Source organism: Coregonus clupeaformis, unplaced genomic scaffold, assembly GCF_020615455.1.
Source record: "Coregonus clupeaformis isolate EN_2021a unplaced genomic scaffold, ASM2061545v1 scaf0552, whole genome shotgun sequence".
Lineage (NCBI taxonomy): Eukaryota > Metazoa > Chordata > Actinopteri > Salmoniformes > Salmonidae > Coregonus > Coregonus clupeaformis.
Genome location: NW_025534007.1, coordinates 169,621 through 312,694, shown reverse-complemented (window position 1 = coordinate 312,694; position 143,074 = coordinate 169,621). Strand labels below are relative to the sequence as shown.

Genomic DNA, 143,074 nt, shown 5'->3' with positions numbered 1-143,074 from the left:
TACTGTAGGTATAGGGTTGTGATTGTAGAATGGTCTGTACTGTAGGTATAGGGGTTGGGATTGATGAATGGTCTGTACTGTAGGTATAGGGGTTGTGATTGTAGAATGGTCTGTACTGTAGGTATAGGGGTTGTGATTGTAGAATGGTCACAAAGAAAAGTCACAAAGAAAACAGGAGCTGCCTCTACTACTCCAACACCATTTCAACTTAACATTTCAACATTATCAAATTACCTATGGTTAGTCTAATACAGTAACAACTTAAAAGATACCAAAACGATTTAGTCCAATCAACATAAGCCAAATATGAGTGTGTGTGTGTGTGTTTTTTCAGTGTGTGTGTGTGTGTGTGTGTGTGCTTAAAAGCAGAAAAAGATACACTCACCCTACTTGTAGAGAAACGCCACCAACACAGTCCTCCTCTTTCATGTTGCCTAAACGGTCTTTGGACTCTGTCATACAGTACACGCTTAGTTTTGTTGTCCAAGGCTACCTGCCTAAAATGCTTGCTCTCTAGCCTAACTTCCTTCACAAGCAAATAATACGCCAGTCCAGCTTGTTAACATTAGCATACTACATCTAGCTACATGTTGAACTTCCATCCTCACTCAGGCCAGCTAGTTAACATTAGCATACCACATCTATCTACATGTTGAACTTCTCCATCCTCAGCCAGGGGCACAACGAATTGAATTTATGGTTGGATCAGAATAGTTGTTATAATCATTGGCCAAAGTAGGAATTAAGTGAAAACCACAAGTCCAAATCCCCATCTCCATCCATGGCCAATTTGGAAAAGTCAGATTTAGCTAGCTAGCCACCGGGAGGACAACGACACAACGAGATGCAGTTTAGCTCAACGCTGATGGGTTGAGTGCTCGGTCTCAGCTCAACACTGATGGGTTGAGTTAGCTCGGTTTGGGCTCAACGCTGATGGGTTGAGTTAGCTTCAGTTTAGCTCAACACTGATGGGTTGAGTTAGCTCGTTGGGGCTAGCTCAACACTGATGGGTTGAGTTAGCAGTTAGGGCTCAACGCTGATGGGTTGACTTAGCTCAGTTTAGCTCAACGCTGATGGGTTGAGTTATTTGGGGGCTCTTAGCTCAACGCTGGTGGGTTGAGTTAGCTCTATTTAGCTCAACGCTGATGGGTTGAGTTATCTCAGTTTAGCTCAACACTGATGGGTTGAGTTAGCTCAGTTTAGCTCAACACTGATGGGGTTGACTTGGGCTCAGTTTAGCTCAACACTGATGGGTTGAGTTAGCTCAGTTAGCTCAACGCTGATGGGTTGAGTTAGCTCAGTTTGGCTCAACGCTGATGGGTTGAGTTAGCTCAGTTTGGCTCAGCGTTGATGGGTTGGAGTTAGCTCAGTTTGACTCAACACTGATGGGTTGAGTTAGCTCCAGCCCCAGCTCAACACTGATGGGTTGAGTTAGCTCAGTTTAGCTCAACGCTGATGGGTTGAGTTAGCTCAGTTTAGCTCAACACTGATGGGTTGAGTTAGCTCAGTTAGCTCACGCTGATGCTATTATTGTATTATTTATCGGGAGGCCAAACGCGCTGTTTCAAGCCCCTGCATTCCAATGCTATGAGGGTGAGGAGGGGGGATGGGTGGGAGGGTAGAGGGTGGGGTGAGGGAGGGGGGTGGGTGAGGGTAGAGGGGGGTGTGGGTGAGGGTAGAGGGTAGGGGTGAGGGTTAGTGAGGGTAGAGGAGGGAGGGGGATGGGTGGGGTGAGGGTAGAGGGGGTGGGAGGGATGGGGTGAGGTCATGGCCAGGTATGCAGCTGGTTCTAGCTGAGGGGAGTGGGTAGACTAATGCACTCCAACTTGAACAGTATTATGCTATCTGTATTTGTCCTTTTTTTTGTTGAGCACAACATATCTGACAATTGCCTGGCTGTCACTCTGTTTGTCTATTGGTGTAGTGGAACGGGACAGAACTTTACATTCCTGTTTTGCTGTCAAGATACTGTATATCTGTGTCTTCAGATCTCCTTTGGCAATCAGTTCTTCTATCCTCCATTTACTCTTCTCACAATATGTGTAGGAGGATTTGCTTTAAACGAAACCGCTTCTTGAACGATGTTTGTCTTGTTGTTTGACAAGTGTGTATCATGGAGTCGATGAAGGGTAAACATTGAGACAAGTGCATCCTGGTATCAACACATACAGGCGTCAATATTGAGCCGTTCCTGGCAAAAAGTACAACTTCCTTCTGTGTGTGGGGGATTAGACCTAGATCCATCTTACCTCTTGATTGATTCTATTCTATTCCCAACACTGTTAAGTGACATAACACGGCATCACTGCATCCTGTATCTAATGGTTGGCTGGTTCTCATTAAAGTCCCAGTAGATCAATTCCATTACTCCCTTTTTGTTCACAAAGCCCTACTACGCTAGCTTCCAACTGTTGACCAGGTAGCTTCCAACTGTTGACCAGGGGAAAGCTTCCAACTGTTGACCAGGCTAGCTTCCAACTGTTGACCAGGCAAGCTTGCCAACTGTTGACCAGGTTAGCTTCCAACTGTTGACCAGGCTAGCTTCAACTGTTGACCAGTGGCTAGCTTCCAACTGTTGACCAGGCTAGCTTCAACTGTTGACCAGGCAGAACTGTTGACCAGGCTAAAGCTTCAACTGTTGACCAGGGTACTTCAAACCTGTTGACCAGGCTAGCTTCCAACCAAACTTTATTGTTAGCGTGCTAAGAGAGAATGAGCTACCAAACCCCCAGAGGGATTGCTTAGCACCTTTATCATCTTTTGTGACCAACTTTTAAATTTCATTTTTTACGTGTTTTTTTCGAAAAGGGTTCAGATCACAGACAGGCAATTTTTTTTCAAAAAGTACATATATAAAGGAGAAAACAACTCAAGAGACAAAAATATTTAAAAACATATTTATCCGGTCTGTCCCTCAACACCCCCTCCCCCTTCCCAGTCACCCCTCCCCCCTTCCCCAGTCACCCCTCCCCCTTCCCAGTCACCTCCCCTTCCCAGTCACCCCCCCCCTTCCCTCCCCCTCCCCCTTCCCAGTCACCCCTCCCCTTCCCAGTCACCCCTCCCCCCTTCCCAGTCCCCCTCCCCCTTCCCAGTCACCCTCCCCCTTCCCATCACCCTCCCCCCAACTCCACCAGACAACCATACTAGTTTTTCTGGTGTACTGTGAGTGTCAGTGAAGAGTCATCCCTTCAAACAATAATATATTGGGAGATACAGGGCCTGTAGGCAAAATAATTCATCCCCCCTGGCGTTTCCTATTTTGTTGCATATTTAAATTGATTTTTATTCCAAATTGTAAGTGAAATGAAAAAAAGAACTTGTTTAAAATTATAAAAAGTGGTGCGTGCATATGTATTCACCCCCTTTGCTATGAAGCCCCTAAATAAGATCTACAGTGCAACCAATTACACTTCAGAAGTCACATAATTAGTTTTAATAAAGTCCACCTGTGTGCAATCTAAGTATCACATGATCTGTCACATGATCTCAGTATATATACACGTGCTCTGAAAGGCCCCAGAGTCTGCAACACCACTAAGCAAGGGCACCACCAAGCAAGCGGCACCATGTAGACCAAAGAGCTCTCCAAACCAGGTCAGGGACAAAGTTGTGGAGAAGTACAGATCAGGGTTGGGTTATAAAAAAATATCAGAAACTTTGAACATCCCATGGAGCACCATTAAAATCCATTATTAAAAAAATGAAAAGAATATGGCACCACAACAAACCTGGCAAGAGAGGCCGCCCACCAAAACTCGCCGGACCAGGCAAGGAGGGCATTAATCAGAGAGGCAACAAAGATAACAAAGATAACCCTGAAGGAGCTGCAAAAGCTCCACAGCGAAGATTGGAGTATCTGTCCATAGGACCACTTTTAGCCGATACCTCCACAGAGCTGGGCTTTACGGAAGATTGTCCAGAAAAAAGCCATTGCTTCAAGAAGAAAAAAAAGGGAAAAGCCATGTGGGAGACTCCCCAAACATAAGGAAGAAGGTACTCTGGTCAGATGAGACTAAAATTGAGCTTTTTTGGCCATCAAGGAAAACACTATGTCTGGTGCAAACCCAACACCTCTCATCCCCCGAACACCATCCCCACAGTGAAGCATGGTGGTGGCAGCATCATGCTGTGGGGATGTTTTTCATCCGGCGGGACTGGGAAACTGGTCAGAATTGAAGGAATGATGGATGGCGCTAAATACAGGGAAATTCTTGAGGGAACCTGTTTCAGTCTTCCAGAGATTTGAGACTGGGATGAGGTTCACCTTCCAGCAGGACAACGACCCTAAACATACTGCTAAAGCAACACTTTCCCCAGTGGTTTAAGGGGAACCATATAAAATATCTTGGAATGGCCTAGTCAAAGCCCAGACCTCAATCCAATTGAGAATCTGTGGCATGACTTAAAGATTGCTGTACACCAGCGGAACCCATCCCACTTGAAGGAGCTGGAGCAGTTTTGCATTGAAGAATGGGCAGAAATCCTAGTGGCTAGATGTGCAAGCTTCTAGAGACATACCCCAAGAGACTTCAGCTGTAGCATTGCTGCAAAGGGTGCCTCTACAAAGCATTGACTTTGGGGGTCAATAGTGTAAAACAAGCTCAAGTTTTCAGTTTTTTTGTCTTATTTCTTGTTTGTTTCCACAATAAAATAATTTGTTGACATTGTGGTGTTGAGTTTGTGGTGTTGAGGTTGTGGTGTGAGGTTGTGGTGTGGGGTTGTGGTGTGGAGGTTGTGGTGTGGAGGTTGTGGGTGTGGAGGTTGTGGTGTGACGGTTGTGGTGTGGCAGGTTGTGGTGTGGCGGTTGTGGTGTTGTTAGGTTGTGGTCAGGTGGAGGTTGTGGTGTATTGAGGTTGTGGTGTTGAGGTTGTGGTGTTGAGGTTGAGGTTGTGGTGTGGAGGTTGTGGTGTGAGGTTGTGGTGTTGAGGTTGTGGTATGGAGGTTGGAGGTTGTGGTGTTGAGGTTGTGGTGTTGAGGTTGTGGTGTGAGAGGGTTTGTGGTGTTGAGGTTGTGGTGTGGAGGTTGTGGTGTGGAGGTTGTTTGAGGTTGAGGTTGTGGTGTTGAGGTTGTAGTGTTGAGTTTGGTGGTGTTGAGGTTGAGGTTGTGGTGTTAGAGGGTTGGTGGTGTAGGTTGTGGTGTAGGTTGTGGTGTTGGGGTTGTGGTGTTGAGGGTTGTGGTGTGGAGGTTGTGGTGTTGAGGTTGTGGTGTGGAGGTTGTGGTGTTGAGGTTGTGGTGTTGAGGTTGAGGTGTTGAGGTTGTGGTGTGGAGGTTGTGGTGTGAGTTGTGGTGTTGAGGTTGTGGTGTTGAGGTTGAGGTTGTGGTGTTGAGGTTGTGGTGTGGAGGTTGTGATGTGGAGGGTTGTGGTGTGGAGTTTGTGGTGTTGGGGTTGGGGAGGTTGTGGTGTTGAGGTTGTGGTGCTGGGGTTGAGGTTGTGGTGTGGAGGTTGTGGTGTGTGGAGGTTGTGGTGTTGAGGTTGGGGTTGTGTGTGGAGGTTGTGTGTGGAGGTTGTGGTGTTGAGGTTGTGGTGTGGAGGTTGTGGTGTGAGGTTGTGGTGTGGGGTTGTGGTGTGGAGGTTGTGGTGTTGAGGTTGTGGTGTTGAGGTTGTGGTGTTGAGGTTGTGGTGTTGAGGTTTAGTGTGTTGAGGTTGTGGTGTGGAGGTTGTGGTGTGGAGGTTGTGGTCTGTTAGGGTTGTGGTGTGGAGGTTGTGGTGTGGAAGTTGTGGCATTGTGGAGGTTGTGGTGTGGAGGTTGAGGTTGTGGTGTTGAGGTTGTGGTGTTGAGGTTGAGGTTGTGGTGTTGAGGTTGTGGTGTGGAGGTTGTGGTGTGGAGGTTGTGGTGTTGGCAGGTTGGTGTTGAGGTTGTGGTGTGGAATTGTGGTGTTGAGTTGTGGTGTGGAGGTTGTGGTGTTGAGGTTGTGGTGTTGAGGTTGAGGTGTTGAGGGTTGTGGTGTTTAGGTTGTGGTGTGGAGGTTGTGGTGTTGAGGTTGTAGTGTTGAGGTTGAGGTTGTGGTGTTGAGGTTGTGGTGTGGAGGTTGTGTGTGGAGGTTTGGAGGTTGTAGGTGTGAGGCGTTGGGTGGTGTTGAGGTTGTGGTGTGGAGGTTGAGGTTGTGGTGTGGAGGTTGTGGTGTGGAGGTTGTGTTTGAGGTTGAGGTTGTGGTGTGGAGGGGTTGTGGTGTGTGGAGGTTGTGGGTGTTGAGGTTGAGCTGGTGGGTGGAGGTTGTGGTGTGGAGGTTGTGGTAGGTGGAGGTTGTGGTGTCGAGGTTGTGGTGTTGAGGTTGTGAGGTGTTGAGGTTTTTGTGGTGTTGAGGTTGTGGTGTTGAGGTTGCTGGTGTTGAGGTTGTGGTGTTGAGGTTGTGGGTGTGGAGGTTGTGGTGTAGGTTGTGGTGCTGGAGGTTGTGGATGTGTTGAGGTTGTGGTGTGGAGGTTGTGGTGTGTTGAGGTTGTGTGTGTTGGAGGTTGTGGTGTGGAGGTTGTGGTGTTGAGGTTGTGGTGTTGAGGAATTTGTGGTGTTTGAGGTTGTGGTGTTGGTTGTGGTGTTGGGTTGTGGTGTGGGTTTTGGTGTTGAGGTTGTGGTGTGGAGGTTGTGTGTGTGAGGTTGGTGGTGTTGGAGGTTGTGGTGTGGAGGTTGTGGTGTGAGGTTGTGGTGTTGAGGTTGTGGTGTGCTGAGGGTTTGGTGTGGTTGAGGTTGTGGTGTTGAGGTTGTGGTGTTGAGGTTGTGGTGTTGAGGTTGTGGTGTTGAGGTTGAGGTTGCTGTTTTGGGATTGGTGTTGAGGGTTGTTTTGTTGTGGTGTGGGTTGTGGTGTGAGTTTGTGATTGAGGTTGTGGTGTGTTGAGGGTTGTGGTGTTGAGGTTGAGGTTGTGTATTGAGGTTGTGTGTTGAGGTTGTGGTGTTGAGGTTGAGGTTGTGGTGTTGAGGTTGTGGTGTTGAGGTTGTGGTGTGGAGGTTGTGGTGTTGAGGTTGTGGTGTGGAGGTTGTGGTGGAGGTTGTGGTGTTGAGGTTGTGGTGTTGAGGTTGTGGTGTGGAGGTTGTGGTGTTGAGGTTGTGGTGTGGAGGTTGTGGTGTGGAGGTTGTGGTTGTGTGGTGTTGTGGTTGTGGTGTTGAGGTTGTGGTGTGGAGGTTGTGGTGTTGAGGTTGTGGTTGTGGTGTTGAGGTTTGTGGTGTTGAGTTGTGGTTGTGGTGTGAGGTTGTGAATTGTGGAGGTTGTGGTGTTGAGGTTGTGGTTTTCAGGTTGAGGTGTTGAGGTTTTATTGTTGAGGTTGTGGTGTTGAGGTTGTGGTGTTGAGGTTGTGGTGTTGAGGTTGAGGTTGTGGTGTGGAGGTTGTGGTGTTGAGGTTGTGGTGTGGAGGAGGTTGTGGTGTTCGAGGTTGTGGTGTTGTGTTGTGGTGTTGAGGTTTGTATTGTTGTTGAGGTTGTGGTGTTGAGGTTGTGTTGAGGTTGTGGGTGTAGAGGTTGTGATTTGTGGTGTTGAGGTTTGGGATGTGGTGTTGAGGTTGAGGTTGTGATTATTGAGGTTGTGGTTGTAGGTGTTGAGAGTTGGGGTTGTGGTGTTGAGGTTGTGGTGTTGAGGTTTGGTTATTGTTTATTCTTCTTGTTTTTAATTGTTCTTCCTGTTTGTGAGAAAGTTTGTACTCAGGGCACCATTGGGAATGAGACCCTGAATAATAAGCATTAAAATTGATTGTCTAAACATACATTTTACATTTTAGTCATTTAGCAGACGCCTCTTACTCCAGAGCGACTTACAGTTTAAGTGAGTGCATACATTTTCATGCTGGCCCCCGTGGGAAACGAACCCGACAACCCTGGCGTTGCAAAGCACCATGCTCTACCAACTGAGCTACAGGACAGGCCCCTTGACTAGGGTATGTTATGGCGACCATATTACGCGCAAAACATCACGAGTCGTGAAGGCAGTCAAATCCCACATGACCGTTTAGTCACTGTAACTAGGCTTCTCAGCTCCGATGCTGCTTGATGGTCATTAGTAGCCTACCAAACTTGCTAACATTTGCCTGGCACTCAGCACTCTATTGTCCTCTAATCACTCTGACATCAATGCAAATGTGATTGGAAATCTAATCAAACACACTTCATGAGAGCCCATGAGCTCATGTTACTGCGCAACATTAGGCTATGCAATTTCACTTGAGAAAACAGAGTGATGGGCCTCTATTAAAAAGAGGAGGATCCCATCAGCTTTCTATAGGCTTACTATATTTATTTCTCAATTATCCTAATATTAAGCACATTGCTTCGCTTTACAACAGGAGATAGCCTACCTTGCTGGCATGAAAATGAACCACAGGAAAAGCGTCCTCCATTCGCTATTTAAGTGCATAGATGACATGTATTTCTTCCCCTCCCCTGTTTCGATACAGGTGCATGATAATGGTCCATTCTGAATCAAAACAAAATTTCACATATATCATTTAGTATATGTAAAGACAAGATTAAATCAAGAATAATGTGATGGGGTGACAATATTAGCCTATCACTTGTGAATTATATGTTATCACTTGTGAATGATGCCCAGCTTAAGGCAAGAAACAGCAAATGCTTTTTTGGGGGGACTCAAATCATAGTTCGCACACCTCATGTAGCCTAGCCCATAGGCCTACATGTTTTGATAAGGTTTGTGTCGCAACTAAAGTGGCCAAATAACTTCCCTAAAATGAAGCACATTAATCCGCTTTACAATGGGTGTAGAGCCTAACTGGCATCATACGCCAGCAAGCATGAGTTTCACATTTCGGGAAGATAATTTTCACCATAAAAATGCAACTTTATAATAAAATCATTACATGCATAATCGCATTTGTGGTCACTTTTGAGAATTGTGCTAATGGAACATTTGTGCTTATAGCCTACTGCCGTGTGCACATTGCTGCGCTCATAATGTGAAGAAATAGCCTAATAGTTTATCAACATTTTAAGCAAAAACGTTCTCATCTGTTGCGTCAGGCTCATTGCTTAAAATAGGTTTTTTGATGCTAGTAGTTGTATTAATTTGGGATCTATCGCATCCCACAACTGTCCCGAGACTATGTTTAGAATATTTATTTCTCGCACAGAATAGAATAGGCCAACTTTTGTACTATGGGGGATAGTTGATTGACATGGGCTAGCTGCTTTTGATGTTCGTTAGACTACTCATTGTGTTGGCTGACGAAAAGTAAATGTGGACAGTTCTTCCAAAATCACTAATATGCGCCTTGGAATTGGATAGGCCAGCGTGCAAGTTGCGGCCTGGATGTCTGTCTTCACTTGTAGCCTGTGAGAAAGACCCGATCATGTGACGGAGAGCCATGTGTAGTGAGAGGTGCTTCGGCATCCAGCCGGGAGAAGGGAATTATAATTAATATATTCAGTCCAAGAACTCCACTGGCTTCAAAAGGCATGGACTTTTTTAGCGGGCATCTAGCGGCCACACAAAGGGGATGCAGCCGGGAAATTTGAGGCATTATCAAGTGCTTGTCAAATTGAAATGAGAGACTGATGAAGTGTGTACAGCCTGCTAAAAACAAAGCAGATGCAATTTTTTTTCAAATCAGATCAGGGCCTAACATAAGGACAACTCAGAGTATGCTATTCTGTTCTTCTGAAGTAGACTACATTTTCTTCATATCTTGTTTCTTTAGACCTGTCTAAAATAAATAATGGATTTATTGTGATGGTGTAGGCTATATTACATGGATTTATTATTTTTTTTTTGTAGATGTTCCAAAGGTCTGCACCAGTGGCTTGTAGGCTGTGTGTGGAAGCCAGGAGATGCTAAATGTGTTTATGTTAATTAACGGTCAATTACCGTGAGACCTGCAGTTAATTGTTTTTGACCAATCACCGGCGACAAAATGTCCTTGACCACCACAGACCTTCTCTTGACTTATTCCATATTTTGTTTTAGTGTTACAGCCTGAATTCAAAATGGATTCAATAATTTTTTTACCCATCTACAGAAAATACCCCATAATGACAAAGAAATTTTAGCAAATGTATTGGAAAATGAAATGAAATATCTAATTTACACAAGTATTCACCCCCGAGTCAACATTTTGTAGAAGCACTGTTGGCGCAATTACAGCTATGAGTCTTAGATAAGTCTTAAGAAATGTTCAGCCGCTGTCAAGTTGATTGTTGATCATTGCCTCAGGCCACAGGAACAGTCAATGTTGTCTTGGTAAGCAACTCCAGTGTAGATTTGGCCTTGTGTTTTAGGTTATTGTCCTTCTGAAAGTGTAATTCATCTCCCAGTGTCTGTTGGAAAGCAGACTGAACCAAGTTTTCCTCTAAGATTTTGCCTGTGCTTAGCTATATTCCGTTTATTTTTATCCTTAATAAAACTCCCTAGACCTTGCGATGACAAGCATACCCATAACATGATGCAGCCACCACCATGCTTGAAAATATGAAGAGTGAAGTATTCAGTGATGTGTTGTTGGTTGGATTTGCCCCGAAACATAACGCTTTGTATTCAGGATATAAAGTTAATTTCTTTGCCACATTTTTTGCAGTATTACTTTAGTGCCTTGTTGCAAACACAATGCGATGTTTGAATATTTTTATTCTGTACAGGGTTCCTTCTTTTCACTCTGTCAATTAAGTTAGTATTGTGGAGTAACTACAATGTTGTTGATCCATCCCAGTTTTCCTCCTATCACAGCCAATAAACTCTGAACCTTGTTTTTAAAGTTACCATTGGCCTCATGGTGAAATCCCTGAGCGGTTTCCCTTCCTCTCAGGCAACTGAGTTAGGAAGGAAACCTGTATCTTTGTAGTGACTGGGTGTATTGATACACCTCCAAAGTGTAATTAATAACTTCACCATACCAGGAAGGAATATTCAATGTCTGCTTATTTTTTTTTTGACCCGTCTACCAATAGGTGCCCTTCTTTGCGAACCATTTGGAAAACTCCTCCTTGGTAACATAATTCCACTTTTTGACATTGTGGGGTATTGTGTGTAGATCAGTAACTACAAAATCTCAATTTATTCCATTTAAAATTCATGTGGAAAAAGGTTAAGTGTTGTGAATACTTTCCTGAAAGGCACTGAACCTATATGTGTCATGAAGTCAGTCCCAAATGGTACCCTATTCCCTTTATAAAGGGAAGTAGCGTTGTCTGAGTCAATATAATTAATTACTTTTCTATTATTTCTCTATGTTCTTTCTCTCCTGCATTGTTGGGAAGGTCCCGTAGTAAACATTACACTGTTGGTCTACACCTGTTGTTTACGGAGCGTTGTGATGAATAAGATTTGATTTGTATTGAAGTGCTGTTAGGATCTACATGTTCTACTTCCAGACTTGAATTCCTGCTGGGATCAAGTACACACACTGTACTAAAATGGATCCACTGACTGTACTGTCTTCAGAACATGGGAAGGACCAGGATGTAGCACTGTCGATAACCTACTTCGATTCCACCTTCAGGAAAAAACAGATAGCAAGGGGCAAGATTTCTGGCTCTCACAGACCTGTAACTTCTTCTTTAAGAGGAACCTCTGTCCTCCACTCGTTACCTGTATTAATGGCACCTGTTTGAACTTGTTATCAGTATAAAAAGACACCTGTCCACAACCTCAAACAGTCACACTCCAAACTCCACTATAGCCAAGACCAAAGAGCTGACAAGGTGATATGAGCCATATATAGACTCTTACTCTCAACCCTGATACAACCCCTTCCACTGAGCTGCCGCTGCGGTGGCAACGGACACTACTGGTTCCCCTCTCTATATCAGGACTCTCCAACTCTGTTCCTTGAGAGCTACAGTCCATTGTGTTTTTAATAATAATAATATAAAGGGTAGATAGACAAGGAGGACTTCTGAAAGTGGTGGAGTTTCCATAGACAGGGCAGGACTAAACCCAAATCTGGGGCCCTGGACAAGAAAAAAATGTTTGAGGCCTCCTGCTTGGCAGCGGAGAGAGAATTGTGCTGTTTTTGAAGCTAATTTCCTCAGTTCTGCCATATTTTGCCATAGGCTTATGCCACCCGTGTTCTTCGGTAATCCAGCCACGTCCATATAAAGAGGTCTGACATCCTCCTTCTGAGGGGTGAACTGACAGACAGCAGATTGAGCAATGCCAATATAAAGGAGGCTGTCAAGCAGCACTCTACACTTATCCCTGAAGCCCACTTCACCTGGCCACTAACTATGGGGTGACAACTCTGTGGTTGTGCGTTCTGGATCTGCACTAACGAGCGCCATCCAGGTGAAAGCCAAGAAGGGTAAGACCAAGCAGGATTATTTTAAAGGAATCTCCAAAATGCTGTAGCAGTGATTTATTCCTGATCTATGTACAGAAAAAAGGTGCTATCTGGAACCTAAAAGGGTTCTTTGGTTGTCACCATATGAGAACCCTTTGGTTCTAGTTAACGTTAGCTAGTGAACGTTAGCTTGGCTCGCTCTGTGTGTTCGTACCGTGACCGGAGGAGGGGTTTCTTGTCTGAAAGCAATGGCTAGCTAGTATGCTAACTATTCTAGCTAACTAAGTAGCTGAATAAGTTGACGACGGACTCGCTCAAGCTGTCGGGACTAACCCACAACGTGAAGACACGGACACGAACGATCTGGTTTGGCGTGTTGACACACTGATGGTTTGTTGTGGCCCAGTGATTGGTGCTAAACCGTGTTGTTGGAGTCCGGCATGGTAGTTGGCTGTAGCGTCATATGGCACTAGGTGCCGTCTGGACGATTTTCCACTGAAGAATATTTGTACCTAAGTTAGCTAGCTGAATAAACTAAGTTAGTCTATTCCTAGAAAACATTGAACCGCTGTTGTTTACAACAATTATAGTTTCTGAGGTGGAAGTTGGGAGAGTTTTATTTGGGTGTTTCAGTAAAACGTAAGTAGAGGAGGCCCCGCTCTCTTGCTTTCCCAGATGTTTAGTTCATTTCATTCCGATCTCCTTTGCATTATTGTAGCCATTTTCTGTAGCCTGTCAACTATGCCTCTGTCTATCCCTGTTCTTTCCTCTCCGCACAGGCTAACAAACGCCTCACACCGCGTGGCTGCTGCCTCTCCAAACCTGGTGGTCCCTGCACGACCACACACCTGGAGTTCCAGGTCTCAGGCAGCCTCTGGAACTGCCGTTCTGCCAACAAGGCAGAAGTTCATCTCAACCTATGCTACCCTCCAGTCCCTCGACTTCTTGGCGCTGACGGAAACATGGATTACCACTGAAAACACTGCTACTCCTACTGCTCTCTCTCCTCGTCTGACCATGTGTTTCGCGTATACCCGAGAGCATCTGGTCAGCGGGTTGGGCACAGGAATCTTCATCTCTCCCAAGTGGACATTCTCTCTTTTTCCCCTGACCCATCTGTCTATCTCCTCATTTGAATTCCATGCTGTCACAGTCACTAGCTCATTCAAGCTTAACATCCTTGTCATTTATCACCCCAGGTTCCCTTGAAGAGTTCATCAATGAGCTTGACGCCTTGTCTGATAAGTTCCTTTCCTGAGGATGGCTCACCCCCTCACAGTTCTGGGTGACTTCAACCTCCCTACGTCTACCTTTGACTCATTTCTCTCTGGCCTCCTTCTTTCCACTCCTCTCCCTCTTTTGACCTCACCCTCTCACCGTCCCCTACTCACAAGGCAGGCAATACGCTTGAACCTCATCTTTACTAGATGCTGTTCTTCTACTATTCTCACTGCAACTCCCCTCCATGTCTCCGAGCCACTACTTTGTATCCTTTTCTCTCTCGCTCTCCTCCAACACCTACTCACTCTGCCCCTACTCAGATGGTAATGCGCCGACGCAACCTTCGCTCTCTCTCTCCCAGCTACTCTCTTCTTCCATCCTATCATCTCTTCCCTCTGCTCAATCCTTCTCCCTCCAATCCCTGATTCTGCCTCCTCAACCTTCCTCTCCTCCCTTTCTGCATCCTTTGACTCTCTATGTCCCCTATCCTCCCGGCCGGTTCGAGCCTCCCATCCCCTGCTCCGTGGCTTGATGACTCATTGCAAGCTCACAGAACAGGGCTCCGGACAGCCGAGCGGAAATGGAGGAAAACTAGACTCCCTGCGGACTCTGGCATCTTTTCACTCCCTCCTCTCTACATTTTCTTCATCTGTTTCTGCTGCTAAGGCCAGTTTCTAGCCCTCTAAATTCCAAGCATCTGCCTCTAACCCTAGGAAGCTCTTTGCCATCTTCTCCTCCCCTGCTGAATCCTCCTCCCCCTCCCCCCTCCTCCCCCTCTCTGTGGATGACTTCGTCAACCATTTTTGAAAAGAAGGTTGACGACATCCGATCCTCGTTGTTAAGTCTAATGACACTGCTGGTCCTGCTCACACTACCCTACCCTATGCTTTGACTTCTTTCTCCTCTCTCTCCTAGATAAAATCTGCAACTTGATGACGGCCGGCCGCCCAACAACCTGCCCGCTTGACCCTATCCCCTCCTCTCTTCCAGACCATCTCTGGTGACCTTCTCCCTTACCTCACCCTCGCTCATCAACTCATCCTTGACCGCTGGCTATGTCCCTTCCATCTTCAAGAGAAGCGGTTGCACCTTCTCAAAAAAACCACACACTGGTCCCTCTGATGTCAACAACTACAGACCAGTATCCCTTCTTTCTTTTCTCTCCAAAACTCTCTTTAGCGTGCCGTCTTTAGCCAATTCTCTTGCTATCTCTCTCAGAAGACCTTCTTGATCCAAACCAGTCAGGTTTCATGACTGGTGATTCAACTGAGACTGTCTTCTCTGTGTCACGGAGGCTCTCCGTACTGCTAAAGCTAACTCTCTCTCCTCTGCTCTTGTCCTTCTAGACCTGTCTGCTGCCTTTCGATACTGTGAACCATCAGATCCTCCTCTCCGACCTTCTCCGAAGCTGGGCATCTCCGGCGAAGGCTTTCACTCTTGGATTGACCCTACCTTTTTTTTAATATAAAAATAAATCAAATAGTAATAATAATATTGTAAAAGTGGTTATCCCACTGGCTATAGGTGAATGCACCAATTTGTAAGTCGCTCTGGATAAGAGCGTCTGCTAAATGATGTAAAAGTAAATGTAAATGAAGAACAAGTTTTAGTTCAGGTAGAACCCTTTTGGGTTCCATTAGAACCCTTTCGGATTCTATATGGAACCCAAAGGAGTTCACAGTACCCAAAAACCAAAAACTTCCTATGGGGACAGCAGAATAACTATTTTGGAACCCTTTTTTTCTAAGAGTTAAAGACATGGACACAAGATTAAACTTAGAGATGGATACAATATCTATTTCTATAGCGACTCGTATCTATATGGCGAACGTTAGGTAATTTGTTTGCGTATGGATTCAACTATCAGTCAAGGAATTCAATAGCATTTTCCTATTAGTTTAGGAAATCCGGTGCAATAAAGTATTGATCTATCTATCTATATAGCAATTCCACTCTGCAAACATAATGGATTTATATTATGGTGTTGCCTATTCGCGATCTGAGGCACTACACATGTCCAAGGGATTTGAATTAAATGTTCAAATTCAAGTGATTTGACTGTATGTTGAGCAACTTCAGTTGTTGATTGACACATTGGTACATTTGTATTTAATATGCCCCATTTGGGAAAGCACCAGTGTTCACAGAGGTTTCATTGGTCTGTTTAAAAACAATTCAAATATACAATTGTTCTACATGTCTGTTATCATCCAATGCAGTTGAATCATATGATGGATTTCTCTCACGTTAGTTGAAGCTGGATTCAGAGTATACCAACCGTACCTGTGGTCTCTGTGAACTGTTTAGTCTGTCCATCCACATTGAGTTCGTTTCAAAATGGTGAGCATTAATGTGATTATAACCATGATTGCATGAACATTTACAACGGGTACAGTACAGTCATTTATAAGTCATTTCTAAGCATTTACAATACTTTTGTTATTATTAACATATTATTTTATGTTACATATTCTAAGTGGCTGTTACTGTTTATATTCTAAATGGCTGTTATATTAAATATTCTAAGTAGTATTACTGTAAATATTCTAAGTGGCTGTTACTGTAAATATTCTAAGTGGCTGTTACTGTAAATATTCCTGATGGCTGTTACTGTAAATATTCTAAGTGGCTGTTACTGTAAATATTCTAAGTGGCTGTTACAGCAGAAATATTCTAAGTGGCAGTTACTGTAAATATTCTAAGTCATTGTAATTTCATACAGGTTGTAAGTTCACTAATATACTTGTATCTCCGTGCAGTCGTTAGGTGAGCCCCCAACAACAAATCACACCACCCAACAACTACCCCCCAACAACCAATCACACCACCAACAACCCCCGAACAACAAATCACACCAACAACAACTACCCCAACAACAATCACACCACCAACAACTACCCCAACAACAAACCCACTAACCACAACAACTACCCCAACAACACCCTCCACCAACACTCCACCCCAACATCAGAATCCACTAACTACAACAACTACCCCCAACAACAAACCACACCACCAACAACTACCCCCCTTAAAACCACACCACCAACAACTACCCCCTACCCCAGACAACAGAACCACACACACCCAGCAACTACCCCAACCACACCACACCACCCTTACTTACTCCCCAGACAACAAAACCACCACACCAACAACCTACCCCCCAACCCCACCACCACCCATAACTACCCCACACAACCCAAACCACACCACCCCTGAACCCGGCCGTTTGTAGCTGCCCCACCCTCTTAGAACCACACACCACCAGCAACTACCCCCAGACAACAAGACCACACCACCAACAACTACCCCACTAACCTTCCACCACCACCCACAACTTTTTCCCCCAGACAGCAGAACCACACCACCCCACCACACATGCATGTACTCCTTGCATTCCTACTTGTGAGTGGTCAGAATGGTATGATGAAGATGATGAGTGACTCGGAAAGTAATGAACTAAGTGTGTAAAGATCCACAGGATATTGAATGTTACCACTATCCTGATATACTTAACTATGCTAGCTAGGCAGGCCATATTGTAGAGTATACTAAACACTCCAACCATTAATAGATTTTATTTTCCTCTGTTTTATTATCTCAACCACACAATAACCCCACCCACCACCCCACAACACCCAAATACTAAAAACCACACTCAAATCCACAACCCTTAACAACTGAAAGAGCTCCACACCCCCCGGACCAAAAACACACTAAACCAACACCCAAAACCCACAAACCAACAACCCAAAAAACCCACAACCAACAACCCAAAAACCCCACAAACCAACACAACCAAAAAAAAACCACTAACCAACTTAACCCATCTATTTATCACATCCAAACACTGTTATGAATGTGAACTTTCCCAACGATGCAGATTTAATATAAAATAGTAACTATCCCGAGGAATAATCAAATACACAGAATGGGGCTATATAAGGGGTACCATACCAGATCAATTGAGCTATATACGAAAGTACCAGTACCAGATCAAATTGGAGCTATATATACAGGGATTACCAGTACCAGATCAATGTGGAGCTATATACAGGGAGTACCATACCAGATCAATGTGGAGCTATATACGTACCGTTACCAGATCAATGTAGAGCTATATATACAGAGATTACCAATACCAGATCAATGATAACTGGAGCTATATACAGGAATTGCACCAGTACCAGATCCATGTGGAGCTATATACCGAAATATCGCACCAGATCATGTATGTACCATACCAGATCAATGTGGAGCTATATACAGGATTACCAATTCCAGATCAATGTGGAGCTATATACAGGAATTACCGGTACCAGATCAATGTGGAGCTATATACAGGGAGTACCAGTACCAGATCAATGTAGAGCTATATACAGAAGTACCAGTACCAAATCAATGTGCAGCTATATACCAGGAGTATCAGTACCAGATCAATGTGAGTATATACGAAACTGTACCAGATCAATGTGCAGCTATATACGAATATCATACCACTCAATGTGAACTATTTAAGGGAAATACACCTGCCATACCAGATCATGTAACCACGGCTATATACAGGAGTATCAGTACCAGATCAATGTGGAGCTATATGCAGGAGTACCAGTACAGTGCTTGGCCACTATAATGAATTACCAGTACCAGATCAATGTGCAGCTATATACAGGGGTATCAGTACCAGATCATGTGCTATATGCAGGAGTACCATTACCAGATCAATGTGGGCTATATATGGGGAGTACCAGTACCAGATCAATGTGGAGGCTATATACAGAAGTACTGTTACCAGATCAATGTGAACTATGCCCAGAGGATACCAGTACCGAATAAGTATGGAGCTATATGCAGTGCCCAATGCCAGATCAATGTGGAGCTATATGCAGGAGTACCAGTATTAGATCAATGTGGAGCTATATGGATACGCAGTGCCAGGTCAATGTGGAGCCTTATATGGAGTACCAGTACCAGATCAATGTTGGAGCTATATGCAGGAATTGCCAGTACCAGATTAATGTGAGCTATACAGATACCATTACCAGATCAATGTGGAGCTATATCAAAATTACCGTACCAGATCAATGTGCAGAGGTACAAAGAGTATTTGAGGTAAATATGGACATGAAGCCAGGTTAAAGTGACTAGGCATCAGGATAGATAATAGTATTTGAGGTAGATATGTACATGAAGGCAAATTTAAGTGACTAGGCATCGGATAATAATAATGGTTTTTGTATTCTAAGGCAGAAATAAATTGGCATCATATATTAGTATTTTGGTAGATATGTACATGAAGGCAGGATAAAGTGACTAGGCATCCAGGATAATAATAATAAAGGTATTTTAGTAGATATGTACATGAAAGGCAGAGGTAAAGAAACTGACTACATATATAATAATAGGTATTTAAGAGGTATATATTACATACATTTTACATTCCCTATCATCTCACTTATCCCGAAACTTACCAGAACAATTAGGGTTAAGTGCCTTGCTCAAAAAAAAAACACATTTACGTCATTTAACAAACAGCTCTAGTAACTCTCAAAGTGATCATTCGTATAGCCAGTGGGATAACCACTTTACATTTGTTGAAGGATTACTTTATCTTAGGTGTCCTTTTTGAGGTGGAGTTCAAATATCTCAGGTGGTGGCTGACTCCTGCAGCTGTGTGTAGAGAGGTAGAAGAAGTTCTTTATCCCTCCCAGGTATTCATAAGGGTGGGGTTTCAAATGTCTCCGGAAGGTGGTGTTGTCCTTTGTGTGAGGGGGGTAGAATCTATCCTATCCCAGTATTTCTTAAAGTGGGAGTTTCAAATGTCTCCGGTTGCGACGCTCGCTGTGTGTGTGGGGGGTTGGGTTGCTTTGTCCTATCCCAGAGTATTCCCACTTAAAAGAAGGTGGGGTTTACCAAATGTCTCCGGAGGGTGGTGTGTGACTCCGCTGTCTGGGCGTCGTGAGAGCTTGTTCCACCATTAGGGTGCCAGAGCAGCGAGCAGTTTTGACTGGGCAGGCGGGAACTGTCCTTCCGCAGAGGAAGAGGCCCAGCAGGCCAGAAGGGTGGATACTATGTGCCCTCGTTTGGGGTGTAGGGACTGATCAGAGCCCGAAGAGTACAGAGGTGCAGTTCCCTCGCTGCTCCAAGGCAGCACCATGGTCTTGCCGGATGGGAGCTTCGGCTGAAAGCCAGTGGGTGTGGGGGGGGGGGGGTACGTGAGGAAAAGGAGGGTTATGAACACCGCAATTTTTTTGCGGCATTCTGGATATTATTGAGGTTTAATAGCACATGCGAGGCCAGCCAGCAGCGGTTACAGTAATCCAGGCGGGAGTGGTGGGGGCGCCTGGTTTAGACCTGTGCAGCTTCCTGCATGTAAGGGCAGGAGTCGTACTCTCCGAATGTTGTAGCGCAGGAACCTGCAGGCGGTCTGCATGTGATGTTAGCCGGAGGAAACGACCAGGTGTTGTCAGGAGTCATGAGAATTTTTAGCACTCTGGGAGAAGGACACAGCAGATTGTCAACCGTGATGGCGAGATCATGCGACGGGCAGTCCTTCCCCGGGAGGAAGAGCAGCTCCGTCTTGCCAGGGTTCAGCTTGTGTGGTATCTCATCCATGCTGATATGTCTTGCAGTTGTGCAGAATCGTTAGCCACCTGGTTATCAGAAGAGGGAAAGAGAAGATTAAAAGTTGTTATCGTCAAAATAGCAATGATAGGGGAGGCAGTGAAAGGATATGACAAAGCCAAGTACTTGGTGTATAAGGAGAAAAGGAGAGGGCCTAAACTACTGGGAACACCAGTGGTGAGAGCACGTGGTGCGAACTATATCCCACTTGTTAGGCGACCTCAGTGAACCTTAATCCAGGAGTGGCTTGCGCCAGATGCCCAGCTCAGGAAGGTGGAGAGGGGGATCTGATGGTTCCCACAATGTCAAAGGCAGCAGACAGGTCTAGAAGGACGAGCAGAGAGGAGGGATTGCTTTAGCAGTGAGGAGAGTCTCCGTGACACAGAAGAGCAGTCTCAGTTGGACAGTCCTGAAACCTGATTGGTTTGATCAAATATTCTGTAATAACGCAGGCTAAAAGTCAGCCACATTTTAAAAATATTTTGTTTTGCATGAGGTAAGAGTCAGTGTTGGTTTTTAGCCCCCAGGAATCAACTCTACGCTCTCTTCTCCGAGAAGGCGGAGAGGACATGGCCAGCGTCAGGATGAGTTGATCAGCGAGGTGGGTTGGGGAGAAGGTCACCGGAGATGGTCTGAAGGAGGGGGGATGGGGTCAGCGGGCCAGGTTGTTGGTTGACCTGCAGTCACAAGTCGCCAGATTTTATCTGGAGAGAGAGGAGAAAGAGTCAAAGCATAGGGTAGGGCAGTGTGAGCCGGACCAGCAGGTGTGTTTAGACTTGGCTCAGCGAGGATGGGATGTCGTCAACCTTCTTTCAAAGTGGTTGGCAGAAGTCACTGAGAGAGATTCAGGAGGGAGGAAAAATGTGGCAAAGAGCTTCCTAGGGTTAGACAGATGCTTGGAATTTAGAGTGGTAGAAAGTATTGCAGAAACGATGAAGAAAATTTGAGAGGAGGGAGTAAAAGATGAATTAAATGGGAGTTTAGTTTTCTTCCATTCGCTCGCTGCCCACGAACTCAGATTCTGTGACCGCAATGAGTCAGCATCAAACCACGGAGCTGGGCCGGAGGACCCCGGGAGGCAAGCCGGGAGGATTGAGACACAGAAGTCAAGAGATGCAGAAAGAGGGGAAGGGTTGAGGAGGCAGAATCAGGGGGTGGAGGGAGAGGATTTAGCAGAGGGAAGAGATGATGGATGGAGGAGGTAGTGGGAGAGAGAAGGCGAAGGTTGCGTGGTGCATTACCATCTGTGTAGGGCAGAGTGAGTAGTGTGGGAGGAGCGGAGAGAGCAACAGTAGTGGTAGGAACATGGGAGTTGCAGTAGAGATTAGTAGGGGGCAGCATCTGTAGTGAAGATGAGGTCAGCTATTCTTGAGTGGACGGTGAGAGGGTGGGGTCAAAGTGGAAGAAGGAGGCAGAGAGAATGAGTCAGAAATGTGGACATAGGGAGTTTAAATCCCCCCAAAACTGTGAGGGGTGAGCCATCCTCAGAAAACTTATCAAGCGTCAAGCTCATTGTTAAAGACTCTCCAAAGGAACCTGGAGGGCGATAGATGACAAGGATATTAAGCTTAAATGAAAACAGTGACTGTGACAGCCCATGGAATTCAAATGAGGAGATAGACAGATGGAGTTTGGGAAAAGAAGTGAGAATGTCCACTTGGAATTCTTACCACTGCCCTCTGACCAGATGCTCTCGGGTTATGCGACATGGTCAGACGAGGAGAGAAGAGCAGTAGGAGTAGCAGTGTTTTCAGTGGTGATCCATGTTTCCGTCAGCATCAGGAAGTGGGGGACTGGAGGTTGCATAGGCTGAGATGAGTCTGTTGTTAGACGGCGGTTCAAGAGGCTGCCTGCGACATAAGAACTCCAGGTGTGGGGTGTGCGTGGGGCCACCAGTTGAGAGGCAGCAGCCACGCGGTGTTGTTAGTTATGTACTCCTGAAGCAGAGTAGAGAACAGCTAGGCATCATAGTTACCAGGCAGCAACAAGTGGCTACAAAAAATGGAGGAATCGAATGAAATGAGCTAAGCATCTGGGAGAGAAAACTAGCCTCCTCACCCTACCCTCAAACTAAAATTGTTTACCCTGAACCACCCAACAAAAAAACTCTCCCCTACCTTTAGAAATCAGAATTGTTGTAACTACGAATGATTCAAATATTTTAAGAATAACTCAACCCACTTTGTTCACCTACTAACTCTGTTCTTCTTCGCATGCTGTATCCGCCGCCCTTACACAGTTTTAGCACCAACACTTGGGTCACAACAAACCTGTTTGGTGTGTTAACTTTCTTGCTAGCATGCTGCATCATACCCTTACTTTCCAACACTTGGTCTGGCAAACCCGCAACCAAGAGTGTGATAACCTAAACAAATCATTACGTGTCATGTCAATTCCCTTTGCTTGGCCTTAATATTGATTAAACGTTAGCTAGCTAGACAGTTTTTTATTTACTACAATGCAGTCTTCTTGTGTTGGTTATATTCTTTTTGTGTGACTTTGTTTGAAAGCAGCTGCTAACGTTACACATGCCTGTGTTGGCTACGACTCTCAATTACGAAAAGCGGCTGAATTGGCACAAACCGTGCCACAGCCGGCCCGGCAGGCTTTGCCCACCGAGGCACCTAAATTATTTGTTAACACACCTAAACGATCGTCCATGTCTTCAGTTCTCGCAGCGCCTTTAATGATTAAGCGTTAGCCATCGACAATATAATGTTTTGCTTCTACAGGTACAGTTAGCTGGTCGTGTTGGGTAGCCTTATTAGCCACTGTGTTGACTTTGTTGAAAAACGGCTAGCTAGTTTCTTAGTCACCCAGCACACAATAGCTACTGTGTTGTCTACTCTGTAAATCGGCTGAATTAGTCGCTTCGTGCTACAGCCGGCTTGCGGCGAACACCGCAGCCTGCGGGCTTCACGGTGTCTGGTTCCTTTCATAACGCGCCGCGGCAAAATTTATGCGTTGGCTAGCAGGTGCGCATTGAAACAGCTCTCCTGGGTGCTGCGCGTTACCATTACAGCTGCCCTAAGCTCTTCAACTCGTGCTTTAATACTAACCTACCATACTCAAACCTACAATAACAACAATACTAACCTACATATTACATACCACCTACAACTCCCACCACCATCGCCATTAGCTTTACTCCCAACACCCATACCCAAGAAGGCTTGCCTCCATAACCACCTCTGCTGAAGAAAAATGGCCTCTCACGTGGGAAATAAGTGACTAGGCATCAGGATAGATAATAATAAGTATTTGTATATATATGTACATGAAGAGCAGGATAAAGTACTAGGCATCAAAAGATAATAATAATAAGGTATTTGAGGTAGATATGTGTACATGAAGGCAGGGTAAAGTATACTAGGCATCAGATAATAATAATAAGGTATTTGAGGTAGATAACCTGTACACATGAAGGCAGGTAAAAGTGACTAGGGCATCAGGATAGATACTAATAAGTACTTTGAAGTAGATATGTTACATAAAGAGCAGGTAAAGTGATTGCAAAGTTTTGATAAATTTGCCCACCCGACACACCCCGCCACCTTCCTTTTTGAAGTGAGGCACAAGCGCATAGAATATCAAATGTATTGTATGCTGCTGCACATAAATGATGTAATATGCCAAGAATTATGCTGTAGCTAAAAATAATACTAAAGTGTTATTTTGTATATTAAGCTGTTAGTAGCTGTCACCTCACCTAATAATTTAGTCCAGTTCCCCTGTTAATTTGGCAACTCAATTCTGACTTAAAAGTGGTGCACATGTACCTAATGAAAATGTAGTCATGCAGAATATTGTAAGAGCTTTCATTGTCTGTATATACTTCCTTTATGTATCCTACGGTTCTACAATGCTGTAAGTTACCTGTAATTCTCCAATAACATGTATTTTTCCTGGTCTTCCGATCCCGGATCATGTATAATGGTGTCTCTCCCTCAATGATATTTTCTGGTCTTTAGATCCGGATCATATACATAATGTTAGTCTCCACTGGCCACTATGATCTTTGAATCCGATCATGTATAATGTTCTCCTCCATTTGCGTATGGGTTCGATGGTTAATTTTTGTATTTGCGGTATCAAAAACTCTTGATCTATTTTTTACTTATACTTATCTTATTAAAATCACTTTAAATCCCTCTGCCTCTTGTTTGTTTTAATTGTAGAGTGCATGTACCTAGTCTTGAAAAGTACAGTTTTTAATCCATCCATGCCCTCCATTTTTGTGGTGCCATCAGTCAGTGATGCTTACATTGTGATACAGAATATACACTCAGTTACAAATATATTATACCCTCCTTTCTACTCTCTTCTATATTTACTGTTCTGTATCTGAAGTATCTCTACCCTGTTCTGTTCTGAAGTATCCCTTTCTCTGTTCTATCTGAAGTCTCACTACTCTGTTCTGTTCTGTATTATCACTACTCTGTTCTATCTGAATATCTACTTTTTCTGATATTCTTCCCCTTTCTATTCTAAGTATCACTACTCTGGTCTATCTGAATTATCCCTTTCTCTTTCTTTCTAATTCCTTCTGTTCTATTCTGTTCACTATCTCTGTTCTATCTGATCTTCTTCTATCTTATTTCCCTTCTCTGTTCTATTGTCATTTCTTTAATATCACTACTCTTTTGTTCTCAATATCACTACTTGTTCTATTATCTATCGTTTATTGAATATCACTGCTCTGTTCTATCTAGTATCACTATTCTTTCTGAAGTATCCTACTTGTTCTGTTTATCCTACTCTATTCTATCTATATCTCTTACTCTTTTATCTATATCAACTCTTTTCTATTATGTATCACTACTCTGTTCTGTTCTGACCAGTATCCCTGCTCTGTTACTATTCTGAAGTATCCTACTTCTATCTCCATTCCTATTTTATCTCCTTTTTTTTTAATTCTATCTGTTCTATTTATCCTACTTTTATCTGATATCCTTTTCTTTCTATCTATTCTATATTTTTGTTCTGAAGTATCACTATCTCTCTATCTAATTATCACTCTTCTGTTCTATTCTAATATCACTTCTCTGTTCTATTATATCACTACTCTGTTCTTTTATCACTACTCTGTCTTTCTGAATCTATTGTTTTTCTGTTCTATATCACTACTCTGTTCTATCTATACTCCTACTCTGTTCTATCTAGAATATCACTACTCTGTTCTATCTAATATCACTTCCTTTTTATTAGTATACTCTATTTCTGTTCTTATCACTACTCTGTTCTCATCTGAGTATCACTACTCTGTTCTACCACAACAGACACATCCTGCTTAGTACAAGTATAGTTCTGAGAATATTTCAGAGTGAATTATAATTGGACTGACTAGACCTCTTCTCTACTTTATGTCACAAAACAGATGAGGAATTGTAAAATAAGTTTCCAAGTCAATATTTGGAGTCATATCCTGTTTTTAATTTCATTTTTTAATATGGTTAGTTTTTTCTCACCAAATAATCTCGAAGACACAACCCAGTGTTTATGTATATCTATCTTTGTCCCCAAATCACCCTTTCCCTAACTAGTTCACTACTCATACACCCTATGGATCTCTACGTAGGTATAGCCATTTGGGATTGAGCCTACAACTTTGTGGTCTGTGGTGAGCCTGGCTGTGATACTAGACTAACCTAACATCATCCCTCTTTTTCCAAAACAGGCTCCATGACACAGACAAGTACTAAACCACCCATTGAATTTATAACACTGAGTTCAAAGAAGTTCATCCATCAGGTTTTTAAAGGTTTATTTGAACATCTTTGTACATATACAACTACTAAAATGTATTCTACAATATATTAAAAAAGCAGGTAAAACCCTAAAATCAGCGTAACAGATGACATGTCCATCATCAATTATCATACAAACCCACTCCTTCATTTAAAACTCCCACTCACTTGTTTTTCTGAACTTCTTTCCTTATCTTTTACTTTTACTATCACCCATCATCTTAACTACCCCTATTTCCCACCCTCCTCATCCTTATCTATCCCTTTTTTTATCTTTACCTATACTTCGTACCTATATACCCTTCACCCTCTAACAACTAAATACTATACCTATTTCCCATCTTGCACAACCTATACCCTCCCTATACCCTATTATCTATCCAGACTCTATTTCCAAAGTAGTGCACTATACACTGAGTAACAAACATTCCTGTTAAATCCCCCTTCCCCTTCCCCCTTCCCCCTTCCCCTTCCCCCCACTTCCACACACCCTTCCCCCCTTCCCCCCACCCTTCCCCCCCCTCCCCCTTCCCCCCTTCCCCTTTCTCCCCTCTTCATTCTCAATGTCTTCCACAATCTCCCATGTTACTCAATCGTTCTCACAGTTGCTCTCAAGTTGGCTGGATCTCCTTTGGTGTACCATTCTTGACAGAGAGGGTTAAAAACAGCGTGATTCTTCCTCCCTTTACTCTTCATTAAATCTTTTGTCTTCCCATTCACCCTCTAATCACACATACCCAATCCATGTCTCAATAGTCTCAAGCCTTAAATATTTATTCTTTAAACTAATCTCCTCCCCTATCATCTACACTGACTGATGTATTTAACAATCACATCAATAATCTCTTTCACTATTTTTTTTACATCATTATATAGGGAATGGTACACTTTTGGGACGCACAATTTCGAAATCTCTAGTATCGCTCTTATGCTTAATACATTACCCAATGTCACTTACAGTGAAGTTAATCTGATCTCTGACGCACAATTTAAAGTTTATCAGTCCCCTCCTTAAATAACAGAGATCAACTTTCCCCATCTCAAGGTGCTTCCCTGAGTGTGTACTTCCTTGAGTTCGTTTTAAAAGTCCTGTTGCCATATTATCATACAGGTAATTACCTGTTCAGGTGACGCATGTTAAAAAACCATCATGCACTCTCAATGATACGTGATTCTCTCCTCTTCGGACTGTCAACTGCTATTCTAGACTTAAAAAATATCAACAAATATATAAATTGCCATTTAATCTCACCTTAGGATAATTCATGTAATATTTAGACTTTAAAGAGGAGCTGGTCTAAAACTAAATAAACTTTGTTCCCTATCTTTTTCAGTTATATTCAATATGACTTCCATTGGGAGTCTATATGATTCTCCAAATTTATTTTCTTTTTTATTTACCTAATACTCAAATATCTATAATTGTTATATTATACATCCATATTCAACAATTTCAACTTCTACAGTACATTTCCCCCCATGCAGCGGTTGAAATCCCACTCAGTGACGGGCAAGGTCTGCACACATGGGTACCTACCACTACCAAACCTCATACTCTTCCGCTGCCCCTACTACCACCGTGCCGCGTCGCTGTTCAACGTTCTTCTTCCTCAGACGGGCTGCCCACCATAACCGAGTATTCCTTTGGGATCAGTCCTTTGATTGGTTTTTAAATTGCACTATGATTTTAATGTAGGGTGACCTTGAGATGTCCTGAAAGGCATCTGTCAAATAAAATGTATTGTTATTATATTATTATTATTAAGGTGTCTTGCTTGAAGCTGGATGGAACCTTAGCGTGGAACTGGCCAATGGTAACGTCAGTGTCAACGGGAAAACAGTGAGTTCACGTTCAATCAACAAAGACTCTTAGATGTGTAAAAACCATTGGCTCTTAGATTTAGTATAAAATAAATTGTAATAGAGGAAGCAAATTATAGGCGGTTTGTTACCACTTAACTACATCCAATGGAATTAATGTTATTCAGAGATCAATCTTATCAACTGTAGGGAAACAAAACGAATGGAGAGTTTTTTTAATTTTTGCTTCAATTGCATTCTAGTTGCTACTTTTGTACAAAGAATTCATACATTAAAAATTTTTATTAATATCATGGATGTAGTGTTGGATCATACAGATTCTTTTTGCTGTTTTAACATAATCTACATAATGTCAGTTTCAACGGGCAATCAGTGATCAGTGATCTAAAAGCATGAATTGTATAGCATTCAGAGGTAAAACTCTTATTCTGAAGTTTAGTTGAACAATGTTGACCCTTGTTGGAATACCAACCCTTCCCTCTGATGAACACTGCATTGTTTCGTTCCCCTAGATCACCATACCATTTGGTCAGTTCAACGTCTTCATTGAGAGGACCGTTTCCTATGTGAAGATCACAGCCAAGCTGGGGTTAGTCGTCATGTGGAATGAAGATGATTCCCTCTGGGTATGTGTTCAGTCTGCTTTACTCATTTCCATATGTTTTCTGTCACACTACAGTGATCATGCGGTTGTTTTACCTGCTTTGGTTCAATGCACTGATTGTAAGTCGCTCTGGATTAGAGTCTCTGCTAAACTGTCAAATGTATGTGATGCTTTGCTGCAATATACTGTTCCTAATGAACACGGTCTATAGTTAGCTAGTGAATGTAGAGCAACATCAGTGTTAGTGGAACTGTTGGGGATAAGAGTGGAACATATCAGTGTTAGTGGAACTGTTGGGATAAGAGTGGAACATATCAGTGTTAGTGGAACTGTTGGGATAAGAGTGGGAACATATCAGTGTTAGTGGAACTGTTGGGATAAGAGTGGGAACATATCAGTGTTAGTGGAACTGTTGGGATAAGAGTGGGAACATATCAGTGTTAGTGGAACTGTTGGGATAAGAGTGGGAACATATCAGTGTTAGTGGAACTGTTGGGATAAGAGTGGGAACATATCAGTGTTAGTGGAACTGTTGGGATAAGAGTGGGAACATATCAGTGTTAGTGGAACTGTTGGGATAAGAGTGGGAACATATCAGTGTTAGTGGAACTGTTGGGATAAGAGTGGGAACATATCAGTGTTAGTGAACTGTTGGGATAAGAGTGGGAACATATCAGTGTTAGTGGAACTGTTGGGATAAGGTGGGAACATATCAGTGTTAGTGGAACTGTTGGGATAAGAGTGGGAACATATCAGTGTTAGTGGAACTGTTGGGATAAGAGTGGGAACATATCAGTGTTAGTGGAACTGTTGGGATAAGAGTGGAACATATCAGTGTTAGTGGAACTGTTGGGATAAGAGTGGCAACATATCTGTTAGTGGAACTGTTGGGATAAGAGTGGGAACATATCAGTGTTAGTGGAACTGTTGGGATAAGAGTGGGAACAGAGAATGGTGTGAGACGGCGTTAACTGCTTAACATGATAAGAGTTTAAAAGGTTTTAACAACATGATGAGAGTTTAAAAGGTTTTAACAACATGATAGAGTTTAAAAGGTTTTAACAACATGATAAGAGTTTAAAAGGTTTTAACAACATGATAGTTTGGTTTTACTAAGGGGGGAGTGCGAATGCTTGTAGCACAGGTACAAGGAGTGGAATGTTAGCATAAACAGCCTGGTACCCAGGCTAGAACAGCCTCAACTCATGATGAAGTGTGTGAAATGTCAATTCATATGAACTGCTGTAGGTGTATGTACAGCTGGCTGTATGTGAAATGGACATATTTGCGATGCAATAAAACCTCAGTCATCTTCCATTGGTTTTATAGGTGGAGCTGAACTCAAAGTTCCAAGAATCAGACGTGTGGGCTGTGTGGAGACTTCAACGGAGTCCAGATTTATGACGAGTTCATTAAGAATGGTAAACACAATCACCAAATGTCTTAGGGGGGGGCGGATTATGCTCCTGTTCTGCTTATGAATGTGTGGGTTCAATCTATGGCTTAGGAACAGGTCCTAAAGTATTTTACCATGTTAAGAAAGGCGTTCCAAAAAACACAAAACACATGATGACAGAGACTGTTTGTAAGATAAAACTCTGTTTCTTTTCCCACAGATGCTCATCTCAACATAATCGACTATGGTGATCTTTGGAAGATGAATGGCCCAACAGAGACCTGTACAGAAATCCCTGGTCCCAAGGAGCAGTGTGAAGACCAGGTATTTACACGTCTAGAGCTGAGCTGAACATTTAAGATTTTGTATTCATTACATTTAAACATGATTGTAAGATCTTGGAATGTCAAGTTGAAATATCAATATCAACATCCTCATGGCTGACATTTGATCAGTACAAAATCCCTCTATGTTGCCTCTAGTAATTCTTCTTCTTCTTCTTCTTCTTCTTCTTCTTCTTCTTCTTCTTCTTCTTCTTTCTTCTTCTTCTTCTTCTTCTTCTTCTTCTTCTTCTTCTTCTTCTCCTTCTTTTCTCCTCCTTCTTCTTCTTCTTCTTCTTCTTCTTCTTCTTCTTCTTCTTCTTCTTCTTCTTCTTCTTCTTCTTCTTCTTCTTCTTCTTCTTCTTCTTCTTCTTCGTCCTTTTCAGACCGGAACTTTGTGAGCAGCTTCTCACCAGCCTTGCCTTCAGTAGCTGTAAGGAGCTGATTGCCACAGACTCTTTCATCAAGGCCTGTGCAGCAGACATGTGTCACTGTGGCAACAGTAGCAGCAGTGCCACCTGCGCTTGCCCCACCATGTCCGAGTACTCCCGCCAGTGTGCTCACGCAGGGGGAAACCCCAACAGTGGAAGACCGAGGGGTTCTGCTGTAAGGGAAATCTTTTTGTCTTTGTATTGGAACAGTTCTGTTGGAACTCAAAGTAAACACTTTGGTCATGCAATAATGCTTTGCCTTAGGTCATCTGTAGTGTCTTCCTTCTTCGAGATGCTGGTATTTACATTTACGTGACGGAAAACTGAGGAGCAAATCCCAATTTCCACTTAGTTGATGTCAATAAAAGACTAAAGTGAAAATCTGAAGTAATGAAGACTTGGAAACAGATTTCTGATTAGGGTTATTTGTCTGTGTTGAGCAGTGGAGACATGTCCTTTCAACATGGAGTACCAGGAGTGTGCTAGTCCCTGCACTGATACCTGCTCCAACCCAGAGAGGAACCAGCATTGTGAGGAACACTGCACCGACGGATGCTTCTGCCCTGCCGGTACATGCCCTAATATACAGAATACAACATCATACTCAGCAATGTAACTTTTTTAAAGTAGCAATAAAAATTATACAAATGTGATCTCACCGTCGATGCTTCTGCCCTGCCGGTACTGCACACTCACTGATTTTAACAGAGATGGGATCAAGTCACAATTTTTGCAAGTCTCATGTCTTAACTTTCGAGTCTCGAGTCAAGTCCCAGGTAATAATGGGTAAGTCCCAAGTAAAGTCCACAGCTCAGCTCCCTAATTTGGGGTTTCGAGTCCTCAAGTCAAAGGTTAAGTGTTTAATGCCAATTTCAATGCATCAGTGATTTTGGACCCACATGTTTTTACAAACTGCCCCCCGAGCAACTTACAGGAGCAGTTTGGGTTAATTAGTGCCTTGCTCAAGGGGTACACTGACAGATTTTCACCCTAGTCAGGTCAGGGATTCAAACCATTGACCTTTCAGTTACTGGCCCAATGCTCTTCACCAATAGGCTACCTGCCGCTTTGGTATGCAGATATTTTTCTAAACAGGGCACATGGTTTTAAAGAAATTCTGGAAAAACTCCTGGCCCTAGGGAGGATGAAAATCCTGTCAAACTGCAGCAACCTTGTACTTAATTGAAATATGTTTGAAACGACTTTCCGTTACCCATCAACCACTGCAATTGGACAATAGAAGTCACAGGGCTGAGCTTGCTTTATGCAGGCTTGCAATAAAAAAACTATGCAACTAATTAAAAAAGTAACTCACACAGTCTATTTATGTCTTCAGTATTGTGTTTGTTTGATTAATTTCAGTTAATCATTTTGGATTGAAAAGATCAAGGGGAGCCTAGCCAGCAAGCCCAAGTTTCGAATATAGCCTAAACCGAATTTGATCACATTCACATTTTCTCTAGAAACAAATAAATGGGCTATAAATTGGCTACATAACATTACCACATATTTCCCCTGGCCAGAGGGCAGGAGGGGACATTGGCTGTGGCCTATGCAGCTGGAGGCTGCAGTTGTTATCAGTCGTCTAGTTGATCAGACTGAGAAATAGTCCCATTTTCTTCCCCCTATAGTTTAGGTGGAGGCTGCTGCAGCATTTCTGTCAAGGGTTCTTGCTTGTGTATGTCGGGAGTGATGTGTTATCATGTTGGCTAAACAAATATCGGAGGACAGTGGAGCGGCACGCGCTTTGCTAGATTATGTGCTTTGTGCCCGCTTGAATCTGATTGGTCAAGATTATTATAGGGAGTCTTACAGTAGTTATCAGGTACTAAATGTATTGAATGTAATTTATGGAACCAGGTGACTAAATGTATTGAATGTCATTTATGGAACCAGGTGACTAAATGTATTTTAATTTAGACATTTATGGAACAAGGTGACTAAATGTATTGAATGTAATTTATGGAACCAGGTGACTAAATGTATTGAATGTAATTTATGGGACCAGTGACTAAATGTATTGAATGTAATTTATGGAACCAGATGACTAAATGTATTGAATGTAATTTATGGAACCAGGTGACTAAATGTATTGAATGCCTTTCTCATAGGAACCGTGTTTGATGACCTCACTCAGACAGGCTGTGTAGCTGTGAACCAGTGCTCTTGTCTCCACAACGGACAGTCTTACCAGCCTGGACAATCATTCTCAAGAACATGCCAGACATGGTAAGAGCTGCACTGTATTTATATACACTGAATTATTGTGTGTGTTGAGCCGGATGTGTTGAGCTCGGATGTGTTGAGCTGGATGTGTTGAGCCGGATGTGTTGAGCTGGATGTGTTGAGCCGGATGTGTCGAGCCGGATGTGTCGAGCCGGATGTGTTGAGCTGGATGTGTTGAGCCGGATGTGTCGAGCCGGATGTGTTGAGCCGGATGTGTTGAGCTGGATGTGTTGAGCTGGATGTGTTGAGCTGGATGTGTCGAGCTGGATGTGTGCGTGGATGTGTTGAGCTGGATGTGTTGAGCTGGATGTGTTGAGCTGGATGTGTTGAGCTGGATGTGTTGAGCTGGATGTGTGCTGTGTGTCGATGTGTGTTGAGCTGGATGTGTGCGTGTGTGTGTATGTGTGTGTGCTGTAGGCTAAACTGACTGTCTCTCTCCGTTAGTACCTTAACCAACCAGTGGAGTTGTACAGATCTAGATTGTCCCTACCTGCTCCATATGGGAGGTTCCCACATCACCAATGTAGGATCAAACTACCTTCATGGAGACTGCTCCTATGTCCTGTCCAAGGTAGGGATCTAAACTAACGTATGGAGACTGCTCATGTCCGTCCAAGGTAGGGATCTAAACTAACGTATGGAGACTGCTCCACTATGTACTGTCCAAGGTAGGGATCTAAACTAACGTATGGAGACTGCTCCCGCTGTACTGTCCAAGGTAGGGATCTAAACTAACGTATGGAGACTGCTCCCGCTGTATGTCCAAGGTAGGGATCTAAACTAACGTATGGAGACTGCTCTGTCTGTCCAAGGTAGGGATCTAAACTAACGTATGGAGACTGCTCCTCTGTTGTCCAAGGTAGGGATCTAAACTAACGTGTGGAGACTGCTCCCGCTGTATGTCCAAGGTAGGGATCTAAACTAACGTAATGGAGACTGCTCCCGCTGTATGTCCAAGGTAGGGATCTAAACTAACGTATGGAGACTGCTCCCGCTGTATGTCCAAGGTAGGGATCTAAACTAACGTATGGAGTGATATTAGTGCCAACAGAAATATTGAATACAAATTTGATTTCTTAATAGACATTATTCAATTCAGACTCCATTTCAGTTGGCACTAATATGACTCCATACTAATGCATACTGTATGTTTAGTAGATTTAACTCCTGACTCGCTAGCGAACATGTACTGGCCCACAAGCGGGCCACATCCGGCATAGATTGCCACAGGTGGCATCCACTTCATTGGCGGTGCTTGTACATACCATTGCTATCACTATCCATATCCATCTCATAAATAAAATCTAACTTTTCAATCAAGTTGCACCATAATATACACTGCCTTCATTCACACCCCTTGAACTTTTCAACATTTTGTTGTGTAACAGCCTGAATTAAAAATTTATTAAATAGTGTGTTTTTTTTGTCACTGGCCTACACACAATATCCCATAATGTCAAAGTGGAATTATGTTTTCAAACATTTATTTAAAAGAAAAAGCTGAAATGTCGAGTCAATAAGTATTCAACCCCCTTTATTATGGCAAACCTTAAGTTCAGGAGTAAAAATGTGCTTAACAAGTCACATAATATATTGCATGGACTCACTCTGTGTGCAATAATAGTGTTTAACATGATTTTGAATGACTACCTCATCTCTGTACCCCACACATACAATTATCTGTAAGGTCCCTCAGTCGTGCAGTCAATTTCAAACACAGGTTCAACCACAAAGACCAGGAGGTTATCCAATGCCTCGCAAAGAAGGGCACCTATTGGTAGATGGGTAAAAATTTAAAAAAGCAGACATTGAATATCCCTTTTTTATATTATTTTTATATTTATTATTATTATTTATATTCAGGTTGTAAGACAACAAAATGCAGAATAAGTCAAGGGGTGTGAATACATTCTGAAGGAACTGTAATTCCCTAGAACTGAAAGTATGCAAGTAGTAAGTAGTGTGTTCAAAATAATGAGTTTCCTTAACTTTACTGTCATACCTTGTGCCAATTGTCCCCAGCAAACCAACAACACTGCTTTCACAGTCCTGGGTGACATAGTGAAATGTGGAAATACGGACACTGAGACCCGCCTAAAGGCTGTGACCCTGGTGATTCCAGAGTCCAAGGTAAGTTAGCCTCTCTGCAGTGACACACCCACCTGATAGTGTCATATTAAAATACATTCAACATCAAACCATGTTGTATATGTTTAGAGAAAAAAAGCTCAACGTTGAGACTTCTCCTGCTGCCAGTAACTCTTATCACCACTTCAGGGTCAATTCTATTTCAATTCCAGTCAATTCAGGCAGTAAACTGAAATCCCAATTCCAATTCTCTTCATTGTTTTTTCAGTGAAAACATTTGGAATTGGTATTGGAAATAGAGCTCTGGATAAGAGTGTCTGCTAAATGACTAAAATGTAAATGTAAATGTTTACTTTCTGTATTGAATGGAATTGACTCACACTCCTTATCACCAGGGGAGTCTCTCGGTCGTCATCAAGGCCAGTGGAAGGGTCTTTGTCAACAAGATGTTTTCTCAGTTGCCGCTTTTCATGGGTGAGTTACTGCTTGATGGCAACTCTTGAGAAAAGGGATACAGAAATGTGATATCTGTCTATTTTATTTTTTGTCATGAATCAGTATAAACTTCTGTTTGAAACCCACCAGACATGTCACCCATTGAGTTATCTCTTTTTCTTAGCATCATGTAACACCAATAGCATCCCACAACACAACGGGGAGCTAAAAGTTAATGGTCCACCAGATTGTGACTAGAACTTGTGTATATTTTCCACAGCGAATGTAACAATCTTTCAGCCCTCTCGTTCTACATCGTTGTGCATTCCTCTTATGGGCTGCGTCTAGAGGTCCAGCTAACTCCTATAATGCAGGTCTACATCATAGCTAGCAGCTCCCACAAGGAACAAACCCAGGGTATGTTTCTCTCAGTTCATTCAACGTCTTCGTGGAAGATAAGCGTCTTTGGGTCTTTGAAAAGCGCTATATAAATCCCATGCATTGTTATTATAAAAGCTGATTGGTTGTCAAACTATTGTTAATGTAAAATACCACTTGGGGGGGTTCAGTCAAACCTCATCTGAAACAATTATTAATAAACTAACAATACTTGATGCATTGCATCTTTAGTCAATGTTAGTTTTAACCACTTTAATGAATCTGTTATATTGTTTTGTACCTCTTATCCAGGTCTTTGCGGAGACTTTAACAGCGTCCAAGCTGGCGACTTCAGAACCATCAATGGACTGGTGGAAGGAACCGCTGTGACGTTCGCCAACACGTGGAAGACCAAAGCAAGCTGCCCTGATGTGACACAGAACTTTGAGATCCCATGCAGTCTGAGTGTAGAGAACGGTACTCCTTCGACCTCTTTAAAAAACACTAACGTATGTCTAATGCAGCGGTTCTCAAACTAGGGGTCGTGAACCAATGGGGTCGCCTGATATGAAAAAGGGGTCGCGGGAGAATTTCCAAAAATACCCCAAAGTATATACACTGAACAAAATATAAACGCAACATGACAAGTGTTGGTCCCATGTTTCATGAGCTGAAATAAAAGATCCCAGAAATTTTCCATAAACACAAAAACGTATTTCTCTTAAAATTTTGTGCACAAATTTGTTAAATCCCTCGTCAGTGAGCATTTCTCCTTTGCCAAGATAATCCATCCACCTGGGGGTCCATAAAAGCCACTCTCCCCAGAGGATCACTCTGTGCATAGATCAGAGTTTATTTTCTAACTAAACATTTTTATTGTTTGCTTATGTTTCGGCTAGAGAGCCTTTATCAAGGCCTTGGGACACTTTTTGGGGATGACACTAATGTATGTCTACTGAGATGCACAGTAAAGCCTAGATAAAAACTCTTTGTACTTTGTGCTTAAATGTTAAATGTTGCTCATATCTCATATGTTTTACAGAGAGATATGCCAAGCACTGGTGCTCGATGCTGTCAGATCCTGCAGGAATATTTTCCCAATGCCACACTGAGATCAACCCAAAGTACTACAAGGAAGTAAGTATGATGATTTTAATTTGTCAAATGCTCTTTCATTACAGAGTTATCCCAAAGCTCTATCATTCAAGAAGTTTTATATTTAAATGTATCATTTTAATTTATTACTAAATGTAACCTAATGTAGATCTCAAAACATGGAATCAGATTTTTCAAGATGTTTTCAAATAGTATTGTCCTGTGCTTGTGTGTGATTTCAGAAAACAGTAGTTTTCTTCATTAACACATCACATAACTGAACTATCTTCTTCTTCTTCTTCTTCTTCTTCTTCTTCTTCTTCTTCTTCTTCTTCTTCTTCTTCTTCTTCTTCTTCTTCTTCTTCTTCTTCTTCTTCTTCTTCTTCTTCTTCTTCTTCTTCTTCTTCTTCTTCTTCTTCTTCTTCTTCTTCTTCTTCTTCTTCTTCTTCTCTCCCTATAGATCTGCCTATATGACAGCTGTAACTGTGAGAGGAGTGAGGAGTGCATGTGTGCTGCGGTCTCCTCCTATGTCCGTGCATGTGCTGCTGCAGGTGTCCTGCTCAGTGGATGGAGAAACACCACCTGTGGTAAGATAAACATCAGAGAACCCCCAAATGAATTAATGAAGGGTTTCCCCTTTATATTAACCCACTGTGTTCAGGGTTTCCCTTTATATTAACCCACTGTGTTCAGGGTTTCCCCCTTTATATTAACCCACTGTGTTCAGGGTTTCCACTTATATTTACCCACTGTGTTCAGGGTTTCCCCTTATATTAACCCACTGTGTTCAGGGTTTCCCCTTTATATTAACCCACTGTGTTCAGGGTTTCCCTTTATAGTAACCCACTGTGTTCAGGGTTTCCCCTTTATATTAACCCACTGTGTTCAGGGTTTCCCCTTATATTAACCCACTGTGTTCAGGGTTTCCCCTTATAGTAACCCACTGTGTTCAGGGTTTCCCTTTATAGTAACCCACTGTGTTCAGGGTTTCCCTTTATATTAACCCACTGTGTTCAGGGTTTCCCCTCCTATTTTACCCACTGTGTTCAGGGTTTCCCCTCCTATATTAACCCACTGTGTTCAGGGTTTCCCCTCTTATATTAAAACAAATAAAATACCCCAAACATATAATGGAAATGTTAATCCTGTTTCCACAGGGAATCACACCTCTCTCTGCCCCGACACAATGGTCTATGACTACACCATGACCAGCTGTGACCCACCTGTGCGTTCTTTATTAACACACTGTATTTCACATGACATTATTTCTATCACTGCTAATATTATTATTATTCATTTTATTAATGTCTTGGTGTCTAAGATTGTTGTTGTTTTCGTTCTTGTTGTTGTTGTTGTTGTTGTTGTTCTGTATGTTGTTGTTGTTTTTTTTTTTTTTTTTTCTTGTAGTTGTGTATGTTGTTGTTGTCTTTTTTTTGTTGTGTTTTGTTGTTTTGTTGTTATCTTGCTGTTGTTGTTCTTTTTTTTTTTTCTTTGTTGTTTCTTGTTGTTGTTGTGTATGTTGTTGTTGTTTTTTTTTTCTTTTTTTTAGTTGTCAGTAACATGCCCAAAGTAATTTCCCCTCAGGGATAAAATAACATTTTTAATTGAATTGAACAGTTAGACCATGTGCCTGTGGATGGCTGTGGCTGTGCAGAGGAACCTACCTGAATGACCAGGAGACTGTGTCCCTGCCTCACTCTGCTCCTGCTACTATGGAGCCACGGTAGTACCCCCTGGAGAGGTCACCAGGATCTATGGGGCTACTTGAGTGAGGACTTGCTTGGCATGTGAAAGAAAATCTCAGAAAATCAGATGGTCTTCTTTGTCGTGGCTCTATTCAAATATTTAGAAATCGACTGTCTTCTTCTCAAGTCTTGGTTTACTGCAAGAGGCATGCTAAATCATGCTTAACCCCCTCCTCTTGTACCCCCTCTAACCACCCAGCTCATGCAGACAAGGAAATTAAGCTGTGTTGGAGAACAAAACATTCATGTGAGTACGACGAAATTCGGGAACACATCTTTGTTTGCCAAATACAGCAAATCACTTCACAACCAATACTCTATAGTTGAGTCATGAACGAGGAAGTTGAGTCCCTACTAACCTATAAAGCCTACTTTTGGCCCTACAGCCTGTGAAGAACCAATGGGTTTCTTCAACTGCTCCAGTGCAGGGCCCGGAGCCAAGGGCTCAGAGTGCCAGAAGAGCTGTCAAACACTAGACAGTCAATGTGTAAGTCTACAATGGGACATGCCTTACAACACGTTTAATAAAAACATGCCTTACAACACGTTTAATAAAAACATGCCTTACAACACGTTTTAATAAAAACACGCCTTACAACATGTTTAATAAAAACATGCCTTACAACACGTTTAATAAAAACATGCCTTACAACACGTTTTAATAAAAACACGCCTTACAACATGTTTAATAAAAACACGCCTTACAACTACTGCCTTACAACATGTTTAATAAAAACATGCCTTACAACACATTTAATAAAAACATGCCTTACAACACGTTTTTTAATAAAAACACGCCTTACAACACTGCCTTACAACATGTTTAATAAAAACATGCCTTACAACACGTTTAATAAAAACACGCCTTACAACACTGCCTTACAACACGTTTAATAAAAACATGACTTACAATACGTTTTAATAAAAACATGCCTTACAACACGTTTAATAAAAACATGACTTACAATACGTTTTAATAAAAACATGCCTTACAACACGTTTAATAAAAACATGACTTACAACACGTTGAATAAAAACATGCCTTACAACACGTTTAATAAAAACACTGACTTACAACACGTTTTAATAAAAACATGCCTTACAACACGTTTAATAAAAACACTGACTTACAATCGTTTTAATAAAAACATGCCTTACAACACGTTTAATAAAAACATGACTTACAATACGTTTTAATAAAAACATGCCTTACAACACGTTGAATAAAAACATGCCTTACAACCACGTTTAATAAAAAACATGACTTACAACACGTTTTAATAAAAACATGCCTTACAACACGTTTAATAAAAACATGACTTACAATACGTTTTAATAAAAACATGCCTTACAACACGTTTAATAAAAACATGACTTACAATACGTTTTAATAAAAACATGCCTTACAACATGTTTAATAAAAACATGCCTTACAATACGTTTTAATAAAAAAATGCCTTACAACACGTTTCATAAAAACATGCCTTACATCACGTTTAATAAAAACATGCCTTACAACACGTTTGATACAACACATTTGAATAAATACATGCCTTACAACACGTTTAATAAAAACATGCCTTACAACACATTTTAATAAAAACATGGTTTACAACACATTTTAATAAAAACATGCTTTACAACACGTTTTATTAAAAACATGCCTTACAACATGTTTGAATAAAAACATGCCTTACAACACGTTTGAATAAAAACATGCCTTACAAAATGTTTAATAAAAACATGACTTACAACACGTTTAATAAAAACATGCCTTACAACACGTTTAATAAAAACACGCCTTACAACACTGCCTTACAACACGTTTAATAAAAACATGACTTACAATACGTTTTAATAAAAACATGCCTTACAACACGTTTAATAAAAACATGACTTACAATACGTTTTAATAAAAACATGCCTTACAACACGTTTAATAAAAACATGACTTACAACACGTTGAATAAAAACATGCCTTACAACACGTTTAATAAAAACATGACTTACAACACGTTTTAATAAAAACATGCCTTACAACACGTTTAATAAAAACATGACTTACAATACGTTTTAATAAAAACATGCCTTACAACACGTTTAATAAAACATGACTTACAATACGTTTTAATAAAAACATGCCTTACAACACGTTGAATAAAAACATGCCTTACAACACGTTTAATAAAAACATGACTTACAACACGTTTTAATAAAAACATGCCTTACAACACGTTTAATAAAAACATGACTTACAATACGTTTTAATAAAAACATGCCTTACAACACGTTTAATAAAAACATGACTTACAATACGTTTTAATAAAAACATGCCTTACAACATGTTTAATAAAAAACATGCCTTACAATACGTTTTAATAAAAAAATGCCTTACAACACGTTTCATAAAAACATGCCTTACATCACGTTTAATAAAAACATGCCTTACAACACGTTTGATACAACACATTTGAATAAATACATGCCTTACAACACGTTTAATAAAAACATGCCTTACAACACATTTTAATAAAAACATGGTTTACAACACATTTTAATAAAAACATGCTTTACAACACGTTTTATTAAAAACATGCCTTACAACATGTTTGAATAAAAACATGCCTTACAACACGTTTGAATAAAAACATGCCTTACAAAATGTTTAATAAAAACATGACTTACAACACGTTTAATAAAAACATGCCTTACAACACATTTAATAAAAACATGCCTTACAACACGTTTAATAAAAACATGCCTTACAACACGTTTAATAAAAACATGACTTACAACACGTTTAATAAAAACATGACTTACAACACGTTTTAATAAAAACATGCCTTACAACACGTTTAATAAAACATGACTTACAATACGTTTTAATAAAAACATGCCTTACAACACGTTTAATAAAAACATGCCTTACAACACGTTTTAATAAAAACATGCCTTACAACACGTTTCATAAAAACATGCCTTACATCACGTTTAATAAAAACATGCCTTACAACACGTTTGATACAACACATTTGAATAAATACATGCCTTACAACACGTTTAATAAAAACATGCCTTACAACACATTTTAATACATACAAGGACAATGTTATGTTACCACAGTCTCAGATTGATCAAATTATTTATAACCTTAGACATAGCTAGGCCCAGGATCCAAACGACATCCTCCGATGGTGCACTGAGATTGACTTTTTAGAAGGTTTCTGTTTGAGCAGACATCTGTAACGTTTACAGAGAACCTGATCTCCATGAACATCAAGGAGATCATCTTTAAAAGTCCTTTCAAACACTTGATCAATTGATCCATTTGACAAATAATGCCCACATGTCATTCCCAGGGACATACAGGCACACTGTCAACTTAAATATCAGTCCTTCCCTATTTCATGTCATTTCATTGTGTGTTCCAGATCAGTGCAGACTGTGTATCAGGCTGTGTTTGTCCTGCTGGTCTGCTGTCTGATGGAAATGGAGGATGCATCGAGGAGGACCTATGTCCCTGTTCTCACAATGGAGTCTACTACCAACCTGGACAGACACTCAAAGTAGACTGCAATACCTGGTAACATCGACTTCTGCCCCTCCTCTTCCTCTTTTGGATATTTTCAAATACAAGTGTCAAATGTTTCCCTCTAAAATCTTGACATGTGATCATGTTTGCATCACTGCAGCACTTGCAAAGGGGAGGAAATGGCATTGTACCAATAACCAGTGTGATGGGATGTGTGCCATATATGGGGATGGGCATTTCATCACTTTTGATGAGGAAAGGTTCACTTTCAATGGAGATTGTGAATACACTCTTACTCAGGTAGGGCAATACTCATTAGCATTTATGATTAAGGAACAATACTTTGATTTGATTTTGTATTTTAATAAAAACCCTACTTTATGTACGGTCCACATATTTTCTAATTATTGATCAATATAAAGTAATGATAATAACTTGGCGGTAAAGGTTTTCTGATTCTGTGTTTTAATACATCCTGCAGGATTACTGCAGCAACAATCCAAACGGTACCTTTAGAGTGATCACGGAGAACATTCCCTGTGGAACCACTGGCACCACCTGTTCCAAGGCCATCAAGATCTTCTTGGGGGTAGGAACCACACTGTTCATAAACGGCTTCATGAATGCATTAAAGGTGCAATAGACAAGTCCGGACATTTGGCACAATGTCAACGGTGGTGGCAGCGAATGTAATTGCATTGCTGAAGTCTATGCGTTTTGCTAGCAGGCTAGATTGACTGACAGAGTGCCTGCTTAGAATTGTCTTCGAGCAGAATTGATAGCAGCACAAAACCCCCCATATGTATTTGTACATTAGAATTTAAAATCGACATGTTGTATCTGTGTACAAACTGGGTAGTGTAAAACCCAGCACCACCACATTGTAACCCTGGTTAGTATAAAACCTGGATAGTGTAACCCTGGACAGTGTAACCCTGTCTACTAGTCTTTGTTGTGGAAAATAACCACTATACTTTATTACAAATAAGGTCTTACAGAGTTTTTGTTGCATCAAGAAATGACTTTATTAAAATTTCAACAAAGCCGATACCAGTCTGCAGAGTGGCACCCCCCCTTACGGTCTCCCTCCATCTTATATAGTCCTCTTCAGTTTTCCCGCTCTTTTATTGCTCCGCCCACTTCCTTTGTCTCTGAGAGCGGCTAAACTCAACTTTCATTAAGTTCAGAGTACTACAATCAATCAATCCCTATCTTGCAAAAAAAAACACTCATGTTTAGTTTAAACTCTGTTCAACCCTGGCTCTTTTCACTGTGTTTGAAGACAAAAACAAATGGCCCAAGCCAGTTTCAGTCTTTGATATGATAAGACAACCATGGATCTAAGTAAGAGCAAGCAATCTGACCCTAGGGCAGGTTCCCTCTCTACTCACCCACACAGTGAAATTAAATGACCCAATACAATTCCTGGCCCAGTAACAAATAATTCTAACTTTACGGCTCTTGATTAACCCAGTTCTACCTCATAGTCCATTAAACTCTACAGTTCATTAATAATAATTCACCACATCTTACATTAGCAATGAACACATTGTGTTTCTTTCTTTCAGAACAATGAGATCATACTGGCAGATAAATCTGTAAAAGTGATCAAACAAGAGAATGGGGTAGACGTGCCATACCAGGTCCACTCTATTGGTCTGTATGTTGTTGTTGAGGCTGAAAATGGCCTGATCCTCATGTGGGATAAGAAGAATAGCCTGTTTATCAAACTCAGCTCTACTTTCCAGGTGAGTGACTAGAATAGGACATATTCAACCAGTGACTGCACTGTATATTTGTTTAGCAATTGATCAAAGGGAATAGGGAGTGTACTCATAATTAAACATGTGATGTTTTATTAACCATGTTCTCTCCTTCCAGGGCCAAGTGTGTGGTCTGTGTGGAAACTACGACGGTAATGGAAAGAACGACTTCACGTCCAGAAACCAGGAAGTGGTTGTTGACGCTCTGGGTTTGGGGAACAGCTGGAAAGTGTCAACTAGTTGCCCCAACGCTGATGTCATAAAGAACCCATGCGCTTTAAGATCATACAGGGAGTCCTGGTCTCTGAAACGTTGCAGCATCATCACCAGTAAAAGTGTTCGCAGCCTGCCACTCAGAGGTACAGTAAACAGCAGATACTAGTCAAGATAGATTCAACACTTTATTGCCATACTAACCAAAGTTGTTAGGAAGTTGACGTAGCGCAGCTCAAAAAACAAAGACAAAAAGACACAGATATAGAGACGTTCATTTGCATAACCTATACATACAATAGAGAGTACAGCAGATACATTCTGGGGGGGTTACATATGGAATTGTTTTACATTTACATTTACATTTTAGTCATTTAGCAGACGCTCTTATCCAGAGCGACTTACAGGAGCAATTAGGGTTAAGTGCCTTGCTCAAGGGCACATTAACGTCATTTAGCAGACGCTCTTAGCCAGAGCGACTCACAAATTGGTGCGTTCACCCTATAGCCAGTGGGATAACCACTTTACAATTTGGGGGGTAGAAGGATTACTTTATCCTATCCCAGGTATTCCTTAAAGAGGTGGGGTTTCAAATGTCTCCGGAAGGTGGTGAGTGACTCCGCTGTCCTGGCGTCGTGAAGGAGCTTGTTCCACCATTGGGGTGCCAGAGCAGCGAACAGTTTTGACTGGGCTGAGCGGGAACTATGCTTCCGCAGAGGAAGGGGAGCCAGCAGGCCAGAGGTGGATGAACGCAATGCCCTCGTTTGGGTGTAGGGACTGATCAGAGCCTGAAGGTACAGAGGTGCCGTTCCCCTCACTGCTTTTAAGATGGTTTTAAGATGGTCATACCATTGATCATTTAGCTATTTGATTTAGAAATGTAGGACCCCTTTAGGTTTCAAAAATATATAAAAATATTTGATAAAACATTGAATTTGGTCTTTACTACTTTAGCCCATAGAAACATTGAATAACACTTTCATAAATGGCAAAAAAAAATACAGTCAAAAAAATTAATCATAAGGAATTAAGTTTTGAAGTGTCTGGCCTATATCTAGGAGATACAAGAAAGCTCAGGAAGTATTTTTGGGTTTTTGGACACATATTTAACCCCTTATTTTTGATGGCACATAACAGATATCTTTAGCACAAAGATGCAATGCTCATTTCCTGTCCTTTACATTTTGGGGTGGTTGTCATGGTAATGGCAAGTCATGTGCAAAACCCCCACTTTGGAGAAAAAACATCAGATCTGAGCAGGTCGCATGGAGAATCGGGTTTGAATCAGGATTGAGATCCACATATGGAAGTGGTATAAATCAGAGCTCAAAATATCAGATTCCATGTTTTTGTTGTTGTTGCTGTTTACACATTAACGACAAGATCAGATAGGTATCAGATATACAAATGATTGGTAAAATATCTGATTTACATTTACGTCATTTAGCAGACGCTCTTATCCAGAGCGACTTACAAATAGGTGCATTCACCCTATAGCCAGTGGGATAACCACTTTACAATATCTATTTATTTTTTTATTTTTTTAGGGGGGTAGAAGGATTACTTTATCCTATCCCAGGTATTCCTTAAAGAGGTGGGGTTTCAAATGTCTCCGGAAGGTGGTGAGTGACTCCGCTGTCCTGGGGTCGTGAGGGAGCTTGTTCCACCATTGGGGTGCCAGAGCAGCGAACAGTTTTGACTGGGCTGAGCGGGAACTATGCTTCCGCAGAGGAAGGGAGCCAGCAGGCCAGAGGTGGATGAACGCAATGCCCTCGTTTGGATGTAGGGACTGATCAGAGCCTGAAGGTACAGAGGTGCCGATCCCCTCACAGCTCCATAGGCAAGCACCATGGTCTTGTAACAGATGTGAGCTTCAACTGGAAGCCAGTGGAGTGTGCGGAGGAGCGGGGGTGACGTGAGAGAACTTGGGAAGGTTGAACACCAGACGGGCTGCGGCATTCTGGATGAGTTGTAGGGGTTTAATGGCACAGGCAGGGAGCCCAGCCAACAGCGAGTTGCAGTAATCAGGCCGGGGAGATGACAAGTGCCTGGATTAGGACCTGTGCCGCTTCCTGTGTAAGGCAGGGTCGTACTCTCCGAATGTTGTAGAGCATGAACCTGCAGGATCGGGTCACCGCCTTGATGTTAGCGGAGAACGACAGGGTGTTGTCCAGGGTCACGCCAAGGCTCTTCGCATTCTGGGAGGAGGACACAATGGAGTTGTCAACCGTGATGGCGAGATCATGAACGGGCAGTCCTTCCCCGGGAGGAAGAGCAGCTCCATCTTGCCAAGGTTCAGCTTGAGGTGGTGATCCATCATCCATACTGATATGTCTGCCAGACATGCAGAGATGCGATTCGCCACCTGGTTATCAGAAGGGGGAAAGGAGAAGATTAGTTGTGTATCGTCAGCGTAGCAATGATAGGAGAGGCCATGTGAGGATATGACAGAGCCAAGTGACTTGGTGTATAGGGAGAATAGGAGAGGGCCTATAACTGAGCCCTGGGGGACACCAGTGGTGAGAGCACGTGGTGCGGGGACAGCTTCTCGCCACGCCACTTGGTAGGAGCGACCGGTCAGGTAGGACTCGATCCAGGAGTGAGCCGCGCCGGAGATGCCCAGCTCGGGAGAGGGTGGGAGAGGAGGATCTGATGGTTCACAGTATCAAAGGCAGCAGACAGGTCTAGAAGGACAAGAGCAGAGGAGAGAGAGTTAGCTTTAGCAGTGCGGAGAGCCTCCGTGACACAGAGAAGAGCAGTCTCAGTTGAATGACCAGTCCTGAAACCTGACTGGTTTGGATCAAGAAGGTCATTCTGAGAGAGATAGCAAGAGAGTTGGCTAAAGACGGCACGCTCAATAGTTTTGGAAAGAAAAGAAAGATGGGATGCTGGTCTGTAGTTGTTGACATCAGTGGGATCGAGTGTTGGTTTTTTGAGAAGGGGTGCAACTCTCGCTCTCTTGAAGACGGAAGGGACATAGCCAGCGGTCAAGGATGAGTTGATCAGCGAGGTGAGGTAGGGGAGAAGGTCACCGGAGATGGTCTGGAGAAGAGAGGAGGGGATGGGGTCAAGCGGGCAGGTTGTTGGGCGGCCTGCAGTCACAAGTCGCAAGATTTTATCTGGAGAGAGAGGGGGAGAAAGAAGTCAAAGCATAGGGTAGGGCAGTGTGAGCAGGACCAGCAGTGTCATTAGACTTAACAAACGAGGATCGGGATGTCGTCAACCTTCTTTTCAAAGTGGTTGACAAAGTCATCCACAGAGAGAGAGGAGGGGGGAGGATTCAGCAGGGAGGAGAATGTGGCAAAGAGCTTCCTAGGGTTAGAGGCAGATGCTTGGAATTTAGAGTGGTAGAAAGTGGCCTTAGCAGCAGAAACAGATGAAGAAAATGTAGAGAGGAGGGAGTGAAAAGATGCCAGGTCGGTAGGAGTTTAGTTTTCTTCCATTTCCCTCCGCTGCCCGGAGCTCTGTTCTGTGAGCTCGCAATGAGTCATCAAGCCACGGAGCTGGAGGGGGAGGACCGAGCCGGCCGGGAGGATAGGGGACACAGAGAGTCAAAGGATGCAGAAAGGGAGGAGAGAGGAGGGTTGAGGAGGCAGAATCAGGAGATTGGAGGGGAGAAGGATTGAGCAGAGGGAAGAGATGATAGGATGGAAGAGGAGAGAGTAGTGGGAGAGAGAGAGCGAAGGTTGCGGCGACGCTTACCATCTGTGTAGGGGCAGAGTGAGTAGTGTTGGAGGAGGCAGAGAGAAAAGGATACAAAGTAGTGGTCGGAGACATGGAGGGAGTTGCAGTGAAATTAGTAGAAGAGCAGCATCTAGTAAAGATGAGGTCAAGCGTATTGCCTGCCTTGTGAGTAGGGGACGGTGAGAGGGTGAGGTCAAAAGAGGAGAGGAGTGGAAAGAAGGAGGCAGAGAGAAATGAGTCAAATGTAGACGTAGGGAGGTTGAAATCCCCCAAAACTGTGAGGGTGAGCCATCCTCAGGAAAGGAACTTATCAAGGCGTCAAGCTCATTGATGAACTCACCAAGGGAACCTGGAGGGCGATAGATGACAAGGATATTAAGCTTAAATGGGCTAGTGACAGCATGGAATTCAAATGAGGAGATAGACAGATGGGTTGGGGGAAAAATTGAGAATGTCCACTTGGGAGAGATGAGGATTCCTGTGCCACCACCCCTCCTGACCAGATGCTCTCGGGGTATCGCGAGAACACATGGTCAGACGAGGAGAGAGCAGTAGGAGTAGCAGTGTTTTCAGTGGTAATCCATGTTTCCGTCAGCGCCAGGAAGTCGAGGGACTGGAGGGTAGCATAGGCTGGGATGAAGTCAGCCTTGTTGGCAGCAGAACGGCAGTTCCAGAGGCTGCCTGAGACCTGGAACTCCAGGTGTGGGGTGCGTGCAGGGACCACCAGGTTAGAGAGGCAGCAGCCACGCGGTGTGAGGTGTTTGTGTAGCCTGTGCGGAGAGGAGAGAACAGGGATAGGCAGAGGCATAGTTGACAGGCTGGCAAATGGCTACAATAATGCAGAGGAGATCGGAATGAAATGAACTAAACATCTGGAAAAGGAGAGAGTAAAAACCAAAACTCCCAAATATAACTCTCCCAACTTCACCTCAGAAACTATAATTGTTTCACTGAACCACCCGAATAAAACTCTCCCAACTTCCACTTTAGAAATTAGAATTGTTGTGAACTACAGCGGTTCAATGTTTCAAGGAATAGACTCAACTTACTTTATTCAGCTAGCTAACTATGACGCTATAGCTAACTAGCATGCTAGCATCCAATAACACACAGTTTAGCACCAATACTTTGTTACAACAAACTACCAATAGTGTGTTAACACACTAAACAGATAATTCGTGTCCGTGTCTAGTTCCTTTCATAACGCAGCAATAATTAAGCGTTGGCTAGCTAGCACAAATATATTGTATTTAGCTGCTACAGTACAGCTAGCTGGTCGTGTTGGCTAGCTAGCAATGGCTGCTGTGTTGACTTTGTTTGAATAACGGCGCCTGCTCGAACAAATGTAGCTGGCTAAAAGGATATTGTATTTAGTTGCTACCGTTGCTAATAGCTACTCGCCAGCTAGTCCAGGAGGTGAGTTAGCTAGCTAGCTAGCTTCGTGCTACACCCGGCACCGCCGAATACAATGCTAACCTACAATAACTACCCACAACAGCCCACGATGCCTACCTATAATACCTAATAATATACAGCCCCACGATGCCTACCTATAATACCTAACTCACAATCTAAATACATAGTTTAAGCCTTACTCGAACAAAGCCCAAGCTATGTATAAAGCCAAACTTACCCGACGCCAGCTGTCTGGGTGGCAGACTGCAATCAGTAGCTGTAATTAAGTACAGCGGCTACCAACCACCTAACGTTAATGCCTCGGATAATGAGGTTAGAAAAACAGCTGAATGGTAGGTAGCTAGCTGGCTCAATTACAGGTACTCTTAGCGTGAAATAACATTGGAAACAACTAACCACAGTTGCTAAAAGTTACCAGTAGCTACCGCTAGCTAGCTAGCTTTGTTGGTCCAAGTAGTGGGTTAGCTAGCACTGCGTGCTTCGCGGGTCCGCCGAATACAATACTTACCTACAATAATTACCTACAATAACCAATCAGTAGCTCTGAATTGGACTGCCTGTGTAAACGCAGCCATAGTGACAGTGCATAAGTACAAGAATATACAGTGAGGGAAAAAAGTATTTGATCCCCTGCTGATTATGTACGTTTGCCCACTGACAAAGACATGATCAGTCTATAATTTTAATGGTAGGTTTATTTGAACAGTGAGAGACAGAATAACAACAACAAAATCCAGAAAAACGCATGTTAAAAAATGTTATACATTGATTCGCATTTTAATGAGGGAAATAAGTATTTGACCCCTCTGCAAAACATGACTTAGTACTTGGTGGCAAAACCCTTGTTGGCAATCACAGAGGTCAGACGTTTCTTGTAGTTGGCCACCAGGTTTGCACACACTCTCAGGAGGGATTTTGTCCCACTCCTCTTTGCAGATCTTCTCCAAGTCATTAAGGTTTCGAGGCTGACGTTTGGCAACTCGAACCTTCAGCTCCCTCCACAGATTTTCTATGGGATTAAGGTCTGGAGACAGGCTAGGCCACTCCAGGACCTTAATGTGCTTCTTCTTGAGCCAATCCTTTGTTGCCTTGGCCATGTGTTTTGGGTCATTGTCATGCTGGAATACCCATCACGACCCATTTTCAAAGCCCTGGCTGAGGGAAGGAGGTTCTCACCCAAGATATGACGGTACATGGCCCCGTCCATCGTCCCTTTGATGCGGTGAAGTTGTCCTGTCCCCTTATCAGAAAAACACCCCCAAAGCATAATGTTTCCACCTAGGCAGCATTCCTCCTCCTCCAAACACGGCGAGTTGAGTTGATGCCAAAGAGCTCGATTTTGGTCTCATCTGACCACAACACATTCACCCAGTTCTCCTCTGAATCATTGAGATGTTCATTGGCAAACTTCAGACTGGCCTGTATATGTGCTTTCTTGAGCAGGGGGACCTTGCGGGCGCCTGCAGGATTTCAGTCCTTCACATTGTAGTGCGTTACCAATGGTTTTCTTGGTGACTATGGCCCCAGCTGCCTTGAGATCATTGACAAAGATCCTCCCCGTGTAGTTCTGGGCTGATTCCTCACCGTTCTCATGATCATTGCAACTCCACAAGGTGAGATCTTGCATGGAGCCCCAGGCCGAGGGAGATTGACAGTACTTTTGTGTTGTCAACTTCTCACCAAGCTGCTTGGCAATGGTCTTGTTGCCCATTCCAGCCTTGTGTAGGTCTACAATCTTGTCCCTGACATCCTTGGAGAGCTCTTTGGTCTTGGCCATGGTGGAGAGTTTGGAATCTGATTGATTGATTGCTTCTGTGGACAGGTGTCTTTTATACAGGTAACAAACTGAGATTAGGAGCACTCCCTTTCAGAGTGTGCTCTAATCTCAGCTCGTTACCTGTATAAAAGACACCTGGGAGCCAGAAATCTTTCTGATTGAGAGGGGGTCAAATACTTATTTCCCTCATTAAAATGCCAATCAATGTATAACCATTTTGACATGCGTCTTTCTGGATTTTTTGTTGTTGTTATTCTGTCTCTCACTGTTCAAATAAACCTACCAATAAAATTATAGACTGATCATTTCTTTGTTAGTGGGCAAACGTACAAAATCAGCAGGGGGATCAAATACTTTTCACAGCCTCGGGGTCAATATGGTTAATGCTTCAACAAGAGTTCATAGACTTCACAGCCTCGGGGTCAATATGGTTAATGCTTCAACAAGAGTTAATAGACTTCACAGCCTCAGGATCAATATGGTTAATGCTTCAACAAGAGTTCATAGACCTCACAGTCTCAAGGTCATAATAAAAACCATATGGTGGAAATTATAACAACCGATAATTCTGTAGCACAAGTCTTGGGCTTACTGGTTTTCTAGAGGGTGATTTGATTTGATTTGATTTTACAGGTTTTCTATAAGGTACACAATGACAAGCAAAGTTGCATGATGGTACATGGCAATCTTTCTAATAAAATTGGTTTGTCAATAATCATGTGAATGTGAATGTACACACAGTCACCAAAAAAAGACAACAGCCAACAATAAAAGTAGCAATAAACAGAGAACAAAAACATAAAGTCAACCATCCAAACCCAATCATCATCATCATCATCATCAGGAGTTCATCTGTAGTCTGTTTAACAAGCAAGGCAATGCATTGAATAAATAAATGATGGCTAAATGCATCTTCCTAAAGGTGGACCCCACCCCATTCCACGATGCCTGTGTGAGGGACTCGTGTGCCTGTGACACTGGGGGAGACTGTGAATGTTTCTGTACTGCTGTAGCAGCCCTACGCCCAGGCCTGCAACGAGGCAGGGGCTTGTATCAGGTGGAGAACACCAGATATCTGCCGTGAGTCATTTGCTTTGAGTGGGACAATTGATTGATGGATAGGTGGGATTGTTTTTGCTATTGGGGCAAAATACTGATTTGTATGTGTAACTGTTTAATCATTCCTCGTTTGGGACCCTGGTTAAAATGTAACATGTTTTAATTTCCCCAGCTGTGTTCTGTGATTTCTACAACCCTATTGGTGACATGTTTTAATTTCCCCAGCTGTGTTCTGTGATTTCTACAACCCTATTGGTGACATGTTTTAATTTCCCCAGCTGTGTTCTGTGATTTCTACAACCCTATTGGTGACATGTTTTAATTTCCCCAGCTCTGTTCTGTGATTTCTACAACCCTATTGGTGAGTGTGAGTGGCATTATCAGCCGTGTGGAGACCCCTGTATGAAGACCTGCAGGAATCCCTCAGAACGTGCTCCAGTCAGATCCCTGCACTGGAAGGTAACTAACAGCCCTTCATAGCAGCTTGGGCCTTTGATTTACACCATCTACATGCCAAGTTGTAAAACAAATGTACAGTATAAAATATGTAATGACTCTCCCTCCCTTGTCTATCTATACTGAAAAACTAAATACAAAATATTTAAATATCATATCCAGCTTTGGTGTTAGAACTAGATACCATGAGCATGATCTAATCTGTGCAGGTGTCCTGGATTAAATTGACTGTTTATCTTAAAGGTTGCTATCCAAAATGTCCTCCGGACCAGCCTTATTTAGAAGAAAGAACCATGAAGTGTGTCCCTATCACGCAGTGTGGTTGCTACGATGGAAATGGAACACGTTACAACGAGGATGACGATTATGCCTTCCAAGGACAACTGTCAGACATGGTATGTTTTTATATCAGCATTTTGACATATACATAGATACTGTATTTACATTACATAGTATTTAACATGGTTGGTATAAGCCTTAAGGTAGCCTATATTTCTGGTGAGATAAGGCGATGTCAATGGTCCCCCTACAAAGACGTTTTCCTACCATTCAACTGATTTAGCTTTTCAAAGATTGGGATTTGACCTGTTAATATCTTATTTGGATTTGACCTGTTAATACCTTATTGGGATTTGACCTGTTAATATCTTATTGGGATTTGACCTGTTAATACCTTATTGGGAATTGACCTGTTAATACCTTATTGGGATTTGACCTGTTAATACCTTATTGGGATTTGACCTGTTAATACCTTATTGGGGATTTGACCTGTTAATACCTTATTGGGGATTTGACCTGTTAATACCTTATTGGGATTTGACCTGTTAATACCTTATTGGGATTTGACCTGTTAATACCTTATTGGGATTTGACCTGTTAATACCATATTGGGATTAGACCCGTTAGTACCTTATTGGGATTTGACCTGTTAATACCTTATTGGGATTTGACCTGTTAATACCTTATTGGGATTTGACCTGTTAATACCTTATTGGGATTTGACCTGTTAATACCTTATTGGGATTTGACCTGTTAATACCTTATTGGGATTAGACCTGTTAATACCTTATTGGGATTTGACCTGTTAATACCTTATTGGGATTTGACCTGTTAATACCTTATTGGGATTTGACCTGTTAATACCTTATTGGGATTTGACCTGTTAATACCTTATTGGGATCTGACCTGTTAATACCTTATTGGGATCTGACCTGTTAATACCTTATTGTGAATATAACATATAACAGTGCTTTCAAATCATAACAAATAACATCTTATTCGACTTTCAAAGGTACTAAAACCCCCTGCTTTCTTTTTCAAGTCTTTGCTCATCAACTAAGGCCAATTGCAGCTATGATATCGAAGGTAAGGAAAACTGTTACAAACTGAAACATTAGCCTACATTACCAAGAAGGTAACATGACAAGATGATTACATGATAATAACTTGTTCACTGTGAAAATCATATTGCAGCTTGCCATTGTATATACAACGGCAGCACATACCCGTATGGAGCTATCGTATATAACACAACTGACGGTGATGGGACCTGTATTACTGCCATCTGCAAAACCAACGGAACCATTGTCCGGATTATGGAACCCTGCCCACCAAATGATATCATCACCACAACTCCAACAAGTGTTACAACAACACATATATCCACCCAAGCACCGACCACAACAGTATTTGTTTTCGCAACTCCTACCACTACCCAAACAACAACTCCTACCACTAACCCAACAACAACTCCTACCACTAACCCAACAACAACTCCTACCACTACCCCAACAACAACTCCTACCACTACCTCAACAACAAAACCTACCACTACCCCCACAACAACCCCTACTTCAACACCAACCACTCCACCCACTTCTACTCCACACTGCCTGATCTGTGAATGGTCAGACTGGATTAACAATCATTATCCTTCAATTGGACCAGAAGGAGGAGATTTCGAAACCATAGATATTTGCAGTAAACCCAAGGAAGTACAATGCAGAGCCAAAGAAAACATTGATGTTCCTTTGGCCGACCTAGGTCAAAAGGTTGAATGCAATCCCTCGGTTGGACTGATATGCCGCAACAAGGATCAAGGCATCCCACCAATATGCTACAACTATGAAATCAGAGTCAAATGTTGTGTTGATGTTTGTGGGAATGAGACAACTACTACCTCAGAAAGGACACCTACTACCACTGAAATAACAACCACTAGGCCAACAACTACCCCAACAACAAGCACCACAGAAAGTCCAACAACCACAACTAAGACAACAACCCCATCCACAACAACAACAGTAACAGAGGAATTTACAACTGGTCCAGAATCAACAACACCCACAACAACCACTACACCAACAACAACAACTACTACTACTGCAACCACAACAACAACAACCACCACAGAAAGTCCAACAACAACTAAGTCAACAACATATTCCACAACAAGAGAAACAACAGAAGAAATTACTACCACTACCCCAACTACTACCACAACAACAACCCCATCTACGAATACCTCTGAGGAAACGACAACAGCCACCACCAAAGCCCCTACCACAACAACAACCACAACCCCTACCACTACCCCAACAACAACCACAACAACAACAACAACAACCCCTACCACAACCCCTACCACTACCCCAACAACAACCACAACAACAACCCCTACCACTACCCCAACAACAACCCCATCTACGACTACCTCTGAGGAAACGACAACAGCCACCACCAAAGCCCCTACCACAACAACAACAACAACAACTCCTACCACTACCCCAACAACAACCACAACAACAACCCCATCTACGACTACCTCTGAGGAAACGACAACAGCCACCACCAAAGTCCCTACCACAACAACAACCACAACCCCTACCACTACCCCAACAACAACCACAACAACAACAACAACCACAACCCCTACCACTACCCCAACAACAACCACAACAACAACCCCTACCACTACCCCAACAACAACCCCATCTACGACTACCTCTGAGGAAACGACAACAGCCACCACCAAAGCCCCTACCACAACAACAACAACAACAACTCCTACCACTACCCCAACAACAACCACAACAACAACCCCATCTACGACTACCTCTGAGGAAACGACAACAGCCACCACCAAAGCCCCTACCACAACAACAGGATTCACTGTCATCACAGATTCACCACCCACATCCGCACATCAAACTCAAAAGCTAATCTCAACTTTGACAATACAGACAGAAGGAACTACTACATCAACCCCAACCACAACTCCTACCACTACCCCAACCACAACTCCTACCACTACCCCAACAACAACCCCTACCACTACCCCAACAACAACTCCTACCACTACCCCAACAACAACAACTACCACTACCACAACAACAACTCCTACCACTACCCCAACAACAACAACTACCACTACCACTACCCCAACAACAACTCCTACCACTACCCCAACAACAACTCCTACCACTACCCCAACCACAACCCCTACCACTACCCCAACCACAACCCCTACCACTACCTCAACAACAACCCCTACCACTACCCCAACAACAACCCCTACCACTACCCCAACCACAACTCCTACCACTACCCCAACCACAACCACTACCACTACCCAAACAACAACTCCTACCACTACCCCAAACACAACTCCTACCACTACCCCAATAACAACCCCTACCCCAACCACAACCCCTACCACTACCCCAACCACAACTCCTACCACTACCCCAACCACAACCCCTACCACTACCCCAACAAATACTCCTACCATTACCCCAACAACAACTCCTACCACTACCCCAACCACAACTCCTACCACTACCCCAACCACAACCCCTACCACTACCCCAACAACAACTCATACCACTATCCAAACCACAACCCCTACCACTACCCCAACAACAACCCCTACCACTACCCCAACAACAACTCCTACCACTACCCCAACCACAACCCCTACCACTACCCCAACAACAACTCCTACCACTACCCCAACAACAACCCCTACCACTACCCCAACCACAACTCCTACCACTACCCCAACAACTACTACAACTACCCCCACAACAACCCCAACTTCAACAACAACCACTCCACCCGCTCCTACCAGAACAACAACAAAAACAACCCCTACCACTACCCCAACTACTACCACAACAACAACCCCATCTACGACGACCTCTGAGGAAACAACCACTAGGCCAACAACTACCCCAACAACAAGCACCACAGAAAGTCCAACAACCACAACTAAGACAACAACCCCATCCACAACAACAAAGGAAATTACAACTGGTCCAGAATCAACAACACCCACAACAACCCCTACCACTACCCCAACAACAACCACAACAACAACCCCTTCCCCCACAACAACCCCTACTTCAACACCAACCACTCCACCCACTTCTACTCCACACTGCCTGATCTGTGAATGGTCAGACTGGATTAACAATCATTATCCTTCAACTGGACCAGAAGGAGGAGATTTTGAAACCACAGATATTTGCATTGAACCCAAAGAAGTACAATGCAGAGCCAAAGAAAACATTGATGTTCCTTTGGCCGACCTAGGTCAAAAGGTTGAATGCAATCCCTCGGTTGGACTGATATGCCGCAACAAGGATCAAGGCATCCCACCAATATGCTACAACTATGAAATCAGAGTCAAATGTTGTGTTGATGTTTGTGGGAATGAGACAACTACCACCTCAGAAAGGACCACAACACCTACTACCACTGAAATAACAACCACTAGGCCAACAACTACCCCAACAACAAGCACCACAGAAAGTCCAACAACCACAACTAAGACAACAACCCCATCCACAACAACAAAGGTAACAGAGGAAGAATCAACAACACCCACTACCACTACACCAACAACAACTACTACTACTACAACAACAACAACAACAACCACCACAGAAAGTCCAACAACAACTAAGTCAACAACATATTCCACAACAAGAGAAACAACAGAGGAAATTACTACCACTACCCCAACAACAACCACAACAACAACCCCATCTACGACTACCTCTGAGGAAACGACAACAGCCACCACCAAAGCCCCTACCACAACAACAACAACAACTCCTACCACTACCCCAACTACTACCACAACAACAACCCCATCTACGACTACCTCTGAGGAAACGACAACAGCCACCACCAAAGCCCCTACCACAACAACACCCACAACAACCCCTACCACTACCCCAACAACAACCACAACAACAACCCCATCTACGACTACCTCTGAGGAAACGACAACAGCCACCACCAAAGCCCCTACCACAACAACAACCACAACAAACCCTACCACTACCCCCAACTACTACCACAACAACAACGCCATCTACGACTACCTCTGAGGAAACGACAACAGCCACCACCAAAGCCCCTACCACAACAACAACAACAACTCCTACCACTACCCCAACTACTACCACAACAACAACCCCATCTACGTACTACCTCTGAGGAAACGACAACAGCCACCACCAAAGCCCCTACCACAACAACACCCACAACAACCCCTACCACTACCCCAACAACAACCACAACAACAACCCCATCTACGACACCTCTGAGGAAACGACAACAGCCACCACCAAAGCCCCTACCACAACAACAACAACAACAACTCCTACCACTACCCCAACAACAACCACAACAACAACCCCATCTACGACTACCTCTGAGAAACGACAACAGCCACCACCAAAGCCCTACCACAACAACAACAACAACTCCTACCACTACCCCAACTACTACCACAACAACAACCCCATCTACGACTACCTCTGAGGAAACGACAACAGCCACCACCAAAGCCCCTACCACAACAACACCCACAACAACCCCTACCACTACCCCAACAACAACCACAACAACAACCCCATCTACGACTACCTCTGAGGAAACGACAACAGCCACCACCAAAGCCCCTACCACAACAACACCCACAACAACCCCTACCACAACCCCAACAACAACAACTACCACTACCACTACCCCAACAACAACTCCTACCACTACCCCAACCACAACCCCTACCACTATCCAAACCACAACCCCTACCACTACCCCAACAACAACTCCTACCACTACCCCAACAACAACTTCTACCACTACCCCAACAACAACCCTACCACTACCCCAACAACAACTCCTACCACTACCCCAACAACAACTTCTACCACTACCCCCAACTACTACCACAACAACAACCCCATCTACGACTACCTCTGAGGAAACGACAAACAGCCACCACCAAAGCCCTACCACAACAACAACAACAACTCCTACCACTACCCCAACTACTACCACAACAACAACCCCATCTACGACTACCTCTGAGGAAACGACAAACAGCCACCACCAAAGCCCCTACCACAACAACACCCAACAACCCCTACCACTACCCCAACAACAACCACAACAACAACCCCATCTACGACTACCTCTGAGGAAACGACAACAGCCACCACCAAAGCCCCTACCACAACAACAACAACAACAACTCCTACCACTACCCCAACAACAACCACAACAACAACCCCATCTACGACTACCTCTGAGGAAACGACAACAGCCACCACCAAAGCCCCTACCACAACAACAACAACCTCCTACCACTACCCCAACTACTACCACAACAACAACCCCATCTACGACTACCTCTGAGGAAACGACAACAGCCACCACCAAAGCCCCTACCACAACAACACCCACAACAACCCCTACCACTACCCCAACAACAACCACAACAACAACCCCATCTACGACTACCTCTGAGGAAACGACAACAGCCACCACCAAAGCCCCTACCACAACAACACCCACAACAACCCCTACCACAACCCCAACAACAACAACTACCACTACCACTACCCCAACAACAACTCCTACCACTACCCCAACCACAACCCCTACCACTATCCAAACCACAACCCCTACCACTACCCCAACAACAACTCCTACCACTACCCCAACAACAACTTCTACCACTACCCCAACAACAACCCCTACCACTACCCCAACAACAACTCCTACCACTACCCCAACAACAACTTCTACCACTACCCCAACAACAACCCCTACCACTACCCCAACAACAACAACTACCACTACCCCAACAACAACCCCTACCACTACCCCAACCCCAACTCCTACCACTACCCCAACCCCAACTCCTACCACTACCCCAACTCCTACCACTACCCCAACCCCAACTCCTACCACTACCCCAACCCCAACCCCCTACCACTACCCCAACCCCCAACTCCTACCACTACCCCAACCCCAACTCCTACCACTACCCCAACCCCTACCACTACCCCAACCCCAACTCCTACCACTACCCCAACCCCAACTCCTACCACTACCCCAACCCCTACCACTACCCCAACCCCAACTCCTACCACTACCCCCAGCCCCAACTCCTACCCCAACCCCAACTCCTACCACTACCCCCAACCCCCAACTCCTACCCCAACCCCAACTCCTACCACTACCCCAACCCCAACTCCTACCACTACCCCAACCCCAACTCCTACCACTACCCCAACCCCAACTCCTACCACTACCCCAACTCCTACCACATTATGTTTTTGCACATATAAAAAACAATATTTCCCTGCTGGTAAGTGATAGCTTCCTTCATTAAAATGATCAAATCTGACTACATAATGCATTCATACACTTCATTTAATATCTATTTGTTACTAATAATATGTTTTTGTTTAGGTTCCTTGATATACAACGAGACTGACGGGGCAGGCTGGTGTTTCACCTCTTACTGTAACTCAAGTTGTATTGTTGAGAAACAAGCCAGACCATGTCCATCTCCGACCCCAACTACAGTCAGCACTGTCTCAACTACAGTCAGCACTGTCTCAACTACAGTCAGCACTGTCTCAACAACAACAGAAGCTACACGTTCTACAACATCTAGATTGTCCCCGACTACACCTTCCATAGGCTGTGAATATGTCAATCCACCAAGAAAGGTAATGAAATAAAGTTTCAACAGAATAATTGTGTTTCTCAGTTCATAGTGTTGTGTAGTACGTAGTGTGTTTCTCAGTTCATAGTGTTGTGTAGTACGTAGTGTGTTTCTCAGTTCATAGTGTTGTGTAGTACGTAGTGTGTTTCTCAGTTCATAGTGTTGTGTAGTACGTAGTGTGTTTCTCAGTTCATAGTGTTGTGTAGTACGTAGTGTGTTTCTCAGTTCATAGTGTTGTGTGAGTACGTAGTGTGTTTCTCAGTTCATAGTGTTGTGTAGTACGTAGTGTGTTTCTCAGTTCATAGTGTTGTGTAGTACGTAGTGTGTTTCTCAGTTCATAGTGTTGTGTAGTACGTAGTGTGTTTCTCAGTTCATAGTGTTGTGTAGTACGTAGTGTGTTTCTCAGTTCATAGTGTTGTGTAGTACGTAGTGTGTTTCTCAGTTCATAGTGTTGTGTAGTACGTAGTGTGTTTCTCAGTTCATAGTGTTGTGTAGTACGTAGTTTGTTTCCTTTCAGAACTAAAACATACCTTTTCGACTTTAGGATGGTGAAACTTGGAAAACAGGCAACTGCACAACTCAAACGTGCAACAGGGGTGTAATTACCACAACGTTTGTGGTCTGTGAGTCTGTACAACAGCCTGTGTGTGAAAATGGATTTCCACCAGTGAAAGTCTATGACGAATCAGGTTGCTGCTATCACTACGAATGTCAATGTAAGTTCAAAACACAATGATTTTTAATTATCTTATCTCCTTCTACAAATACTTCATACTCCAAGTTTACTTGTTTTAAAGACATCCGGCAGTGATTTTTGAACTTTCCTGTTGAAAAGCGATATCCCAAGTATTAATACAGTGAAGTACACACACTAAAGGGTAAACAAATACAATGTGTTTTGAACAAAATAGTGTTTTTTAGACACAACTGCAACTTCAAGGAGTTGGTCTGATCAAGGGACGCAACTTTGGTTTTTTAAGTGGGGGGGGACATAATAATAATAATAATAATAATAATAATAATAATAATAATAATAATAATAATAATAATAATAATCATCATCATCATCATCATAATCATCATAATCATAATCATAATCATCATAATCATAATCATCATAATCATAATCATAATCAAGATATCAGTAACAATAATAGTAATAATAGTGACAATAATAATAATAATAGTAATAATAATGTTAATAGTAATGATAATAATAGTTATAATAATAGTGACAATAATAATAATAGTAATAATAATGATAATAATAATAGTAACAATAAAAATAATAATAATAATAATAATAATAGTAATAATAATAATAATAATCATCATCATCATAATAATAATAATCATAATAATCATAATCATAATCAAAATATCAGTAATAATAATAGTAATAATAGTAATAATCATGATAATAGTAATGATAATAATAATACTAGTGACAATAATAATAACAATAATAATAATAATAGTAATAATAATGGTAATAGTAATGATAATAATAGTAATAATAATAGTGACAATAATAATAATAATAGTAATAATAATGATAATAATAATAGTAACAATAATAATAACAATAATAATAATATTGATAGTAATAATAATAATAATAGTAATAATAATCATAATCATAATAATCATAATCATAATCATAATCAAAATATCAGTAATAATAATAGTAATAATAGTGACAATAATAATAATAGTAATAATCATGATAATAGTAATGATAATAATAGTAATAATAATAGTGACAATAATAATAATATTAATAGTAATAATAATAATATTAATGATAATAATAGTAACAATGATAATAATAACAGTAATAATAATTGTGACAATAATAACAATAACAATAATAATAATAATAGTAATAGTAATAATAATGCTAATAATAATGCTAATAATAGTATTAATAATGCTAATAATAATAACAATAATAATAATAGTAATAATAGTGATAATAATAAAAATAACAATAATAATAATAATAGTACTAACAGTAATAATAATAGTAATAATAGTGACAATAATAATAATAGTAATAATCATGACAATAGTAATGATAATAATAATACTAGTGACAATAATAATAACAATTATAATAATAATAGTAATAATAATAGTGACAATAATAATAATAGTATAATTATTAATAATAGTAACATAATAATAATAATAATAATAATATTAATAGTAATAATAATGATAATAATAGTGATACTAATAGTAATAATAATGATAATAATAATATTAATGATAATAATAGTAATAATAATAATAATAACAGTAATAATAATAATAATATTAATAATAATAATAATATTAATAATAATAGTTAATACTTTTATTATCCAGTCGGATAAATTCTCCAATATCCTACCCGACCGCTCGGAGGCGTCCGCATGGTCCTAAAACATACTGTTGCCTCGTTTTGTATCACATTCCAATATATATATTTTTTTTAAACTGGAGGGTACAAAAATGCAATATCAGAACGTCCCCAGTGAAAGTTGCACCTCTGGTCTGATCTGATGGTGACATTGTGATGTTTTCAGCCTCCCCTCTTGCTTGTGCCATGTCATGAGGATACCTAGACCACCTGTTGTGTTCAGTAAATCAGGTGTTAAATGAGGTGAAAAGGAGACTGGAGTAGGATTTTTAACTCTTGTATTGATGAGTGATCTATCTATTTGGTACCGTTTCTCTGTTTCATCTCTCAGGTATATGCTATGGATGGGGAGACCCTCATTACGTCACATTTGATGGGCAATATTACAGTTTCCAGGAAAACTGCACCTACGTTTTGATTAAAGAAATAGTTCCTCGACATAACTTCAGTGTCATCATCGACAACTACAACTGCGATCCGTCTGGACACGTGACCTGCCCTCAGTCTCTGATTGTCCATTACAAGTCCTATATAATCGTTCTTACTCCGAAGAGATTAACCACGACAAAAAATGTGGTAATTATAACTGTGCTATGTACACACTTATACACTTTTTAAAAGTGCACTTTGATATAGACATTCATTGATATAGATATTCTATGATATAGATATTCTTTGAGATAGATATTCTCATACCACTTTAAGACTGAAAATAATCTAGCTTCATATTTTGGTATTATTTACTTTTTTGTAACGTGGGGTATTGATAAATAGGCATATCTGATCCTGCCGACTACCACAAATATCATTTGTTAGTTAATAGTTATTTAGTAACATTACATAATGGTTAGCACTTTGATGATGCCATCACGTTAACTCAAAAACCATCATCAAGGTAACCGAAACATTCCCAGGACATTTCAAAGAATTTCATTTTATTGACAAAAGATTAAATGAATTGACAGAATACCACCTCTTATTGTGAGTTCATTTAGTTCTGGAAACCGTTCATATCTTATCTACTGTGTTGTAATGTTATTCTGTTCTCTATTGTCATTAATTATGTTATGTTTTTCCTTCTCATTCACAAGGTGTACATCAACGGAAATCAGATCTTCCCGACCTTTTCTAATGAAGACCTCATGATCACCAGCACTGGGATGGAGTTACTGTTGACTATCCCTGCCATTAAAGCACAAGTGATGTTTAAATCCTTTATGTTCAGTGTAACCCTGCCAAACTCCCTATTCCACAACAACACAGAGGGACAGTGTGGTAAGTATGTAGGCTTTGTCTGTATCCCAAATGGCACACTGTTCCCCAATGCACTCCTTTCAACCAGGGGATAGGGTCCCATTTGGGATGCTGACATGATGTAGACAAAATACACTTGTAGTATAAATCAGAAGAACAGCTTGTAGTACTCTGTGAGTAAACTGAACCTTATTGGCGATGATTTGATGTTATTTTGTTGCATGTTATTGTGTTTCCATGGCATTAAAAAGTTCACTGTACAGTTGCAATGATAGCGTAACCAATTAAAATATACTGTGTAGGTATGCTTAAAGTTATGAGCGGCTGTTTCTAACATCAAAGAACCTTTGTTTCTTTCTCATTCCCATTTTTATTTCACCTTTTTAAAGGCACCTGTGACAATATCAGGAAGAACGATTGCAGATTACCGAATGGACAGATTGATCCATCATGTCCTGGGATGGCTCATCAATGGCAGATTCCTGATGATAAAAAACCCTATTGTAAACCGAAATCCCCTACCCCATCTACCCCAACTACCCAATCAACCAAACATACCTTACCTACCAAACCGATGCCACCTAGCACACCTACCCCTACGCCTCCAACCTGCCCGTCAGGAAAGACAGCAATCTGTGACATCATACTTAGCCCGTAAGACATGTGACCTTCTAATAACACACTGAGCCAGCGATATTACAAAGACACGTGAATCTGATTGAGGTTGCTAGTTTTGACACTGTATACATAAAAGTCTGTAAACTTTCCAGTAATGGGTTGTTGTTCCATAAAGTATAACCAAACTCATAATGAAACTTACCTTACAGACTTTTTATGCCATATCAAAGTTTTATAGAGCATTCATGAAGTCTTCATAAACACTACATAGATGCTTCACTAATCATTTAGCCTGTAAGGCATACAGTAATCAAATATTTCAAAGTGATCTGTCGTGACATGTTATGTGCCCCATTTGGGTTAGGCCTATATAATAACTTAAATGGGTTCTTTATTCTGGAAGGGTCTTTGAACAATGCCATGACGTTATCCCACCACGACCCTTCTTCGAGGCCTGTAAGTTCGATGTCTGCCACATGCCAAATATTTCAATCGGCTGCTCCAGCCTGGAAACCTACGCCGTGATGTGTGCAGGAGCTGGAGTCTGTGCCAACTGGAGGAACTCAACTAATGGAAAATGTGGTAGGGAGGGAATTTCATATAAAATAAGGACTGTGTCCCAAATGGCATCGTATTCCCTACATAGTGCACTACTTTTGACCAGGCTCTTGCCAAAAGTAGCGATCTATGTAGGGAATACGATCCCATTTGGGATGCAGACAAGATGTTAATAAGATTTTAAATAATTATAATAATTGTATGATTTATCATAACGAATTGTATTTTGACAACCTGCATTTACAAACTGTTTACGTACTGTTTTGTCTTTCATTCCATCTTGAACCATATTACAGAACTGACCTGCCCTAAAACCAAAGTGTATAAGGCATGTGGCCCTACTATCCAGCCAACATGCAATTCAAGGTATCCATCTCATTCCCATCTCATTATTTTACACCACTACCTAGTGTACATGCATTCTTAAAGGTTTCCATTCCGTTTTTCTCCCTAGTCTGTAACGCATTGTTTTCCCTTATTATAGATACAATGACAAATATGTGCATTCATGTGAGGGAGAACAAAACAGCCTTGACATTGTATGTGACACATTCATGGAGGGCTGCTTCTGCCCCGAGGGTACCATCTTGTTCAACACGTTATCTGACACCTGTGTTCGTGACTGTGGTAAGGATGTGTCACCGTTTGAGGAATACATTGTTTAATTGTGTCTCAAAGTACCACCATGTATGACTTGAAATCTTATTTTCCCTTCAAGGATGCACTGGACCTGATGGAAATCCCAAACAGGTAAGAATGTAGATCGATTCATTGTGGTGTACATCAGAAGAAATGGTGCGACAGTATATACAACCGAAAATGGTTCAACGGCTCGCTTCACATTACGGCCCTCAAAAAGGTTCTGTATAGAACCCCATTTCTTATTTTCTTCAGTTTACTAGTTTCATTGGGGCTTGTTAGTGGTCCAAGCCCTGAAGGGGAAGCTGGAAGCCCTATTGTTATTATCAATCAATCAAATGTATTTGATAAAGCCCTTTTATCATCAGCAGTAGTCACAAAGGGCTTTACAGATACCCAAGCAGTAAGCAATGCAGAGACAGGAGCACAGTGGCTTTACAGATACCCAAGCAGTAAGCGATGCAGAGACAGGAGCACAGTGGCTTTACAGATACCCAAGCAGTAAGCGATGCAGAGGCAGGAGCACAGTGGCTTTACAGATACCCAAGCAGTAAGCGATGCAGAGACAGGAGCACAGTGGCTTTACAGATACCCAAGCAGTAAGCGATGCAGAGACAGGAGCACAGTGGCTTTACAGATACCCAAGCAGTAAGCAATGCAGAGACAGGAGCACAGTGGCTTTACAGATACCCAAGCAGTAAGCGATGCAGAGACAGGAGCACAGTGGCTTTACAGATACCCAAGCAGTAAGCAATGCAGAGACAGGAGCACAGTGGCTTTACAGATACCCAAGCAGTAAGCAATGCAGAGACAGGAGCACAGTGGCTTTACAGATACCCAAGCAGTAAGCAATGCAGAGACAGGAGCACAGTGGCTTTACAGATACCCAAGCAGTAAGCAATGCAGAGACAGGAGCACAGTGGCTTTACAGATACCCAAGCAGTAAGCAATGCAGAGACAGGAGTATAGTGGCTTTACAGATACCCAAGCAGTAAGCAATGCAGAGACAGGAGCACAGTGGCTTTACAGATACCCAAGCAGTAAGCAATGCAGAGACAGGAGCACAGTGGCTTTACAGATACCCAAGCAGTAAGCGATGCAGAGACAGGAGCACAGTGGCTTTACAGATACCCAAGCAGTAAGCAATGCAGAGACAGGAGCACAGTGGCTTTACAGATACCCAAGCAGTAAGCAATGCAGAGACAGGAGCACAGTGGCTTTACAGATACCCAAGCAGTAAGCAATGCAGAGACAGGAGCACAGTGGCTTTACAGATACCCAAGCAGTAAGCAATGCAGAGACAGGAGCACAGTGGCTTTACAGATACCCAAGCAGTAAGCAATGCAGAGACAGGAGCACAGTGGCTTTACAGATACCCAAGCAGTAAGCAATGCAGAGACAGGAGCACAGTGGCTTTACAGATACCCAAGCAGTAAGCAATGCAGAGACAGGAGCACAGTGGCTTTACAGATACCCAAGCAGTAAGCAATGCAGAGACAGGAGCACAGTGGCTTTACAGATACCCAAGCAGTAAGCAATGCAGAGACAGGAGCACAGTGGCTTTACAGATACCCAAGCAGTAAGCAATGCAGAGACAGGAGCACAGTGGCTTTACAGATACCCAAGCAGTAAGCAATGCAGAGACAGGAGCACAGTGGCTTTACAGATACCCAAGCAGTAAGCAATGCAGAGACAGGAGCACAGTGGCTTTACAGATACCCAAGCAGTAAGCAATGCAGAGACAGGAGCACGGTGGCTTTACAGATACCCAAGCAGTAAGCAATGCAGAGACAGGAGCACAGTGGCTTTACAGATACCCAAGCAGTAAGCAATGCAGAGACAGGAGCACAGTGGCTTTACAGATACCCAAGCAGTAAGCAATGCAGAGACAGGAGCACAGTGGCTTTACAGATACCCAAGCAGTAAGCAATGCAGAGACAGGAGCACAGTGGCTTTACAGATACCCAAGCAGTAAGCAATGCAGAGACAGGAGCACAGTGGCTTTACAGATACCCAAGCAGTAAGCAATGCAGAGACAGGAGCACAGTGGCTTTACAGATACCCAAGCAGTAAGCAATGCAGAGCAGGAGCACAGTGGCTTTACAGATACCCAAGCAGTAAGCAATGCAGAGACAGGAGCACAGTGGCTTTACAGATACCCAAGCAGTAAGCAATGCAGAGACAGGAGCACAGTGGCTTTACAGTTACCCAAGCAGTAAGCAATGCAGAGACAGGAGCACAGTGGCTTTACAGATACCCAAGCAGTAAGCAATGCAGAGACAGGAGCACAGTGGCTTTACAGATACCCAAGCAGTAAGCAATGCAGAGACAGGAGCACAGTGGCTTTACAGATACCCAAGCAGTAAGCAATGCAGAGACAGGAGCACAGTGGCTTTACAGATACCCAAGCAGTAAGCAATGCAGAGACAGGAGCACAGTGGCTTTACAGATACCCAAGCAGTAAGCAATGCAGAGACAGGAGCACGGTGGCTTTACAGATACCCAAGCAGTAAGCAATGCAGAGACAGGAGCACGGTGGCTTTACAGATACCCAAGCAGTCAATGCGAACAGGAGCACAGTGGCTTTACAGATACCCATGCAGGCGAGCACAGTGGCTTTACAGATACCCAACAGTAAGCAATGCAGAGACAGGAGCACAGTGGCTTTACAGATACCCAAGCAGTAAGCAATGCAGAGACAGGAGCACAGTGACGAGGCAAAACTCCCTAGAAGGCAGGAACCTGGGGAAAAAACAAGAGAGGAGCCAGGCTCTGAGGGGTGGCCAGTCCTCGTCTTAATAACTTTGAAGTCTCTGCTAACAATGTTTTGTTTTGTCCCAACACAGTTTGGTGAGACTTGGAACAGTAACTGCCAGAAGTGCGAGTGTAATGCTGACACACTGAGTGTCCGGTGTGAACCAGTGAAATGTCCGCCCCAAGAAGTTGCTACCTGTAAGAAGTACGGTGAGGTGTTTGTCAACAAGACAGTGGACTGCTGTCAAATAAATACATGTGGTGAGTAGAGACAGTATTTCAGTTTAGACTAGGTAGAGCCACCTTAACGTACTACCAGGTAACCTGGGTACAGGTCTGTTGGTGCTAAATGTTTGGCATATGACATATGCTGCCCTTTTACTCCACCCCATTCCACTGGCGGCTGAATCACATCACATGTGGCTTACTACACCACAGAAACCCCTCTAACCAGACAGTGCAGGGCATGGTCACTGAATTAAAGGCCAACTACACCACAGAAACCCCTCTAACCAGACAGTGCAGGGCAGGGTCACTGAATTAAAGGCCAACTACACCACAGAAACCCCTCTAACCAGACAGTGCAGGGCATGGTCACTGAATTAAAGGCCAACTACACCACAGAAACCCCTCTAACCAGACAGTGCAGGGCAGGGTCACTGAATTAAAGGCCAACTACACCACACCTCAAAAGTCATGCCCTGTTGTGGTTTAAGCATTAAAAGTGTGAAAAAAACTGGGGGAAACCAGAGAAAACTGGGGGAAATCAGAGAAAACTGGGGGAAATCCCAAAAAATTGGAAAAACAAAACCAAGAAAACTGAAATTTTGAGAAAACCCCCCAGAAATAAGCAAAACATTTAAACATTACAATATTAGAATTACAATACAGTAGATTTTGAAAGGCCTCACCAATGTGTTCTGCTGTCATGACCACACTTTAGAGTGTCTCATCCTGCAGCACAGCATTCTGGGAGAAGTTGAGGTCAGGTCCAACATTGACTGTGCACCCCAAGAGGGAAATAGGTTGGGCTATCCTAGAAATGTTTTAGTGAAATATAATATATATAATTTTGCATATGCTTTTATCCAAAGCATGAGTACATTTTTACGTATGGGTGGTCCCGGGAATCGAACCCATTATCCTGGTGTTGCAATACTCTACCAAGATGGATGACTGTGTAATAAATACTTAGTGAAGCCTCCATTTAATTATTTATAAAGCCTTTATTAAGCAGTGCTTATGCCACCCTATATAAAGCACATCTTTGTCACATTTGACATTGGTGGTTATGTCATACAGTTATGCCACGTTTATGAACCCTTTATAGAGCATGACATACGGTCATAGAAGATTTGTAACACATTTATGTAGTGTTTATGAAGCCTTTATACTGTAAGCTGCACGTCATTTGAAGAGGGACCGAAAGGTTAATAGCTGACGTGCATAAAAACGGTGCCTCCATGTACACACCACAAATGCCTTGTTTGCTAAGTTCGTCGTATTGTACAGTGCTCTCCGTTACTCTGTTTTTGTATCAGCATTAGCACAGTACACATGATCACAATTCTAGCTCCAAGATGGCGGCAATTTAAAAAACCCAAAAAGTAGATTGTGCTGATTTACTGGCACATTGGACCATCTCATTGGACCATCTCATTGGACCATCTCATTGGACCATGTCATTGGACCATGTCATTGGACCATGTCATTGGACCATCTCATTGAACCATGTCATTGGACCATCTCATTGAACCATGTCATTGGACCATCTCATTGAACCATGTCATTGGACCATATCATTGGACCATCTCATTGGACCATGTCATTGGACCACGTCATTGAACCATATCATTGGACCATCTCATTGAACCATCTCATTGAACCATGTCATTGGACCATCTCATTGGACCATCTCATTGGACCATCTCATTGGACCATATCATTGGACCATCTCATTGGACCATCTCATTGAACCATCTCATTGGACCATCTCATTGGACCATGTCATTGAACCATATCATTGGACCACGTCATTGGACCATGTCATTGAACCATATCATTGGACCACGTCATTGGACCATGTCACGCGCTGTAATGTAACATCTGTGTATAGTGGTAACATGGTGCAGGTATCAACAACTGTCTGACCCTTTTATTGTGTGTTCTTTCAGTGCCCAAACCTGTCTGTGTCCACAATAATACTGAATTCACGGTGAGCAGTAACACTTCTTTTGATATCAGAGCAGTATTACAATAAATCATTTGTAAAAAAAATTATAAAATAAACCTAAATATTGATGTACCAATCACAGATTGCCCCTTTAAGTCGTCTTGAGAGCCACTGAGGACCCAAGCTTTATGTTTTGCTACAGCACATGATACTAACTCTTGCTTGCACTCTCCAGCTTGGTGAAAATGTTCCCAGCGGCATCTGTGAGGAGTGCAAGTGTGGCCCTAAAAAGGATCCAGTCTCCGAGCTATATGTTGTTGAGTGTGTCCAAATCAACTGTTCCACCACCTGCCAAACGGTACTGTACTCGGGATAATGGCCAACTCGGTTTAACATTTTACATGGTAGGCTATACAGTTTGATATGAAGGACATCCGCTAATGATGCCACCTTGTTGATTCCCGTCCAGGGTTATGAGTATAAAGTCGTACCTGGGGAATGCTGTGGAACATGTGTCCAGAAGGACTGTGTTGTAGCTCTACCAAACGGCACATCTCACATCATTCAGGTGACACCGATGAGATAATTCACCCAAATTAGATTATTATTAATATCAGGTATCTTTGTGATATCACAAATGGACGAATGACGTCACTAATGAGAACTTATTATAAGTGCTTACAAATGTTTATAAATGCATCATAAATGTTATAGGTCTAAATGCTTAAGAATTGTGATGCTTGTTTACATTTTCAAACCATGAAGTACTTATTTCTGAAAAGCTTATAAATTATTTAGCAACGCTTATTTATTTAAGTTTTTATAACGTGCAGCATTAACTTACCGACATCTCTTTCCTGCTACCTGACAGCTTGGGGAGTTTTGGTCGCTCCCTAGTGACCGCTGTGTGACGTATTACTGCACAAAGAGAAACGACCAGTTCATCGTTGTGAAAACCAAATTGGAATGCCCAGTGTTCAGTCCAGAAGACTGTGTCCCTGTAAGTAGATGAGAAAACTGGTTGAATGTGTTTCTTTAAAGTAAAGTAACTATATCTAAATATGCTGTTTGCTTCATAGGATAGTAACTTGTAGGTTATATTGAATTTACACCCTAGTAACATTTCATATATGATCATAGTTTTCCATTATAACATCTATACTGTGTTCTCCAACTCAATAGACTGTAACTAGTCATATCCAAATTTAACTGTACACTATTCTTTTTGACATCAAAGGGAACTGAGAAAACTGATGCAAATGGCTGTTGCACATCCTGTAAGTAACAAAACAACTGATTTATTTAAATATTCATGATTTGTGTCTTTTTTGTTCATACATCAGATCTAGTAGTCAAACATAATCTCTTGTGAACATAATCTCTTGTGAACATAACCTCTTGTGAACATAACCTCTTGTGAACATAACATATTGTGAACATAACATCTTGTGAACATAACATCTTGTGAACATAACCTCTTGTGAACATAATCTCTTGTGAACATAACCTCTTGTGAACATAACCTCTTGTGAACATAACCTCTTGTGAACATAACCTCTTATGAACATAGCATCTTCTGAACATAACCTCTTGTGAACATAACCTCTTGTGAACATTACATCTTGTGAACATAACCTCTTGTGAACATAACCTCTTGTGAACATAACCTCTTGTGAACATAACCTCTTATGACACAATAAATCAATGTTGAGTTACTGTAGATGAAACTGAATGCAGATATGATGAGAGTCTGATGGTTCTGGAATATATAATAATCTACTGGATATAGTTCTATTTCCATAGCCAGAAAACCAGACTCTGTTTTGTGAGGACATTCCAGTCCTTGTGCTCAGTTTCATTGCCAAATACGCATGACAAGGCGTGGCAAGGAGTTCAATTATAGCTAAAACCAGGCAACTTTTTCAAGTAGCTCAAAGTCCAAGCACTTTACATAGTAAGGGGGAAACTCACCTCTTTAAAATGTCCTCCCTAACTCTGTCTCCCTCCCCAGGCACTCCAATCAGTCACTGTGATGTGAAGAACACCACCACCTACCTAGAGGTGAAAAACTGCAGGTCTACTGTGCCCGTGGAGATCGCAGCCTGCGGGGATCCTGTGGAACGTCTTCTATGTGAGTAAAAACTCAAAAATAAGCACACACACACACAGAAACAAACGCAACATGCATTTGGGTCTTGCAGAAATGTGTACGGGTGGAATTGGATTGAAGGGTGAGAATTCAATGGGAGTTTACCTATTGCAGAATGAATTGGGACTGTTTCTAACAGTGTTGTTATGTCCTGTTTGCTAGGTACTCTGCAGAGAAAAACACCTTGATGCACTCCTGCTCCTGCTGTCAAGAGATGTCTACCAGTGAGAGGGAGGTGGAGATGGTCTGCTCTGACGGGAAGAAGTTCATGCAATCCTACATTTACATTGATAAGTGCGGCTGCCATGAAACTGAGTGTGACAAGCAGAACCACTTAGATTAGGCCTAGAAGTCTTTTAAAATGGCCGTATCAATTTTCCTATTTACATTAACTGCATGGAATATTAAATACCTTTATCTATAGGGAACCAATAGGGTCTGACTCATTATCATATAGGCTACTTTCATGAACTGTATGTCCTTTCTCTCTACACTATCATATAAATGATTCATGTTGTCTAACTTTTTTCTGAAATGTATTAAACTGATTAAGAAGCATGCAGTCATTATCTTTCTCATTTTATTTCATATTGTTTAGTGCATCAATGTGCGACTAGGTAAAAAGTACAGATATGATTTAATAAAGAACACATTCATTATATAAGTGCTACTATTAAAGGGGCAATCTGCGAATCAAACAATAACAAAGTAGGCGCCCCGCCACTGTTTTGGCAAAAAGCTGAAGGATGGGGCTGGAGGAATGTAACCAGTCTCAAATTCATAGACAGAGCCATGGATGCAAGGACTGACCATCCATGATATCAACATTATAGTTTTAACCATGTTTTGAGGATATATAGTGTTTGTTAACAATGATGTTGTTTACGAACAAAGGAATAAAGCAATGTTATATTTGGGGTTCTGATGGGCTGCGACTGTTGAACTAAGCTCATTGGGCATTTATAAGTTATATTTTTCAAGAATCAATGGGTTTTATCAATTTAAAAGACCAAAAATGTATGTAGCAATCACAGATTAGTCACTGAAATCTGCAACATTGATTACCTGTTCCAATACATTGATGTCAAAATGTCACAAGAACCATACCCACTGGGCACAGACGTCAATTCAACATTGGTTCAACATCTATTCAACATCTACAGTGAGGGAAAAAAGTATTTGATCCCCTGCTGATTTTGTACGTTTGCCCACTGACAAAGACATGATCAGTCTATAATTTTAATGGTAGGTTTATTTGAACAGTGAGAGACAGAATAACAACAACAAAAATACAGAGAAACGCATGTCAAAAATGTTATAAATTGATTTGCATTTTAATGAGGGAAATAAGTATTTGACCCCTCTGCAAAACATGACTTAGTAATTGGTGGCAAAACCCTTGTTGGCAATCACAGAGGTCAGACATTTCTTGTAGTTGGTCACCAGGTTTGCACACATCTCAGGAGGGATGTTGTCCCACTCCTCTTTGCAGATCTTCTCCAAGTCATTAAGGTTTCTAGGCAGACGTTTGGCAACTCGAACCTTCAGCTCCCTCCACAGATTTTCTATGGGATTAAGGTCTGGAGACTGGCTAGGCCACTCCAGGACCTTAATGTGCTTCTTCTTGAGCCACTCCTTTGTTGCCTTGGCCGTGTGTTTTGGGTAATTGTCATGCTGGAATACCCATCCACGACCCATTTTCAATGCCCTGGCTAAAGGAAGGAGGTTCTCACCCAAGATTTGACGGTACATGGCCCCGTCCATCATCCCTTTGATGCGGTGAAGTTGTCCTGTCCCCTTAGCAGAAAAACACCCCCCAAAGCATAATGTTTCCACCTCCATGTTTGACGGTGGGGATGGTGTTCTTGGGGTCATAGGCAGCATTCCTCCTCCTCCAAACACAGCGAAGTTGAGTTGATGCCAAAGAGCTCGATTTTGGTCTCATCTGACCACAACACTTTCACCCAGTTCTCCTCTGAATCATTCAGATGTTCATTGGCAAACTTCAGACGGGCCTGTATATGTGCTTTCTTGAGCAGGGGACCTTACGGGCGCTGCAGGATTTCAGTCCTTCACGGCGTAGTGTGTTACCAATTGTTTTCTTGGTGATTATGGTCCCAGCTGCCTTGAGATCATTGACAAGATCCTCCCGTGTAGTTCTGGGCTGATTCCTCACCCGTTCTCATGATCATTGCAACTCCACGAGGTGAGATCTTGCATGGAGCCCCAGCCGAGGAGATTGACAGTTCTTTTGTGTTTCTTCCATTTGCGAATAATCGCACCAACTGTTGTCACCTTCTCACCAAGCTGCTTGGCGATGGTCTTGTAGCCCATTCCAGCCTTGTGTAGGTCTACAATCTTGTCCCTGACATCCTTGGAGAGCTCTTTGGTCTTGGCCTTGGTGGAGAGTTTGGAATCTGATTGATTGATTGATTCTGTGGACAGGTGTCTTTTATACAGGTAACAAACTGAGATTAGGAGCACTCCCTTTAAGAGTGTGCTCCTAATCTCAGCTCGTTACCTGTATAAAAAGACACCTGGGAGCCAGAAATCTTTCTGATTGAGAGGGGTCAAATACTTATTTCCCTCATTAAAATGCAAATCAATTTATAACATTTTTGACATGCGTTTTTCTGGATTTTTTTTGTTGCTGTGTCTCACTGCTCAAATAAACCTACCATTAAAATTATAGACTGATCATTTCCTTTGTCAGTGGGCAAACGTACAAAATCAGCAGGGATCAAATACTTTTTTCCCTCACTGTATTCAACATTGGTTCAGGGTCATTTCATTGAAATGACGTGAAACTACGTTGATTTAACCAGTGTGTGCCCAGTGGGCAGTATATTATTAGAAACAAAATTAGGGTACACAATATTTATGCAGTCACTCACTGGCGAACTTACCATGAGGTGTTTCTATACGGATGTTATTGAATGTAACAAACTGGCGACCTACCTGTCATTTCCAGAGATCCGCTCATTGACAGTAATAACATCAATCTACCTTTTGTTTAGCCAATTCTATCTCAATTAATGTGTCTGTCATTTCAAAATGTAGCTAATAATCACCTAAATATTTGTTTATTTATTGACATTTAGATTGCATTTTTAGCCGGAGAGAAAGTTTACAGCCAGTTGAACTTTTGATTTAAGAGCGGAGAGCTGAGCTGTTGGTCCTGTTTCGATTGACTGACTCTGAAGTTTGTGAAGGTAAGGGGAGTTGGAACTATGAATCCAATTAGGTTGACGTCTGATAGAAAATATGATTGGGATGTTGTTGATGCTAAAGTGTTAACAGATGGGAGCTTGCTGGTGTTCTGTAAGTACATGGAGCAGAGAGATGGGAGCTTGTTGATGTTCTGTAAGGACATGGAGCAGAGAGATGGGAGCTTGTTGGTGTTCTGTAAGGACATGGAGCAGAGAGATGGGAGCTTGTTGGTGTTCTGTAAGGACATGGAGCAGAGAGATGGGAGCTTGTTGGTGTTCTGTAAGGACATGGAGCAGAGAGATGGGAGCTTGTTGGTGTTCTGTAAGGACATGGAGCAGAGAGATGGGAGCTTGTTGGTGTTCTGTAAGTACATGGAGCAGAGAGATGGGAGCTTGTTGGTGTTCTGTAAGTACATGGAGCAGAGAGATGGGAGCTTGTTGGTGTTCTGTAAGTACATGGAGCAGAGAGATGGGAGCTTGTTGGTGTTCTGTAAGTACATGGAGCAGAGAGATGGGAGCTTGTTGGTGTTCTGTAAGGACATGGAGCAGAGAGATGGGCGCTTGTTGGTGTTCTGTAAGGACATGGAGCAGAGAGATGGGAGCTTGTTGGTGTTCTGTAAGGACATGGAGCAGAGAGATGGGAGCTTGTTGGTGTTCTGTAAGGACATGGAGCAGAGAGATGGGAGCTTGTTGGTGTTCTGTAAGGACATGGAGCAGAGAGATGGGAGCTTGTTGATGTTCTGTAAGGACATGGAGCAGAGAGATGGGAGCTTGTTGGTGTTCTGTAAGGACATGGAGCAGAGAGATGGGAGCTTGTTGGTGTTCTGTAAGGACATGGAGCAGAGAGATGGGAGCGTGTTGGTGTTCTGTAAGTACATGGAGCAGAGAGATGGGAGCTTGTTGGTGTTCTGTAAGTACATGGAGCAGAGAGATGGGAGCTTGTTGGTGTTCTGTAAGTACATGGAGCAGAGAGATGGGAGCTTGTTGGTGTTCTGTAAGTACATGGAGCAGAGAGATAGGAGCTTGTTGGTGTTCTGTAAGGACATGGAGCAGAGAGATGAGAGCTTGTTGGTGTTCTGTAAGGACATGGAGCAGAGAGATGGGAGCTTGTTGGTGTTCTGTAAGGACATGGAGCAGAGAGATGGGAGCTTGTTGGTGTTCTGTAAGTACATGGAGCAGAGAGATGGGGAGCTTGTTGGTGTTCTGTAAGGACATGGAGCAGAGAGATGGGAGCTTGTTGGTGTTCTGTAAAGACATGGAGCAGAGAGATGGGAGCTTGTTGGTGTTCTGTAAGGACATGGAGCAGAGAGATGGGAGCTTGTTGGTGTTCTGTAAGGACATGGAGCAGAGAGATGGGAGCTTGTTGGTGTTCTGTAAGGACATGGAGCAGAGAGATGGGAGCTTGCTGGTGTTCTGTAAGTACATGGAGCAGAGAGATGGGAGCTTGTTGGTGTTCTGTAAGGACATGGAGCAGAGAGATGGGAGCTTGTTGGTGTTCTGTAAAGACATGGAGCAGAGAGATGGGAGCTTGTTGGTGTTCTGTAAGGACATGGAGCAGAGAGATGGGAGCTTGTTGGTGTTCTGTAAGGACATGGAGCAGAGAGATGGGAGCTTGTTGGTGTTCTGTAAGGACATGGAGCAGAGAGATGGGAGCTTGTTGGTGTTCTGTAAAGACATGGAGCAGAGAGATGGGAGCTTGTTGGTGTTCTGTAAGGACATGGAGCAGAGAGAGATGGGAGCTTGTTGGTGTTCTGTAAGGACATGGAGCAGAGAGATGGGAGCTTGTTGGTGTTCTGTAAGGACATGGAGCAGAGAGATGGGAGCTTGTTGGTGTTCTGTAAGTACATGGAGCAGAGAGATGGGAGCTTGTTGGTGTTCTGTAAGGACATGGAGCAGAGGGATAGGGAGGTATAAGGTGTTGAGAGGCGTGCCTGACCAAGCAAGGGTAGTATAAGGTGTGGTGGAGGTGTGTGGGTGCTCACAGTGTGGGCTATGGTGGGTATGAGGCAATGAAACATGGTGGGAGTAGAGAGAAGGGTGTCATGCTGAGGCAGTGAGGTGGTCCAGGACCAGGAGATACAGGATCAAGGGTGATTAAGGTAGGCATATGGAGCAGTTTCAGTGCCAACAGAAATTGTATTAGAATTCCATAATTTAGCAAAGTTTTAAATAAACTAGAAAATTGTGTGTGCACATCCCGGCCAGCCAAACCCCTCCCTTCACCCGGACGATGCTGGGCCAATTGTGCGCCACCTCATGGGTCTCCCAGTCGCGGCCAGCTGCGACACAGCCTGGGATCAAACCCGGGTCTGTAGTGACGCCTATAGCACTGTGATGCAGAGCCTTAGACCGCTGCGCCACTCAGGAGGCCAATTATGAATTTATATCAGGATATTGAATTTGAATGTAATATTTTTGAATTTGTAACACACAAATTGAATTCATAACCTTAACTTGTATTTCATGATTTTAAACTGAATTGAGTGAATATTGCATTCAGTTTTCAAATTCAACTTCAATTTAATATTCAAATTAAATATTTATATATTCATTTTCAATATGGTAGATATTGCATTCATTGTCTGTGTATCAAGTTTACAAACTATAATTTCAAGTTAATCAAAGTTTCATATATTCAACTTCTCAGATGCATTCAGATTCAGTTTTCAAATTCAGTTCTCTAAATTACATTCAAAACCAGAGACAACATCCTGGTACTTTGCCAGCCAGGAAAGGTAGAGGAGAGCAGGTAGAATTAAATGCTCACTGTGGTCGACAGAAGCTTCTGGCAGTTTCCGAAGCCAATGTGGCATGTTGAATTTATTTTCTTTCTATGAATTTGGCTCTAGCATTTGAACCGTTTTGGCTATAAGCTATGATAACCCAATTCCTGAAAGCTAAGACTCTCTGGAATATGGATGTGCCTTCTGATCCCCTCTATGGTGATCACAGGCTGCGTTAGAAGGGAGTGTCACAATTATCCCTGTCGTAGCCCTTCTAAGGATAGCCTTTCTAATCTATTTCATCTTGTGACTGACTGGGTTCGAACCAGGTCTCCCGCGTGTCACAAGACTGTGCTTAGAATCAGAGGTCAGGAAGGCCCAGGTGAACTAGCAGACGGTTGTGGCTGTCTGTGTCTATGTGGAGAAAGCGTACAATATGATGTGGAATGAGGGGTTGCTAATCAAGCTTGGTCTTATGGGGGTAGGAGGAAGAACGTACAACTGGATAAAGGACTTCCTGTTTGGAAGGCCTATCCAGGTGAGGGTGGGGAAGTCTTTATCAGGAAGCTACTTGGTGGATAACGGTACACCGCAGGGGAGCGTGATTGGTCTTCTTTTGTTCTTAATCATGATCAAAACGCTGGCAATTAGACCTACTGGCTAAGGGAAACCCTTTCCCATCAGATTGATTTGCTGCAGAGAAAAGTCTGTGCATAAATAGGTAGTGCACATAAAAACGGTGGTTAAATTCCCATGTACCGAATAAAAAAATACAAGTTAAATGAGTTTCCATGGCATTTTCAACTCAAGGCATACGGTCACTAAAGATGGTACGTGTAGTGAATGTGCCCACTCTGGTATATACTCATGTGCACTCTAGCCAACAGATTACAGATACAGCGCAGGTATAGTCTACTACAGGATGAGAAGATTATGGACAAAAGTGCAATACGACGTTCTGCGTCGAGGCTGATGTCCAGCGGGTCTGTTCGGGGGGTCGACCCAGAGGTCAGGGAGCGGGACGAACCGGACGGTTATGGTGGAATGCCTGAATCGTCTCTGGGTCGAGGATGTCCTGGTCGGGGACCCAGGACCAGTCTTCAGGCCCATAACCTTCCCAGTCCACTAGATAGTGGATGTGACCTCTCAGGCGTTTGGAATCAAGGATGGCCTGAATGGCGTAGGCAGGTTCCCCTCCGACGTCCAACGGTTTGGGGCGCACTGCGGGTTGATACTGGAGGATGAAGAGGACTGTAGGGGACCGGTTTTAACAGAGACACATGGAAGGACGAGGAGATTTTATAATGACGGGGTAACTGGAGGCGGTACGTGACAGGGTTGATGCGATGGGTTATCTTGAAGGGACCAGTGAAGCGAGGACAGAACTTTTTGCAGGGGAGGCGGAGCCGGATGTCTCTGGTAGAGAGCCACACACGCTGTCCGGGGTGAAAGAGTGGCGTAGGTCGGCGGCGTCTGTCGGCAAAGCGTTTCTGGGTATTAGAGACTTCCTGCAGATGCCGGTGAGCGGTCTCCCATACCCGCTCACTATGCCGAAACCAGTCATCGACAGCTGGGACAGTACCAGGCTCCGCCTCCCAGGGAAAATGGGGGGTTGGTAACCAAGGACACACTGAAACGGAGTAAGGTGGAGGGATGAATACATGAGTGAGTTCTGAGCGTATTCGGCCCAGGCCATATACCGACTCCAGTCGTGTGGAGAGGCAGAACATTGTTGGCGGAGGTACTTCCCTATTTCTTGGTTCAGGTGTTCCGTCTGCCCGTTGGTCTGAGGATGGTACCAGGAGGAGAGGCTGAGGGCGACCCCCAGTCGGTCACAGAAGGCTCGCCATACCCGGGAGACAAACTGGGGCCCGCGGTCAGAGATGATGTCGTCCGGAATCCCATACAGACGGAACACCTGTTGGAACATACACTCAACATTGCATCAGTTGGTGTCTAACAGCTGCTGGTACGTAACTCTTCCCAGCTGGTGTCTCAGGAGGAGCCGGGTCAGAGGTTAGGACATCCTGTATGGCAGAGTGAACCTCCCACTGTACCGGTCCCATAATGCAAGAGGAAGGAAGAATGGGTGTAGGGTCGGAGTTACTAGTCGGAAGGTCAAACTGTCGGGAGAGAGCATCAGCTTTTACGTTTTTATTTCCAGGGATGTAAGTAACATGAAAATGGAAGCATGTGAAGAAGAGAGCCCAGCGGTCTGGAGTTTAACCTCTTGGCCCCTCTGATATATTCCAGATTACGATGATCTGTCAGGACGAGAAAGGGATGTTGTGCACCCTCCAACCAGTGGCGCCACTCCTCGAGGGCCAGCTTTGATGGCGAGGAGTTCTCTGTTCCTCACATCGTAATTCCTCTCAGCGGGGGATAACTTCCTGCAGAAGAAGGCACAAGGATGTGATTTTGGAGGTGTTCCCACCCGCTGAGAGAGTGTGTCTCCTACTCCTACTTCGGAGGCATCCACCTCCAGGGTGAAAGGTCGGATCAGGTTGGCGAAGCACAGGAGCTGAGGTGAAGAGGCGTGTCAGTACGAAACCGAGGAAGTTTACCGAGGTTACATGGAAGGTGCTCTTTTCAGTCTTCACTTAAAGGTTATGGTCAAGGAGCCGTTGAAGAACCCTTTGTACATGCTGCATGTGTTCCTTCAGGGAGTAAATCAGGATGTCATCAATGTAGACGATGAGAAAGCGGTTGATCACATCCTGGAAAACCTCGTTCATAAAGGATTGGAAGACGGCGGGGGCGTTAGTAAGGCCGTAGGGCATGACCAGGTATTCATAGTGCCCTGGAGCGGTGATAGAGGCCGTCTTCCATTCATCGCCTTCACGTATACGGACAAGGTTATAAGCACTCCGCAGGTCGAGTTTTGTATAGATGTTGGCGCAGCCCACTTGTTCAAGGGTCGCTGGGATCAGAGGGAAACTGTTCTTGACCTGTAATGTCATTCAGGGAACGGTAATCAATACATTGACGAAGACCACCGTCCTTTTTTTCCAACGAAGAAGAAGCTGGACGCATCCGGGGAAGAAGAAGGACGAATGAAACGGTTTGAATGCTTCATCAATGTAGTTCTCCATTGCCTAATTTTCCGGGATAGATGGGGGGTAAACACGGCCCTTCGGTGGGGACACTCCAGGGAGTAAGTCAATAGCACAGTCCCCTGGGCGATGTGGTGGCACAGTGGAGGCCTTGATTTTGCTGTACTGGGCGTATTCAGATGGTATGGTGGGTGGCACTGCAGAGGCAGAGTCCTCAATGGTGGTGGCTCAGCAGGGTAGGCTGAGACAACTGGTGAAGCAGGTAGAAGACCAGGACAGTAGTTCACCTTGTCGCCACGAGATGGCAAGGTCGTGATGGCAAAGTCAGGGGTGTTCAAGGATGAGTGGCTGTTTGGGGGATTAGAGTTCCATGAGTTGAATGGTTTCGGTGTGGAAGACTCCAATCTGGAGGGTAACGCTCTGTGTCAGGTGCGTAATGAAGCCTTTGCCCAATGGCTGCCCGTCCAGGGTGTTAATCCTTAAGGGAGGGGTGACAGGTGTAAGGGAGGGGTGACAGGTGTAAGGGAGGGGTGACAGGTGTAAGATCAATGTCAAGCTCTTGTACCAGCTGGTGATCGATAAAACTACCTGCTGCTCCCGAATCTAGACAGGGCTACGTTCAAGAACACAAAGAAACAGGGCTACGTTCAAGAACACAAGGTGAACTAAGAAAATAAATACAGAACCTTACACCTACAGGAGACTTTTGAAGTAACTTAATCAGATTAAAACATTGTGACTGGTTGTGTTTCTGCCACATATAAAAGGTAATACATTTTAAAAGTTAAATGATAAATATTTAGTCTATATTGAAGCTGTCGATAGTAGATCCACAAATCGAATGAAACATTCAAATCATTCAAATGACATTTTCACTGCAGCCTAGAGTAGAATTTTGTATTAGCTTGAAAACAATAATGTAACTATTCATTGCATTGTGGTGTTGTAGGCTAGTCCAGGTAGGATAATTGTATTTTCCCTAAACAAGATCAATAGGGGAGCGTTTTGAGCTGCGTGTTTCATGTCTTCACTGTTCTTTCATGCGCAATGATGCACCTGGCCTCTCCACTGGCCTATCAGCTGTCCCTTATAACACCCATTAATAAAATGAGGAGGTCCCGTGAAGAACACGGGCCCGCCTATAGAAATTAAATTCCTGTCCAACTGGTTCATTCTGGCACAGGTCCTTGTCTCAAATATTTTGTTATCTTATTTTAAGAGAAACGGGGCTGGCAGGTAGGATTTAGTTCCTTCCTGTCTCTGGCCCACACTCCAGTACACTAGGAGGCGGTAATCCACCATAACGTTGGATTCCAACCGCCGATAAACCCCACAGAATAATACGACTTTAAACCAGACCAGAGAGCAAAAGGGATAACTGTGCCCAAAATATATATTCTCCAGCAGGTAGCGTTTTTTTTTTTTGCTCACCAAGTGAGGAGTTTTTGTATGGTCAGTACTATCCGGAATACTTGGTATGTTCCTACCCTAAACTAACCCTTACCATTTTACATTTCAACTTCGCTGGGATAGGGTGGACGTCCCAAGGATCCCGAGTAGCACGGACCGGTTTTTTAATAGAGGTCAATGAGAGTGTCGAATTTGGTTAACAAAACATTGAATGGCTTATTTGCTATGTGTGGCTTATTTGATTGAATATAAGTTTCGTAATGATTAGGTTATTACGACTGTACTGGTATAAGCAGGACACGTGACATCCCGGCAACTTTGAGAAATATTACTTTATATCGGCGTTGTGCCTGGTCGTCACTAGTTACCACAGCCACAAAGTCATAAACCCCGACCATTTCTACAATTTATCTAAAAATGTGATTTTAGTCCCTAACCTTAACCCCACTGCTAACCTTATGCCTGACTCGAACCTGAAATTAAAAAACCAAAAGCTTAATTTTGCTTTCATGAATTTATACTATATAGCCAATGTGTTCCAGCTGTTCCCTCTCTCGCGTGAGCATGCCAGATATTATGGAGGAACCGTGAGTTCACGCGAGAGTTGAAACGCCCACTTACACAGACAGGAACCGTGACATTTTATTTTAACGGTAAACAGCCTGAGGAAACTATCTTCCCTTGTTATTCCACCGGAAGAATTTGAATGTTGTACAACTTGGCAGCCCTGTCGATGGAGGAGTACAAGTTGGGACAATTTTATAATAAATGTCGCGTTTAAATAACAATTGCACTTAAATAAACTATTCTTCACATCGGCACAACACGAAATCCAATATATCAACTGCAACAGCGTAGAAGTTTGAGGTAACGTTAATCATGATTGTTTTAGCTAACGTTACATGGACTTTTCTTGAAGTCTGTCTGTTCTCTCTGACAATGATAGCGGACTAAACTCTACTCCATGGTGAAGGAAGTTTCTGATGAGCTTCCTCCTTACCTTGGAGTGGAGTTTGGTCCGCTACCCAATGCGACTTGAGGCATGTGAGTTAGCCAGCCAGCTACCAAGCTAGTCAGCCAGCTAGCTCGTTAACATCATATATCGACTCACCAGTCGATATACTCTGGCCGGCGGTACTCTTAACCTAGCTAGATATTGGTAACAAAACAACTTGGTTGTTAGAGTTGGGTTCATTTGCAGCGTTAAATATCTAGCTAGGTTAGAGAACTTCAATCAGTGTTGCAAAAAAGAAAAATTCAGAGTTCCGCTACTGGCTCCTTGATTTTACGTTTTGCAGTTGTCTTGACGTCACAGCACCAATTTGCCTAACTGCGGTCCCCTGCATAACCTTTCAGAATTGAGTGGGAAAAGTAATAATAATAATAATATGCCATTTAGCAGACGCTTTTATCCAAAGCGACTTACAGTCATGCGTGCATACATTATTCGTTTTTTGTGTATGGGTGGTCCCGGGGATCGAACCCACTACCTTAGCGCTACCAGCTGAGCTACAGAGGACCACGAAAGTTGCCAAATGCTATAGAATGAAACCCTTGGTGTCAACGACTTTGTCACTAGAATCTTTTACCAATAAGTCGCTGGAGGGGTCTGAAAACTCTCAAAATATAGCTAGTGACAAAGTCACTAAATTGTTAACACTGGAGCCCTTATTTAGAAAATATCCTCGTAGTTAGCCTGTTAAACTCTGACATATCATGGCGTTCGCACATTTGTTTGTGCATGCCGCCACCTACTGTGCGGGAGTGTGGTCGATCACTTAACATTTTGGGGTCAATAATTTAGCTGACGTACCTAGTTCACCCCTGGTAGCTAACTAGCTATCAGTAACTGTAAAGTTGGTAAAAGCGCATCACGTTTTGCTTCCTTTCCAATTTCGCCATTCAGATGACCTAGCTAACTTAGCTAGTGTTATTGACTGCAGCTTCTAACATTAGCTTGCTCCCGAGTGGCGCAAAGGTCTAGAGCCGTATCTACAGACCCGGGATCGATCCCGGGCTGTATCACAACCGGCCGTGATCGGGAGCAGTGTTGCCAACTTAGCGACTTTGTCGCTATATTTGGCGAGTTTTCATACCTCTCTAGCGACACATTTTCAAAAAAGCGACTAGCGACAAATCTAGCGACTTTTTCTGGTGTTATTGGAGACTTTTGGAGACTGACGTGAAAGCACGTATCGTTCTTACTCTTCTCAACGAGCAGCGGGTGCTTTGTTACCCCCGTCCCAAAGCACTCACAGGCGGCCCAGTCCTCGCGCAGCAGTCCCTCCCAGCTGCAGTCAGAGCAGGAGATGTTCACCCCTCCGCATCCAGACTGCAAATGAATCACGCATGCGGGAAGCCGCCGCTGGCTGATGGCTTACATTCAGGGCGGGATGTAAATGTAGGGTGTTTTTTACTCACTTTTTGTCTCTCCCACGACGTTATTCCTCTCTCCTACAGCGTTATTCCTCTCTCCTACAGCGTTATTCCTCTCTCCTACAGCGTTATTCCTCTCTCCTACAGCGTTATTCCTCTCTCCTACAGCGTTATTCCCCCTCTCCTACAGCGTTATTCCTCTCTCCTACAGCGTTATTCCTCCCCCCTACAGCGTTATTCCTCTCTCCTACAGCGTTATTCCCCTCTCCTACAGCGTTATTCTTCACTCCTACAGCGTTATTCTTCACTCCTACAGCGTTATTCCTCTCTCCTACAGCGTTATTCCTCTCTCCTACAGCGTTATTCCTCTCTCCTACAGCGTTATTCCCCTCTCTCCTACAGCGTTATTCCCCTCTCTCCTACAGCGTTATTCCCCCTCTCCTACAGCGTTATTCCTCCCCCCTACAGCGTTATTCCTCTCTCCTACAGCGTTATTCCCCTCTCCTACAGCGTTATTCTTCACTCCTATAGCGTTATTCCTCTCTCCTACAGCGTTATTCCCCTCTCCTACAGCGTTATTCCTCTCTCCTACAGCGTTATTCCTCTCTCCTACAGCGTTATTCCTCTCTCCTACAGCGTTATTCCTCTCTCCTACAGCTTTATTCCTCTCTCCTACAGCGTTATTCCTCTCTCCTACAGCGTTATTCCTCTCTCCTACAGCGTTATTCCTCTCTCAGCGTTATTCCTCTCTCCTACAGCGTTATTCCTCTCTCCTACAGCGTCCATCACAATTACATGCACATGGCCAATTATGCAAATTAGGTGATGACGTCATTTAGCGACTTTTAGGACAGCCAATAGCTACTTTCCTTACTGAGGAGTTGGCAACGCTGATCGGGAGGCCCATAGGGCGGCGCAGAATTGGCCCAGCGTCGTCCGGGTTAGGGGAGGGTTTGGCCCGGGTAGGCCGTCATTGTAAATAAGAATTTGTTCTTAACTGACTTGCCTAGTTAAATAAATAAAACATTTTAGTTAGGAGGTAATCAGTGTCATCCGATCTAGCTAACGGTAGTTGCCCTGCTTGAGACATGGCTGTAGACTCCTACACAACAGTCATGGCTCAGGACTAGTCAACTAACTAATACCTTAGCATATAATAGTGCTGAGTAATTAACCCAAATGTATTTTTTTTTTGGGGGGGGGGGGTTATTAAACAACTAATTGTTTCAATTACACGAATTCCATTTAGTTTTTTTAGCCCAACGCGCCGTTTCTCTAGAGAGAAATTAAATCATTCAGGAGAGAAATAAAGTCAAGAACTATGTGGGACGCTAGGCTGAAGGGAGTTGTAGTTTTCATTAACAAAATATTGAACCTAGTTCAGCGCAGGAATGTGGTAATGAACTACAATGACCATAATCCATTGCACATGTTCTTTCTGGCTCGGACAGAGATGCATACACCTATACACCTGCTACGTTACATTTGAGTCATTTAGCAGATCCTTGTATCCGGTGCGATTTACAGTTAGTCCATTAATCTTAGCTAGGTAGGACAACCACATCAGTCATAGGAAGTTCATGTTTCTTAAATGAAGTAGCTATCAGCAAAGTCACAGCTAGTAAGTGGGGAAAAGAGTGAAGTGTGAGTGTTGGTTCACAAAAGGCATTTTTTGGTGTTGGGGGGGTGGTATTATTTAAGATACTATTTGAAGAGGGTTTCAGATGTTTTTGGAAGATGGACAGGGACTCTGCTGTCCTAGCTTTAGGGGGAAGCAGGTTCCACAATTGGGGTGCCAGGACAGAGAAGACCAGAAGTGGCAGAACGGAGTGCTCCGGTTGGGGTGTAGGGTTTGAGCAGAGCCTGAAGGTGAGGAGGGGCAGTTCCTCTTGCTCCTCCGTAGGTAAGCACCATGGTCTTGTAGTGGATGCGAGCTTCGACTGGAAGCCAGTGGAGTGTACGGAGGAGCGGGGTGACATGGGAGAATTTGGGAAGCTTGAACACCAGGCGGGCTGCAGCGTTCTGGATAAGTTGCAGGGGTTTGATGGCACAAGCAGGGAGCCCAGCCAACCGCGAGTTGCAGTAGTCCAGACAGGAGATGACAAGTGCCTGGATTAGGACCTGTGCCGCTTCCTGTGTGAGGCAGGATCATACTCTATGGATGTTGTAGAGCATGAACCTGCATGAGAGAGTCGCTGCTTTGATTTTTGCGGAGTCATGTCACCCATTTAGCATGTTTGGGATGCTCTGGATCAACGTCTACGACAGCGTGTTCCAGTTCCCGCCAATATCCAGTAACTTGAAGAGGAGTAGAACAACATTCCACAGGCCACAATCAACAGCCTGATCAACTCTATGCGAAGGAGACGTGTCGCTCTGCATGAGGCAAATGGTGGTCATACCAGAAACTGACTGGTTTTCTGATCCACGCCCCTACCTTTTTTAAGGTATCTGTGACCAACAGATGCATATCTGTATTCCCAATTATGTGCAGTCCATAGATTAGGGCCTAATACATTTAATTCAATTGACTGATTTCCTGTAACTCATTAAAAGCTTTGAAATTGTTGCATGTTGCGTTTAATATTTTTGTTCAGTATACAATGTTGTTGATCCTTCCTCAGTTTTCTCCTATCACAACCATTGAAATCTAACTGTTTTAAAGTCACTATTGTCCTCATGTTGAAATCCCTGAGCGGTTTCCTTCCTCTCCGGCAACTGAGTTAGGACACCTGTGTCTTTTTAGTGACTGGGTGTATTAATTACTTCACCAAGCTCAAATAAGTGCCATTCTTTGCTAAGTATTGGAAAACCTCCCTGGTCTTTGTGGTTAAATCTGTGTTTGAAATTCACTGCTGGACTGAGGGACCTTTCAGATGTACATTTTAGTCATTTAGCATACGCTCTAATCCAGAGTTACTTACAGTTAGTGCATTCATCTTAAGATGGCTAGGTGGGACAACCACATTAGTCATAGTAAGTAAATAGTAAGATAATTGTATGTGTTTTGTTCATAGATGAGGTAGTCCATTCAAAAAATCATGTTAAAGGTCATGAACAGTCCAAATCATGTTTTTCATGAAATTGGATGATATTCGAAGGAAACCAGATCAAAATATGATGACCAAAGTATGAATAATTACTGTTGCTTCTACATTGATAAAGTTTGATCATAAAGTTACTGGTCCTCTCCCCCATGTCAAACACTTGGATTCATTATTAAGGGGACATCACCTTAACTCTCATTTTAGTTAAACATTTGGACACAGTTGTCAAGTCAACACATCGTCAATGCTTTTATGAACCGCATCATGTTAGTTTGTTGGTGATGTGGACACTAAGGAACTTGAAGCTCTCAACCTGCTCCACTACAGCCCTGTTGATGAGAATGGGGGGGTGCTCAGTCCTCTTTTTTTTCCTGTAGTCCACAATCATCTCCTTTGTCTTGATCACGTTGAAGAAGAGGTTGTTATCCTGGCACCACACGGCCAGGTCTCTGACCTCCTCCTTATAGGCTGTCTCATCGTTGTCGGTGATCAGGCCTACCACTGTTGTGTCATCGGCAAACTTAATGATGGTGTTGGAGTCGTGCCTGACCATGCAGTCATGGGTGAACAGAGAGTACAGGAGGGGACTGAGCACGCACCCCTGAGGGGCCCCTGTGTTGAGGATCAGCGTGGCAGATGTGTTGTTACCTACCCTTACCACCTGGGGGCGGCCTGTCAGGAAGTCCAGGATCCAGTTGCAGAGGGAGGTGTTTAGTCCCAGGGTCCTTAGCTTAGTGATGAGCTTTGTGGGCACTATGGTGTTGAACGCTGAGCTGTAGTCAATGAACAGCATTCTCACGTAGGTGTTCCTTTTGTCCAGGTGTGAAAGGGCAGTGTGGAGTGCAATGGAGATTGCGTCATCTGTGGATCTATTGGGGTGGTATGCAAATTGGAGTGGGTCTAGGGTTTCTGGGATAATGGGATGATGGTGTTGATGTGAGCCATGACCAGCTTTTCAAAGCACTTCATGGCTTCTGACGTGAGTGCTATGGGTCGGTAGTCATTTAGGCAGGTTACCTTAGTGTTCTTGGGCACAGGGACTATGGTGGTCTGCTTGAAACATGTTGGTATTACAGACTCAGACAGGGAGAGGTTGAAAATGTCAGTGAAGACACTTGCCAGTTGGTCAGCGCATGCTCGAAGTACACGTCCTGGTAATCCGTCTGGCCCTGCTGCCTTGTGAATGTTGACCTGTTTAAAGGTCTTACTCACATCGGCTACGGAGAGCGTGATCACATAGGGTCTAAAATGATGCAACTTATTCAATAAAAATGTCCATGCAACTTATGTGACTTGTTACGCACATTTTTACTCCTGAACTTATTTAGGCTTGCCAGTTGAATACTTATTGACTCAAGATATTTCAGCTTTTCTTTTTTAATTAATTTGTAAAACTTTCTAAAAAACATAATTCCACTTTGACATTATGGTGTATTGTGCGTAGGCCAGTGACAATAAAAACATATATTTAATCAATTTTATTCAGGCTGTAACACATGGGAAAAGTCAAGGGGTGTGAATACTTTCTGAAAACACAAATTCTAAATCAGGTTATCTTTAGCTAACTAATAACAGGTATATTATCTTCTCCTCTCCTCCCCCTCTCCTCTTCCCCTCTCCTTGCCCTCTCCTCCTCTCCTCTTCCCCTCTCCTTCTCCTTCCCCTCCCCTCTCCTCCCCCTCTCCTTCTCCTCTCCCTCCCCCCTCCCCCTCTCCTTCTCCTCTCCCTCCCCTCCCCTCCCCTCTCCTTCCCCTCTCCTTCCCTTCCTCCTTCCTCTTCACCTCCCTCCCCCTCCCCTCTTAGCCATGACAGCGTTGTCGGAGGAGGTGCTGCTGGTGGTGAAGAGAGTCCGACAGAGGAAGCAAGACGGGACACTCTACCTGATGGCAGAGAGGATAGCCTGGGGACCAGAGGGAAAAGACCGCTTCACCGTCAGCCACCTGTATGCTGACATACGCTGTGAGTAGGTTACCCAGGCTACTGTCCTGTCCAGGAGGTTGACCTGGAATTGCACTTACACAGCCTACTTGCTTGTATATAGCCTGTATGTTTTATGACTGCTGTCAAATTAATTGCTTCTTTGAGGATATGGAGATGTTTGTTAATCTGAAAGTTTAATTGTACTTCAAGCTTTCTCACGCGACAAAAAACAAAACAAGAGAGAGGCTTTTGCCCTTTTAGGCCATTATAAGTTGACAAAGAGTTTACCAGGTCACTGGCTAGTCAGCACACGAGAGAGAGAGAGAGAGAGAGAGAGAGAGAGAGAGAGAGAGAGAGAGAGAGAGAGAGAGAGAGAGAGAGAGAGAGAGAGAGAGGAGAGAGAGAGAGAGAGAGAGAGAGAGAGAGAGAGAGAGAGAGAGAGAGAGAGACATTGATGCTTCACATTATATGTGAGGGGTCTTACTTTGGATGGTAGTACTCTATAAGTAGTAATCAGAATGTGTATATAATGACTAATATTTATAGCAGTAACTTAGTAGCCTATTTTCTCCCCACCCTGTGCAGGTCAGAAGATCAGCCCAGACGGCAAGGCCAAGATTCAGCTGCAGTTGGTCCTCCACACGGGGGAGAGCACCAACTTCCACTTCTCCAACGAGAGCACTGCCCTGAAGGACCGCGATGCAGCCAAGGATCTCCTCCAGCAGCTGCTGCCCAAGTTCAAGAAGAGGGCCAACAGGGAACTGGAGGAGAAGAACAGGTGATCCCCTAACTTTCACTGCAGTGTATCAATACCACAGACAGATAATAGACAGGGGGGACTATTCACTAGGAAGCAAACAGAACAAAACTGGGAGTGACCTACCTGAACGTGTACAATAGAAATTGTTTTATTTGCAAAATATTTTCTGTTGTAAAATGTTTTGCAGCAGTGTGCGACTATTGAATACACCCCAGATCTCCATGGTTTTAATCTCAGAATGATACCAGAGCTGAACCACTTAGTAACTAGATAGCAAAACCAGATTGTCTGACTAGAATAGAATAATATTTACTGTATGTTTCTGAAATAACTAAAAAATTTTGGAAAGATAAGCTTGAAATGGGCATGGTCTAATTGACAACCAAAAACATAAACAAAGTTCAGGTTTCCTAATGAAACCAGAATATCAATAGTTAATTCTGGTTGTTCATCAAAGTAAGCTAACTTCCTGCTAGTATGCCAGAGGGAGGATGTGACCGTTGGGTTTATCCCTCCCTCTCTAGAATGTTACAGGAAGAGCCGGTTCTGTTCCAGCTTTACAAGGATCTGGTGGTGAGTCAGGTGATCAGCGCTGAGGAGTTCTGGGCCAATCGGCTGAGCGTGAACAGCGTGGACCACTCCCTCTCCAACGACAAACAGGAAGTGGGCATCTCTGCAGCCTTCCTGGTGAGCTCAGCGATAATAATGACTGTGTTCCAAATAGTATCCTATTCCCCGTGGTCTCTGGTCAAAAGTAGTGAATGTGAAGGGAATGGAGTGGCAATTACGGATGTAATAATTCACAGATACTCATCGGTCCCCCGATTCAAATGCAGCGGTCCGCGGAGCCCAAACCGATCAAAATGTAGCATCATCAGTCAGAAAATCTTTCAAAACGTACGAATCGCCGGTTCAATAAAAATGTTTTGCTCGTATTAACATTCTTTCTACCTTCCCGAAAAATACCTAATTTTTTCAGTGATAACTGATGCGTCCTCTACCTTCAGTGTCCAACGGCATGTTACCGTGTTGACAGTTATTGATCTACAAGTCATGTTGCAGACCGAACAACCCCAGGGACTATCAGTAGCTTAGTCAAACTGCGCTCAGCTTCGCACGCTGACCAACGCGAGGTAGGGCGGCCCTGTTCCTGATCTGGTACCTTGAGCATTCAAATGCTAAAATGTCTTGGCTTTGTTAGTGCAGTGACAACCTGTCATCTTCTATATTACTGTTATCTATGCACTGTTGAAAATGTGTGTTTTACCAGAATAAAAGTAAGCTACCGGAGACACAACTCTCATCTGGCTATACCTGCTGAACCGGGGATTATTACAATAGATTTTATTTTGAGTGTTCAGTTTCACCATCAGCAATAGTTTTTGGTAGTTTAGCTTTGAACAGTCAGTGTATATGGCCGATTTTTAAATATACAGGGTTAAGTTGATCATTTCATAACGAGGATAGCAGTCACTTACTGCATGGCTGACGCTAGAGGAGAAGAAGAGAAGAGAAAATCACTCAACTTCCAAACGGTCAAAACCAGTCAGTTTTTAAGATGGGGGTGAAATCCAAAGTTGTGCTATACACTGAGTGTACAACACATTAGGAACACCTTTTTTTGCCCTCAGAACAGCCTCAATTCGTCGAGGCGTGGACTCTACAAGCTGTCAAAAGCTTTCCACAGGGATGCTGACCCATGTTGACGTCAATGCTTCCCACAGTTGTGTAAAATTGTCTAGATGTCCTTTGGGTGGTGGACAATTCTTGATACACACGGGAAACTGTTGAGTGTGAAAAACGACAGCAGCGTTGCAGTTATTGACAAACCGGTGCACCTGGCACCTACTACCATACCCCGTTCAAAAGGCAATAACATATTTTGTCTTGCCCATTCACCCTCTGAATGACACACATACACAATCCATGTCTCAATAGTCTCAAGGCTTAAATTTTTTTTTACCTGTCTCCTCCCCTTCATCTACACTGATTGAAGTGGATTTAACAAGTGACCTCAATAAGGGATCATAGCTTTCACCTGGATTCACCTGGTCAGTCTATGTCATGGAAGAGCAGGTGTTCCTAATGTTTTGTACACTCTGTGTATCTTCATTAGCTGTGTCATAGCTAATTTGTAAACTATAAATATTGATACATTACTAGCTCAAACACTTAATCTGCAAAAATGACAAGTTCATTATTTGGTGATGGGGATTTCAGAACCAAAGTGGGGGGAGGGACAATATGTGTATGCGATCAATAAGATTTTATTTTATTTTGACAAAAAACTTGCTACATTGCCCCAACCCAAATCTGGTAGTGGGGTATTAGATGTATAGTCTCCATTATGGCTCTAATCTGATAGTGGGGTATTAGATGTATAGTCTCCATTATGGCTCTAATCTGATAGTGGTAGTGGGGTGGTAGATGTCTAGTCTCCATTATGGCTCTAATCTGATAGTGGGGTGGTCGATGTCTAGTCTCCATTATGGCTCTAATCTGGTAGTGGGGTGGTAGATGTCTAGTCTCCATTATGGCTCTAATCTGGTAGTGGGGTGGTAGATGTCTAGTCTCCATTATGGCTCTAATCTGATAGTGGGGTGGTAGATGTCTAGTCTCCATTATGGCTCTAATCTGATAGTGGGGTATTAGATGTCTAGTCTCCATTATGGCTCTAATCTGATAGTGATAGTGGTGTGGTAGATGTCTAGTCTCCATTATGGCTCTAATCTGGTAGTGGGGTGGTAGATGTCTAGTCTCCATTATGGCTCTAATCTGATAGTGGGGTGGTAGATGTCTAGTCTCCATTATGGCTCTAATCTGATAGTGGGGTGGTAGATGTCTAGTCTCCATTATGGCTCTAATCTGGTAGTGGGGTATTAGATGTCTAGTCTCCATTATGGCTCTAATCTGGTAGTGGGGTGGTAGATGTCTAGTCTCCATTATGGCTCTAATCTGATAGTGGGGTGGTAGATGTCTAGTCTCCATTATGGCTCTAATCTGATAGTGGGGTGGTAGATGTCCAGTCTCCATTATGGCTCTAATCTGATAGTGGGGTGGTAGATGTCCAGTCTCCATTATGGCTCTAATCTGATAGTGGGGTATTAGATGTATAGTCTCCATTATGGCTCTAATCTGATAGTGGGTTATTAGATGTCTAGTCTCCATTATGGCTCTAATCTGATAGTGGGGTGGTAGATGTCCAGTCTCCATTATGGCTCTAATCTGATAGTGGGGTATTAGATGTATAATCTCCATTATGGCTCTAATCTGATAGTGGGTTATTAGATGTCTAGTCTCCATTATGGCTCTAATCTGGTAGTGGGTTATTAGATGTCTAGTCTCCATTATGGCTCTAATCTGGTAGTGGGGTGGTAGATGTCTAGTCTCCATTATGGCTCTAATCTGGTAGTGGGGTATTAGATGTCTAGTCTCCATTATGGCTCTAATCTGGTAGTGGGGTGGTAGATGTCTAGTCTCTCTTATGGCTCTAATCTGATAGTGGTAGTGGGGTGGTAGATGTCTAGTCTCCATTATGGCTCTAATCTGATAGTGGGGTGGTAGATGTCTAGTCTCTCTTATGGCTCTAATCTGATAGTGGTAGTGGGGTGGTAGATGTCTAGTCTCCATTATGGCTCTAATCTGGTAGTGGGGTATTAGATGTCTAGTCTCCATTATGGCTCTAATCTGGTAGTGGGGTGGTAGATGTCTAGTCTCCATTATGGCTCTAATCTGGTAGTGGGGTGGTAGATGTCTAGTCTCCATTATGGCTCTAATCTGGTAGTGAGGTGGTAGATGTCTAGTCTCCATTATGGCTCTAATCTGATAGTGGGGTGGTAGATGTCTAGTCTCCATTATGGCTCTAATCTGATAGTGGGGTGGTAGATGTCTAGTCTCCATTATGGCTCTAATCTGATAGTGGGGTGGTAGATGTCTAGTCTCCATTATGGCTCTAATCTGATAGTGGGGTGGTAGATGTCTAGTCTCCATTATGGCTCTAATCTGGTAGTGGGGTGGTAGATGTCTAGTCTCCATTATGGCTCTAATCTGGTAGTGGGGTGGTAGATGTCTAGTCTCCATTATGGCTCTAATCTGGTAGTGGGGTATTAGATGTCTAGTCTCCATTATGGCTCTAATCTGGTAGTGGGGTGGTAGATGTCTAGTCTCCATTATGGCTCTAATCTGATAGTGGGGTGGTAGATGTCTAGTCTCCATTATGGCTCTAATCTGGTAGTGGGGTGGTAGATGTCTAGTCTCCATTATGGCTCTAATCTGGTAGTGGGGTGGTAGATGTCTAGTCTCCATTATGGCTCTAATCTGATAGTGGGGTGGTAGATGTCTAGTCTCCATTATGGCTCTAATCTGATAGTGGGGTGGTAGATGTCTAGTCTCCATTATGGCTCTAATCTGATAGTGGGGTGGTAGATGTCTAGTCTCCATTATGGCTCTAATCTGGTAGTGGGGTATTAGATGTCTAGTCTCCATTATGGCTCTAATCTGATAGTGGTAGTGGGGTGGTAGATGTCTAGTCTCCATTATGGCTCTAATCTGGTAGTGGGGTATTAGATGTCTAGTCTCCATTATGGCTCTAATCTGGTAGTGGGGTGGTAGATGTCTAGTCTCCATTATGGCTCTAATCTGGTAGTGGGGTGGTAGATGTCTAGTCTCCATTATGGCTCTAATCTGATAGTGGGGTGGTAGATGTCTAGTCTCCATTATGGCTCTAATCTGGTAGTGGGGTGGTAGATGTCTAGTCTCCATTATGGCTCTAATCTGGTAGTGGGGTGGTAGATGTCTAGTCTCCATTATGGCTCTAATCTGATAGTGGGGTATTAGATGTCTAGTCTCCATTATGGCTCTAATCTGGTAGTGGGGTATTAGATGTATAGTCTCCATTATGGCTCTAATCTGATAGTAGGGTATTAGATGTCTAGTCTCCATTATGGCTCTAATCTGGTAGTGGGGTATTAGATGTATAGTCTCCATTATGGCTCTAATCTGGTAGTGGGGTGGTAGATGTCTAGTCTCCATTATGGCTCTAATCTGATAGTGGTAGTGGGGTGGTAGATGTCTAGTCTCCATTATGGCTCTAATCTGGTAGTGGGGTGGTAGATGTCTAGTCTCCATTATGGCTCTAATCCGATAGTGGGGTGGTAGATGTCTAGTCTCCATTATGGCTCTAATCCGATAGTGGGGTGGTAGATGTCTAGTCTCCATTATGGCTCTAATCTGATAGTGGGGTATTAGATGTATAGTCTCCATTATGGCTCTAATCTGATAGTGGGGTGGTAGATGTCTAGTCTCCATTATGGCTCTAATCTGATAGTGGGGTGGTAGATGTCTAGTCTCCATTATGGCTCTAATCTGATAGTGGTAGTGGGGTGGTAGATGTCTAGTCTCCATTATGGCTCTAATCTGATAGTGGGGTGGTAGATGTCTAGTCTCCATTATGGCTCTAATCTGATAGTGGGGTGGTAGATGTCTAGTCTCCATTATGGCTCTAATCTGATAGTGGTAGTGGGGTGGTAGATGTCTAGTCTCCATTATGGCTCTAATCTGGTAGTGGGGTATTAGATGTCTAGTCTCCATTATGGCTCTAATCTGGTAGTGGGGTGGTAGATGTCTAGTCTCCATTATGGCTCTAATCTGATAGTGGTAGTGGGGTATTAGATGTCTAGTCTCCATTATGGCTCTAATCTGGTAGTGGGGTGGTAGATGTCTAGTCTCCATTATGGCTCTAATCTGATAGTGGGGTGGTAGATGTCTAGTCTCCATTATGGCTCTAATCTGATAGTGGTAGTGGGGTGGTAGATGTCTAGTCTTCATTATGGCTCTAATCTGGTAGTGGTAGTGGGGTGGTAGATGTCTAGTCTCCATTATGGCTCTAATCTGGTAGTGGGGTATTAGATGTCTAGTCTCCATTATGGCTCTAATCTGGTAGTGGGGTATTAGATGTCTAGTCTCCATTATGGCTCTAATCTGATAGTAGGGTATTAGATGTCTAGTCTCCATTATGGCTCTAATCTGGTAGTGGGGTATTAGATGTCTAGTCTCCATTATGGCTCTAATCTGGTAGTGGGGTATTAGATGTCTAGTCTCCATTATGGCTCTAATCTGGTAGTGGGGTATTAGATGTCTAGTCTCCATTATGGCTCTAATCTGGTAGTGGGGTATTAGATGTCTAGTCTCCATTATGGCTCTAATCTGGTAGTGGGGTGGTAGATGTCTAGTCTCCATTATGGCTCTAATCTGGTAGTGGGGTGGTAGATGTATAGTCTCCATTATGGCTCTAATCTGATAGTGGGGTGGTAGATGTCTAGTCTCCATTATGGCTCTAATCTGGTAGTGGGGTGGTAGATGTCTAGTCTCCATTATGGCTCTAATCTGATAGTGGGGTGGTAGATGTCTAGTCTCCATTATGGCTCTAATCTGGTAGTGGGGTGGTAGATGTATAGTCTCCATTATGGCTCTAATCTGGTAGTGGGGTATTAGATGTATAGTCTCCATTATGGCTCTAATCTGGTAGTGGGGTGGTAGATGTCTAGTCTCCATTATGGCTCTAATCTGGTAGTGGGGTATTAGATGTCTAGTCTCCATTATGGCTCTAATCTGATAGTGGGGTGGTAGATGTCTAGTCTCCATTATGGCTCTAATCTGATAGTGGGGTGGTAGATGTCTAGTCTCCTTTATGGCTCTAATCTGATAGTGGGGTGGTAGATGTCTAGTCTCCATTATGGCTCTAATCTGATAGTGGGGTGGTAGATATCTAGTCTCCATTATGGCTCTAATCTGGTAGTGGGGTGGTAGATGTCTAGTCTCCATTATGGCTCTAATCTGATAGTGGGGTATTAGATGTCTAGTCTCCATTATGGCTCTAATCTGATAGTGGTAGTGGGGTGGTAGATGTCTAGTCTCCATTATGGCTCTAATCTGATAGTGGGGTGGTAGATGTCTAGTCTCCATTATGGCTCTAATCTGGTAGTGGGGTGGTAGATGTCTAGTCTCCATTATGGCTCTAATCTGGTAGTGGGGTGGTAGATGTCTAGTCTCCATTATGGCTCTAATCTGGTAGTGGGGTATTAGATGTCTAGTCTCCATTATGGCTCTAATCTGGTAGTGGGGTGGTAGATGTCTAGTTTCCATTATGGCTCTAATCTGATAGTGGGGTGGTAGATGTCTAGTCTCCATTATGGCTCTAATCTGATAGTGGGGTGGTAGATGTCTAGTCTCCATTATGGCTCTAATCTGGTAGTGGGGTATTAGATGTCTAGTCTCCATTATGGCTCTAATCTGGTAGTGGGGTATTAGATGTCTAGTCTCCATTATGGCTCTAATCTGGTAGTGGGGTATTAGATGTCTAGTCTCCATTATGGCTCTAATCTGATAGTGGTAGTGGGGTGGTAGATGTCTAGTCTCCATTATGGCTCTAATCTGGTAGTGGGGTGGTAGATGTATAGTCTCCATTATGGCTCTAATCTGATAGTGGTAGTGGGGTATTAGATGTCTAGTCTCCATTATGGCTCTAATCTGATAGTGGTAGTGGGGTGGTAGATGTCTAGTCTCCATTATGGCTCTAATCTGATAGTGGGGTGGTAGATGTCTAGTCTCCATTATGGCTCTAATCTGATAGTGGTAGTGGGGTATTAGATGTCTAGTCTCCATTATGGCTCTAATCTGATAGTGGTAGTGGGGTGGTAGATGTCTAGTCTCCATTATGGCTCTAATCTGGTAGTGGGGTGGTAGATGTCTAGTCTCCATTATGGCTCTAATCTGATAGTGGTAGTGGGGTATTAGATGTCTAGTCTCCATTATGGCTCTAATCTGATAGTGGTAGTGGGGTGGTAGATGTCTAGTCTCCATTATGGCTCTAATCTGATAGTGGTAGTGGGGTGGTAGATGTCTAGTCTCCATTATGGCTCTAATCTGATAGTGGGGTGGTAGATGTCTAGTCTCCATTATGGCTCTAATCTGATAGTGGGGTATTAGATGTATAGTCTCCATTATGGCTCTAATCTGATAGTGGGGTGGTAGATGTCTAGTCTCCATTATGGCTCTAATCTGATAGTGGTAGTGGGGTGGTAGATGTCTAGTCTCCATTATGGCTCTAATCTGATAGTGGTAGTGGGGTGGTAGATGTCTAGTCTCCATTATGGCTCTAATCTGATAGTGGGGTGGTAGATGTCTAGTCTCCATTATGGCTCTAATCTGATAGTGGTAGTGGGGTGGTAGATGTCTAGTCTCCATTATGGCTCATATCAGGTGCCTACATAGTACACACCATAGACATACAGTACCAGTCAAAAGTCTGGACACACCTACTCATTCAAGGGTTTTTCTTTATTTTTACTATTTTCTACATTGTAGAATGATAGTGAAGACATCAAAACTATGAAATAACACATATGGAATCATGTAGTAACCAGAAAAGTATTAAACAAATCAAAATATATTTGAGATTCTTCAAGGTAGCCACCATTTGCCTTGATGACAGCTTTGCACATTCTTGGCATTCTCTCAACCAGCTTCCTGAGGTAGTCACCTGGAATGCATTTCAGTTAACAGGTGTGCCTTGTTAAAAGTGAATTTTTGGAATTTCTTTCCTTCTTAATGCGTTTGAGCCAATCAGTTGTGTTGTGACAAGGTAGGGGTTTTATACAGAAGATAGCCCTATTTGGTAAAAGACCAAGTCCACATTATGGCAAGAACAGCTCAAATAAGCAAAGAGAAACGACAGTCCATCATTACTTTAAGACATGTGCAGTACCAAAAACCATTAAGCGCTATGATGAAACTGGCTCGTTTACAAACTAAAACGTATCGTTCCTCTTACGTATCGGAGCCCAATGTATCTTAGATACGGTACATCAAATGGTCTTGAAAGGGAACGATGCACATCCCTAAAGCCAATGTTTTCCATCGTCAAATTGTCACTGTCTCCCCTAAATCTGTCCTTCTCTGTCTATCCCCTTGGTTACACCAATCCAGTGCTTTTAAATGTGTGGGGAGTACTGCACGAGTGCACACTCCTGGAGAAAACACAGATTGTTGGGATGCAGGGAGTGTAAATGGTAGAGGTGGAGGGTGCATAAAGGGGTCATATATCTTTTTGTTGTTGTTTCAGGCGGACATACGGCCCCAGACCGACGGCTGTAACGGCCTGAGATACAATCTTACCTCTGACATAATCGAGTCCGTCTTCAGGACGTACCCTGCAGGTAAGATACCTCCGCTTCTCTGTCATGTAAACCAATGGTGCCTACTTAGTGATCGACACGTTATGATTGGCCACCATAAGCAGGTAGATGATGAAACTATGGGCCCTGTTGGAATACCTTCAAATAAAATGTATGCATGACTAGGTCTCTATATATTATATATATTACCTGCTGCTTTTCTTCCTTCCTCGGTAGTCACTGATCTGTACATGATTGGATAAGTGAAGGTAAGTACATCGTTTTGAATGTATTCCAAAAGGGCCATGGTTTTTCATCGCACACCGGTGTCCTGTCATTGACAAACTTATTTGTTTCCTCCCAGTGAAACAGAAGTATGGCGAGAACGTTCCTCAAAACCTGACAGAGAAGGAGTTCTGGACGCGGTTCTTCCAGTCCCACTACTTCCACCGAGACCGCGTCAACACGGGCCTTCAGGACATCTTCTCAGAGTGTGCCAAGCAGGACGAGAAGGGTGAGACCACTTCTCACATGGAGAGTAGTCAGTCCATATTATGCATATTATTGTTTTTCTTATGTACTAGTGATGGGGGGGATCGATACAGTTACGTATCGCAATATTATACGACGGGTGGGTCTAATCCTGGATTAGGGCTGACCCCAATTAGTCGACTGAACGATTGTTTGGTCGTTAGGCTGTTGATAGATAGATAGATAGATAGATAGATAGACAGACAGACAGATAGACAGACAGACAGACAGACAGACAGACAGACAGACAGACAGACAGACAGACAGACAGACAGACAGACAGACAGACAGATAGATGTACAGTGGGGAAAAAAAGTATTTAGTCAGCCACCAATTGTGCAAGTTCTCCCACTTAAAAAGATGAGAGAGGCCTGTAATTTTCATCATAGGTACACGTCAATTATGACAGACAAATTGAGAAAAAGAAATCCAGAAAATCACATTGTAGGATTTTTAATGAATTTATTTGCAAATTATGGTGGAAAATAAATATTTGGTCACCTACAAACAAGCAAGATTTTTGGCTCTCACAGACCTGTAACTTCTTCTTTAAGAGGCTCCTCTGTCCTCCACTCGTTACCTGTATTAATGGCACCTGTTTGAACTTGTTATCAGTATAAAAGACACCTGTCCACAACCTCAAACAGTTACACTCCAAACTCCACTATGGCCAAGACCAAAGAGCTGTCAAAGGACACCAGGAACAAAATTGTAGACCTGCACCAGGCTGGGAAGACTGAATCTGCAATAGGTAAGCAGCTTGGTTTGAAGAAATCAACTGTGGGAGCAATTATTAGGAAATGGAAGACTTACAAGACCACTGATAATCTCCCTCGATCTGGGGCTCCACGCAAGATCTCACCCCGTGGGGTCAAAATGATCACAAGAACGGTGAGCAAAAATCCTAGAACCACACGGGGGGACCTAGTGAATGACCTGCAGAGAGCTGGGACCAAAGTAACAAAGCCTACCATCAGTAACACACTACGCCGCTAGGGACTCAAATCCTGCAGTGCCAGACGTGTCCCCCTGCTTAAGCCAGTACATGTCCAGGCCCGTCTGAAGTTTGCTAGAGTGCATTTGGATGATCCAGAAGAGGATTGGGAGAATGTCATATGGTCAGATGAAACCAAAATAGAACTTTTTGGTAAAAACTCAACTCGTCGTGTTTGGAGGACAAATAATGCTGAGTTGCATCCAAAGAACACCATACCTACTGTGAAGCATGGGGGTGGAAACATCATGCTTTGGGGCTGTTTTTCTGCAAAGGGACCAGGACGACTGATCCGTGTAAAGGAAAGAATGAATGGGGCCATGTATCGTGAGATTTTGAGTGAAAACCTCCTTCTATCAGCAAGGACATTGAAGATGAAACGTGGTTGGGTCTTTCAGCATGACAATGATCCCAAACACACCGCCCTGGGCAACGAAGGAGTGGCTTCGTAAGAAGCATTTCGGTCCTGGAGTGGCTTAGCCAGTCTCCAGATCTCAACCCCAAAGAAAATCTTTGGAGGGAGTTGAAAGTCTGTGTTGCCCAGCGACAGCCCCCAAAACATCACTGCTCTAGAGGAGATCTGCATGGAGGAATGGGCCAAAATACCAGCAACAGTGTGTGAAAACCTTGTGAAGACTTACAGACAACGTTTGACCTGTGTCATTGCCAACAAAGGGTATATAACAAAGTATTGAGAAACTTTTGTTATTGACCAAATACTTATTTTCCACCATAATTTGCAAATAAATTCATTAAAAATCCTACAATTTGATTTTCTGGATTTTTCTTTCTCATTTTGTCTGTCATAGTTGACGTGTACCTATGATGAAAATTACAGGCCTCTCTCATCTTTTTAAGTGGGAGAACTCGCACAATTGGTGGCTGACTAAATACTTTTTTTCCCCACTGTATATATATGTGTGTGTATATAGATATATATGTGTGTATGTGTGTGTGTGTATATGTGTGTGTGTGTGTGTGTGTATATATGTGTATGTATATATGTATATATATATGTGTGTGTGTGTGTGTGTATATATGTATGTGTGTGTATATATGTATGTGTGTGTATACAGTGGGGAAAAAAAGTATTTAGTCAGCCACCAATTGTGCAAGTTCTCCCACTTAAAAAGATGAGAGTGGCCTGTAATTTTCATCATAGGTACACGTCAACTATGACAGACAAAATGAGAATTTTTTTTCCAGAAAATCACATTGTAGGATTTTTAATGAATTTATTTGCAAATTATGGTGGAAAATAAGTATTTGGTCAATAACAAAAGTTTCTCAATACTTTGTTATATACCCTTTGTTGGCAATGACACAGGTCAAACGTTTTCTGTAAGTCTTTCTGTAAGTCTTTTCACACACTGTTGCTGGTATTTTGGCCCATTCCTCCATGCAGATCTCCTCTAGAGCAGTGATGTTTTGGGGCTGTCGCTGGGCAACACGGACTTTCAACTCCCTCCAAAGATTTTCTATGGGGTTGAGATCTGGAGACTGGCTAGGCCACTCCAGGACCTTGAAATGATTCTACGAAGCCACTCCTTCGTTGCCCGGGCGGTGTGTTTGGGATCATTGTCATGCTGAAAGACCCAGCCACGTTTCATCTTCAATGCCCTTGCTGATGGAAGGAGGTTTTCACTCAAAATCTCACGATACATGGCCCCATTCATTCTTTCCTTTACACGGATCAGTCGTCCTGGTCCCTTTGCAGAAAAACAGCCCCAAAGCATGATGTTTCCACCCCCATGCTTCACAGTAGGTATGGTGTTCTTTGGATGCAACTCAACATTCTTTGTCCTCCAAACACGCACGAGTTGAGTTTTTACCAAAAAGTTATATTTTGGTTTCATCTGACCATATGACATTCTCCCAATCCTCTTCTGGATCATCCAAATGCACTCTAGCAAACTTCAGACGGGCCTGGACATGTACTGGCTTAAGCAGGGTGACACGTCTTGCACTGCAGGATTTGAGTCCCTGGCGGCGTAGTGTGTTACTGATGGTAGGCTTTGTTACTTTGGTCCCAGCTCTCTGCAGGTCATTCACTAGGTCCCCCCGTGTGGTTCTGGGATTTTTACTCACCGTTCTTGTGATCATTTTGACCCCACGGGGTGAGATCTGCGTGGAGCCCCAGATCGAGGGAGATTATCAGTGGTCTTGTATGTCTTCCATTTCCTAATAATTGCTCGCACAGTTGATTTCTTCAAACCAAGCTGCTTACCTATTGCAGATTCAGTCTTCCCAGCCTGGTGCATGTCTATAATTTTGTTTCTGGTGTCCTTTGACAGCTCTTTGGTCTTGGCCATAGTGGAGTTTGGAGTGTGACTGTTTGAGGTTGTGGACAGGTGTCTTTTATACTGATAACAAGTTCAAACAGGTGCCATTAATACAGGTAACGAGTGGAGGACAGAGAAGCCTCTTAAATAAGAAGTTACAGGTCTGTGAGAGCCAGAAATCTTGCTTGTTTGTAGGTGACCAAATACTTATTTTCCACCATAATTTGCAAAAATTCATTAAAAATCCTACAATGTGATTTTCTGGATTTTTTTCCCCTCATTTTGTCTGTCATAGTTGACGTGTACCTATGATGAAAATTACAGGCCTCTCTCATCTTTTTAAGTGGGAGAACTTGCACAGTTGGTGGCTGACTAAATACTTTTTTTCCCCACTGTATATGTATGTGTATATACAGGGGTGCACATAACTTTTTCAGTGAGTTACTCAGGTGAGTACCAGCAGATGGTGTTTGGTACTCACCATATATGTAGCGTGGTCTTAATAAGTGCAGTCTTCTTCACTGTCCTCCTCAGTGCCGCCACCACTGTCCTCCTCAGTGCTGCCATCACTGTCCTCCTCAGTGCTGCCACCACTGTCCTCCTCAGTGCCACCACCACTGTCCTCCTCAGTGCTGCCATCACTGTCCTCCTCAGTGCTGCCACCACTGTCCTCCTCAGTGCCACCACCACTGTCCTCTGCTTCAGCTTCCTGCATGGTAGATGATGAAGATGCTGCAGATGCACCTCCCTGTCCTTGGTTGAGCCTCCGATTAGCTGTCTCCATCCACAGGTCAACAGCAGGCTTTGGGTCAAATGTCTCTGTGGTCTGCTTTGACAGGTGAATGTGCATCAGTGCTGAGAGACGAGCATGTGACAGACAAGATCTGTACTTGGTTTTTATAATGTTGAGATGTGAGAATCCCCTCTCACAAGCTGCACTGCTTAAAGGCAGTGTAAGAGACAGCTTAACCACCTTGTTGATGTTGGAATAAGCATCTGGGTTACTTGTACTTACTATTTGGACCAAGTCATACACAGAAGAGGCTCCCAGGCGTTTTCCTGCCTGCTTTAAGCGCATCCATTCTGTCACAGTGGTATCTTTGTCAAGTTGCAAGGTGGCCTCATATTTCTTGAGAATGCTGCAAACTGTTGTGTTTCCAAAACTGTGGAGGTCTTGCATTTCCTGAGGCCATGTTGAAGGATCAAATACTAAGAAATGATCACATGACTTGAGGGAGTCATATCTGATTTCAAACTCTTCAATTAACCCCCTGAGTATTGTCTCTGTCAGCATCAGCATTGGAAACAGTGTGTGCCCTATGGCTTTCACCATCAAGCAGAAGTGTGAACTGTCCAATGGCCACCATGAGTTCATCCTTACATTCTCCAATGGTCAGCTTTTCCTTCTGAAACCTAATGGATGTGGTGTTCAAAATGTTGCAAATGTCAAGCATGTTTGACAGAAAGCACTGAAAACGCTCTGTGCAGATATGCTGCAAGTCACTGTTATCACTCGTAACCAGTTGCATTTTAATGGCTGGCAATAGTCTTGATATTTTTAACAGTGTTTCATGCCTCCATGCAGACCATCTGATATTATGAAACTTACCCAGTTTCACAAAGGAGATCCCATTTTCTTCACATAGCTTATTCAGTGCAGCAGTTTTTTTTGCTCCACCTTTTTGTAAATAAAACTGCAGCAGCTTGACCACAGAGCGATTAAATGTCTCACAGTAAGGAACGTTGCGATCAGCTGATTTCGCGCAATTCTCCAGTGTGTGTGCGGTGCACAGAATGTGCACAAGGGAGTCTCCAACCGCAGCAAGTTGCCGGAGTTTTGGCACAACGCCGTTGTAGATACCCACGTTGACAGCAGCAGTCTGTGCACACAGCGACCAACTTTGTTGTCCAGTCATCCAAGCCTGTGTCCTGGAAAAGTCTCACAAGTCCGTCTGTTATGGCCTGTGCGGTTCGGTCAGCACCCAATTCAATCAGTCCAATAAAGTCCGAAGTAAACTCTCCGTTGCTGGACACAGACACACTGTAAACGATTTCCTGCTCAGTTTTTGTGATGTCCTCAGATCCATCAAAAAGCAGCCCCCAAAATTCAGCAGACTGCAACTTGGCTCGTAACTCCCCGGTGATGGCGTGAGCGATGCTCTGCATGATCCGTGTGCCCTCTTCACGTGAATGATATGCACCTCCGACATTTACTTCTAGCCGCTTCAGTAAAGGAACATCCTCAGAATAGGAAGACATGGGACGTGCGTGTTTAGCTTTATGGAAGGCGAGGAGAAAAATATTAAACAGAGCTTGCCGCTGTTCTTCATTCAGCTTGTCTCGCCATCTGGCAAGTGGGCGACTGGACATTTATTCTCGGCTAGCTTGTTTAGCAATGGCTTGCGCTACATTCGTGTGCTCCTTGCTCTTTTCATGTTTGTCAAATAAAGGATGGTTGAAATTCTTTGAGCCTTTTTAAAATGCACCTGTTTTGTCTGCTAGATGTGGATTTGAGTGGCAAATCTTGCACCACATTTCAGTGCGCTCATCGTTAGCTTCAAGCCACTGCACATCTTGGAGCCACTTTTCCGAAAAAAGTATTTTCTTCGGCTCTGGCTCCAGTTGGCGTTTCTTTGTAGGTGGCGAAACGCCAAAGAAGCTGCTTAATGTCTGTTGCTTTTTGGACATCCCTGACAGTAGTTGACAAGCAACATGTCATGTGTAAGGTTAGATGAGAAGATCGGTCAAGTACGCAAAGGCGCGTAGTAACACAAGTGGCATTACGCATTCCTGATTTTTGTCGCGCTTGCGTACCTGCGTACCAGTTATGTGCACCCCTGTGTATATATATATATATATATATATATATATGTGTGTATATATATGTGTGTGTGTATATGTATCACACACACACCTTGGCTGCATCGCGGTCCTTCAGGGCAGTGCTCTCGTTGGAGAAGTGGAAGTTGGTGCTCTCCCCCGTGTGGAGGACCAACTGCAGCTGAATCTTGGCCTTGCCGTCTGGGCTGATCTTCTGACCTGCACAGGGTGGGGAGAAAATAGGCTACTAAGTTACTGCTATAAATATTAGTCATTATATACACATTCTGATTACTACTTATAGAGTACTACCATCCAAAGTACACTCTCTCTCTCTCTCTCTCTCTCTCTCTCTCTCTCTCTCTCTCTCTCTCTCTCTCTCTCTCTCTCTCTCTCTCTCTCTCTCTCTCTCTCTCTCTCTCTCTCTCTCTCTCTCTCGCTCTCTCAAAAGTTTGGGCTCACTTAGAAATGTCCTTGTTTTCGAAAGAAAAGCCATTTTCAGAAATACAGTGTAGACATTGTTAATGTTGTAAATGGCTATTGTAGCTGGAAATGGCTGATTTGTAATGGAATATCTACATAGGCGTACAGAGGCCCATTATCAGCAACCATCAGTCCTGTGTTCCAATGGCACGTTGTGTTTGCTAATCCAAGTTTATCATTTTAAAAGCCTAATTGATCATTAGAAAACCCTTTTGCAATTATGTTAGCACAGCTGAAAACTGTTGTGCTGATTTTAAAGAAGCAATAAAACTGGCCTTCTTGAGACTAGTTGAGTATCTGGAGCATCAGCAATTGTGGGTTCGATTACAGGCTCAAAATGGCCAGAAGCCTGAGTAGTTAGTAGTTGATACAATGTTTCAAGTTCGTTGCAGACAGGCCTGCATAGCCAATGTGATTTATAGGATATTTATTCTAATGAGGATATTTTCTACCTGCAGGCTGCAATGTTTTTATTTGTTGGCTTTATGGAGGCTATTATTTTTTTTTTTTACATAGTTGGCAATAGAGGTTACTTTGTAGGTTTGTATCATTTTCATTTAGATTTGGATTGAATTTTGATTCACCACATGAAAATGATTTAGAGATATGAAGACGTTATTATCAATGAAAACTGTTTCACGCAAATGTGCATATGAAAACCATAACTGGCACGCAGATTGGTAGAAATTGTAAGATAAATTGGCATTCCACATGAGAAAGGTTGCCGACTCCTATTTACTCTGTTGCATCTCATTGCGCAATCCACTGTCTCATCAGCCCAGCCGGGCAATTTATAAACTTGATCTCCACTATAAAAAGCATCTAGACATTCTCTCCCATTTCTTTTAGACTAGCAATTGGTTTTCAACAGTGGAGATTTGTATAAACCTTGCTGTCTGTTTCTCAGAAATGTGCAATTGTTTCAATATTGAAATTCGATCTCCAGCTGTCGCATAGTAATGAATGTGTCGGGACGAGACAGACAAGCAGGCAGCTTTTCGCAGCCAGTCGAAATCATGAATCAGCTGGCATAATTTGTATGTATATATACAAAGAAATGTGAATAGAAAACAGGTCAAACAAAACTAAATGCAGCTAGTTTGCTGTCTTTCCAGCTTCAGTTTGAAGTGATTGTGTTGGCTGTGTTGGTTCGCTGCTCTGAACAAAAGTCTCCTGACGAGAGAGCAAATTTTATACGCCAGGCGAAATCGCGCCTCATTAGCTCATTGTTATGGATGTATCCAAATAAATGTCACTAGAAAACAGCTTAAACAAATGCAAATGCAGATACTTTGTTGTTATACTGGCTGCACTTTCTGACGTGACTGTAAGTTAGCCGTAGTTGGCTAGCTAGCAAGCAAGGGATAGGAACGTTGCCAGCCAGAATTGGCAATGGAACATTTAGAACGAACATAGATACAGAACCAAAAAAACTTAACGACTTGCAACCGAATCGATAGAACGAACGACCAGCCGGCTTGGGTAGCAACTTTAGATTTGTGTCGGGACTATATCTCGTGAAAGGATGAAATAGTATGAATACATGCCAATATATCCTCCAAACACTGGCTTCTCTGGCATTATCACTTAATTATTTTTGCGCTAGTTGGCTAAACCTGCACCAAAACTCCAATATTTTTCCTTCATAGCTTGTTCTTTTTAAATAGAGAGCCACATTTTTTTGACTGATCAAAAAACGAATCGCAATACATATCATATCGCACCTTTTAGTATCAATATTGTATCGCGAGGTCCTTGGCAATTCCCAGCCAAGCACTTTGAGTCGCTATCTCTCAGTGTGAAATGTGCTATACAAATCAGTGTTATGACTCTGCAGGCTTGAAGTCCATGGTAGTCCAAGGAGTGAAGAATCCAATGCTGGACCTGCTGTCACTGGAGGACAAGCCGTCAGAGGAGGTGAGAAGAACAGTCCTTGCCTGTAATGTTACACAAGGGTTATGTTCATTAGGGCATACCAGAGAAGAAAAAAAAACGCTTTTCTTATTGGACAAATTCAGATAGTCACTTCCAGTTTCTGGCCATTTTGTTCCGTTTTGGCCCTACTGAACACAACCCTGCTGCGTATTCTTTGGACACCAGAAAGTGTGTGGTAATTTGTTGACTGTTGGAGAGGTTTTGAGCATTCTCATTCTAATCCTGCATGTCGCCATCAGCCCCGGGTTAAAGTTACCCCTAGGTACATCTCTAGGACCAGCTGTGGTCCTCTGTAGCTCCGCTGGTAGAGCACGGCGCTTGGAACGCCAGGGTAGTGGGTTCGATCCCCGGGACCACCCATACCTAAAAATGTATGCGCACATGACTGTAAGTCGCTTTGGATAAAAGCGTCTGCTAAATGGCTTATTATTATTATTATTATTATTATTATTATTATTATTATTATTATTATTATTATAGCTTGACCTTAACCAGTAGGGGGAAAACACTAAACTGACCTTAGATCAGTGTCTGGGGTAACTTCATTAACTCTACTATGCCACTGTTCTCTCTCCAGGGTTATGGGACTAACTCCAACTTCTACGTCCAACACTAATCACTGTTCTCTCTCCAGGGTTATGGGACTAACTCCAACTTCTACATCCAACACTAATCACTGTTCTCTCTCCAGGGTTATGGGACCAACTCCAACTTCTACATCCAACACTAATCACTGTTCTCTCTCCAGGGTTATGGGACCAACTCCACAGCACCTTCTACGTCCAACACTAATCACTGTTCTCTCTCCAGGGTTATGGGACTAACTCCACAGCACCTTCTACGTCCAACACTAATCATTGTTCTCTCTCCAGGGTTATGGGACCAACTCCACAGCACTTTCTACGTCCAACACTAATCACTGTTCTCTCTCCAGGGTTATGGGACCAACTCCACAGCACCTTCTACGTCCAACACTAATCACTGTTCTCTCTCCAGGGTTATGGGACCAACTCCACAGCACCTTCTACGTCCAACACTAATCACTGTTCTCTCTCCGGGGTTATGGGACCAACTCCACAGCACCTTCTACGTCCAACACTAATCACTGTTCTCTCTCCGGGGTTATGGGACCAACTCCACAGCACCTTCTACGTCCAACACTAATCACTGTTCTCTCTCCAGGGTTATGGGACCAACTCCACAGCACCTTCTACGTCCAACACTAACAAGACCGTGAAGGAGAGCAGTAACTCCACCATCATCAAGAGGTTCAACCACCACAGTACGATGGTGCTGGCCGCAGGCTCCGGAAAGAAAGCGTGAGTAGATGACATTCTTTCCTAAAAGTGATTTTCCTCAGCATTTCACTGCAGAACCTGTGTGTTAACCTGTCTGTCTTCTTAGGGACGTTCCTAACGATCAGGTCAGTGAGACTAGCAGTACTGATGGAAACTCAAGGGACTCGGACTTCTTCCAACCTCCAATTAAGAAGGTATCATAACATCTCTGTTGTGAGGCTAAACATACAAGATAAAGGCTTGCTTAGCGCTGAGATTTATGAATACATGAAGAGCTTTGATGCAGAGTAATAGCGTTCATCTCTCTCCCATCCCCGCTATATAGACACTTAGCCTTTTGGCCTCTGCTATAGGTACTTACAGCTGTGGTATAATGCAGGTGACGTTGTTACAGCTGTGGTATATTGCAGGTGACGTTACAGCTGTGGTATATTGCAGGTGACGTTGTTACAGCTGTGGTATATTGCAGGTGACGTTGTTACAGCTGTGGTATATTTCAGGTGACGTTGTTACAGCTGTGGTATATTGCAGGTGACGTTGTTACAGCTGTGGTATATCTCAGGTGACGTTACAGCTGTGGTATATTGCAGGTGACGTTACAGCTGTGGTATATTGCAGGTGACGTTGTTACAGCTGTGGTATATTGCAGGTGACGTTGTTACAGCTGTGGTATATTGCAGGTGATGTTGTTACAGCTGTGGTATATTGCAGGTGACGTTGTTACAGCTGTGGTATATTGCAGGTGACGTTGTTACAGCTGTGGTATATCTCAGGTGACGTTACAGCTGTGGTATATTGCAGGTGACGTTGTTACAGCTGTGGTATATTGCAGGTGACGTTGTTACAGCTGTGGTATATCTCAGGTGACGTTACAGCTGTGGTATATTTCAGGTGACGTTGTTACAGCTGTGGTATATTGCAGGTGACGTTGTTACAGCTGTGGTATATCTCAGGTGACGTTACAGCTGTGGTATATTGCAGGTGACGTTACAGCTGTGGTATATTGCAGGTGACGTTGTTACAGCTGTGGTATATTGCAGGTGACGTTGTTACAGCTGTGGTATATTGCAGGTGACGTTGTTACAGCTGTGGTATATTGCTGGTGACGTTGTTACAGCTGTGGTATATTGCAGGTGACGTTGTTACAGCTGTGGTATATTTCAGGTGACGTTGTTACAGCTGTGGTATATTTCAGGTGACGTTGTTACAGCTGTGGTATATTGCAGGTGACGTTACAGCTGTGGTATATTGCAGGTGACGTTACAGCTGTGGTATATTTCAGGTGACGTTGTTACAGCTGTGGTATATTTCAGGTGACGTTACAGCTGTGGTATATCTCAGGTGACGTTACAGCTGTGGTATATCTCAGGTGACGTTGTTACAGCTGTGGTATATCTCAGGGGACGTTGTTACAGCTGTGGTATATTTCAGGTGACGTTGTTACAGCTGTGGTATATTTCAGGTGACGTTGTTACAGCTGTGGTATATTGCAGGTGACGTTACAGCTGTGGTATATCTCAGGTGACGTTACAGCTGTGGTATATCTCAGGTGACGTTGTTACAGCTGTGGTATATCTCAGGTGACGTTACAGCTGTGGTATATTGCATGTGACGTTACAGCTGTGGTATATTGCAGGTGACGTTGTTACAGCTGTGGTATATTGCAGGTGATGTTGTTACAGCTGTGGTATATTGCAGGTGACGTTGTTACAGCTGTGGTATATTTCAGGTGACGTTGTTACAGCTGTGGTATATTGCAGGTGATGTTGTTACAGCTGTGGTATATTTCAGGTGACGTTGTTACAGCTGTGGTATATTGCAGGTGACGTTACAGCTGTGGTATATTGCAGGTGACGTTACAGCTGTGGTATATTTCAGGTGACGTTGTTACAGCTGTGGTATATTTCAGGTGACGTTACAGCTGTGGTATATCTCAGGTGACGTTACAGCTGTGGTATATCTCAGGTGACGTTGTTACAGCTGTGGTATATCTCAGGGGACGTTGTTACAGCTGTGGTATATTTCAGGTGACGTTGTTACAGCTGTGGTATATTTCAGGTGACATTGTTACAGCTGTGGTATATTGCAGGTGACGTTGTTACAGCTGTGGTATATTGCAGGTGACGTTGTTACAGCTGTGGTATATCTCAGGTGACGTTACAGCTGTGGTATATTGCAGGTGACGTTACAGCTGTGGTATATCGCAGGTGACGTTACAGCTGTGGTATATTTCAGGTGACGTTACAGCTGTGGTATATTGCAGGTGACGTTACAGCTGTGGTATATCGCAGGTGACGTTGTTACAGCTGTGGTATATCGCAGGTGACGTTACAGCTGTGGTATATCTCAGGTGACGTTACAGCTGTGGTATATTTCAGGTGACGTTACAGCTGTGGTATATTGCAGGTGACGTTACAGCTGTGGTATATCGCAGGTGACGTTGTTACAGCTGTGGTATATCGCAGGTGACGTTACAGCTGTGGTATATTGCAGGTGACGTTACAGCTGTGGTATATCTCAGGTGACGTTACAGCTGTGGTATATCGCAGGTGACGTTGTTACAGCTGTGGTATATCGCAGGTGACGTTGTTACAGCTGTGGTATATTTCAGGTGATGTTACAGCTGTGGTATATTGCAGGTGACGTTACAGCTGTGGTATATTGCAGGTGACGTTGTTACAGCTGTGGTATATTGCAGGTGACGTTACAGCTGTGGTATATCTCAGGTGACGTTGTTACAGCTGTGGTATATTGCAGGTGACGTTACAGCTGTGGTATATTGCAGGTGACGTTGTTACAGCTGTGGTATATTGCAGGTGACGTTGTTACAGCTGTGGTATATTGCAGGTGACGTTGTTACAGCTGTGGTATATTGCAGGTGACGTTGTTACAGCTGTGGTATATTGCAGGTGACGTTGTTACAGCTGTGGTATATTGCAGGTGACGTTGTTACAGCTGTGGTATATTGCAGGTGACGTTGTTACAGCTGTGGTATATTGCAGGTGATGTTGTTACAGCTGTGGTATATTGCAGGTGACGTTGTTACAGCTGTGGTATATCTCAGGTGACGTTGTTACAGCTGTGGTATATTGCAGGTGACGTTGTTACAGCTGTGGTATATCTCAGGTGACGTTGTTACAGCTGTGGTATATCTCAGGGGACGTTGTTACAGCTGTGGTATATTGCAGGTGATGTTGTTACAGCTGTGGTATATTGCAGGTGACGTTGTTACAGCTGTGGTATATCTCAGGTGACGTTACAGCTGTGGTATATCGCAGGTGACGTTACAGCTGTGGTATATCTCAGGTGACGTTACAGCTGTGGTATATTGCAGGTGACGTTGTTACAGCTGTGGTATATTGCAGGTGACGTTACAGCTGTGGTATATTGCAGGTGACGTTGTTACAGCTGTGGTATATTGCAGGTGAAGTTGTTACAGCTGTGGTATATCGCAGGTGACGTTACAGCTGTGGTATATCTCAGGTGACGTTGTTACAGCTGTGGTATATCTCAGGTGACGTTGTTACAGCTGTGGTATATTTCAGGTGACGTTACAGCTGTGGTATATTTCAGGTGACGTTACAGCTGTGGTATATTGCAGGTGACGTTACAGCTGTGGTATATCTCAGGTGACGTTGTTACAGCTGTGGTATATTGCAGGTGACGTTGTTACAGCTGTGGTATATCTCAGGTGACGTTGTTACAGCTGTGGTATATTTCAGGTGACGTTGTTACAGCTGTGGGATATTGCAGGTGACGTTGTTACAGCTGTGGTATATCTCAGGTGACGTTGTTACAGCTGTGGTATATTGCAGGTGACGTTGTTACAGCTGTGGTATATTTCAGGTGACGTTGTTACAGCTGTGGTATATTTCAGGTGACGTTGTTACAGCTGTGGTATATTGCAGGTGACGTTACAGCTGTGGTATATTGCAGGTGACGTTGTTACAGCTGTGGTATATCTCAGGTGACGTTACAGCTGTGGTATATCTCAGGTGACGTTGTTACAGCTGTGGTATATCTCACGTGACGTTGTTACAGCTGTGGTATATTGCAGGTGACGTTGTTACAGCTGTGGTATATTTCAGGTGACGTTGTTACAGCTGTGGTATATTGCAGGTGACATTGTTACAGCTGTGGTATATCTCAGGTGACGTTACAGCTGTGGTATATCTCAGGTGACGTTACAGCTGTGGTATATTTCAGGTGACGTTGTTACAGCTGTGGTATATTGCAGGTGACTTTACAGCTGTGGTATATCTCAGGTGACGTTGTTACAGCTGTGGTATATTTCAGGTGACGTTGTTACAGCTGTGGTATATTGCAGGTGACGTTGTTACAGCTGTGGTATATCTCAGGTGACGTTGTTACAGCTGTGGTATATTTCAGGTGACGTTACAGCTGTGGTATATCTCAGGTGACGTTACAGCTGTGGTATATTGCAGGTGACGTTGTTACAGCTGTGGTATATCTCAGGTGACGTTGTTACAGCTGTGGTATATTTCAGGTGACGTTGTTACAGCTGTGGTATATTGCAGGTGACGTTACAGCTGTGGTATATTGCAGGTGACGTTGTTACAGCTGTGGTATATCTCAGGTGACGTTACAGCTGTGGTATATCTCAGGTGACGTTACAGCTGTGGTATATTTCAGGTGACGTTGTTACAGCTGTGGTATATTTCAGGTGACGTTACAGCTGTGGTATATCTCAGGTGACGTTGTTACAGCTGTGGTATATTTCAGGGGACGTTGTTACAGCTGTGGTATATTGCAGGTGACTTTACAGCTGTGGTATATCTCAGGTGACGTTGTTACAGCTGTGGTATATCTCAGGTGACGTTGTTACAGCTGTGGTATATTTCAGGTGACGTTACAGCTGTGGTATATCTCAGGTGACGTTACAGCTGTGGTATATTGCAGGTGACGTTGTTACAGCTGTGGTATATCTCAGGTGACGTTACAGCTGTGGTATATCTCAGGTGACGTTGTTACAGCTGTGGTATATCTCAGGTGACGTTACAGCTGTGGTATATCTCAGGTGACGTTACAGCTGTGGTATATTGCAGGTGAGAATCCAAGAGACCACAGAGTATGAGGACCTTCACAGGGAAAACAGGAAGAAGACAGTCACTCTGAACCTCAAGAAGTCTGACAGGTGGGTTCCATAACACAGTTGGTGCTCTGCTCTCTATCTGACCTTTGTTTATGGACACCATACTTTTGGAATTGGCGTGCTCTCTGTTTGTTTTTGTTTATGTATCTGAATCCTCAACCTTTTCTCCAGGTACTCTCATGGTCCTGTGCCTCTCCTGCCCCAACAGTACACCACCAGTCAAGACATCATCAACTCTGTCAACTGTATACAGCATGAAATAGCCAGCTACAAGCCCTGCCTTACTCAGGTTAGATACCACTCTGCTAGCCAGCTACAAGCCCTACCTTACTCCGGTTAGATACCACTCTGCTAGCCAGCTACAAGCCCTGCCTTACTCCGGTTAGATATCACTCTGCTAGCCAGCTACAAGCCCTACCTTACTCCGGTTAGATACCACTCTGCTAGCCAGCTACAAGCCCTGCCTTACTCAGGTTAGATACCACTCTGCTAGCCAGCTACAAGCCCTGCCTTACTCAGGTTAGATACCACTCTGCTAGCCAGCTACAAGCCCTACCTTACTCCGGTTAGATACCACTCTGCTAGCCAGCTACAAGCCCTGCCTTACTCAGGTTAGATACCACTCTGCTAGCCAGCTACAAGCCCTGCCTTACTCCGGTTAGATACCACTCTGCTAGCCAGCTACAAGCCCTGCCTTACTCAGGTTAGATACCACTCTGCTAGCCAGCTACAAGCCCTGCCTTACTCAGGTTAGATACCACTCTGCTAGCCAGCTACAAGCCCTGCCTTACTCAGGTTAGATACCACTCTGCTAGCCAGCTACAAGCCCTGCCTTACTCAGGTTAGATACCACTCTGCTAGCCAGCTACAAGCCCTGCCTTACTCAGGTTAGATACCACTCTGCTAGCCAGCTACAAGCCCTGCCTTACTCAGGTTAGATACCACTCTGCTAGCCAGCTACAAGCCCTGCCTTACTCCGGTTAGCTAGCACTATGCTTCTCCACGAATAGGATTGCAAAATTCCGGTAACTTTCCCCAAATTCCCAGGTGTTCCAGAAATCCTGCTTGGAAGATTCCCGGAATCGGGAGGGAACAAGCAGGACATCTAGAATCCTCCAAACAGGATTTCTGGAAAACCTGGGGGTTTTGGGGAACAATTCCATAATTTTGCAACTATATCCACAAATATCTGTTTCTTCGGCGTTGAAATTCATACTGTACCCAAACTGTACTTCTTGTGTTGAAGGTCCTGACCAGTCATAATATATAATTTTTCTGTCCAATTCTGTAATATTTGTTCTAAAGGTCTTGTTAATCCGTAAAAATCTGTCAGTTTAAGCTAGAGATATCAGGTTTTATTGCATTGGATGCCTCTGTCTACCACTATGTCGCATTTCTGGATATGTGGTGAAAGTTGACAGCTAGAGCTGTGTTTGTCAGGCCGTGAGACGTCCAGAAGATCAGTAATCTCACAAAATCGTCTGTAACATCCGAACAGTTTGGCCTACGAACGATTATGAAAAGCTGAGACTCTCAGGAAACACCAATGGTGGTCTCCGTTTTGCTTTAAGACCTCCACAAGCATCTTGGGACTCGTCTGAAGCCGATCTGCCAACTTGCGTCCGAACGGTTTGGGCAACACAGTAATTCTCACGAATATGCACGTCGGTTGTTTTGCTCTAGGACGCCCACCGGCCTCACAAGATTAGTCTGAAGGTCCCCCGGTACCAGTTGAAAGAAATGAATGGAAATACAGTGCATTCGGAAAGTATTCAGACCTTGACTTTTTGTTACGTTTACAGCCTTATTCAAAAATTGATTAAATAGTTTTTTTACCACAACAATCTACACACAATACCCCATAATGACAAAGCAAAAACAGTTTTTTAGATTTTGTTGCAGATTTATTAAAAATAACAAAATAAAATATCACGTTTACATAAGTATTCAGACCCTTTACTCAGTACTTTGTTGAAGCATCTTTGGCGCCGATTACAGCCTTGAGTCTTCTTGGGTATGATGCTACAAGCTTGGCACACCTGTATTTGGGGAGTTTCTCCCATTCTTCTCTGCAGATCCTCTCAAGCTTTGTCAGGTTGGATGGGGAGCGTCGCTGCACAGCTATTTTCAGGTCTCTCCAGAGATGTTAGATCGGGTTCAAGTCTGGGCTCCGGCCGGGCCACTCAAAGACATTCAGAGACTTGTCCCAAAGCCACTCCTGCGTTGTCTTGGCTGTGTGCTTAGGGTCGTAGTCTTGTTGGAAGGTGAAACTTCGCCCCAGTCTGAGGTCCTGAGCGCTCTGGAGCAGGTTTTCATCAAGGATCTCTCTGTACTTTGCTCCGTTCATCTTTGCCTCGATCCTGACTAGTCTCCCAGTCCCTGCCACTGAAAAACATCCTCACAGCATGATGCTGCCACCACCATGCTTCACCGTAGGGATGGTGCCAGGTTTCCTCCAGACGTGACGCATGGCATTCAGGCCAAAGAGTTCAATCCTTGTTTCATCAGACCAGATAATGTTTGACCATGGTCTGAGAGTCCTTCAGATGCCTTTTGGCAAACTCCAAGCGGGCTGTCATGTGCCTTTTACTGAGGAGTGGCTTCCGTCTGGCTACCCTACCATAAAGGCCTGATTGGTGGCATGCTGCAGAGATGGTTGTCCTTCTGGAAGGTTCTCCCATCTCCACAGAGGAACTCTGGAACTCATTCACCTCCCTGACCAAGGCCCTTCTCCCCCGATTGCTCAGTTTGGCCTGGCGGCCAGCTCTAGGAAGATTGTTGGTGGTTCCAAACTTCTTCCATTTAAGAATGATGGAGGCCACTATGTTCTTGGGGACCTTCAATGCTGCAGAAATGTTTTGGTACCCTTCCACAGATCTGTGCCGCGACACAATCCTGTCTCTGAGCTCTACGGACAATTCCTTCGACCTCATAGCTTGGTTTTTGCTCTGACATGCACTGTCAACTGTGGGACCTTATATAGACAGGTGTGTGCCTTTCCAAATCATGTCCAATCAATTGAATTTACCACAGGTGGACTTCAATCAAGTTGTAGAAACATCTCAAGGATGATCAATGGAAACAGGACGCACCTGAGCTCAATTTCGAGTCTCATAGCAAAGGGGCTGAATACTTATGTAAATAAGGTATTTCAGTTTTGTATTTTTAATACATTTGCAAAACATTCTAAAAACCAGCTTTCGCTTTGTCATTATGGGGTATTGTGTGTAGACAGATGAGGAGTTTTATTTCTTTAATCAATTTTAGAATAAGGCTGTAACATGACAAAATATGGAAAAAGGTAAAGGGGTCTGAATACTTTCAGAATGCACTGTATATATGGAGATAGTGCCAAAAATAAGGGGTTAAATACATGTAACCAATTATTATTATTATTATTATTTAATTGTTTTACAAATGTTTCCTGATATTTCTTATATCTCTCAGATATTGGACAGACACTTCAGAACAAACTTCCTTTAGATTGTATGGGAGAGGGGACTATCTGTTATTCAATGCGTTTGTATGGGCTAATAGCAGTAAGGCCCCAAAGATTTTCATCATAATTTTGGGGGGACACTTCAAGGGGTCTTAAAATTCAATCAAATAGCTAAATGATCCTTGGTATGACCTTCTTAACAGTGATCTTCCCTTTACAGGTGATGTCCAGCAGTACAGCCAGTTCTGCCATCGCTGCCCTCTCCCCAGGGGGTATTCTCATGCAGGCAGGAGCACAGCAAGCCATTAACCGTGAGTTTACTGATGCCATTAGGTCAAGATTATTTATCTTATGAATACATTTGAAATCTCGCTTCATGTGTGCTTCATCTGATAGCTTGGTTGAAAAATGTGTTCGGTTTTCTCAGTGCACTTAAGTCATCAACCCAGATGGTTTCTAACTTGTATGCTTGAATGCTGATTGGACGAGCTTCGCTTTGGGCCGAACAACGCCATTTACCTGTGACTACAGTGCATTCGAAAAGTATTCAGACAACCTTCACTTTTTCCACATTTTGTTACGTTACAGCCTTATTCTAAAATTGATTAAATTGTTTTTTTCCCTCATCAATCTACACACAATACCCCTTAATGACAAAGCAAAAACGGAAATATTACATTTACATAAGTATTCAGACCCTTTACTCAGTACTTTGTTGAAGCAAACATCTCAAGGATGATCAATGGAAACAGGATGCACCTGAGCTCAATTTCGAGTCTCATAGCAAAGGGTCTGAATACTTATGTAAATAAGGCATTTCTGTTTATAATTTTGTATTAATTTGCAAAAATGTCTAAACCTGTTTTCGCTTTGTCATTATGGGGTATTGTGTGACGAGGAATTGATGAGGATATATTTTTTTTAAATCCATTTTAGAATAAGGCTGTAACGTAACAAAATATGGGTTCTGAATACTTTCCGAATGCACTGCCTCTTACCCGTGACTGTAGTAATGCTATAGTATAGCACTGCCCCTTACCTGTGACTTTAGTCTGCTACAGTATAGCACTGGGCCTTACCTGTGACTGTAGTCTGCTGTAGTATAGCGCTGGGGCTTACCTGTGACTGTAGTCGTGCTACAGTATAGCACTGGGCCTTACCTGTGACTGTAGTCTGCTACAATATAGCACTGGGCCTTACCTGTGACTGTAGTCATGCTACAGTATAGCACTGGGCCTTACCTGTGACTGTAGTCATGCTACAGTATAGCACTGGGCCTTACCTGTGACTGTAGTCTGCTACAATATAGCACTGGGCCTTACCTGTGACTGTAGTCATGCTATAGTATAGCACTGGGCCTTACCTGTGACTGTAGTCATGCTATAGTATAGCACTGGGCCTTACCTGTGACTGTAGTCGTGCTACAGTATAGCACTGGGCCTTACCTGTGACTGTAGTCGTGCTACAGTATAGCACTGGGCCTTACCTGTGACTGTAGTCATGCTATAGTATAGCACTGGGCCTTACCTGTGACTGTAGTCATGCTATAGTATAGCACTGGGCCTTACCTGTGACTGTAGTCTGCTATAGTATAGCACTGGGCCTTACCTGTGACTGTAGTCATGCTATAGTATAGCACTGGGCCTTACCTGTGACTGTAGTCATGCTATAGTATAGCACTGGGCCTTACCTGTGACTGTAGTCATGCTATAGTATAGCACTGGGCCTTACCTGTGACTGTAGTCATGCTACAGTATAGCACTGGGCCTTACCTGTGACTGTAGTCATGCTATAGTATAGCACTGGGCCTTACCTGTGACTGTAGTCATGCTATAGTATAGCACTGGGCCTTACCTGTGACTGTAGTCATGCTATAGTATAGCACTGGGCCTTACCTGTGACTGTAGTCATGCTACAGTATAGCACTGGGCCTTACCTGTGACTGTAGTCATGCTATAGTATAGCACTGGGCCTTACCTGTGACTGTAGTCTGCTATAGTATAGCACTGGGCCTTACCTGTGACTGTAGTCATGCTATAATATAGCACTGGGCCTTACCTGTGACTGTAGTCATGCTATAGTATAGCACTGGGCCTTACCTGTGACTGTAGTCATGCTATAGTATAGCACTGGGCCTTACCTGTGACTGTAGTCATGCTACAGTATAGCACTGGGCCTTACCTGTGACTGTAGTCATGCTATAGTATAGCACTGGGCCTTACCTGTGACTGTAGTCTGCTATAGTATAGCACTGGGCCTTACCTGTGACTGTAGTCATGCTATAGTATAGCACTGGGCCTTACCTGTGACTGTAGTCATGCTATAGTATAGCACTGGGCCTTACCTGTGACTGTAGTCATGCTATAGTATAGCACTGGGCCTTACCTGTGACTGTAGTCATGCTATAGTATAGCACTGGGCCTTACCTGTGACTGTAGTCATGCTATAGTATAGCACTGGGCCTTACCTGTGACTGTAGTCATGCTACAGTATAGCACTGGGCCTTACCTGTGACTGTAGTCTACCTGTGACTGTAGTCTGCTATACCTGTGACTGTAGTCATGCTACAGTATAGCAGCGCTGCCTCTTGTTACTTATTGCTTAGTTCTATTGGTTCTGTTTCCTTGTCACAGAGATGGTGCCCAACGACGTCCAGGGGGAGCTGAAGCATCTGTACACGGCTGCTGGGGAGCTGCTGAGACACTTCTGGTCCTGTTTTCCTGTCAACACACCCTTCCTGGAAGAGAAGGTGACTACTGCTTAAAGGGGCAATCTGCAGCTCAAACAATAACAAAGCGGGTCACCGCCACCGTTTTGGTAAACAGCTGAGGTCCCCAATGGTCGAGTCACGAGTCCCTATGGCTGAAATCTCCCATTGCTCGGTTCCTGGTCCAAGTGCTCAAGTCTAAGTCCCAGGTTCCACAAGAACACAAAATGAATTATTAACCCAGTCAGATATAGTGTAGTGACAAGATGAGTTATTAACCCAGTCAGATATAGTGAGGGGAAAAAAGTATTTCATCCCCTGCTGATGTTGTAAGTTTGCCCACTGACAAAGACATGATCAGTCTATAATTTTAATGGTAGGTTTATTTGAACAGTGAGAGACAGAATAACAACAAAATAATCCAGAAAAACGCATGTTAAAAATGTTATAAATTGATTTGCATTTTAATGAGGGATATAAGTATTGCTGTATTGTATTGTATATATGTATTGTATTGTAGTATTGTATTGTATATATGTATTGTATTGTATTGTAGTATTGTATTGTATTGTTTGTATATATGTATTGTATTGTAGTATTGTATTGTATATATGTATTGTTGTATTGTAGTATTGTAGTATTGTATTGTATTGTATTGTTTGTATTGTATATATGTATTGTATTGTAGTATTGTATTGTAGTATTGTATTGTATTGTATTGTATTGTATTGTTTGTATATATGTATTGTATTGTAGTATTGTATTGTAGTATTGTAGTATTGTATTGTAAGTACTGTAGTATTGTATTGTATTGTTTGTATATATGTATTGTATTGTAGTATTGTATTGTAGTATTGTAGTATTGTATTGTAGTATTGTAGTATTGTATTGTAAGTACTGTAGTGCTTTCTTTCCCCAGAAACTGACAGGGTCACAATCACCAACCTGCTCCTTCAAAGCCCCATTTTCTGGCAGCTCCATCAACTCCATTTCAGTGATGCAACATCTACCCATCTGAAGATCTGTTTTAGCCTCTTCTGACAACTTTGTCACATTTGTGACCAAGAAGGTGGTTCTGGATGAGCAGCAGCAGTTCTCTTCCAACAGTGAAGTCATCAAAGCGAGCCTTGGAAGTTCTCCATCCGCTTCTGGATGAAATCTACATGGTTGGGAACATCTTTGTCTCCCTGCGTTTGCACCGGAAGATTGGGGGAAGTGGACAAGTTATTAGTTAAAGCTCCTATTTCTTCTGGAAAGCCCCGACTGCCGTTATCATATCACACACTGTGTTGTCCCGTCCCTGCAGCTTAACATTCAGTTGATTAAGGTGTGATGTCATGTCTGTCAAAAAGGCAACTGTTTCCATCTTCTCCTCATCTTCCATAAACTCAGAAAACTTGAGTTGCCTTGTCACTTTTTGCTCTGATAAGAAAGCTTTGATTTCCTCCTGAATGGGCCAAAAGCGTTCCAAAACCCTGCCTTTGCTGAGCCATCTGACATTGTTGTGCAGTAGTGAGTCAGAATGCCTCGTAGCAGGCGGCGTTGTAGGGATGATGTTGCTGTCAAAAAGTTGATCCGTTTCAAAATCGACGTCATGACCTTAGAATCCCAGACTGGCACACAGGACAGATGATTGGATGATGCAGTGATATGATGTCAGGTCAGGGTGGTCCTCTTTCAAACGTGCAACCAGTCCCCTCCCTCTTCCTGTCATGGCTGGAGCTCCATCTGTGGTGATGGAGACCACTGACTTCAGATCTATCCCCATTTTTGTCAGCATTCCTTTGATGGCCTCATGGATATCCTCTCCCCCTGTGTGTGCTTCTAGATTTGTTAAGCCCAACAGCTCCTCACAGAATACCTTCTTTGTTTCGTTATGAAATCTGACATACACCAGAAGCTGGGCATTATCAGTGTTGTCTGTTAATTCATCCTAGTGAAATGCATGGTGCATTCTGAATGGCCTCATCAAGTTGTGAAGTTAAATCTTCAGCTAATATTTCAGTTCTCCTCATTGCTGTGGGATCTTGACAGTGGGATCTGTTTGATCTTTTTCCCTGAGCTCATCCTTTTGTTTACCTTCAAGGAAGGTGTCAGCAACTTCACACATGCATCCTTTTACCATCTCCGCGTCTGAAACTTTTTTTTTTTTTTTTTGTTTTTTTTGTGTGTTTTCCCAAAACACAAGCTATCCTCAGTGAACACGTTGTTGGGCTGTCAGGGAATTGACAAGGTCTTTGGTGGACGTCTCATATTGGGATTTGAGTTGGTTAATCCAGTTTGTTCTCACCTCCGTGTTCAGGGGATACGTCTGATCCAATTTACTATTCCTTGTGTCATAGTGGTTTTCACGAGAGCTACGGACTCACTGCATATCAGGCACATTTAGTTTTGTGCCAGTTAAGGGGAGAATTAATAAATACTGTTCCGTCCACTCTTCTTTGAATACACGGTTTTCAGTCAACTTCTCTTTTTTTTTGAACAAGCCATATTAACAAAGATACTGGTAACTAAGCTCCTATGTGTGATGTTAACAGTTGAACCGCGGTCAGATCTTCCTGTTTCTTTCTGCCTGCTTGTCCCAAGGTTCTGCAGAGGATATTTGGATTGATGTGATTGGGTAAGACGCGGCCTCTTGTATTTGCATATAACCACGCGATTGGATTAGACGGGGCACTAGTAGAGGTGGGCGTTGCTTCGAGAGAGAGCGAAAGTGAAGTTGCTGAGTTATAGAGGCCGCTGCGCCCGGTCGTTTAAAATAAAACGAACAAAAAAATCTGTTTACAAATATTTGACTTTTATATAACAAAATGCAATGTTGTCCGGTCCGGATTGACCCTTCTCTGGGTCCGGACCGCGGTCCGCCAGTTGAGTTTGGCTGGTCTACAACATCGCAGATGTCATCAGAAGATTGATTACCTAGCAAGCCAGCGAGGCAAGACAAGTATCACGAATAGAGCCAGATAAAGCCAGAAGAATATTATAGTTGTTGAACATAGCTATAGCCAACGGTCTGGCGTGTTTTCATGGTCATCACTCACTGTTAAGTTTGTCAAGGTCCCGACATCAGTGTTAGCTATCCTGCTACAGAGTTTATTGAGGTCTCTATAGGAAAAGTAACCCCCTGGGTTTGATAAAGTTTGATAACTTTTAACATGTCTTCTCTCCTGTCAGGTGGTGAAGATGAGGGCCAACCTGGAGAGATTCCAGATGACCAAGCTCCGCCCCTTCAAGGAGAAGATCCAGCGCCAGTATTTGAGTCCTAACGTAAGACCCGACCTTGAGACTCATTCCTTTTCTAATTCGGGTAGCTGATAGTGTTAATAGGATGATACCTTCTAGAATAAAGTGTCTTCAATTGCTATAGGGAGGTCCTGTCAGTGGCTCAGTTGGTAGAGCACGGCGCCAGCAACCTCCAGGGTCGTGGGTTCGATTCCCACCGGTGCCACCAATACGGAGATGTATACACGCATGACTAAGTCTAAATGGATACTTCGGGATTTTGACAACGATGCCGTTAATCTACTTCCCTAGTGTCAGTTGAATTTGCGGATACCGTTGTTATGTCTCTGTGTCCAGTATGAAGGAAGCTGGAGGTTGTTTCATGAGCCAATGCTAACTAGTGTTCTGCAATGCTAGCAGATACCCATAGACTTCCAGTCATTGCGCTACGCTAGATCCATTTTCATGAACGGGGGGGTGGTGTACCGAATAAACTGGTCATGTTACTATGGACTAGCTACCTTTTCAAAGTGCCCCTTGCGTACTCGGTCTCCTGAGTGTTTAACCTGTAACCCCTGGAGAGCCCCAGTCAATTATTTATTCTTCCTCTCAGAATAAGATGTATTTTGTTTTGAATCTCTCTCACAGCTTACTGGTTATCTAGGGAAGCTCTTTCAAAAAGCATTATAAAACACATTTATAACGACTTATGAGACATGGCATAATGCATCACAACTCAACATAGGCGCTAATAAACATCTATACCTACATTTTTATAAAGTCAAATAATGAAACTCTGTTTTGAATCTCTCCCACAGCTTACGGGACACCTGGAGGACATGTTTCAGATGGCCTACAATAAATTCCACGCCTGGCAAACACGTCGGATGATGAGGAAAACCTGAGAGGAGAGAAACGAAAACAAATGGATGATCTGAGAGGGAGGAAGGAAGGAAGGAAGAGGGGAATGAAAGAGAGCAAGATGGATGTACAGACCTTGGCCTAATAACCAGGCTGCTGTGACAGAGGACATAGTCCCAGGGTTGATCCAGACGGGTGCTGCTGCTAGTCATCTATATCCAGCAGACAGACAGACTAATTCACTCACTGGATCTTGATCGCAAATGACTGTAAATTAGTTTTTCTAGTTTTTTTTGTTTTGTTATTTTCCTCAATGGATGGGATGTCGTTGGCATGACCCTAATAAGGGTTGAACGAACATAGACAAACTTAAAACGGTATCAAATGGCAAAAAGGTTCAGAGAAGTCAAAAGGAACTTCGGGAACTGAACAGACCGTGTTTAATAAGCAAGAGGACTGTGTGGATGTGAATCTAAAGACTTATACTCATAGTACACCTCGCAGGCCTTTTCAGGGAGCGGAGGACGAGGTCCAGGAAACCTGCCCTGTCAGGACAGGCGAGGGAGTAGCAATACTGTAAAGACACATTCTCCACTGTAGTGCATTAGTATGGCTACTTCCCAAAGGGCACCATATTCCCAATATCAGGGGTGTCAAACTCATTCCATGGAGGGCCTAGTGCAGCGTTTCCCCAAACTCTGTCCTCGGGACCCCAAGGGGTGCGCATTTTGGTTTTTGCCCCTAGCACCACAGAGCCGATTTTCAATTGATCAAAACTTGATGATTAGTTGATTATTTGAATCGGCTGTGTAGCGCTAGAACCAAAACGTGCACCACTTGGGGTCCCGAGTACCGAGTTTGGGAAACCCTGACCAAGTGTCTGCGGGTTTTAGTTTTTTCCTTTCAATTAAGACCTAGACAACCAGGTGAGGGGAGTTCCTTACTAATTAGTGACCTTAATTCATCAATCAGGTACAAGGGAGGAGTGAAAACCCTGCAGAGACTCGGCCCTCCGTGGAATGAGTTGGAGGAGTGAAAACCCTGCAGAGACTCGGCCCTCCGTGGAATGAGTTGGAGGAGTGAAAACCCTGCAGAGACTCGGCCCTCCGTGGAATGAGTTGGAGGAGTGAAAACCCTGCAGAGACTCGGCCCTCCGTGGAATGAGTTGAACATGTGCTCTATATAGTGGGGCCCCCTGGTCAAAAGCAGTGCACTATGTAGGGCATAGGGTGTCATAGGGCTCTGGTCTAAAGTAGTGCACTATATAGGGAATAGGGTGTCATAGGGCTCTGGTCTAAAGTAGTGCACTATATAGGGAATAGGGTGTCATAGGGCTCTGGTCTAAAGTAGTGCACTATATAGGGAATAGGGTGTCATAGGGCTCTGGTCTAAAGTAGTGCACTATATAGGGAATAGGGTGTCATAGGGCTCTGGTCTAAAGTAGTGCACTATATAGGGAATAGGGTGTCATAGGGCTCTGGTCTAAAGTAGTGCACTATATAGGGAATAGGGTGCCATAGGGCTCTGGTCTAAAGTAGTGCACTATATAGGGAATAGGGTGCCATTCTCTGGTCTAAAGTAGTGCACTATATAGGGAATAGGGTGTCATAGGGCTCTGGTCTAAAGTAGTGTACTATATAGGGAATAGGGTGTCATAGGGCTCTGGTCTAAAGTAGTGCACTATATAGGGAATAGGGTGTCATAGGGCTCTGGTCTAAAGTAGTGCACTATATAGGGAATAGGGTGTCATAGGGCTCTGGTCTAAAGTAGTGCACTATATAGGGAATAGGGTGTCATAGGGCTCTGGTCTAAAGTAGTGCACTATATAGGGAATAGGGTGCCATAGGGCTCTGGTCTAAAGTAGTGCACTATATAGGGAATAGGGTGTCATAGGGCTCTGGTCTAAAGCAGTGCACTATGTAGGGAATAGGGTGCCATAGTGCTCTGGTCTAAAGTAGTGCACTATATAGGGAATAGGGTGTCATAGGGCTCTGGTCTAAAGTAGTGCACTATATAGGGAATAGGGTGTCATTTCAGACTGTGTGTGTGTGTGTGTGTGACTCTGCACTGGTTTGTAATGTCTGTTCTGCACCTTCTAGATGCACTGAAGACAAACTGTCTGGATGTTACTCAAAACATTTAAAGTGGAAACACTCACGTTGTTGTTTATGACATTCTGTTTGTCTGGACTGTGTTTAGTACTTAGTGGTCATTTCTTATTTGATCTATGGGTGGAATGTGAAGGATGAAGTTTGCTTTTTCCCCACTAATGTTTAAGGGATTGGGGGAGGGGAAGCTTATCCTGGATCTGTCTGTACCTTGGGGAAACTTCCCCCCCGGGAGTTGGGTGAAACCGAAGGATTCAATGTAGTCGTCCAAATCATTCCGAAATTCCCAACTGTCAGAATGAAGAGTCTCTAGCTCAGCCTGGATACACCAGAGTAAATGCAGTGCTTCGTTGTGTTCAGATTGTTGTTCAACCAGCCTATACACTCATCAGGGCCCGTATTCACAAACCGTCACTGACTAGAAGGGCTGATCTTTGATCCGACCCCCCCCCCCAGTCCTTGTTAACCTGATTTTATTATGATATAAAAGGCTAAACTGAATCCACTCTGGGAGGCTTTATGAATATGATCTCTGGGCAAGAAAAAGAAAGCTCTCTGTTAAAGCTGTTTAGCGTATCTTTCATGGCGGTTTGAGTTTACACAGACTGTGCCGAGTTTGGGCCGACACCTGACAGCCTCTGTCATAGAGATGGAACAATGTTTTCTCTCTATGGTCCTTTGTGACATCACCCCGACCTTTGTGACATCACCCCGACCTTTGTGACATCACCCCGACCTTTGTGACATCACCCCGACCTTTGTGACATCACCCCGACCTTTGTGACATCACCCCGACCTTTGTGACATCACCCCGACCTTTGTGACATCACCCCGACCTTTGTGACATCACCCCGACCTTTGTGACATCACCCCGACCTTTGTGACATCACCCCGACCTTTGTGACATCACCCCGACCTTTGTGACATCACCCCGACCTTTGTGAAATCACCCCGACCTTTGGACCTCGTTTTGTGAAGCGCACTATGGGAGCGCTTCACAAAACTGACCCAAGATCATCGTTTGGGAGCCATTTCCTAGCATCTGGGGGCAGCCAATGACTCTCCTCGTCTCGATGTTAGTGAGCTGCCTGTTTCGGTGTGTGCTGCAGAGGATGTCTTTAGCACCCTTCTCATGTTTCAATCAATAGAGGGGTTGCTAATGGACCGAACAACTCCACGACACTGGCCTGTGAAAAGTAGGCCTGTGGCACTGAAAATGGTGCCCCCGAAACAAGCTGCAGTAGCTTCTATCATAATTACATGAACCTAGAACCTTGATCTATTATAAAGGTCTACATGTTTGCTGTCACACAGTGAATTAATCACCCGTGTCTTATTCTACACACTTGCCGACTGAATGCGTCATGAGGGTTTGACTTTATTTTAGCTGACAAACATCTGCGATGGCCATGGTTATATTTATTCACTCTTTTTCAATGATTCATGTCAAAGATAACATTTTTTGGGGTACTGCACTGTAGTAGGGACACACTTCCTGGAAAGACTTCAAATAAAATAGTACTAGTTAGTTCAGACTTTTCTGGAGGTGTCCCACCACAACACAACAGTAGGCAGAGTTGTTGCTGGCCAGTTTGACAGTCCGATTCACTCTAGCTAGCTAGAAGGAAAGTAAACAACCTCACAGCTAACGCCATGAACTGATAGCAACTGTGTATCAGAAACAATGGGACTGTAATGCCTGGTAAGCTCGCTAACTTTCCCTAGCTAGCTACCTATTCAAGCAACGCTAGCTTGCTAATTTGCTATCTATCTAGGGTGGTCCCCTGTAGTTCAGTTGGTAGAGCATGGCGCTTGCAACGCCAGGGTTGTGGGTTTGTTTCCCACGGGGGGGGGGCCAGTATGAAAATGTCTGCACTCACTAACTGTAAATCACTCTGGATTAGAGCATCTGCTAAATGACTAAAATGTAACAACAATAACGTTTAATAATCAATACCACAGGAGGTTGGTGTCACCTTAATTGGGGAGGACGGGCTCGTGGTAATGGCTGGAGCGGAATCAGTGGAATGGTTGGGGAGGACGGGCTCGTGGTAATGGCTGGAGCAGAATCAGTGGAATGGTTGGGGAGGATGGGCTCGTGGTAATGGCTGGAGCAGAATCAGTGGAATGGTTGGGGAGGATGGGCTCGTGGTAATGGCTGGAGCAGAATCAGTGGAATGGTTGGGGAGGATGGGCTCGTGGTAATGGCTGGAGCAGAATCAGTGGAATGGTTGGGGAGGACGGGCTCGTGGTAATGGCTGGAGCAGAATCAGTGGAATGGTTGGGGAGGACGGGCTCGTGGTAATGGCTGGAGCAGAATCAGTGGAATGGTTGGGGAGGACGGGCTCGTGGTAATGGCTGGAGCAGAATCAGTGGAATGGTATCAAATACATCAAACACATGATTTCCATTTACTCTGTTCCAGCCATTATTGTGAGCCATCCTCCCCTCAGCAGCCTCCACTGATCGATGATGGTCAGACACAAAGCTGACTGGTCTTCTTCTTTGGGATTGTGTTGGCGGATCACATCCGATTAAAGGTGCCTACACCGCCACCTACTGTACAGGAGGGTAAGGCCATTCACGGCCTACCTACATTAACAATTATTTGTGATGCGGTACTATAAAATTGGGGGGGGGAATTACCCTGCCAACTATTAGCACTCTTAAAAAAAAAAAAACTTAAAAAATCACCACCCCATTTTTACTGTTTACCCTATCAAATCATACTCCTGACCAACTGTCTGGGAGAACAGAACACTCACTACAGCTCTTCACCGCTTCCACATACGACACTTTCTGTACTACTCTGACCCTGGCAACCTCGACCTGCCTTTCTCTAACCAGACACCTCCGATCTCCATCCCCCACCTCTAAACACACACAACTTTCTCCACCCAAACGACACATTCCTTCGTATCCTTCGCCCTCCTGCACATTTATAGTTTCATTTTATTCCCCCTGTAGCTCAGTTGGTAGAGCATGGCGCTTTGCAACGCCAGGGTTGTGGGTTCGTTTCCCACAGGGGGGCCAGTATGAAATATATTCCATGTTGCAGCAATATGTAGGAGGGAGAGTCCTAAAAAAATAAATAAAAATGTATGCCCCCACTAACTGTAAGTCGCTCTGGATAAGAGCGTCTGCTAAATGACTAAAATGTTAAATGTAGTCATTTAGCAGACGCTCTTATCCAGAGTGACTTACAGTTAGTGAGTTTTTTTCTAGGACTCTCCCTCCTACATATTGCTGCAACAGGCCCATAAACTTGACACCTAAAACACTGTAGTATTTTAGGAACAAATGCTCTCACAGGATAACCTAGACTTCCTACCTTAACCTTATCTGACAAAGACTCTAAATCAAAACTCAACAGAACAGACGTCTCCTCCGTTTCCCCACGCTCTCCACCGGATCTGTGTTGCACCAAACAACGAGCATCACATACACCGGGAATCTTCACTTTCAACTGATCTTCCTCGACATTTAATGCCACCCCATTATCACTCCTTTCAACGGTGCCCTGCTCCGGAGAGCATTTCCTGTCCCTAATGGTATGATCCGGATCACTATAAATCATCGCTAGTCCACTCCTAGTTACTTTCACCAACTCAACAGTCCCCCAACCTCTTCTCCACCCAACCTGACACCACATATGGATCAGCCAAGATGCAAGGATCCATTCTCTCCACAAATCTTTCTCTCCCACCGGGCCAGAATCATCCTCGGACCGAGGCCCAACCTTGACGGTCCTCACTGCAGTAACGTCGTCCTACTGGCTTGGTGCTACTCTTCCTCTCCACACTGCATCCCTCATCTTCTCAACAGTCATCACTGCACCTGCCACCACATCGAATTCATCCTCACGCTCCTCGTCACTGCACCTGCCACCACATCGAATTCATCCTCACGCTCCTCGTCACTGCACCTGCCACCACATCGAATTCATCCTCACGCTCCTCGTCACTGCACCTGCCACCACATCGAATTCATCCTCACGCTCCTCGTCACTGCACCTGCCACCACATCGAATTCATCCTCACGCTCCTCGTCACTCTCCGTTTTCTCAAGTTCTTCCAAAAGTTCTGTGAAATCCTTCCTTCCATCATAACCATCCCTCTTTCATTCCATTTTCACTTCTCGTTTTTTTCTTGTCCGCTAACTTGTCCTTCACCAGATCTTTCAGAAGGCCTGTACTTCTGTACTGTCCCCCACTCCATATTTATTCATGATCCACTTTTCAAATCAAATGTTATTTGTCACATACACGTGTTTAGCAGATGTTATTGCGGGTGTAGCGAAATGCTTGTGCTTCTAGCTCCGACAGTGCAGTAATATCTAACAAGTAATATCTAACAATTTCACAACATATACCCAATACACACAAATCTATGTAAGGAATGGAATTAAGAATATATACATATATGGACAAGCAATGACAGAGCGGCATGGACTAAGATACAGTAGAATATTATAGAATAGAATGCAGTATATACATATGAGATGAGTAGTGCAAGATATGTAAACATGATTAAAGTGACTAGTGTTCCATTTCTTAAAGTGGCCAGTGATTTCAATAGGCAGCAGCAGCCTCTAATGTGCTAGTGATGGCTATTTAACAGTCTGATGGCCTTGAGATAGAAGCTGTTTTTCATTCTCTCGGTCCCAGCTTTGATGCACCTGTACTGACCTCGCCTTCTGGATGATAGTGGGGTGAACAGGCAGTGGCTCGGGTGGTAGTTGTCCTTGATGATCTTTTTGGCCTTCGTGTGACATTGGGTGCTGTATGTGTCTTGGAGGGCGGGTAGTTTGCCCCCGATAATGCGTTCGGCAGACCGCACCACCCTCTGGAGAGCCCTGCGGTTGCGGGAGGTGCAGTTGCCGTACCAGGCGGTGATACAGCCCGACAGGATGCTCTCAATTGTGCATCTGTAAAAGTTTGTGAGGGTTTTCGGTGATAAGCCAAATTTCTTCAGCCTCCTGAGGTTGAAGAGGCTCTGTTGCGCCTTCTTCTGTGTGGGTGGACCATTTCAGTTTGTCAGTGATGTGTACGCCAAGGAACTTCTCCACTGCGGTCCTGTCGATGTAGATAGGGGGGTGCACCCTCTGCTGTTTCCTGAAGTCCACGTTCATCTCCTTTGTTTTGTTGACGTTGAGTGAAAGGTTATTTTCCTGACACCACACTCCCAGAGCCCTCACCTCCTCCCTGTAGGCTGTCTCGTCATTATTGGTAATCAAGCCTACTACTGTTGTGTCGTCTGCAAACTTGATGATTGAGTTGGAGGCGTGCATGGCCACGCAGTCATGGGTGAACAGGGAGTACAGGAGGGGGCTGAGCACGCACCCTTGTGGGGCCCCAGTGTTGAGGATCAGCGAAGTGGAGATGTTGTTTCCTACCTTCACCACTTGGGGGCGGCCCGTCAGGAAGTCCAGGACCCAGTTGCACAGGGCAGGGTTCAGACCCAGGGCCTCGAACTTAATGATGAGCTTGGAGGGTACTATGGTGTTGAATGCTGAGCTATAGTCAATGAACAGCATTCTCACAGGTGTTCCTTTTGTCCAGGTGGGAAAGGGCAATGTGGAGTCCAATAGAGATTACATCATCTGTGGATCTGTTGGGGCGGTATGCGAGTTGGAGTGGGTCCAGGGTTTCTGGAATGATGGAGTTGATGTGAGCCATGACCAGCCTTTCAAAGCATTTCATGGCTACAGATGTGAGTGCTACGAGGCGATAGTCATTTAGACAGGTTACCTTGGCGTTCTTGGTCACAGGGACTATGGTGGTCTGCTTGAAACATGTAGGTATTACAGACTCAGACAGGGAGAGGTTGGAAATGTCAGTGAAGAAACTTGCCAGCTGGTCAGACCATGCTCTGAGTACACGTCCTGGTAATCCGTCTGGCCCTGCGGCCTTGTGAATGTTGACCTGTTTAAAGGTCTTACCCACATCAGCTATGGAGAGCGTGATCACACAGTCGGAACAGCTGGTGCTCTCACACATGGTTGCTTGCTTCGAAGTGAGCATAGAAGGCATTTAGCTTGTCTGGTAGGCTCGTGCCACTGGGCTTTACTTTGTAGTTTTCAAGCCCTGTCACATCCGACGAGCGTCAGAGCCGGTGTGGTAGGATTCGATCTTAGTCCTGTATTGACTCTTTGCCTGTTTGATGGTTCGTCCGAGGGCATAGCGGGATTTCTTATAAGCGTTCGGATTAGTGTCTTTCTCCTTGAAAGCGACAGCTCTAGCCTTTAGCTCAGTGCGGATGTTGCCTGTAATCCATGGCTTCTGGTTGGGATATGTACGTACGGTCACTTTGGGGACAACGTCGTCGATGCACTTATTAATGAAGCCGGTGACTGATGTGGTAAACTCCTCAAGGCCATTGGATGAATCCCGGAACATATTCCAGTCTGTGCTAGCAGTCCTGTAGCTTAGCATCCGTTTCATCGGACCGCGTCACTACTACTTCCTGTTTGAGTTTTTGCTTGTAAGCTGGAATCAGGAGGATAGAGTTATGGTCCGATTTAGCCAAATAGAGGGCTGGGTAGAGCTGTGTGTGGAGTAAAGGTGATGTAATGTTTGTATCCCTCTGGTTGCACAGGTGACATGCTGGTAGAAATTAGGTAAAACTGATTTAACTTTTTCTGCATTAACATTACCGGCCACTAGGAGCCGCATCTGGATGAGCATTTTCTTGTTTGCTTATGGCCCTCTACAGCTGGTTGAGTGCGGTCTTAGTGCCAGCATCGGTTTGTGGTTGTAAATAGACAGCTATGAAAAGTACAGATGAAAACTCTCTTGGTAAATAGTGTGGTCTACAGCTTATCACAAGGTATTCTAACTCAGGCGAGCAGAACCGCGAGACTCCTTTAATATTAGAGATAGCGCACCAGCTGTTGTTAAAAACTCTACAGGATCAGTGTCCCAAAATCGGGACAGTTGCTGCTCAATATGCAATATGTGACTAGAATGGCATTGTAAACAAAAACATTCCGGGACATAGACAAGTCTTACATCGTCAGAAAGCTTAAATGATTGTTAATCTAACTGCAGTGTCCAATTTACAGTCGCTATTACAGTGAAAAAATACCATGCTATTGTTTGAGGAGAGTGCACAACAACAAAACACTGTTGTCACGGCAACTGGTTTGATACATTCACCTCTGAAGGTAAATAATGTACTTACATTCAGTAATCTTGTTCTGATTTGTCATCCTGAGGGTCCCAGAGATAAAATGTAGCATAGTTTTGTTTGATAAAATACATTTTTATATCCTAACACGATCCATGTTGTATACAGCGTTTTGCATGAATTCTGACTCTTTCAACAAAACAATTTATGAAATCTAATCGTCAAAACGTTGTTTAACCCAGTCAAGTTTGGTTTCTGTGCAATCGTCAGGCACTCTAGAAGGCAACAAAACTGTTTCATCATTCTACATTACGTATTGGCTACACAACACGTCAATTAGCCCAATCAAAAGTAACAGTCAGTATCTAGTGTGGCCACCAGCTGCATTAAGTACTGCAGTGCATCTCCTCCTCATGGACTGCACCAGATTTGCCAGTTCTTGCTGTGAGATGTTACCCCACTCTTCCTCCAAGGCACCTGCAAGTTCCCTGACATTTCTGGGGGGAATGGCCCTAGCCCTCACCCTCCGATCCAACAGGTCCCAGACATGCTCAATGGGATTGAGATCCAGGCTCTTCGCTGGCCATGGCAGAACACTGACATTCCTGTCTTGCAGGAAATCACGCACAGAACGAGCAGTATGGCTCAATCAATCAATCAATCAATTTTATTTTATATAGCCCTTCGTACATCAGCTAATATCTCGAAGTGCTGTACAGAAACCCAGCCTAAAACCCCAAACAGCTAGTAATGCAGGTGTAGAAGCACGGTGGCTAGGAAAAACTCCCTAGAAAGGCCAAAACCTAGGAAGAAACCTAGAGAGGAACCAGGCTATGAGGGGTGGCCAGTCCTCTTCTGGCTGTGCCGGGTGGAGATTATAACAGAACCATGCCAAGATGTTCAAAAATGTTCATAAGTGACAAGCATGGTCAAATAATAATCAGGAATAAATCTCAGTTGGCTTTTCATAGCCGATCATTAAGAGTTGAAAACAGCAGGTCTGGGACAGGTAGGGGTTCCATAACCGCAGGCAGAACAGTTTAAACTGGAATAGCAGCAAGGCCAGGCGGACTGGGGACAGCAAGGAGTCACCACGGCCGGTAGTCCCGACGTATGGTCCTAGGGCTCAGGTCTCTCAGTTGGCTTTTCATAGCCGATCATTAAGAGTTGAAAACAGCAGGTCTGGGACAGGTAGGGGTTTCGTAAATCCGCAGGCAGAACAGTTGAAACTGGAATAGCAGCAAGGCCAGGCGGACTGGGGACAGCAAGGTGTCAGCATGCCCGGTAGTCCTGACGTATGGTCCTAGGGCTCAGGTTCTCAGAGAGAAAGAGAGAACGAGAGAATTAGAGAGAGCATACTTAAATTCACACAGGACACTGGATAAGACAGGAGAAGTACTCCAGGTATAACCAACTAACCCCAGCCCCCCGACACATAAACTACTGCAGCATAAATACTGGAGGCTGAGACAGGAGCGGTCCGGAGACACTGTGGCCCCATCCGAAGAAACCCCGGACAGGGCCAAACAGGAAGGATATAACCCCACCCACTCTGCCAAAGCACAGCCCCCGCACCACTAGAGGGATATCCTCAACCACCAACTTACAATCCTGAGACAAGGCCGAGTATAGCCCACAGAGGTCTCCACCACAGCACAAACCAAGGGGGGCGCCAACCCAGACAGGAAGATCACGTCAGTAACTCAACCCACTCAAGTGACGCACCCCTCCTAGGGACGGCATGAAAGAGCACCAGCAAGCCAGTGACTCAGCCCCTGTAACAGGGTTAGAGGCAGAGAACCCCAGTGGAGAGAGGGGAACCGGCCTGGCAGAGACAGCAAGGGCTGTTCGTTGCTCCAGAGCCTTTCCGTTCACCTTCACACTCCTGGGCCAGACTACACTCAATCATATGACCTACTGAAGAGATAAGTCTTCAGTAAAGACTTAAAGGTTGAGACCGAGTCTGCGTCTCTCACATGGGTAGGCAGACTGTTCCATAAAAATGGAGATCTATAGGAGAAAGCCCTGCCTCCCGCTGTTTGCTTAGAAATTCTAGGGACAATTAGGAGGCCTGCGTCTTGTGACCGTAGCGTACGTATTGGTATGTACGGCAGGACCAACTCGGAAAGATAGGTAGGAGCAAGCCCATGTAACGCTTTATAGGTTAACAGTAAAACCTTGAAATCAGCCCTTGCCTTAACAGGAAGCCAGTGTAGGGAAGCTAGCACTGGAGTAATATGATCAAATTTCTTGGTTCTAGTCAGGATTCTAGCTGGTGGCATTGTCATGCTGGAGGGTCATGTCAGGATGAGCCTGCAGGAAGGGTACCACATGAGGGAGGAGGATGTCTTCCCTGTAATGCACAGCGTTGTGATTGTCTGCAAGCTCAGTCCGATGATGCTGTGACACACCGCCCCAGACCATGACGGACCCTCCACCTCTAAATCGATCCCGCTCCAGAGTACAGGCCTCGGTGTAACGCTCATTCCTTTGACGATAAACGCGAATCCGACCATCACCCCTGGTGAGACAAAACCGCGTCTCGTCAGTGCAGAGCACTTTTTGCCAGTCCTGCTGGTCCAGCGACGGTGGGTTTGTGCCCATAGGCGACGTTGTTGCCGGTGATGTTTGGTGAGGATCTGCCTTACAACAGGCCTACAAGCCCTCAGTCCAGCCTCTCTCAGCCTATTGAGGACAGTCTGAGCACTGATGGAGGGATTGTGCGTTCCTGGTGTAACTCGGGCAGTTGTTGTTGCCATCCTGTACCTGTCCCACAGGTGTGATGTTCGGATGTACCGATCCTGTGCAGGTGTTGTTACACGTGGTCTGCCACTGCGAGGACGATCAGCTGTCCGTCCTGTCTCCCTGTAGCGCTGTCTTAGGCGTCTCACAGTACGGACATTGCAATTTATTGCCCTGGCCACATCTGCAGTCCTCATGCCTCCTTGCAGCATGCCTAAGGCACGTTCACGCAGATGAGCAGGGACCCTGGGCATCTTTCTATTGGTGTTTTTCAGAGTCAGTAGAAAGGCCTCTTTAGTGTCCTAAGTTTTTTCATAACTGTGACCTTAATTGCCTACTGTCTGTAAGCTGTTAGTGTCTTAACGACCGTTCCACAGGTGCATGTTCATTAATTGTTTATGGTTCATTGAACAAGCATGGGAAACAGTGTTTAAACCCTTTACAATTAAGATCTGTGAAGTTATTTGGATTTTTACAAATTATCTTTGAAGACAAGGTCCTGAAAAGGGGACATTTCTTTTTTGCTGAGTTTATATATATATATATATATATATATACAGTGGGGAGAACAAGTATTTGATACACTGCCGATTTTGCAGGTTTTCCTACTTACAAAGCATGTAGAGGTCTGTAATTTTTATCATAGGTACACTTCAACTGTGAGAGACGGAAACTAAAACAAAAATCCAGAAAATCACATTGTATGATTTTAAAGTAATTAATTTGCATTTTATTGCATGACATAAGTATTTGATCACCTACCAACCAGTAAGAATTCCGGCTCTCACAGACCTGTTAGTTTTTCTTTAAGAAGCCCTCCTGTTCTCCACTCATTACCTGTATTAACTGCACCTGTTTGAACTCGTTACCTGTATAAAAGACACCTGTCCACACACTCAATCAAACAGACTCCAACCTCTCCACAATGGCCAAGACTAGAGAGCTGTGTAAGGACATCAGGGATACAATTGTAGACCTGCACAAGGCTGGGATGGGCTACAGGACAATAGGCAAGCAGCTTGGTGAGAAGGCAACAACTGTTGGCGCAATTATTAGAAAATGGAAGAAGTTCAAGATGATGGTCAATCACCCTCGGTCTGGGGCTCCATGCAAGATCTCACCTCGTGGGGCATCAATGATCATGAGGAAGGTGAGGGATCAGCCCAGAACTACACGGCAGGACCTGGTCAATGACCTGAAGAGAGCTGGGACCACAGTCTCAAAGAAAACCATTAGTAACACACTACGCCGTCATGGATTAAAATCCTGCAGCGCACGCAAGGTCCCCCCTGCTCAAGCCAGCACATGTCCAGGCCCATCTGAAGTTTGCCAATGACCATCTGGATGATCCAGAGGAGGAATGGGAGAAGGTCATGTGGTCTGATGAGACAAAAATAGAGCTTTTTGGTCTAAACTCCATTTGCCGTGTTTGGAGGAAGAAGAGGGATGAGTACAACCCCAAGAACACCATCCCAACCGTGAAGCATGGAGGTGGAAACATCATTCTTTGGGGATGCTTTTCTGCAAAGGGGACAGGACGACTGCACCGTATTGAGGGGAGGATGGATGGGGCCATGTATCGCGAGATCTTGGCCAACAACCTCCTTCCCTCAGTAAGAGCATTGAAGATGGGTCGTGGCTGGGTCTTCCAGCATGACAACGACCCGAAACACACAGCCAGGGCAACTAAGGAGTGGCTCCGTAAGAAGCATCTCAAGGTCCTGGAGTGGCCTAGCCAGTCTCCAGACCTGAACCCAATAGAAAATCTTTGGAGGGAGCTGAAAGTCTGTATTGCCCAGCGACAGCCCCGAAACCTGAAGGATCTGGAGAAGGTCTGTATGGAGGAGTGGGCCAAAATCCCTGCTGCAGTGTGTGCAAACCTGGTCAAGACCTACAGGAAACGTATGATCTCTGTAATTGCAAACAAAGGTTTCTGTACCAAATATTAAGTTCTGCTTTTCTGATGTATCAAATACTTATGTCATGCAATAAAATGCAAATTAATTACTTAAAAATCATACAATGTGATTTTCTGGATTTTTGTTTTAGATTCCGTCTCTCACAGTTGAAGTGTACCTATGATAAAATGTACAGACCTCTACATGCTTTGTAAGTAGGAAAACCTGCAAAATCGGCAGTGTATCAAATACTTGTTCTCCCCACTGTATATATATATATATATATATATATATATAGACCTGAGGCATACAATGTATTAGCATGGCCTATGTGTGTGTGTTATGTTGGCTATGACATGCCATCTGGAGATGTGAAGAGGCCAGCCCAGAAGCGGAGGAGGGCCAGTGCACCAGAGGCAACTACCACCGAGGGAGAGGACCGTTGGCACACTGTGCTAGAGGATGACGTGGAGCCACTTCCACCAACATTTCGACCTAAAAGGCAGCCAGGACCTCAGCTGGACGTGACTGGAAAGTACAGCCCCCTTCATCTTTTGTGTGTAAACTTTGTACTTGAAAATGTATCAATCCACTTGGAGGCCACTTGGGTACATTTGGGCAAACTCGTGAGGGACACCTGGGAGACGTCATACTAAATATTATGTAGCTCTCTCGTTCTTGAATGTATCAGTCTGAAACTCTGCACACACACTGTTGCCCTCTTGTGGACAACATCTAAATGATCCCCAGCTTCCTGTCTCAAGGTATGGCCTTTCTTTTGCATTTAAAAGATGATGCAACAAAAATAAAATTGAAATTGAGATGAAGGGTCCTATCCAGAAGCGGTTTTAATAAAGAGACAAAGTAAAAATTGGCAAAAAATGTATGCATAAGGTTAGCAGTGTGGTTAAGGTTAAAAATCAAATTTTAATTAGATAAACTGTAGAAATATGTTGGTAGAGCATGGTGCTTGCAACGCCAGGGTTGTGGGTTCGATTCCCACGGGGGGCCAGTATGAAAAATGTATGCACTCACTAACTGTAAGTCGCTCTGGATAAGAGCGTCTGCTAAATGACTAACATGTAAAATGGAAATAGGCGTTAGGTTTATGACTTTGTGCCTGTGGTAACTAGTGACGACCTTAATAGTAATGCGGTGACATCACGTGCTTACCTTCAAAATGATTTGGCAATCATCGTTTATTCAAAAAAATACAGTTTCTATCATCATTTGTCGCAATAAAGAAAGTTTGACAAAAGAAAAATCCACCCCTGTCTAACGGATAAAACTGTTGTCGCTCTTTTAAAAAAATCTCTCATATATCTGCCATTTCCATTATACGTCGAATAGACCAATGGAAACCTGCCTACTGACTAATCACATTTCCATCCACAGTTTTTATGCGAGTGAAAGTCATACCTTATAAAAAATTTAAAAAATCATGACAGCTGTGATGGAAACAGAAAGTGTCAGTTCAATTTTATAAATGCCTACAGATAATTTGTTCGTTTGACATGGTGGGATCTTTTTGTGTCGGTAAAATTAATTATGAGAGAAATGGTAGTGGAAACTACTTTATCCTCAAATATTGATATAATAACCATAATATCAAAGTAAACTTGGAGTCACGAGATGATATGGTGTGTGGTGCTCCCCACTGAGGTATAAATCCTCCCATTACGACTCGGGAAACCGGCCAACAGGTGAAATAAATGATAGCACAGATAGAACAATGAGACAGATATTTCACTGGATGTATAAATGTGAAGCATCCGCTTGGCGTTTCAGCTCACTACCAAATATGGTAGTCTGTTATGGTAATATGTTATGGTAATCTGTTATGAACAGAGTGGACTACGTTTTGTTGACTTTAATCTTATGCAAAAAAAATTTTTAAATCGCATTGTTTTGAAGGAGTGCAATGGCAAATTGAGTTTTTGCACATGCGCTCTTTAGAGTAGGCGTTCCCTAACGGAAATATGCAGTTATAGGCACCAATAGGATCTCGCTAGCTCGTGCTTGGCTCCCACCTCCTTGCTTGTTATTCCCACTGTGACTCATCTGTTCCCATTGGAAAACGACAGGCTGTGGTCTATCTTGGTCTAGTTATAAAAAATCTTTGGTTATGATGAACTTCACAGGGTGTAGAAAGTGTACTGTGATCTTGATGCTCCTTTCCAGTAAATATCGAGGGTCTTATTCTGGTGACACGATGATTGATGTTTGACAAAAATATTATCGCTCTTATCCATAATAATCTCATCATGGGCTCCCGAGTGGCGCAGCGGTCTAAGGCACTGCATCTCAGTGCTTGAGGCGTCACTACAGACCCCCTGGTTCGATTCCAGGCTGTATCACAATCCGGCCGTGATTGGGAGTCCCATAGGGCGGCGCACAATTGGCCCAGCGTCGTCCGGGTTTGGCCGGTGTAGGCCGTCTTTGTAAATAAGAATTTGTTCTTAACTGACTTGCCTAGTTAAATAAAGGTAAAAAATGTAGACCAACCCGCACTCTATCTGGGAGCTGTTGGCTATTTTTGGCAATGAAGCCCTTTATCTAGTTCCTCAGAGTCAGATGAACTCATGGATACCATTTTAATGTCTCTGCATCCAGTATGAAGGAAGTTAAGAGGTAATTTCGTTAGCTAATGCTAACTAGCGTTAGCGCAATGACTGGAGGTCTATGGTATCTACTAGCATGCTAGCAGTTACCATAGACTTCCAGTCATTGTGCTAATGCTAGTTAGCAACTTCCTTCAAACTGCACACAGAGACATACAAATGGTATCCACAAGTTCATCGGACTCTGGTGAAGTAGCTAAATGGTTTCATTGGCAAAATCCTGAAGTATACCTTTAAGCGAAAAAGTAAATTTTGTGTGCACTCTGTCATCACCCACACATTTTTAACTGCAACAAGTCTGTTTGGTGGAAACACACCACTGGGGAGAAAATGCGCATATTTTCTTTATGTTGATTCTAGAATATTCACATGAAAATCCGTCGCCAATTGGATGGA

General features: G+C 43.5%; 1 protein-coding gene and 2 pseudogenes across 2 annotated transcripts; all 3 read left to right on the top strand.

Annotated features, from left to right (window-relative positions):
- The first annotated feature begins 30,430 nt into the window (after positions 1-30,430).
- On the top strand, positions 30,431-54,301 carry LOC123485058 (annotated as a pseudogene).
- A 9,485-nt stretch (positions 54,302-63,786) lies between these two features.
- On the top strand, positions 63,787-73,371 carry LOC121531477 (annotated as a pseudogene).
- A 10,493-nt stretch (positions 73,372-83,864) lies between these two features.
- On the top strand, positions 83,865-127,032 carry LOC121531584 (general transcription factor IIH subunit 1-like). Of its 2 annotated transcripts, none has more exons than XM_045215913.1 (15): positions 83,865-84,088; positions 90,448-90,603; positions 91,150-91,342; positions 91,849-92,011; positions 100,446-100,539; positions 100,862-101,011; positions 109,445-109,524; positions 110,725-110,861; positions 110,947-110,965; positions 115,907-115,995; positions 116,125-116,242; positions 119,613-119,703; positions 122,026-122,141; positions 125,274-125,366; positions 126,140-127,032. In XM_045215913.1, exons 2-15 carry the CDS (start codon positions 90,450-90,452, stop codon positions 126,224-126,226), a joined length of 1,584 nt encoding a protein of 527 aa, XP_045071848.1. In that variant the 5' UTR covers positions 83,865-84,088; positions 90,448-90,449; the 3' UTR covers positions 126,227-127,032. The 2 variants fall into 2 exon arrangements, with proteins under 2 accessions (XP_045071848.1, XP_041692799.2); XM_041836865.2 differs by having other exon boundaries at positions 110,947-111,034.
- Positions 127,033-143,074: the final 16,042 nt, after the last annotated feature.

Coding starts and splice junctions, on each gene's coding strand:
- LOC121531584 (XM_041836865.2), top strand. CDS start 90,450: ATGACAGCGTTGTCGGAGGAGGTGCTGCTGGTGGTGAAGAGAGTCCGA. Junction 109,525..110,724: donor AGGACAAGCCGTCAGAGGAG/GTGAGAAGAACA, acceptor TTCTCTCTCCAG/GGTTATGGGACCAACTCCAC. Junction 111,035..115,906: donor TCCAACCTCCAATTAAGAAG/GTATCATAACAT, acceptor GGTATATTGCAG/GTGAGAATCCAAGAGACCAC.